At 41.2% G+C, this 102,009-nt stretch overlaps 6 protein-coding genes across 11 annotated transcripts; 1 reads left to right on the top strand and 5 right to left on the bottom strand.

Moving 5' to 3' along the window:
- Nucleotides 1-2,364: 2,364 nt before the first annotated feature.
- Nucleotides 2,365-39,781, bottom strand: cnnm2b (cyclin and CBS domain divalent metal cation transport mediator 2b). Of its 2 annotated transcripts, XM_038714192.1 has the most exons (8): nucleotides 38,007-39,781; nucleotides 15,852-15,995; nucleotides 14,396-14,533; nucleotides 12,124-12,293; nucleotides 10,711-10,804; nucleotides 9,499-9,561; nucleotides 6,939-7,117; nucleotides 2,365-5,148 (listed from the first exon to the last, which is right to left on the bottom strand). In XM_038714192.1, the coding sequence occupies exons 1-8, from the start codon at nucleotides 39,502-39,504 to the stop codon at nucleotides 4,867-4,869; spliced, it is 2,568 nt and encodes an 855-aa protein (XP_038570120.1). In that variant the 5' UTR covers nucleotides 39,505-39,781; the 3' UTR covers nucleotides 2,365-4,866. The 2 variants fall into 2 exon arrangements, with proteins under 2 accessions (XP_038570120.1, XP_038570121.1); XM_038714193.1 differs by lacking the exon at nucleotides 9,499-9,561.
- A 164-nt stretch (nucleotides 39,782-39,945) lies between these two features.
- Nucleotides 39,946-45,786, bottom strand: as3mt (arsenite methyltransferase). The gene is made up of 11 exons (XM_038714194.1): nucleotides 45,653-45,786; nucleotides 45,293-45,341; nucleotides 44,871-44,998; nucleotides 44,626-44,776; nucleotides 44,236-44,372; nucleotides 44,085-44,154; nucleotides 43,823-43,904; nucleotides 43,612-43,743; nucleotides 42,519-42,658; nucleotides 42,308-42,430; nucleotides 39,946-41,429 (listed from the first exon to the last, which is right to left on the bottom strand). Exons 1-11 carry the CDS (start codon nucleotides 45,769-45,771, stop codon nucleotides 41,322-41,324), a joined length of 1,239 nt encoding a protein of 412 aa, XP_038570122.1. The 5' UTR covers nucleotides 45,772-45,786; the 3' UTR covers nucleotides 39,946-41,321.
- A 137-nt stretch (nucleotides 45,787-45,923) lies between these two features.
- On the bottom strand, nucleotides 45,924-66,375 carry wbp1lb (WW domain binding protein 1-like b). Of its 3 annotated transcripts, none has more exons than XM_038714197.1 (4): nucleotides 66,353-66,375; nucleotides 55,392-56,802; nucleotides 51,734-51,895; nucleotides 45,924-49,514 (listed from the first exon to the last, which is right to left on the bottom strand). In XM_038714197.1, the coding sequence occupies exons 2-4, from the start codon at nucleotides 55,402-55,404 to the stop codon at nucleotides 48,682-48,684; spliced, it is 1,008 nt and encodes a 335-aa protein (XP_038570125.1). In that variant the 5' UTR covers nucleotides 55,405-56,802; nucleotides 66,353-66,375; the 3' UTR covers nucleotides 45,924-48,681. The 3 variants fall into 3 exon arrangements, with proteins under 3 accessions (XP_038570125.1, XP_038570124.1, XP_038570123.1); XM_038714196.1 differs by lacking the exon at nucleotides 66,353-66,375 and adding an exon at nucleotides 65,978-66,328 and having other exon boundaries at nucleotides 56,700-56,802; XM_038714195.1 differs by lacking the exon at nucleotides 66,353-66,375 and adding an exon at nucleotides 59,091-59,219 and having other exon boundaries at nucleotides 56,700-56,802.
- Nucleotides 66,376-67,564: 1,189 nt separating this feature from the next.
- Nucleotides 67,565-78,938, bottom strand: poll (polymerase (DNA directed), lambda). Of its 2 annotated transcripts, none has more exons than XM_038714188.1 (9): nucleotides 78,851-78,938; nucleotides 77,606-77,748; nucleotides 77,191-77,488; nucleotides 76,797-76,902; nucleotides 76,286-76,624; nucleotides 75,955-76,128; nucleotides 75,035-75,163; nucleotides 68,398-68,566; nucleotides 67,565-68,293 (listed from the first exon to the last, which is right to left on the bottom strand). In XM_038714188.1, exons 2-9 carry the CDS (start codon nucleotides 77,718-77,720, stop codon nucleotides 67,932-67,934), a joined length of 1,692 nt encoding a protein of 563 aa, XP_038570116.1. In that variant the 5' UTR covers nucleotides 77,721-77,748; nucleotides 78,851-78,938; the 3' UTR covers nucleotides 67,565-67,931. The 2 variants fall into 2 exon arrangements, with proteins under 2 accessions (XP_038570116.1, XP_038570117.1); XM_038714189.1 differs by having other exon boundaries at nucleotides 76,460-76,624.
- Nucleotides 78,939-79,065: 127 nt separating this feature from the next.
- On the top strand, nucleotides 79,066-82,352 carry dpcd (deleted in primary ciliary dyskinesia homolog (mouse)). Of its 2 annotated transcripts, none has more exons than XM_038714191.1 (6): nucleotides 79,066-79,192; nucleotides 79,757-79,837; nucleotides 79,947-80,071; nucleotides 80,223-80,356; nucleotides 80,561-80,663; nucleotides 81,096-82,352. In XM_038714191.1, exons 1-6 carry the CDS (start codon nucleotides 79,129-79,131, stop codon nucleotides 81,198-81,200), a joined length of 612 nt encoding a protein of 203 aa, XP_038570119.1. In that variant the 5' UTR covers nucleotides 79,066-79,128; the 3' UTR covers nucleotides 81,201-82,352. The 2 variants fall into 2 exon arrangements, with proteins under 2 accessions (XP_038570119.1, XP_038570118.1); XM_038714190.1 differs by lacking the exon at nucleotides 79,066-79,192 and adding an exon at nucleotides 79,244-79,388.
- An 890-nt stretch (nucleotides 82,353-83,242) lies between these two features.
- fgf8b (fibroblast growth factor 8 b) lies at nucleotides 83,243-87,525 on the bottom strand. Its single transcript, XM_038712692.1, has 5 exons — nucleotides 86,983-87,525; nucleotides 86,846-86,882; nucleotides 86,067-86,247; nucleotides 84,335-84,441; nucleotides 83,243-84,083 (listed from the first exon to the last, which is right to left on the bottom strand). Exons 1-5 carry the CDS (start codon nucleotides 87,039-87,041, stop codon nucleotides 83,787-83,789), a joined length of 681 nt encoding a protein of 226 aa, XP_038568620.1. The 5' UTR covers nucleotides 87,042-87,525; the 3' UTR covers nucleotides 83,243-83,786.
- Nucleotides 87,526-102,009: the final 14,484 nt, after the last annotated feature.

The following is a 102,009-nucleotide window of genomic DNA, read 5'->3' as shown; positions in this document are numbered from 1 at the left end:
AAAGATCTGCACAGTAATAGCTCCCGTCAATTTTCATTTCATTTTCAAACGAGATCTTCACCATTGTAAATTAAAACTGGGAGATGCTGTGGATATAGAAGTTGATGTTTTCATTGTCCAAAGACATGTGCAATGTGACTGATGGTGGACATGCATCTAGTGGTGGTTCACACACAAGCTAAGATCAAGGACAGTAATGAAAAATCTGAAATGCAGTACAAAGTCATGCTGCGCAGCCAAACACTTTTCAAACCCAAAGACTTTATCTTCTTTTTTTCTTTCAGCCAGTGTGGAATAAGATGTTTCAAAGCTGTTTGAGTGGAAAACTATCTGCAGATGTTGAGACTATGTAAGTTTTGTTGAAAAGCAGCCACTTTGTGAAGAAGTTGACATGCTAAAATGTAGCTTTACAGTAGCACAACAGTCACATACATGTTACATAGCATTATCTTTCTGAAGTTCATGAACATTAGCTGCCAGCCAGCTACTGGTCATACCAGACCAGTTAATGCAGTAGCAGCTAAACCCTCTGCGTGTGATGAGTAAGGGTCGCTTTATTGCTTAAGAGTTCAACTTATTGTTTGTAAGAGGAAGAATGTGTTTTTCAATTACAGAGTTAGTTACATAGTGTTCCTTAAAGTGCTGAAACGCTGTGAATTGGATTGTTAGAAGCGAGTCATAATCAAAGTAAAGAGCCTCCTGGGCTCAATTCTCGGGCCTATAAACTTCTATGCATTTCATGAACTCGCTGCTCCTAGAGTTCCTAGAGTTGAATCACATTATGTAATGATGTGTGCTGCTGCAGCATTTCCTGACTCAGCAATTTTGCCTCAGTGAGCACAGCAAAGTTACTATCCTCAATAAAAGATGACCAACACATCCTGAAAAGCCTCATTAATGTTTATATTGCATAAATGTATTTTGGCTTAAAATAATATTATTACTAGTGAACAAAACATATTTCATTTATATTCCCTGGCCCTCAGCAGCCTCTTTTTTTTCATTCTTCACTGTGTTGTTACTTCTATGTAGGTTTTCAGCGAGACTATGTAGCTTTAGCTGAACAAGCAATCACTCTAGCCAAAAGTGACAATTATGGGATTTGCTAACATTAGCTAAAATTAGCCATTACTAGCTACTGGCCATACCAGACCATGTAAGGCTGTAGCAGCAAAACTGCTAAGTGTATTGAATTGGGTAAGGGTGCATTTTATTGCCTATGAAAGAGGAACACTGTTATTTATACACTCAAAAGTTACAAAGTCACATTTTAATTGCTACTGTATATTTCAATGACTAACAAGCGTGCATATATTATTCAAAAGAAAGTCATATTTAGCAACTGGCTGTTTTTTTTTTGTTGTTGTTGCTAAAGCAAACCAACAGCCTCATAACAAAACATATAGAAGCAGCAGAGCTTTAGATTGAGTACATTGAGCCACCAACTGTCTGTCTGTTAATCATTCACTTTTTTATTAAACCACCAGCTGGTGGAGGCAATGGGAATGTTGTTTTCAGGTAGAAGAAGCATTATGGACAGCACATGGGTACAGTAGCAGCATTGGGATGGACAAAAGACCAGTTAAACACAGGCCTGCAAAGCATTCACATAACGGAAGAATGATAATCTCTGTTCAGCAGAGGATGGAGTGTGTGAGAGAAAAAGATTTGTGTGTAAAGTGGTGTGTAACAGAAAATTGAAATAACCCAGCCCGGCAGCCCCCCCCCCCCCCCCCCCCCATTGTTTCCTGTTGTGCGTTTGGAGGTTTGCAATGTTATCATGCTTCTTGTTCCCCTGTCAGACACTGACATCCAATGGCTTGTAAAGCAAAGCAGAGTATGAATGTCACAAGCACAATCTTACAAACTGATCGTCATTCATTGCTTTATCTCTGGAGTGATTGTCCCTGCAGAGCAGAGTGGGCCTGCTGCATAGGAGCACTTTCAAGTAAACAATAAACAACAGCGAACACATCTGCAAACAACGCAGAGTCCTGTATGTCTGGTTATACAACCCAGACGCCCCTCGTGGCTTAACAAATGGAAGGGCTGTTTGTCCATGTGTGCTGCTTTCAGAGGCTGCTAACAGGCACACATTGGATTACATATGGAAACAGCGACCACCAGTGGTTACAAACTGTAACTGAATATTAAACGAATGGCATTCACCTTTAGGACACTGATGTTGCCTGTAAGGTGGCAAAAAAACTGCCAGCATACAGTACATATATTAATGAACAGGTCTGGAAGTGGAATCAAAGTAACTTTATAGTTAGACTTAAAAATCTAGGCCCCTACAGATATGAAGTAAACAATTATTCTACACTAAAACTTTTGTAGGAAAAATTTCAAGCACACATACAGTATCTTAAAACTCTTTCCTGTTTTTATGAGGTAAAACAATAAGGGCAAGAAGGTACTAAAGCACAAAAAACACAAACGAAAAAAGAAACACACAGACATTTACACTTATTTGCTTTCTTGCAGAGAGAGTTAGATGAGAAGATTGATACCGCTCTTATATCATGCTAAATATGAAGCTGGAGCCCTGGAAGATGTTAGCCTAGCTTAGCATGAAGACAAGAAAATAAATAAATAAAGCTTACTAATTACTCCAGGAATACTTACTAGTATGGTACTAGTACTGGAGTATAAGGCATTTACAGACACATCACCAACTGTAAAAATCACAACTTTTTTTGTTGGGGATTAATGTGCTAATTAGTGTAACATTTAGTGTAAAAATGTCAAGCTGTGGCTGTAGTGGGGCTCTTTTTTTTGGCCCAGAGGAGTGACTTCCAGGAGTAATTAATGAGATTTAGAGGATTTTTTTAACCCTTTGAAAGTGCCAGGCTAGCTAACTAGCTGATTCCCCCTGTTTAGGCTAAGCTAACCAGCTGCTGGCTGTAGCTTCATATTTAGCATAGACATATGAGAGTGGTATCGATCTTCTCGTCAAACTCTCAGCCAGAATGCGAATTAGCGCATTTCCCAAAATGTCAAACTATTCTTTAATTGTGTGTTCTTGATATTGTGAAAGAAATAAACATATATGGCTACAGTGTTTCTAAGATAAAATTAAATCAATATAAATATCTCTATTTAATAGCAGCCAACATTTGTGAAGAATATTTTAGATTTTTGATCTGAATTAACTCAAGAATTATTAAACATAGATTATATACACTGTATGGGATGCCAAAACAAGTAAAGTCTAGTCTCTTTCACATTCACTACTGTCAAAAAATAGCCTTTACGGACTGAGCCACCGGGCTATGTTTTGCAGACACAAACATGCAAGTACCACACATGCGGAAAACAGACTAACAAACAAAAAATACATTCACACATAAACAGTGGAAAAGCATAGCTGTGTATCATTTATGGACATGTTTAATGTCGAGGTTACTTTTTGTGACGTTGATGATGCTCAACATGTTAGATGAGGTCATTAATACTGTGCAATTATCAAGTTTGATTATGCTTTAAAATTGGCAAAAAAAATATAAGACACATAAACTCTGCATGCATACAGTAGCCCCGCCTCCCTCCATTGTGGTGAATAGTCTCGGCATCATTACTCCAATATGAACATAAAGTAGACGCTGAGGTCAAAGGATGCAAAAACATGAAAGAGACAAAGAGGAAGAGAGACTGACTAAGGACAATTTTGCTTGTGGATGGCTGCAGTTTAGCATTTTTCAAAAACAAATATACATATACATACAGTACATACATACAAATATAACTGTCAATTTATAATACAGTGATTTGTTTTCTATTCATAATCATCTCTTAAATAAATTGTGGTTCATTGCACTTTGTTAAAATAATTAATTATATGATTTCTCTTAAAGGCAATAGTGTGATTTTTTTAAAGGTGAAAAAGATAGGTGTATCATAAGCCTGATTTAGGATAATAGTAAAAATAACAAGATCTGTAATATACATACTGTATCTGTAAAAGACCCTCACCTCCTCATATACATGAATGGATGTTCGTCTCCATATATGTAGCATGTCCTTTCTGATATGACACGTGTGCCCCACGCACTCCTTTGTGTACATGCTCGTGCATGCTCATATGCCAGTTTATGTCATATCATGTCTCCACGCATACATATATACATACAATATTATAAAATAAATAAATACAGGAAAACATTCTTGGTTCATGGTTTTAACGGTTTCTGTCAAAGCATTTTTTGGTGCAGTCTTTGACTAACCGTTGCTCTCTGCTTGTTTGGGTTTGAGTCCTCGCTGATGGGATCAACAGTTGACTGAGCTCCCTGAAAGATGCACGGGTGGGGGAGTTGCATTTGTATGTATGAGTGTGTGTGTGTGTGTGTGTGTGTGTGTGTGTGTGTGTGAATGTGTTTAAATATGCGTATGTGTGCAAAAACAGTCTGTGTCCAGTGTAAGAATGGGGACCAAAGTCTTTGGCCTGAGGAGAAAATACAGTGTTGTGTTACGTTGTGTGTGTGTGTAGGGGAAAGGGACACGGTTTTGCATGCACTCTGTTTCCTCTAATCCAAGTCACCGCTATGAAAGTGTCAGATTGTCCCAAAAAAGAAGCTCAGCCACAGGTACTGTCGGAGTCCACCCTCTGTAAGAGGGTGTAGTACAGCAGGGATTCTGACAGCGTTCAGGTGGGGGGCGTTCAGGGTGACACAGCACCCATCTTCCCCACTGCCCCTCTGTGAAAGGGTCTCACTGACTCACTGACTTGGGGCTACTAGTTGGAGCAGAAGCCTCACTCCACCCGCCTCCACTTCGCACTTTCCCTCATCACCATCTGTGCCAACGCTATGTGTGTGTCCACGAGACAGGGTGGAGGGTCTGGGTCTCCACCGGTCTCGGTGGGGGCTAGATGGGTCCCTCGTTGTGGGCGCTGTGGTTACTCCTGCTGAGGCCCACACAGTTCTGCTGCTGGTTGAGCAGGTGCGACGTTTCGTTGGCCACGAGTACAGACACGGCAGGGGTGGTGCTGGTAGTGCTGGCTGTTGTGGTGACGATGGCGGGGGTCTCCACTCCATCATGGAGCTCCGTCAGCGTGAGCTCGATCTTAGTGAACTCACTGTCTGACGATTGAGGCGTTTTGTCCATCCGTGACGCCATTACGGCGTTCTGGTACTGTTGGCGTGTTACCTAGGAAACAGAGAAGATGGAGCCATGATGAGGTCCAATGTCAGAGCAGAGGATTGTGACCATGGATGTAAAATTAGACCTGGATAGGGCAGCCGCCACTCAGCCTTGCTTCCAATTTTGCCCAGTGACCACAGCGAAAAATTCCCTAGCCGCCCAAAAAACATTTTCCCAATAGGCCACCATTATAAAAGAGAAGTCTGTAAAACACCTCAAACTGCAAACAAAAGGCAATCATGAATCTTTTTGATTATGACAGAATTTTGATCCATGGAGATTTACACTACAGGGCATATTCAGTGTGCCGCATACCCCGAATATAAACCTGGAAGCTAGAAACCTTTTTTGGCAATTGCAGGAGAGCAATTCTCATTGGACTGAATAGGCAACATCTTTGGGTCTAGTATCCAGTTTTAATATTGTAATATATCCATGGTTGTAACTAAATGGGCTTCCAGTGCTGGTAGGTCCCTACAAAGTGAATATATTATTTTTTAAATAACTTTTTCTCTTTCTCTTTTAAATAGCTTTATACAAACATATTTGTATCTTATGTTTTTTATAACCTTCAGTTCAATTTGGGTAAATGTGTGTGTTTTTCTTTTTGTCCATGTAAATCTCTGGTTTTAATAAGTGCTAAAATACTATTATTATTATTATTATTATTATTATATTTGTAGTAGTAGTAGTATTGTTATGCCAGTCTGTGAACATTTGATTGATATCGATTTGCCAATGAGTATAGGCAATATTGATATTTCATTAAATACTATTTGTGCCCTAATCAATTTCATCACATGACTGTTACTCCATGAACATATTTATGTAGATATATTCTATGAAAAATTTATAGATTTTTTAATTAATTGAACAATCATTCTGAATTAAAATCTGTAGGGTATCCCTACCACTAAATGAGATGCTAGTTAAAAAAGTAGTTAGAGGATCTCAGTTTCAGTAAACAGTGTCCAATGAGTGTATGTGTAGTGAATGTAAGACTTTTCGACCCTGACAAAAATACATTTTTATGTTTACTAATGAATAAAATAATAAATCAAAGCACAAAGCAGTTAAGTAAACAATTAAAAGGTTAATTTGCCTTCTTCAAAGTTTCAGAGGTGGGCAAAGACAACCACTTCAGAGCTCTAGTTTTGCCACAACAAGGCTCTGGTGAGGAGTGCGTGGGGCATAAGTGAGTTAGATTAACGTCTACATGAGGAGCCATCTGGCGAAGCAAGATACCAACTGATAAAAAAGCTATACTTGAAATTTCTCTTTTAATTTAACTAAATTCTTAAAGCAGCTTTAATCAAGTTTCTTGGCCAATTGAAGGCAGCATATTATCATATAAAGTTGTTATTGGTAAACTGTTGCTTATTTACACATGCAGCAGAAATGGACCAACATTTGTAGTTGTGTTTTTTGGCAACCTGACAAATGTCAGGTCCAGCATTCAGTCTCTTTCAGCTCTGTTTGTGGTCTCTACCATCTCCTGCAGGTAACATGTGGCTCTATAGCTGCTAAATGCTGCATTATGTTCACCTGCTAGTCACTAACTTTGTCTGCCTGCTGTTTGGTGCTGAGCAGGTAGCATGCAATGAGTTTAAAATGTATTGTAATTAATTAATTAATTTCTCCACATGTCAGATGTTTTATTAGACATTTTATTAATCCCCTTTTCAATCTTCAAAACCTCAATATCCTGCAACTTCAATACCAGCATCTGTGTTGTTATTAAACATACACACTGATCAAACTGTTAAGGTTAAATATAGTCATGTGTATAGTCTCACCTTTATAAACTGCAGGTCTGAGCGCGCTCTGACTGAGTAGTCAGGCACGTAGATCTGCAGGAAGGAGTTGAGCTGGTTGTTGCTGCTGCCGAGTGTTGGGGTGATGGCGTCTATACGATCACTCCTGTTCAGAGAGTCTGAGTGGTTGAGTCCAAATGGTCGTGGAGGAGATTTATTTTCTGTAAGGAGGTGATGTGAGAGAAGAATACATAATAAAATAAATTGAGACTTAGTACTCTATATTGAGATATCATAGATTTGTCTTGATGCAGGTTATTTCACATTAGTATTAGTATGGAGCTACTAATAGGCCATGGTGGGAATATCTTATCTTTTTTTGCCTTAGTTTTTTCCCCCTTAACAAGTAGTAATGCTAGGAAATGCAAAAGTATCTGACTGTATGCTTCTTTCACAACCACAAATGATAAAGGCATGCCCCCCCCGTTTGTTTGGTTTGTTGTTTGCTTGTGGAGAGTTCCATCCATCCATCCATCGTCAACTGCTTATCCTGCGTACAGGATTGCGGGGTGTGGAGATTTCTTCTAGGTAAAATTTGAGAACAAGGTAAGGACTTTGCAGGGTTAACTTGATCTCCTTGATCTCCTTTGGCTGTGAGAATTTACAGCTCTCATTTTACAACCATTTTTATACACGCCAGCATCTCTGGGGATGGCAATGTCAGTTGCGCACTCCACCACTTTGTTCCTAACTAAAATATCTCATTAACCGCTGGATGGATTGCCATGAAATTTTGTACAGAAATTTATGGTGTGCAGAGGATAAATCATAATCACTCCACAGTCTCCTGACTTTTCTTCTAGTACCACCATGAGGCTATTGTGGTTTTGTAATTCATGTCTTGATGTATTGCCAAGAAATCAGGTAAAGATATTCATGTCCCCCATAGGATTAATTGTAATAACTTTGGTGATCCTCTGATAGTTCTTCTAGCGCCATCATCAGGCCAAAATTTAAATTGTCTAATACATTCCCATCATTAATTAAGTTTAGTGCTTATAAGCTAATATTAGCATGCTAAAATACCAAACTAAGATGGTAAACATTACACCCCCTTAGCATCACATTGTTGGCATTGTCACTGTGAGTATGTTAGCATTAGTTCAAAGCGCCTCTGTCCCTGAGTACAGCCAGTACAAAGCGGCTAGCGTAGGTGTGGACTCTTAGTTAGCCTTTTTTTAATTAACAGAGGTGCCAATCATCAATGACTCCATATTGTTGTTTGGTCTGGTTAGGTGCTCTCCATAGCCTGAACAGGTTCATCATCACAGTTGTAAGTAAAATGCATTGTCTATTTGGACATATTTTGCAGATTCTGATAGCTTCAGATGTAAAAACTCTTGCGATGTACCTGCTTTAACTCAAAATTTTCTCCTAAACTACTTGAGCTGCTCAACAGCTTCAGTAGCACTTAAGATCCTGTGTACTGGTGACATTTTTCCAGGTCAAATGTTAGATATAAGCACAGATGCTTGCTGTGATGTATGGAAATCTAATTTCTCTGTAAGTCTCTAGGTGAGGGGGAGTTTCATCCATTCATGCAGATATTGAGTTGGTGGTCTCCAGTGATGCTGCTTCCATGTGCTACCACATAGAAAACTTGTTCTGGTTTTTTTTTTTGTTTTATTTTTAATTAAAGCCAGATTATGTTTTCCACTTCTTAAAGAAGCCTAGTGAAAATCACACACAACAAAGTGGAAACGGCTTGGCCAACGCTAATGCTACTACGCCGACTGGAATGTATGTAATCCCATGTAGGAATATGTGTGTGCGTGCGTGTGCGGACCAAGCGCAGTGGGCCAAAGACCTGGCATGTGAACTCTTGCGGATTAGTACTCCACTTTCTAGGGGGCGCAGGGGCCAGGTCAATACAGAAAATGGCGGTGTGTGTCAACAATACACACAAAATGCATTTATGTATGTGCAGACACACTCAAACGTGTGCGCCGTGGGGCACCAAACTAGGTGAAAAAAAGGGGGAGCACTGTAGGTCACTGCTAAAAACAGAAAGAGTGTATTTGTTCAACTGCATTTCCGGATACATGTGGGTGTGTTTGTGTTCCTGGCAGCATGTCCATAGTTATGTGTGGAGTGTGTGCGCTCTGTGTACACGTGCATGTGAACATATGTGTACGTGCATGTCTTTGTATGTGCACTCAGTGGTGTCAGGCGGCAGGGGGCTGTAGCTGTAGGTCTTGTTTATGTAGTCAGAGGGTTAAAGGTTAGGGGCGATCGGGGTGGAGCCTGTGTCCACGCTGGGGCCTCCAGTCTCCAGCACCATTCAGCCACTTGACTAATGGCTCCTTCACTTACACATGCATGAACATACAGTACATTTTGCATTCAGGTACAAACAGACTTTCAGACGTCAACACATTCGTGGCCACAAAACAAAAAGCCACTCATGAAGACAATCTTCTATGTAACCTTTCCATTTCAGCAAAATCTTCAAAATCACACATCTAATTGGTCAACGGGATGATATTAGTGAGGTATTAAATGTGAAGATAGGTGCGTGCATAGACAGAAAAGGCCACTGTACCTGGAGATCCCGCTAATGATTCAGCCCTACTGACCACAAATGTACGAGACAGGGACAGAGGCACTTGGGGGAGGGAGGGAAGATACCAGAGAAGGACAAAAGAGGAAGAAAAGAAAGAGGAGAGTCTGTCAAAGTTGAGAAATAATCAGTGCATATATACAAATAGTAAACTTGGATTAAATCTGATAGAGAAGCATCAGCAACAGGAGCAAACTGACAATCAGCTTAACTGCTACTGAGCAGCTAAAGATGCACTACTGATACACCATCATATCTAATCATAAAGTCTCTGATTTGATTTTTGATTTCTGACTGCCGAGTGCCTGCACACATGACAGCAAGGTTATGCTGCTTTTTCACCAGTAGGTGTCTCTCAGAACCCACCACCACATGTGAATCACAACAGTTGAAAAAGGGCTATGAACTGTAGTGCGGTTTGTGAATGAACTGAGAGGATCAGTAGGCAACGCTTTCTCATGATGTCACCACAGGACTGCCTTGTCAGTCGTGCAACCGTCACTCATAACCATCAATCAGAGGAAAGTTTGGCTTTTAATCACAGACAATCCTTAACTGATAACTGATAACTGAACGAACACACATCAGGGGAGGCAGACAGCGGGCAGGTCCATTTCAGCAGGATTTAGGACATGGAGTTGACACTGATTGTATTTAGCTCTCACCAACACAGTTTACAGCAAGAAGGCAAATCAAGCAATGTGTAATCATTGTGAAGTTAGAAGAACAAAGAAATATGTTATATGCATACTGCCCTCTATACTGTGTTTGTGACTGGGGCTCAGTAATGTTTAAAATGTTTTTGATACACCGAAACAATACTTTTTTTGATATTACACTGAGGAATATAAACATGTTTCTCTCCCCATTCTTTATTTAACACAAGGAGACAAAGTTCTCAAAAAAAAACACAAACCGGAGCAGCTGTACAAAAACTTTCCTTCAACAGAACACTGGCTACAATTTGTAAAATGATGATCTAATCAGATATATATAAAAAGGAGTATGAATCTGAGCGTTCAGTAGTTGGTGCTATGGACACATTTCAGTCAGTTCCAAAAAAGTACTAAAGTTGTATACTAGTACAAAGCTACGTTTTTATGGTTTACTCAACAATGAATAATGATGTTTCACTCCAACAGGGGATTTTGAGAACATTAAACTGGCAAAAATCTCGTTGGTCAGAGATTTTACCTGGCGAGGCTGTCAGCGCCATCATCCCATAGAAGGAGAACGGTCCCGCTTCAAACTTCATCCCCTCTTTTCCTGCCTCCACCTCCACTTTCCCCTGTGACGGTAAGATCCAGAACAAAGAACAAAGTGTTGCTTAAACAAACTATGTTCTGTACAAAACACAATATTTCAAATAACAAGTTAGGCTACTCAACTTACTTTTCAAACTGTTTGCATTTTAGGAATTTTTTATCCATCCTTTCAGACTGTGCATTTGTTATTACAGTTTCTTTTCTAATTAACTCTCAATTGCGCATAAATTGTATGGAGCATTAGTGCTTCATTGTGTCAGTTACCCTTTCTAAGATTTCCGCTACAGCTTTGCCACTTTTCCTGCTGAAATATCTTTATTCATCCTGCCTGTGAGTTTAGAACAAATCCAGCCCCACCTCCTTCCCTCCTTCATTTCCTTTTAAATACTTGCAGAAAATCTGTACTCTGTTTTAATAGCTCCCAATCTGCTCCTAAACCCGGTCTCAATATAATCAGGGCAGTGACCCCACACTCATCCTACCTGGACCTCATTTGATCCAGGGCTATTACACATTTTGACTGGACTAATAGGGAAAATATAAAAACTATGTGAATGTCAATATATTTGAAAAAAGAAGTGGAGTTCCAGCTGCATACTAAATACTGATTTGGACTACATGTATGACATGTTTGACAAAGACTTCCAACTCCACTTGAGCGCCAGTGAGTTGGGACTTCCCTTGAGCTTGAGCCTTTTTATAAAGACTTGATACTCTCCCTAAGACCAAAGAGGAAGCCTCTGTGTTGGCACCAGCAACATATTCAGAAACAGAGTGGACATTCAGACCCGTTTTCAAACTGCAAGGCTGCATGAAGGACAGCAGCACTTGTTTTCATTCGCTTGTTTTTGAATAAATAATTGTAACTAATATAGCAGGACTGACACTATATATATATATACATTTGTGTCAGTACTAAAGCTGTATTGTTGCGTGCTTTAATCCAAACTGCCCGGCAGTACAGTCATACCATGCATGCCTTTTTTGAATGCGTGGTCCCAATGGGAACAAACCTGCTGTACAGCTCTGTTAGATGGATGGCTATGCTGTGAAAAACTGTAGGACCAAGGTAAACAACCACTTGTCGTATTAACAGCAGCATCCCTGTCTTAAACGTGTTTCTGTATAATGTATAGCCTAGTGTAGTTTGGTTAGGGTACAAATACTATTATTACATTCTTTATGACTTCAAATATTGTTCTTATTAAATAGGGACATACTTTGATTTTTTGCTGTAAATCGTTTTAAACGCAGGAGTCCAGTAGAAGGTCCGATGTTGGACATGTTTTAGACCAAAACCCGTGCTACGTCCTTCACTTTGTACCTCATTGAGTCCACACACCTGCAGTAAGAGGATGAAATAGTCCACGGGCTTGTTCCTGTGGAAGAGGTAGTGCTCTGCAGCCCGCTTGTTCTTCTCATCATATTTCAGCTCCTGGATGACGTTGGGGTGCTTCAACAAGCGTAGCAAAATCTTCTCTGACATTTGCACCGGTGCAAATGGCTCGACCTCTGAAGAACCAAAGACAGAGACAGAGACTGTAAGGACATAAATTATAGTCCAAAACCTACTAAATTCTGAGGCTGATACCAAAATCAATATTTGCGAGTTTAAAAAATTCTGTGGTATTTTAGACTTTTTTTACATGATGAATGATTTACATTTTTCAAGGTAATTTTATTATAAACTATAATAATAATTGGTTTTGGAGCGTTGGCTGTACAATACAAGCAATTTAATGATGTCACCTTTGGCTCCGCAATAATTGACATTCATCACTTACATCTGACATTTTATAAACTGAACATCTATTCAACAAATGGGCCTCGTGCAAGAACCGCTCATACAAACGGATTGATTCTTAAGTGGCACGTACACATTACAGAGTTCTCCACAGAGACCACTCGTACGAGTCAGGTACAGATAGTGTGACACTCTCCATTTGCTTTATGAATCATAATGCCCTAAACCAAACGACTGTGGAGTTAAATATGTGACAAAAATCAACTAAAATAAAAAGTAAATAACCAGTGAAAAATTACAATTACAATATCATCACCATCACAGCTTTTTTTAAATTACTGCTGGAACTGCTGTTAGACAAATCTTTTTTTATTTTCTGATTTTATCGCCATATTTCGGTCCAGGTGAATAGCTCCCTCGCATCAGACAATGTAACATCACATAGGCCCAACATAGGCTAATATTTTCTCGTTTAGTATGTGCACGACTGTCATGTCCACTTGACCGTCTCTCATCTGAGTTATGGAACACATTGCTTTAGAAAGGCGTTTTGTAGCATCTACCTAGGCGTCAAAAGATTTATTTCTCTTACTGCTCTAATGACTCATTGTAGGCTGCTGTAGTGTACTATTAATATTTGCTGTTCTTGGTCCCCTTGTACCACTACAGACACTGCTAAATTTGCTACTTTTTTGTCTGCTGATGATTTCCGAAAGCACTCTTGGGTGTCATTTTTGTGAATGAAACTTGCCCACAAACAGAGCGGCACAAATAGACTTACATGGCAATTTTAGGGACGTCAACTATGCTAATAATGAAAGGACACTGTCCTTTCATTATTAGCATGAAGTGTATGTTGGTTTGATTGGAAAGCCCTTTGAGGCATATTTGTGATTGTTGAGCTATATAAATGAAAAAAAAAAAGAACTTGACTACATCTAAAATTGCCAGACTAACTAATGCTTTGAAATTTAGTTTAAGCTATAACTGCATGTATCTGAGTGAACTAACATACAAATGTGACCACAAACTCATTTATACCTTTTAAACACCGTATCCAGATTGTGACTGGCCTGCTTCAACTACCTAATGGGCCAATCAGCTCCTTTAACTCAGCGGCGGTGATATGTGTCAGCTGGCTGCTGGCTCCACCACCAGGAACTAAACTCCCTAATAGCCTTTAGAGGAACTTAATCAACACTTAGCTGCTAGGTCAAAGTTCTAAAGCAAATCCAACTGCAATGAGGCATAGTCAACTACTGCTGCTGGTGTAGTAGTACTTGGACATTCTGCAGCCTGTTCAGAAATCCATTTCCCAAGGGAAAGCGGGTGAAATATTTCACATTTTACACTAAGTACGTCGACTTGTGTGAGAACCTCGATCATAGGCCAAAAATGCTGGACGTGATGTCACTGAGGAACGAGTGTAAGTAAACAGGGTGGTGTTTTTAAAGCTGTGAGCTAAGATCTCAACATGTAACCGCCGGTGCATGACATGCAAGCAAATAGACGTCTGCGTTTTTTTGGGATCCGCGCGCAGCCTGAACAGACATCCCGTGCCGTGCTCCTGAGAGGCCTTCCACCTATTCATAAACACACACACATGCAAACCAACACACTTGTTGTGAGTCTTCACACAGCTCATTCCCCCACACACACAAACAACAGATACTCATTCTACACACATACTCACTCCTCCCTACACCCACTTGCCCAAAACTCAAAGCCCATACGGGCACATGCACACACAAACAGCTCACACACACACACACACACACACACACACACACACACACACACACACACTTTCCCCACAGTGAGGGGCTGAGGGCACACTGGGGGAAGTCAAGCAGCAACGCAGCCCACTTGCCTGTTGCTAGGAAACGCAGGGTAGCCAGCAGAAGCTGAGGTGATATTTTAACCTTCATTTCATTGTCGGTAGGCTTGAAGGCCGAGAAATCCTGCTTCCTTTCCCGATGGGTGATTTTCTTCTTCGTCTTGTTGTCAGCTGAGAAGGCAAAATTAAAAGTCAAGCATAAGACACAAACTAAAACTTTTTCAGCAGATATTGAGCTAGTCCTCCCGGGTCATAGGGTGACTAAACTTGAGTTACCCAAAGCTTATTGCTTTTTCTGGAAATGTAGCTGTGGTGTTCTTCTCAGAACTAAAAGACCGCTTTAGGGGGCTACACTGTTAGCTTACCACATTCTTAGCATTACTTAAAGCCATATGTATCAGGGCAACAAATAGAGTGGCACATAAGCCATGTCTGCAGCCCTTTTCTGTTACCATTAGAGGTGAGCGAGTACACCCAGCTCATGGTTTGGTGTGATACATGAAACAGGGTTTAAGAGTTTGACAGGAATGAAACTAACAGGACATTTTCACTTAGGGGTGTACTCACTTTTGTTGCCAGCAGTTTAGACATTAATGGCTGTGTAATGTGTAATTTTGAGGGGACAGCAAATTTACACTGTTATACAAGCTGTACCCTCACTACTTTACATTGTAGCAAAGTGTCATTTCTTCAGTGTTGTCACATGAAACAATATAATCAAATATTTACAAAAATGAGAAGGTTGGACTCACTTTTGTGAGATACTGTATATCATATATTGTAAGCTGTTATGGCTAATGTGTTATGGCATGTTGTTATGGCAATCAGTTTCTTGTTTATACCTCCAGCAGACATGGAGCGACACTAACATCAATTTGCTAAATGCTCCTCTATGTTTATCAACTAGTTGTTACTGTGTCTGTAGTTTGGTGCTGAGCAGGTAGTGTACAGTGGGTTTATCAGATCTTTTTCCCTAAAAATAGCTGCCGTTGCATCTGAAAATGGTGTTGATGAAAGCAGAATTTGAGGGCAGTAAAACCAAAACAATGCCCTGAAAGAAGCTAAAAAAACTCCGTAGAGCTGAGGGGGAAACAGGATCGGGTCATATTATCACTATAAGTTACACCTTTCACATTACATGTAATCATTTGATCCTTTGCAAATATTAAAAATTGTATTAAGTGCCATTTGGAATTAACAAACTGATCATATTTTGTTAAAACTGAAATACATTTTCATCTCCACAATGCCTTTTCTCACATTTTTGTATCATGATATATTGTGCCATGCTATACTGTTCCACCCCTAGATACCATAAATGTTTTAAATGGTCACTGTGTAACAGAGCTGTTAAGTAAAGCCCAACCGCTGGGCTTGGATCAGTTTATAGCAGGTAGTGGATTTTAGACTGGCGCTCTTACTGTGACAGGCTGGAGTCGCCTTGAGGCCTTACAGTCTAAGGGGCATGAGCTCCGAGAGGGACACCTACTGTACAAGTCAGTCTCGTCCAGGATCTCCGACTTGATGATTTCTTCAATAACGTCCTCGAGGGTGACGATACCCAGAACCTCGTAGAAAGGATCTCCCTCACCCTCATTGTTCACCCTTTGAACTATGGCCAGGTGGGATTTTCCTAGCAAAACATGTATGAGCACACACACACACAGACACACAGACACACAGACACACACACACACACAGGTTATAAAGTTAGGGCCATATAATGATAAAGAGAGTTAACTATAGGTCAGGCAGTGATGGTGGTATAAGGGAACAAACAGACAGGGACACACATGGCTATTTTCATTTTGATCCAATTTATAGTGTTTAATTTAAATAAAATTAATACTTTATAGATAGTGTGTTATACTGTGAAATAGGAACAAAGAATCACTCGTGTCAGATAGCATTGGAATTGTCGTAGCACTGAGGCTTCAGTGTGTATTACAACAGTCTTATAAACCAAATCACACAGAGAGCAGGTGGCACAAAAAGATCTGAAGGAGTAACTGCTCTCTGAATAAGTTAAATGACCAGGGATGCAGGACATGGAAGTGTTAACAGTGCCAGGAGAAACTCAGACAGCCAGAGAGACAGACAGACTGACAGTCAAACAGTCCTAAAATTCATCATATGAGTCCCCTTAGCCCTCCCTTCCACCACATCCGTGTTCCCAGGACCCTCCAGTGAGCTGTACCATCTAAAAAAAAAAATAAAAAATAGAAACAAACTGCCGCGTATGCAGAGAATACTGTCAAGCAAAACGCTAAACAAATTCTTTGCCTTTTCTCAGCTTGTGATCATTTAAAAGGAATTTTCCAGAGGCCCAGGCTAATATTAGCCCTGCAAAATGAAGTTTCCATTCCGCCCCGGCGATATTCTCACCGAGGGAAGGAACAGACCGGGCGAAGCCTCCGCTGTGTGATCAGATTGTCTTGGAATGGGCCATTTGCATGCAGATACACCTGGGTGTAAATAATGGATGACGTCAGTGTGCCTGTGTGTACGTGTGCACGCACGTGTGTCAGAGTGCATGGATGTATGGGTGCGCAAGCATGTGTGTGTTTATTTTTGGAGAGCCCAGGTACATCACTGAGTCAGTGCTCAGATGCTGCTTTAGCTAATGTCGGCTGCTTTGGTGCAGGCAGGCACAGACCGAAGGGACTGAGGGCTGATCACCAAGAGTGTTCCTTCCTCACAACGCTATGACAGCACACTGATGTGGAGAATACAGAGCCTGAGAGTCTGAATGTGGGAATGTTGTGAGCATTAGATGCAGACTTGATGCTTTCAAGAAATATACTCAGGTTACACCTAATCCCCAAAGAGAGGTATTAATAATGTAAACACTAAAAATCCACTATTACAAAGACTCTGCAAAATGGCATGAAATTTCCTCTATACAAGCCTTATGTTCAAATGTCAAAATAGTGTTTCTATTTCTTTTAAGATGTCAATGACATCCTGAGCATGTTGCCTTATCACTGATGGTCTGGTTTAACTAGGACAAACACAAATGGAGCTTCAGTGGGTTACTGCAATCAGGCCTCATAAGTCCTTGAGCAAGCAATTACTCTAAACTGTCCAGAGAGGGAAAGGCAAATAGAGTGGGGAGCACAGCACAGAAGCAGATCAATGCTCACTTCCTTCTTTTTAATGGCCTCCACTCCACTCCAAGCTGATATGAATTTCCATATCAGCTTCCAAATTGAAGTTTCTAGGCAAAGACTGTCGACTTCATGTCACTATTACCTTGAAAGTGTGAACTGAAATTAACATGAAATATCAGAAAATATGCCAGTGAAGTAAGATTTATTTTAAATTATTTGTTTTAAGGACAAATCAAGTTGTTTTAAGATTGTTTGAACAAAGTAACATTACAGTCTCTTGTCTTTGTCATTAAAAGGAATAGTTCTCTTTCTTACTTAGTTAGATGAGAAGATCTATATCACTTTCATGTACGTACGATAAATATGAACCTAGCATCAGCAGTCGGTTAGCTTAGCTTAGCATAAAGACTATAAACCAAGGGAAACAGCTATTCTGGCTCTGTTATAAGGCAACAAAATCCACTTACCAGCACCTCTAAAGCTCACTAATTAGCATGTTATAACAATTAACATGTTAAATGTAGCTTAACAACGTATTGATCATACATGACAGTGACATTTATCTAAATGTTGTTTTAAGTCAAACTTTGTCCAAAGCAAAAAGTTGAGCAAAACCATATACTATTAAAACCAAGGTTCATTTACAATTTTTTCAAGATCTTGAACTATTTTCCATTTAAGTATTATGATAAATCTAACTAATAAATAATTACTGTTTACTTATTATGATCCTCATAACCAGAATGACTTATGGTTATAGTCTCCCACTACATACACCCGCCTGCTATCACATGACAGAAGTCTTAAACCTAGGTCACGTGATGACAACTTAGCAACTATAGTGAGATGTCACACAAGGTACCCTTCAGCGTCTGTATGAGTGGCACCGGGCTGCCAGAAATCCTTTAGGATGTCAGCTGACATAGTATAAAGAGCAACAAAGTCCTGATGGGGTGGATAGATGGTTGAAACAAACACAGGACGTTCATCCAGGACACTGCTGTTCGTATCACGTTTGAAACCAAAAGTCAACGTTAAGTTACTTTAACTTACATACCTACGTTTACGTACATATGTGTTACATAGCTCATGATGTAGCCTAGTTACTAATAACATAGTTATTTTAACCCAAACCCCTAACCCTTTCACTAAACATAACCAATACCTAACATAGCCAAAACCTAACCAGACTGCAACCATTTCACAACTTCAACCACGTGTTAGAAAGGCTTTCAACAAGGTAAAAGGTAAACAACAGCGCAGATGGCCATTACACATGCGTCAGTATATGACAACGGGAATGACAACGGGTTGGAAATGTGGTTGAAAGCTCCAAAACAAGCTGGCAAGTAGACCTTGGGTTGAGACCAAGGTCAAAGATTTTCAGCCTCAAGAATAATATCTCAGGCCATTGAATATTTTGTGGCCAAAGGAAAACAGTGATTAATATTCAAGAGAAACTTCACAAATTAATATAAAATACTGAATGGACAAAATAACAGTAAACTGTAATAATAAACTATAAACTTAACTGAATGTAATCCATCAACACCGCAGAACACAACCTCAACAAATGAAAGTTAAAGCAACACCTCTGACGTAGTCTCAACAAAAAGTACACATTGTAATGATTAATTTAAGTATATTGTTTTAGTATTCGATTGAATACATAGTAAAACAGTTCTTTGTTATTGTGCCCCTACTGCATCTATGGTAATGACAGGTTTGGCTTTATCAGAGGAAGAGGAGCAACCAATGGGAATGTGTGTCAACATAACCTCACCTTGCTGACACAAACGAAGCCCGACCTACGACCTTTAAGTGAGCCAACTGATAAGAGGTAGAAGATATCACTGAGATCACACACAATCTGTTCTGCTCTTCAAGCAGCCACGTGCTCACATACACTAAACACACAAATGTAACAGTGCAGCGAAACTAATCCCATCAAGAACACTTTCCATCACCTCCTTCTACTGAGGAGTTTAAGTTGGGTTAACTATTAGAGTTGACCCGTTGTAAGAGCTTTAACAGAGGCTGCATAGGTCACTTGTTAAAAACAAAAGAATAACAAACACTGTGAAAAATGAATGGGAAGCTATTCATCAGAAATGAAAAACATGTTTACAAAAAGTTTAATAGTGTTTATTCTACAGTCTGTCCCATGGGCTACAATATAAGGATGAAGGCATTTCAAAAATTTCATGGAACAGACGGCAAAGGGAAAATCATACACCCACCGTTCCCTTTATACTAATCCGTATAGTTTCTATGGAAATCATTAGGCTACATATACAACTAGTGACATGTTTTGAATGAATGTGTTTCCACGGCAGCGCCATCGCTCTGGGATGCCAATAATGGTCATTTGGCCGGTGAAACGACCACTTTGTTCAATCTCAACAACTATTTGATGGATTGCCGTTACATTTTGTCCAGACATTCATGGTGCCCTGAAGATGAAGCCCACTACTCTGATGTGATCCCAACTTTTCATCTAGCGCCACCAGCAGGTCAAATGTATTACTTATCCTGTGAAGTATGTTTTAAAATAGACTGTACAGACACCCGTGGTTCCCAGAGGGTGAATCCTAGTGACTTGGGTGCTCCCTGACTTTTTCCATGAGATATTGAGACATTTCAGCCTAATGAAATTCATGTCAAAAACAAAACTAATGACATTCCCAACAGCATCAGCTTACACTTTGTGATTAGTGTGAACTAACAAATATTACAATGCTAACATGCTAACATTCCAATTACCATGGTGAAGATTACTTGCAAAACATCAGCATGTTAAAATGGTCATTGTGGGTGACAATGAGGGGTTGGTCATCGAGTAGTGGATAAGATGCATGCCTTTGGTGTGAGAGACCTGGGTTCAATTCCCCACTGTGTCACCATTCTTCTTCTGATGTAGCAAGACACTTAACCCCTAGTTGCACCAGAGGTGTGCAACCTGGTGGAGCAATTGTAAGCTGCATTGGATAAAAGCGTCAGCTAAATGAATAAATGTGTGCATGGTAGTATACTAATGTTAGCATTTAGCTTAAAGCACCACGGTGCCTAACTACAGCCTCACAGAGCCACTAGCATGGCTGTAGGGACCATGAATGTCTGTACAAAATGTCATGGCAATGCATTTAACAGTTGTTGATATACTTGATTTTGTCTGTGGAGGACCAACAAATGCATGAACTTTTCAAGGTCATGGATGGATAGATATATTTGGATACTTCCTTGATCTTATTACATTTCATTTATTGCAAGCACTCTTGTCTGAAGTGACTTACTAACTCAAAAGACAGCTTCATCAGATGACCTTCATAAGCACCGCAGCTGTTCTTCCAAAATGATGGTGGTTTCAGCTGGGACAATTTTATGTAAATGAATGATCTAAAATTGACAATTTACGAGTACTGTACCCATGAAACCTCATCTTCTGATGTCTTCTAAAGTGTATCTAAAGTCTATTTCTGTCTCTCTTAACACACACACACACACACACACACACACACTCATCTTTCACACAGTAGTTCCACTCTAGATCGTTTTGTTTCGCTGTCCCACAAAATGAGTGCATACTTTCCAGTTTCCCACAAAGACAAAATACCACACAAGCGACAGAAAAAATGCAGCTTCTGTCTTCCATAAATACATTACGAGACAATGACAGTCTGTTTATTCATAGGTCTTTAGCTGCTGTTATGGTAGTGGGTATTGCGGGGGGGAGGGGGGGTGGCAGAGTTAGGATGCTGACCCTCTGGAGCCTGGAACTTGGAAGCGGACCATGGGGAGAGCGTGTACTTGTGAAAACCAGTCGTCTGGGGTCCTATAAGCCACCACTGTTGCCTGACATCTGGGGCTGTCTAGCTGGGCTGAGGCTGAATGCATGCTGGGTAGTCCAGCACACAGGCGCACTGCACACATCAGTGTCGAGGGTCAATTCACTTTCAGTTTCAACCATTAAGGTTGATTTTCTTGGGTCAAAAACTGAAATGTTTTAATCATTAAAAGGCTCTCCTGTGCGATTTCTAAAACGTTTCTGAGAATAATGGGTGTATCAATAGACCTGTAAATGACGATTTACATTTGTTATTGGGTGAATTAAAGACACACACACACACAGGATTATTTTGTTGCCCTTAACAACAAAGCAGAAAATGACTAAGGTACCAGGAAGTTCTTAATCTCACTGAGGAGAGAGTCAGGGATCACAACACAATTGTTCAGTTGAGTGAATTAAAACATGAACTTTGAAAGGATGAAGATGCACTGCAAAAGATCTACTCTACAGGGACGTATCCAGGATTTTAGTAAATACTGAGGTCAAGCAACGTCTCCACGGGCATAATGTCTGTAAAATGTTTAGTTAATTTTGATTAACTTTATGATAAAACAAAATTTAGTTTTTAATTCATTAAAAACTGTGGGTCCCAGAGTTTCCCTACATCCCTTCCCTTCAGCCCAGTGGTGCTCACGGCAGCATGCTAATATGCTCACCAAAGCAATACAAACACGCCCCATGTTCATTATGTTTTAAGTGTCAGTTTGCTAACGCTAATTCGCACTTAAAACAAAGTACGGCTGAGGCTGATGGGAATGTCATTAGTTTTGCAAATATTTAGTCTTAAAGTATTGGACAAAGTGACATTTTGACTTGATAATGATGAAAAGCTAGTGATAGCCAAAACCAGTGATTACCAAGTTTCATGGGAATCCATCCAATAGTTGTCGAGACCTTTCACTAAACATGAAAAATGTAAACAGACTGGCGATGCTACAGGAAAAGTTAGGGGATCACCAAAAGGTTGTAGGCTTCATCCTCTAGCGGCCATTGATGTCTGGATTAAATTTCATATAAATCAATGTGAAAACACATCAGATTTCTTAATTCCCTGGAAAAAACACACAGAGCATGACCCATGCTTCCAGTGATACCACAGTGTTGGAGGCAAAAACACTTTAAAATATAAATCAACCTAACAACTTTTAATCACCATTGTGCCAAAGTGTCTGTCACCACAGTAATTAATACTGTGGAAAATACTTAACTGAGGATACAACAATATTTTCGAAGGGCTAATTTTACCCTGCAGATTGACAAAGGCCCAAATTAAAAGCACTCTAACTCTTGATAGCTGCACCGGGATAAACCAACAATCCATCTATATATCTGTCTATCTATCCATCCATCCATCCATAATCCAAAATCAAGCCTGAGAACCTCCTCCCCGGCCTTCAGAGACCAAGCCGTGTGCTCTTTTCCACCATTCCCAGCTTATTTATGGAATGCAGCTTTGTCATATTTTTCCATAGCGCAATTTCCCCCTATAAATAGGCACATAAGGCTCGGAGAGTTGGGGTGGGAGTATAAGGGGTCAGTATCTGTTGTGGACACTCATCACTGCCCCCCTCCCTGTCTTGCTCTCCCCCTATTTTTCCAAATATTTGAGCACTGACAAATATAGTGCAATGTCACGGTGATGGGAACCCATTGGACATCGGCCTTTCTTCTAAATCTACCTCCGGTGAATGTTTCCAACCATTCTGACCCATTTTTTCACTGACAGGGACAAAAACATTACCCCGATGCCGGTAACATGTCGACTATTTAAAGCGTCTTAATTTACACAAACATTTAGTCTGAATACACAAGCAATACAATAACATAATTCTGTGTCTTTATCTGCAGACATAAGTGGAATGTCTGTCTGTATGTTTATGTGTAGAAGTGTCTGTATTATAGATACAACTGATAAATGAAATGCCTTTTGAGGCATTCATAATATCAAGATAAATAAGGGAACAAATTAACCATACTTGCTCACTTAAAGGGAAAGTACTCTAGTAAGGGTCTGAAATGACACAAGGGATTCTTTGGCTCCCTCTTTGTCACACTTTTTTTACTCTTATCAATAAGACTTTATGGTGTACGAGAACTGTGTTGAAATTGTAGAGACTACACCTTTCAAAGGAAAAGCCTAACTTCCCCATGGAGTGGAGAGTTTAGGACAAGCTGGTGTTTACCTGGCAAATGCTCCAAGTAATCGTTAAGATGCAGGTAGCTAATATTTGAAAATGATCATGCCGATACTAGCTAACAGGGATTTAATCATAGCATTTTTCAAAGCATTTCTCAAACACATTACAGCTGGAACCTGCTTCTACAGGCTGCACATAAGCAAAACGTGCACAGGTGTTATTCACATGGTTGTTCATACTTCTACAAACACGATCATACTTTTTTCTTTTCCACTTCATTTGGCCAATTGTGCCAAAACAGGCTGGCACGCTAACATTTGTGTCACGATGCTTCCCCTCAGATTGTATCAACAGTCATTATTTCCCAACCTATGCAGAGTAATGCTCAACATGATGAGGATACAGATTATAATGTCCAAGACCAACTTAAGTCTGAAACACTCAGACATAAGATTTATTTGCACACGCACACACAGCTGCACACTCACACATCAGACAAAGACAGAAAAGGTTAACCAAGCTAAACAGCAAGCAATTACAGATAACAAGCTGTAGGTCTATTTATATTTTATGTCACCACATTCATATCTCCAACTACTACTGTTGCATTTCAAATTTTATTGCTATTATTTCAATAGCATAACAAAATAGACACAATATTTTCCTGAGGATACAGCATGGAGACTGAAATGACTACAATGGGCCTAAGAGGTAAGTTTACAGCTGTTCTGAAGTCTCTGATGGATTGAGAGATGGTACATACCCCAGGTACTGTAGCAATAAATCACTATCACATTGAACTTCACTAAGTAATTATAATAGCCATAAACAAGGAAGAAACAGCTCTGTCCTGACATTCAGGTTTCTCCAACAGTTCAGCTGCATTAGACAGTGTGATTAACAGCACACAGGGAGATTGTTTTACGGCACAAAATTCTTATTATAAAGCGGTTTATGTGAAATGTAGTAACCTGCACATAGTGAGACAGGGTGGTCCAGTGGTTACAGACACTGTCTTGTGCTCAGAAAGTCTTGAGCTTTATACACCCAGTGACAGCAGAAATCACCAAGTTCATTGCGTCTGAAATGAGACAGCAGACGTCTACCTGCTCACTTCCTTTGAACTCTCGGCGGCTGAAATGCACTACAAGACAGACTTATTTCTGTGTGATGTCAGCCAGCCCGGGGTTTGTGTTAAGTCACTGGTGCTTTGGTCCCTTTGCCTTAGGTGGCCTTTGGGTTGCGATACATTTAGCATGATATGGACTAATAAGGGTAAAGCGGAGAAGTTTGCTGCTCACAGCTCCTAACCATCATTATCGTGGTCACAAGATCATTCTGCTGCTACTAGCCAGTGGTGTTTGACGACACACATACACGCACACATGCACACACGCACGCTGCTGGAATGACATTGTTGTTCATTCAGAGAAGCAGCTTGCTGTCGTAGCTGGCTGCGTTTGTTGTTGAAAGGTCCCCTGGGTGGAGATTCCTTTGGGCCTCAGTCATAAGGAGATCATCAATGGGAAACCAGTGGGGATAAATGAATGGGCCTGTGGTCAGGTGCTGCTCTGTTATGTGAGTGTTGCAACTGCTGAATGATGAGCACATGACACTGTCAATAACTGGGGGTGTTTTAAAGTAGCAAAACACATGAACGACTCATGTGTCCTTGAGAATGTCTAACTTTAAGACTTACTAAGTAACTAATGTTCCTTAGTCAGTTTGTCGGCCCTTCTCTATTTAGGCTCCCCTTACACTGTGTTTTAATATGTGACAGATAAACATTTTGATGATTTTATCACGAAAGTAAAACAAGCAACCGACTCTGGGAATCGTGGAAAATGAAGGGAAATTAAATTTAGTCTTACAAGTTACATAGTATCCCAACCCTAATGCACAACACATCAATTCTCTCCCCTCATTCTCGGAATGACAGTAAATAAGCATAACTCTCAAACTGTTTAACTTTTTCTTGAGAGACATGGTGAAATAATTTTCTTTTCTTGGTATGTGCCAAAGATGTCAAAATAATAACATGTCAAAAGAGCCATGTTTTTGTGTTTTATCCGAAAATCTCTCTCTTTTCCTGGAGTCATCTTGAACTTGGGGGAAAATACATACATTGATTCAATAAGTTATGATTTGGTGAGTAGCTAACCTCGCCCATCAAAGAGCATGGTTGAGATCTAATTTTAGACTCTGCATCTCTGTCCAACACCATATTGCACCACATTTGCTAAGCCATGTCCGCTTTTGAGCAATCCAATCAAATCTGAAGGACTTTATTAAAAGCTCTCTCATAATTACACTCCACATACTCTTCAGTTTCACTTGGAAATACTTCACATTGCGGAAGTTAAAGACACTGTCAGCTGCCCTTTGCTTGTGACTTCATTACATCCTGTGTCAACTACATCGCAGGCCATACGTTTATATTTTACTATGAAAATATCATCACATAGGAAAAGTTTTTGCATTTATAGATGTTTGAGACGTTTAAAGTTGAGTACAACACTTACAAGATTTAGCCTACTTGCCAGGTAGTTAGTAGGAGCAAATTTTGTGTACAGTCCACAAATCACAGGGCAGGCGGCTTGATCCCAGCTCCTGGCTCCACCAGTGTCTCAGGAAAAGACTCTGAACCCCAAAGTGCTGCTGATGGTCAGGCCTTGCAGGGTAGCTTGCCGCTATTGTTGAGTGAATGTTTGTGTGACTGGGTGAATGAGAGGCAAATTGTAAAGCGCTTTGGATAAAAGTGCTATATAAATCACTATAAGTCACTTCTTACTGTGCTTAATCCTTTACAAGCCCATACAGTAAAGTTGTATGAAAAAAAGGCTGTAATAAATCATTGACATGTTTAAATCATACACCCACCTAGCATATTTTTATAAATAAATACTTACAATAAACTTCAAGCATGAATGTGAACAAAATCAGCAGCAATATGTCACACAGCACTGTCACTGCTGCGACAGAATCACGTGACGCACTTGCGACACAGAAAGAGCAAGCTAATTAAACACCTGAAAACGCGCACTGTTTGGCACGGAGTACTTGGAGCTTTAAAACTCATAATTAATACCTCAATTAAAACAATTAGCCGGGACAAAATCCTTAAAGCTAGAATGAGCTAAGTACTCGATAAAAAAGCTTTGTGCAATGAGCTTCGAACAAGAGAATGTGGGTTGTTGGGGAAACCATGAAACCTGCAAGACCATCCTGCATCTCATGTTGTTTTTATCACATTGCTCATTCACACAGAATCATCAAAGCGCTCTCAATAGTGATTATTGACTTCTTATTCATTTATTCTGAAACCTGGCTACATAAACCCTCAGTATAACAACAACCTGATCCTGTTTTTAAATAAATTTGCACTCCAGTGGAAAGGTTTTAACACTTGTTATGACTTTTGGTTAATAGAACAGTATCCTGGTTAAATCTGCAGCACTCCCTGTTTAAATGATGAATCAGTTACGGCATTTCCTGGTGCATGGCTGGCTGTAGACTTGCTGATGTGAAAATGATTTTTATTTTTTCTTGCCTGGTGTACCTTCCTGTCTACCTGTGCACACTCTGCCTGTAATCTCACTGTGCATGAAAATCTAGCAATTTTAGTGGCATGAATGCTTAAGTTAAACAATGTTGCCAAAGCAGCAAAATCACAACAAGAGCTGTTTCTGTCTCTTGCTAGTTTCTCCAACGTCAACAACCCCAGCTTTAAGCAGAGAGTGTCAATCAACACCACACGCTCTTCACACATTTCCCAGAAATGTACTCAAATAAATCTGCACAAACAATTAAAATTTTGACCCTGTAACTCTCAAACGGCCATAAACATTGTTTCTCTTAACAATAAGTCTCTCCTGATTACTAATTAACCAGAACTCATAAAAATAACACGTTGCCGCAAACGTGTTACAATTCTTATCCACAAATGGAAAATCCACCCTAAACTTTAATTGTTATGACATTTTGAACAGTAATGTCAATATCAACCAACACTGACAGCTCTCCCTTGAAGCAAGACATTACTACAACACTAAACTATAGTAACTCAGTACAATACTCGCTATAGTAAACTCATTATAATACTATGTGAGCACAAATCACCATCTGCAATGGACAGGAAGAATATTTCAAGCTGGAGGGTCAGCTGTGGATGGGGTTATAGCTTAAAGCCTGAATCTGGGTCTGGAGGTTCAGCTGGAGCAGTGGCAGGGGCCTGCAGACCATAGTGGGGCTCTATTAGCAGTTTTCCCCCTTGCTGTTAGTTGGGAGACACCAGAGAGGGGAAAAGTGCAAGCATACTAAGAGAACCGAATGACCTGAAAATGCATCTGTGCATTTACAACAAAGCCGCATAGGCAGATATCTGGTTTCTGTCTGTTTCTGCAGATGAATGAGGTGCAATAAAGTTCTGAAAAGTGCATATTCCACCTGCTCTTTCCCTGTTTGCACTTACATAATACACATCTCATCCATGTCACGTCACATGTAACAAAATTGATCTGGATTTGGTTCGTTAAATATTAGATTTTACATATATTTTCACCCTGAAAATACTCTCCACATGAGCTGCTGCATCCAAATGGGTTTTATGTAAAAGTAGGATAGGAATGGCCCTAAACTATACGATGAAGTGACTACAATATCTGCAGTGTGGAACTATTTCAATTTGTAGCAGCAAAAGAACCTCTTGTTATGCCTGCAATGTCAGTGCTTTACATAGCAGTAGAAAGAGCTACTTTCTACTGCCAGTATGGGGTGCCACTTTAAGTGGAACTATGTGTATTAATAACATCTGTATCTTCTTTGAGCAATAAAACTATTAAATGAAAGCTGTGATGCATGGTATTGTTGATGTTTTAGTTGGCTGTTTTAGGTGGACTTTCCTTTTGATATTGCTTTGGCAGTGTGAGGGCATGAAATGGTCACATGCACTTGCAATTGCGAATGACACTTCATGGCCCATTGGCTTTTGCTAATAAATGCTTAAAGGAGGCTGGTGCCAATTTCTCAGAAACCAAAACAGTGGTGTGAGAATTTTCCAAATGTCCCCCACAATGACTTTTATTAGTTTCCGGCAGACAGCTAAAATCCATGAACTTGCATTAGTAGTTAAATCATAAGGCATCATGTGAAGTATAACGTGGGGATGCTAAATTCCTTTTTTGGTTGTTCTGTTCATTATTTATGTGTTTTCCACGGTCAGCTGAAGTGAAACACTACCACTGCTGAAGTCTCAGAAAAGTAGGCTCCATCAGCTGATTGTAAAAAGTGCTGGTGTCTTTTGGGCCTGTGAAGGGCCCGTCTTGGGCTTTTCCTCCTGCCAGCAAATGGAGAGACGGACAGTGTGCCCGGTGTTATCAATGAAGCCAGCCTCTTGGCTCTCCAAAAAGTGCAGCTTGGAAGGCGTCCATGGCAGGGCATTAGGCCTGGAGGTTTGTGTCGTTTGTAATTTATAACACTGAGGGAAATGGGCAAGAGGACAATATGGAGAGAAGAGGGAGAGAGGGAATGTGGGAGGAGGGGGATGGGACTTGCTGCACAAGCAAGTGGCTCTGCCTCCCTGAGTGTGCTGCACAGATCCTGGTTACTAGGCTGACCAAGCTGGAGGGCTTTCTGTCCTTCTCGGAGGCACAGCCTGAATGGGCCTTCATTTTCCTTTTGCTCAAGTCAAAGTTAGACAGAAACTCTATAAAGATATTGTTGTGTATGTAAACATACAGGTGCAGGTTCTTGGCTTGAACAATAAATGAAATATTGACAGATCTACCCATCAAAAATACAATGTGTTTTATAGCAGCTAGTTGCAGCTTTAGTACACGCCAGAGACTCAGAAGATGTCAAAGAGAAGCCAGAATAACAAAATGGATGACTTTCATAAAGTAAAGTATCTACTGACTGTGCAAAACTTTCCCCAGCAAACTTGATATTTAGAGACATTTCAGCCTCTGTTAATAGATATGTATATGTAATAGACACAGTGATCATCATCATCATTCTTTCCCTCCTCTTAATCATCATACAACGACACTAATAGCACCAATTTCCCTTCATTTCATAAGAATGACATAATGCACAACACCCATATGTACGAGATAATATCTTCATGACATAACTGCAGTCAAAACAAACATGTCTGTGATACTTTTCCTCTCGCCAGAGACAAAAAGAATACGGCTTTTTACTAAGGACAGTGTCAGAAATTTACAAAAGAATATCTGAATGAATATCTTTTATTTCCTTTAGCGGTACAAGATCTGAAACTGAATGCAAAATGAGCACCTCTAACTTGTCTTGGTGACATTACAAGATCTGTAATGGGCTCTGTGGTTTTTAGCTATGGGAGAGAGTTGTTGATGTTCACAGTGTTGATTGAAGGGGCTTGAATGAACTTTCTTTGCATTCTTTGTTGTATTTCACTTTAGAGTAACGGGACCTGCCATTAAATACATGGCTGCCTTGGACCATTCAATCAACACTCTGGACATCAATGACTTTCACAAAACTGGTCTCAAAGCTGGAGACCACAAAACCAAGAACTGAATCTGCAGCGTGATCGAGGTGGAAACTCAGAGATGCTCTTTTGGCATTTAATTAAATATGTGAGTCTTCAGCATTTTTATTTTTCTCTTAGTTGTTCCAAGTGAAGCACTAACCTGTTCCATCACAAGCAAGTATTTCTCGGTCTTAGGCTGCTGTTATGGCAATAGCTGTCTTATCACGTCAGTTATAAAGTCTAAATAAGCTGTCAATGCCTTTGCCCTTCAAAAAGAGAAAGCACGCAGGTCCAGTGTGCTCCCTGTTTTGGGAAACAGCTTATTAAAAGGAACGTGGGGGTGCTACTAGTTTAGAACTGCAATCTGAGGCACTCGAGAGGGTAAAGATTTAAAAAGCCTTTAACATCTCATAGCTATTTAGTCATAGTAACAGTTAAACACATGACTACGCGTTTCAGGCATTAAGGCCTTCTTCAGGGCAAATACAAAATGGTCGCCTTTGAGCTGTTTCCTCACATGATCAATATGGACAAGTATGTTTGATACATGATTAGTGTAGACAGGTAATGTCACGTGACAGACTATGTTTAGCAACAATCTCACACAGTGTCAGGGCAAAACAGCACTGCACAAACAGGAATATAGAAATATATACAAAACATCTCAAAACCTCTTAATATTTGGGTTTTCAGTACAGACAGGCAAAGGACCCCGATAACTAGAAAAAAGCAAGATGAGGAAGTTACAGGAAAAGGAGAGAAATCAACCTCATATGGGGATGTACAGACTTGAGTGTCCATGTGGCTGTTTTTGTAATGGGAGAACAAAGCGTAAAAGGCAACACTGGCCAAAGACAAATATAGTATAAGAGCTAGCAACCCCTAGCACCCTATGGCTCTATATTACAAAGAGGCTGACCACAGCAGTTGTAAAGTGTTAATGCTATCAGGGATAGTCCATACAGAAAACTCAATAAGGGGTGGAGACAGATAAAAAAGGCTCTTACAAAGAGACTCGTTTTGGACATAAACATAGGGAGTTGCACAATAACCTGCTTTGAATTGGGAAATTGACTTCTCTCCTTTTCTGAAACTCTCTCCTCTGTCTTTTTGCTGAAAAAACATCAAGAGCTGCCTCGCCTGTATGTTCTGAAAACTTAAATATTAAGAGGTTTCTCTATTTGGTGTTTTGCCCTTACATTGTGAGATTTTTGGTGTGATCTCCCCTGCTGAACTTGGTCTGTCATGTGACTTTAGCTGTCCATAATATCATGTGACTACTTGCCAATATTGACAAGAAACAGCCTAAAGGTGACCATTTTGTATTTGCCCCTGAAGAAGGCTTTAATGGCTGAAAAACATAGTTATTTGTTTACCTGTTACTATGAATAAATCACAACCCGCGTGAGTGCCTCAGCTTTCTTCAACAATTCTAAACTAGTAGGATCCCCAAGAGGCACACCTTTTTCACACCCGAGCAGCGCTCCAGACTGTTTTGTGACGGCACGAGGGGGCAGTTGCATTCTAGATTGCGTAATAACAAATTTTGCTCAGTGGTGCATGGCTACAGATCCTTGGCAACATGAGCTGGAAGCAGACTCAGCTCCTTAACTACATCCTCAACACAAAACTACCAAAGCCTTTCTTCAATAATAGCCATCATCAGAGGCTACCAGAAATGAAATGAGTCACTAATGAGTCTGCTATGAAGTTATTAAGGAGAGGAGATGTGAACCAGCATGTACAGCTGTACTGTAGCCATTGAAATTTCTGCAATGTAGATATTTTGATCACATGAGACAATATATTACATTGTTAGGATTTCCGTGTAATAAATTCTGACCAGAAAAGACATTAGTAATACAGAAAGACTACTATACCTGTTACAATGGGCACCTCAAATTTATCCTACTCACTTGCTTGGTACAATGCGGGACTTATTCTTCTTAACTGGCTCTATCTTACTAGACATTCATCAGCCAATTGTCCGTCTACTAAAAGCAGTCTTTTGATGCATCGCATAAACCTGCCATACAGAGGCGGAAAGGCCAGCCAACAGAGGTTTAGATCAAGTCTTCTATAAAAGAAATTCACATGATTTGCTCTTCAAAGGGAGGCTTCATAACATGTCATCTGCAAGGCTACATGGACCTTGTTGTGATTTTGGATATATATATATTTTTTAGTAGCATGTTCTATTTTCTGCTGTTGGTTGCACACAAGTGGGCAAGAACATTTCCCAACGTATGCCAATTATATGGCAGCAAGCTGACACTTGCACAGTTGTTTGTATGGTGAACAAAAGCAGTAGTTGTAGGTCAGTATCACATAATGGCGTAGACTACCTGAAGGTTTAAATACACACCGACCCGCAAACATCTGACCTTTTCAAATTAGGATACACATCATTTAACAGCAAATCCAAACGGCAGCAGACAGACTGCACTGGTGTTGTTGTGTTTAATACGTAGTACGGGGTGCCCAGAAGAAAATACATGTAAAGTTAAAGTCATAATGCCAGATCAGACAGACTTTGGGAATGCACTGCGCCTAGATTCACACTCCTCAACTGTTGTACTAATCGGGTCTTAAAAGCCTACACTCCATGTTGTACCAGAATCTGAAGAATGTAGGCCAATTCAAAAGCCAGTCTTTTAACACAACCACCTCAAGAGTTCAATCCAGACAATATCTAAATCACCAAAAGTCAATGTCATGTATTCAACCATTTCTATTTTACACTGCAATTACCAACTCATTTTTCTGAATAAATATTACATCACATGTGGAATTTCTATAATAAGCATACTCTACAGTGTGAGTATTATCAAGGAAATCAAACACAATCATCATACTGTATATAATAATGGATGCAATGAAGTTAACACCAGTAGCACCAGTAGCATATACTTAATTTTGTCTAAGGATTTCCTAAAGCATAGTAAACAACATCTTAGATTTATCATTGATTTCTATTCACTTCAGAATAAAATTCAACTTTTTTTGAACTTATAGACCATCACAGTGAACATTACATCAACTTAATTTTGGGATGCTGAAACAGATGTTAGAAGGGACCATTTTGAATTTGGATTTGCAAATGCATTCAAGGACACAGTGACTTCCCGAGCAATGTTTTCGTAAAAATCCAACCCAGAAGACAAACAATAGATTACGTCCATCTGGTTGGTTGTTTTCCCACTCAAGTTAGGCAAATACATTTGAAATCACAGAAAACCCTTAAAGCTGCATTTATCAAAATTATTATATAAATGATCAATCAAATGACTAAGGAGGAGTTGCTCATTGTGATAAACCCACTGAGATTATCTCCCAACTCTGCAGTGCAGTTTAGCATATTTGAGCTCAATGTATTTGTTTTCCAGCCCACAAACTCCACTCTCATTGACTATGTTTCCAACAGCAGGCGACTGTTTTCAGTGAAAAGGCTCAGATAAACCTACTGTAAGCTACCTGCTCAACATCAAACAGCCGACAGACAAAGTTGGCCACAAGCAGGTGAACATAGTGTATTTATCAAATAATGAGCTTGAACATGCAAAACAGCTTGTGGTCTTTAAAACTGAGAGTCGACAGTACAATAAAGGAAAAGTTAACATTCAACAGGTTTCTACAACAGAAGTTTTCACCTTCTCTCTTGAAGTGCTGCCAAATGGGTTGCATTTGTACATATGAAAACTCAAACATTTACTTGCATGATTTACAGGTGCTAATTATAAGGAAGAAAATGCTCACCAAAGGCTTTTATAAACTAACTCTGTAGTGAGGCTTAAGTCCCAAAAGGCAGCAGAGGTGACTGGACAAATGAGCAGGAAACACAAGTGATGTGATTTTAAAAAGTACAGTAGTACAGTTTTGTATCAAAATTACATTCCATATCAGAAAGAAAATCTACTAATGCCGTCTCCTGTAACAGACAGTAAAGTGAAACGCAGACAACCTTTGATTCCAGATAATTAGTTCTGATAAAGAGAACGTCTGGCAAGAGAATTCTTGCTGAGTTCAAAGGGGCGTCCCTCATCAGGAAACATTAAGTGTTCTTACCAACATGATGCCATTTAATCCCAACACTTGTTACCGCATTAGCACCAAGGGTTACCAGGCAAACACACACACTTTCTAGACATTTGCTATGATACGCTCCACACAAACACACAGAAAGAATAAAAGCATTTGAAGCAAACCACAAAACACCTGTCAGTATTTCAACAAGGCCGACAGAGGGGGGAAAAAAACTATAAGACAAAGTACTGCGCAAAGAGACCGTGGGGGCTGTTGAATCTGAATTAAGCATAGATTGGCCTATATTGCAGCAATCAGGGAACTAGTTCAAGACGTGCCAGGCCTCATGTAGGCTCTTTTACACTGGGGACCTTACTCTCAAACCATTTTCTGTAGCATGGAGGAGGCTACAACTGCATCTCCTTGTGCAATCCTATTGTATAACAATTGTATAATGACAAGATAAAAAAAACCTGGAATCCTTGAAGCTATGAAACAGGTACACACCAAGTTTACAAGTTAGAGATAAGAAGAACTGAGAGTTTGTGTCCGCGTGTCTGAAGGAAGACAACTGGGTAGAAAGGTTTTCCTTGCCTCTGTTGGGTCGTGTCCCAGTCCCCCCCCACACACACACACACACACACATTCAAGTTAGGCAAGTGGCCTGCGTTCCCCACGTGCAGAATGCACAACTGCATAACTTAAATTGAGATCCCCCAACATCCATATAGTGGATCCCTTCCTCCCCTCACAAGGCAGGTTTACACTGCAAGTGAGTGAATGAATAACTTGCAGTTTCAGGAATATCACACATAACTCAAAGTCAGAAGGGCAGCTAAATTCCTGTTTCTGACTCAACTACTTGGTTTGGTCCCAAATGGCACACTATGACCCACTCATTAACCGGTAAAACCTGCAGCTTGACAAGGAGCCCCTGCATGACAGTAATTGTTGCAATCGCAGACAGAGAGCAATTAATGAAGGGGTCAGAAGTTTCCACAGGAGTGTCCGCCTGAATTAAAAAGCTCCCGCATGAATCTGACTGCAACCCCTAACCTAGGCCCTGGGTTGAGCCAGGTAAAGCAGGAGCATATGCACACAATTGGGATCAGGACTTTATCATCATTGCCAAGAAAATGTTCAGCAAATTCCATTAAAAACCACTGGCTTTCCCATTCTTACTATACTATTCTATATACTAATAGGTTTCTTTAATAATACCTTTTTTAAGGGAAACATTAATTCAGTGAGATTTCTGAGTAGATTAAAAGCCTTAATGAATGGAAAAAGGAGTATTACAGTGAATTATGTAATGTTGTAAAGTTGAGAATGTGAGTGTAAGAGCATACCCTACAAAGTCACAACTGCAAAGAGAAACTACCTCGCCAGAAAGTCTCTCTCCAGTGCTTCAACACAGTCACTAATATGAGCGAGTTGCATTTTTGTAACAGACTTCAGACGACTACGCAGCTCCGCAAGCGGCATCAAAGTAATTAACAATGACTTACAATACAAAGCACTTTGAATTGAGCGTGCGCTGCAAACAGAGCCAGATTGACGGGAACCTTTGACCCCACAGCCCACCCTACAACCGTTACTTGTGACTTCCATGAGAGGCTTCAGGCGAATTCCCTCTGGCGCAGAGCCAGCCGCAGAAACACTCAGCCACTACACACCGGAACCGGGCCTATATGATGAACCATGTTGGCAACATAATGTAAACACGCTGCGTTGTGTCTCTTAGTGGGAGGAAACAAACAGAATACACAAAATACCACTAACTTGAGTAAAGAGACACACCTGAGCCCACCTTTGAGCTATTTGAGGTGTCAGTTGTTTTTAACTTGGAGAAAGTGTTACACTCTGTATAGGTTTTATATGAACTATATTCAGAGTTAGACTAATATTGATGAATGACTTGGCAAAACTGATATGAAAATTAAAAATTATATATATATATGTATATGTATATATATATATATATAAAACAATATACTGTATATCTGCTAAAATGCAGAATAATGCTACAGATATACACTTTGATCGCATCACACACCCCAGATTTGAAACGTAAGTGTACACAAAGCTGGCACATTTGCTTTAATTTAGATGTGGAACAGACGTCTCAATTAGAGTTACACAGCTAGCAAGAGGGGACGGGACCTGATGCACCAGGGTAGGTGGCAAGGACAGTAGGAGCACACACACACACACACACACACACACACACACATGGTCTAAACCAAAACAACAACTTGGATGCAAACTGGGGAGTGTGATATTGTGAATGAAGTTCATTACATACAGCCTATAGGAATATATTTTAAATATTATTCTATACATCATTTTTCATTCAGACAACAGAGCCATGACAGCTTGTTTAAGGAATGAAGTCCAACTCCAATGTTGAAATGTGGGAACCTAAAATCTAATCCAGTCTGTTCAATTTCTATACCCACTTTGGTCCTCAAAAAGAACATCTCACCCAACAGATGTTCACAGTCCACTCAATAAGTGATGTGAGAGACACTGTGAGGGTCCTATTTGGTAAATATGTAGTTGTAATAATGTAGCAAATCCTGGCACACTGCTGTAGAGTAACACTCGTATTCTGTTGAACTTACTTTGACAAGGGAAGTGATGTTTTATGCTGCTAGTACGTGTCTGTAAATAGCCAACGGTGATGAAAACAAACACCCCCCACCACCCCAACTAGTATATTATGTAATGCTAATTTGGCATGGAGTGCTTCACCTAATTTCTGGTAATGGAGCTCAACGATTTGTTCTGTTTTTCTTCCCAATTAATCCTCTTAAAGTAAAGTGAATATGATCTAATGAGCACGCAATGCATCAGTGGTGCTTTTCTCCACATTTTAAGTGGCAATAAATCTGCTGCACTGGACAGGTGAGCTCATGTGTCACCGGGCTTCTCCTATAGCTGCCTATTTGGGCATAAAGAAAGAACAGACTTGTGCCAAATCTACAAACACTATCAGGTATAACTTAGTCAGAGGCAACAACGGGGTGGGGGTGGGGGGTGGGGGGGGGCAAAGCAAAGAGTCAGGTAAACCGTGGGTGGGGTAAACATCTTTCTCAAACGCCATGAGCATACACACACAACACATGGGGGGCTCGAGGATGTTAGAGACTGTTATTCATTATCCACACGACTGCATTCCAGGGCCGGACAAAAGGAGTTATCGCCACCATCATTCAGAGGCAAGCACAAGGGAGGTAGAGAGGGATTTAAACAGGTTCTCAAACAAGATGTCCCCACCTGATAACCTTAGCACTGCCGCTGCACCATTCCCACATGTCCTAATGCATTCACAAATCAGAGAGAGAGAGAGAGGGAGAGGGAGAGGGAGAGGGAGAGGGAGAGGGAGAGGGAGAGGGAAGGAAGGGAAAGAGTGAAAAAGATTGAATGAGAGGGCACGGTAAGAGGAGGAAAGCAAGACAGAGAGCAGGAGGAGAGAGAGAGAAAGAAACAGTGTGAACATTAACAGTGAATGGAAGTGATGGAGAAAGATAAAGACACCTCCTCCTCGCCTTTACAGGAAGTGACCAGTGAGGCAAGTGCACCTCACTCCTGATGAGGCTGCCCCACTGCTTTGTGAGGCAGGCCTGATAAGAAATGCCAAAACAACCCCATCCTCTTCCTCCTCCTCCTCCTCTGTTTCCTTCACTGGCTAGAATTTCTTGTGAAATCTTTTAAGGGGGCAAGAACCCCCCCTCCCCCCCCCCCTTTTTTATAAACAGAGCAACAGCACATGTACTTCTTGTATTATACTACCTGAGATATACTATTATAACCTGTCTGCCCTCACTCATCCAAGGGGGAGGGCGGACAGGTGAAAGGCCAGCCTGACCTTTGTGACCTTTTTTACTTGAGGGACAACAGACTGAAAATGAAGAAGCTCTCTGACTCCTTTTATCTAGCGGGCTTTTCATAACTTCAAAATAAAGTGAATCAGTGAGACCAGCTGTAGGCCTACTCTATCTAGCAGTCTCACCTTTTTTAAACTCCTCCAGCATTGCGTCCAGCTTGGTGTCATTGAACACAAAATGTAAAGGGTGGCTGTAAAACTTTGTGATGGTTTTGAGCGGGGTGCAATCATCCGGGTCCACAAACGCCAGGTCCTTGACAAAGAGCAGATCCACTATGTTGGACCTCTCGCCCTCGTAGACCGGGATGCGCGTGTAGCCGCTCTTCATGATCTCGGACATGGTGTTGAAGTCGAGGATGGCATCCCCGGGGATCATGAAGCAATCTCTCAGCGGTGTCATCACGTCCTCCACGGTCTTAGTCCTGAGCTCCAGCGCGCCCTGGATGATGTTCAGCTCCTCCTTCACCAGGTCGTTGTAGGGGTCCGTGACGCGCAGCATCTCCAGAAGCTTTTCCCGGTTGTACACGGTTCCGATCTCCTGTCCCAGAAGGTAGTCTAGCAGCTTGCTCACCGGATATGAAGCAGGGAAGGTGAGCAGCATGAAGAACTTGGTGAGGAATATGGTGTTAGCGCCGACAGCGAGGCCGTGTCTGGAGCAGATGGCCTGGGGCACGATCTCCCCAAAAATGACTATTCCAATGGTGGACATGACCACCGCTATCAACCCAGAGCCGGCGATATCATCCAGCAGGATGGTCAGCGTAGTGTTCACCAACACGTTCCCGAGCAGCAGCGAGCACAGCAAGTAATTCCCTTGGCTCCTGACCGGCTCTATCTTTTTGGCGTAATTCTTCTCCTTTTCCGTGCCGCAGTTCTGGACTATCTGGAGCTCCATGGGGTCCAGAGCCATGAGCCCCAGGTTCAACCCGCTGAACATACCCGACAGGCAAAGTAACATGGAGATGAAGATGACCTGGAGCCAGAAAGGCAACAGAAACTTTTTCTCCTCCACCACTATCACTTTGGTGTCGTCACCGTTGTGGTAGATCCAGGTGTTCTCCGTCCACGGGTCGTGCATCCCGGCCGCGGCCGGTGTCGCGGTGGCGATGCAAAGGTAATACGCTTTACTCCTCTCCGTCTTTCGCAGAGGTTTGACCTCAATTTCAACTATTCCCGACGTCTTTCGATTCAGGATGATGTTGGGCAATATTATTATATCCGAAGTCCTAATACCGCAGGGATGCAAGCTGGACGAGTCCTCTTGGCTCTGGTTATCCTCCGAGGAACTGTCAAGGCTCCCTACCGCCCGGCTCCGCTCATGTTCCGTGAAAGCAATTTTGGACCAGGTCTCGTTGTTGATGTTCTGCCCGTACACCCTTAATTTCACCCGAGACCGCTCACTCACCCGCAGGTAGCCCCTATCCATGAAGGAAATGTCGTCCGTGTCCTCCAGTCGGAGCCCAATGATGACGGTCTCCTCGGACCCTTCCTTGCCACTTGTCGGGGTGACACAACAGCCAGTGACAGTAAGCAAAATCATCGCCAAAGCTCGGACCCGGTTAAGTGACGCCATTTTTGCAGCGGTGGGTGCTTGGGATAACTGCTCTGCCATATTGATAACCATTGGCAACCAACCTCCTGAATGAAAAAGGCTTTTAAAAATCAGAGCCAGTCGGAGTCCGCCTTCATCTCCGCCGAGGGTTGCCGTGACTTGTGCATCGGGACCTGCTCGTTCCCACTACGTGTCCGACACTGACGACTCGCGAGCGCAGGCTTATGGGCCAACTCGTGCCTCCCCTGATGTCCCCGAGACAGGCGACGGTGGTGACCAATCAGGAGGGGCCGCTGACCGGGGGGCGGGGCACCCGCAACCTCCTTGGCGAATCAAATTCCAAAACAAGTGCACCTCATGTTAAGAGACAGACAGGACTCTACTCGTGACTTTTTTAACATATAGCCTGTGCTACTGCAGGAGATAACCGATGTGCATGATTAAAATGTATTTGATTAAAAAAAATGACATATCAGTAAAGATGGACAAAGTAACACAAGCACAAGCACAATATAATGCAAAATAAATTATTTTTTAATGTCACATTTGTATTAAAACTCTCATGTTGATAAAACTACATGGCAATTAGTTTTCTATTTATTTGCATTGCATTACACAGTTCATATAAGGGCCTGCTGATGCACCTAAATCCCCCTACATTGATGCAAAACTATGTCTCCTACAGAAGTGGTTCCCAAACGTTTTGACAAGTGATTCCCTTAAAATAAAGCACTGTCTACTTGTGATCTTCCATCACACCTTAGGGCCTTAACATGGATATGAGTTATAAACTGTTCAACCATTTCCCTTGTCAGATTGTTTAATTTGAAGAATATCATAGAAGAGAAAAAGAGGAAACATTTCCCTTGTCAGATTGTTTAATTTGAAGAATATCATAGAAGAGAAAAAGAGGAAACATTTCCCTTGTCAGATTGTTTAATTTGAAGAATATCATAGAAGAGAAAAAGAGGAACCATACTTGTATATATGTTTCTTTCTCCTTCTTTTGATCCCTCAGATTTATCTTAGGACCTCATGGGGTACCGTGACAACCAGGTTGGGAACCATTGCCGACATTTTATAGTTTCAGAATGGGTGTCTTTCAATCAGTGACTTGTACTGAATTTCAAATTACCTATGCACCTTCCCTTCTTTAGCAGACTCGTTCTTGGCTTATGCAGCAGTGGTGTAAAGAACCCATTATATCATATGTACAAAAATGTAAATGGAACATTTAGTTGATTGACAACATCCATTGTCCTTTAACAGAAAATAATTAACACATCAATATAGATATTAGTTAGAACACTGATGCAAAGCTCATACAGGCGCAAAACCTGCCAATATACTGCCTAAACAAATCAATTATCGTTAGAGGTAACACAACAGAACTAGTGTTGTTTGCTAAGGCAAAGGTGAAAAAGTCCTGATGAAGGTGTGAATGACATGGACATGGAATTTAGATGTCCAAGACTGTCGACAAATGGAAAAAAAATCTATTTATAAATATAACCAAATTATTTTGCAGTGTCCAACACTGTTCAAGATTACGTACAAGTTTGGAATCTTGTGTTATTTCGATGTTGCCTTGATATAAAGCCAAAGTAATTTTATTGATGCAACATTATTTTTCAATAAATTTAATTCATTGCATCTTCTGTTTTCCAGGAGAATGACTGTGAAGTGCGTAAAAACATCAAAGACAAGACACATCTATGTGTAAGTAAGGATTAATTTCAGTTGCTGAAATCTCATTTGAAATGTTACGAAGACACAACATAATGACATTGCATGTCGGCAAAACGAAGACAGTACATTTGAATTACTGTTAATTATTATGCATACACAGAATGATGCTGGGCCTGTATTTCTCAGTGCTCCTCCCACCATCATTTGCAACAGGCAGCAGACCGTGTGCTGCAGCATCCCCCTGTGGCTGAACCCAGACTTTGTTTCTCCAGCTGAAGGACCAGCTCGAAAGGATCCACAATGCCTGCCTGTATCAACAGTTCAATAAAGGCGGAAATCATTAGGAGTTTGCAGTTCCACGTAATAACTGTGTTACATCTGATGCAATTCTCACCTTTTTCTTATGTTCTAGCCTTAAACACAAATGAATATCCTGCAAATTCTACAAGACTGCAGAATAAAAACTTGTTGCACACTGAGCTTTTAAATGGTTGGCTACTCCTGGTTTACGGATCAGACACTAGTTGTTCATTATATCTGCATTTCACAATAGCTGTGTTTTATAGAAAAACACAAAAGGAGTTTAATTACTATTATCACCAACTACCTGTGTTGATTAGAGAAAAGTATCTCAGGCCTGAATTTACTTCAGAGAGGCAGTCAAAAGGTTGAACCAAGGGACACATTTTGATAAACCACTGAGATTTTCAATTCACTTTTTCGCTCCACAAAAACGAAATGGAAATCTCTTAAGAGCAGAGTAAAATGTCATGAGTGATTAAACGTTTAGGGTAGTCATTGAAAAACGTAAAATGGTGTTTGTAGACGTGTGTGTGCACAGAATGACCATGAGAGCTGATAAGATGGCATTCCATTAGCTGAGAAGACAACATTCCTTCCTGTTCAAGGTTCCCCAGCAGGACTCCACAGTCTGGTTATGACTCCAAGACAGCTGCTTGACCTTGTGTGTGTGAATGTGTGCGTATGTATGTTTGAGTGGGTATGTGTGTAAGAACTTGCAGCATGCGTCCTGGTGCACACATGCATGTGAGACTATGTGCACAGTTAAGACAGTGGGGCACTCTGGGCGTGTCGCACACTTGAAAGTGATACCACAAACATACTGACCTCTAGTGCTCAAAGAAAAAGACATTTCCACATCCAGGAATTTAGTTGTGACGCTGACCTTAGGTTTGACTCTGCGGAGCTCGCAGGGGCCACCCGGTGGCTGGAAAGTAAAGTCCTCTGACAATCTGGAATGGGACAGGATGGTGGCCACCTCTCCATCAACCTCCACCACTTCATCCACCTGTGAAATACACCCACATCTGACATAATTTGCATACGTGCATGAGAAGATAACACTGAGCTGCTCCTTTATCGCAGGATCTACAGACCTTGAATGTGTACTGACAGTCAAACTGGAAGCTGTCCTCTACTCCTGTAATGTTCCCATTATATACGACCTGACTGGTCTTTGTGTTGCCTTTAGGGACCTTGAAGAGGCGGTATGTGGCAGAGACAAACTTGAAGTCACCTGTATTGCCAGAACAGGTATGAGAGAATCAACAAATGTCTCAGGAGTCAACCTGAAATACAACAATATATAATTTACTGTTTGATATATTCATTTAACAATTAATAACTGACCCTCAAAGTATAATTGGTATTCTTAAACCTGTTTTCACATATTTTGGTGTTGAAATGACTAGTAGGTACAAAACATTTTGGAATCAGTGCAGTAGATGGTTTTAACCGGCAGCTGCGAACTGGCTGCATTGGCTGCAAAGTATTCCTTTGGGGCCATTGTGCCCGTCAAACTAACATTACGACACCGTCATCTTCCTGCAACTACTTGCCTCTCATGGGATTTTAGAGTGAGAACTGTCCTTGAGCAAGACTTTTGCTTCTGGTTAAAAACAAAGGATGTCACTGGGAGTCACTCGTACGGATCCTTTCCATGATGTTGTCATATACCTGGTATAACAGTCTGAGCCTGTCAGTGGCAAAAAGATGCTTTTTTTGGACGTAATTCTGATGGGCACAATTGCCCAGAAGTAATATGCATTTTCAACACCAAAATACTTGAAAATAGGGCCCAGGTTTAAAAACACTAAAATGTGCACCAACACAATTAGCAGTTACCGATACCGATACCAGTTCAGTAGAACCCAGTTTAACCTGCGTTAAACATTAACCAGAGTTGTGCAGCACAAATTAAGTCCAACCCTAGTACAACATAATTAAAAGAGGCTTTACATTTAAGTTTTGTCTTAAAATAGATTGTAAAGTCAGTGCAACAGGATTCATTTATCCAGTTTGAGCATGAATGCTTGTTACTGCAACCCACCCTGTGCTACTGTTTAGAAACAAGCAAACAAGGCAATACAAAAAATAAATAAGTAACAAATACATTTTATCAATTTTATCCAATTATATTAATAATTTTTTTAAAAATTGTATCAATAAATTAAAAATATAGTATCAAACCAAGAATTTCCTGCAGTTCTTTGTTGTCGACAGTGATGCCACTGGCTGTAACCAGCCGTGGTGGGCTGAAGCCCGCTTCTTCAGCCAATTGCAGCAGATCCTCCCACCACAGCGCTCCACCAAGACACTCACCTGCCAACATAAAATGTATTGTGATATTTTGGCACGTGTCTGTGAGCTTTTATGGCAGTAGGATATTAATTTGACGCACCCCATAGGACTTTGTGTTTTTTAATCTCCTCCGTTAGTCTTCCACTGCTATAGACGTCACTGAAGTACAACTCACCACCATCCTAAAAGATCCACAGTCAAACAGTGTATGTAGTGAATCTATCAATGCAAACTACATAGACTAATAGGTTTAATAAGTCATGATTAAAAATGGTTTTGCCTTTTGTCAAGACATTCTTATCATGTTTTGTTTTTGTTTTGATTGGAAAGGGAGGCCAACGCACAAGTGAAAAGCACAGTACCTTGAGCACGCTGTACACTTCAGCCAGCACTCGCTTCTTGTCTGGAGAGAGATTCACCACACAGTTGGAGCTATGGGAGAAAAATCAACGTTTCTATTTTATTTTACAGCTACACAGCATTAGCATCCAAAACAAAGAGAGACTTCCATACATAATGATGTCAAATGAGCTCTTTTCCAGACCCACTTCTCCTAGGGCTTCAAGGTAGCCCCGGACAAAACTGACATTGGGCTTCTTGTAGCCAAACTCTTTCATGTGATAGTCCAAATATGTCCTGGCCACTTCAAGCTAGAAGAGAACACAGACTTGAATGAAGCATCTACTTTCAGTGCACATTTAATTTGGAACAGTCATAGTGCTATTTGTCAGAGTCTATAACATTTGGTTGCATTTGGGTCTTACGCAGTACATAAATACTGTTGTTTACAGGACAGTGACAGCCTTCCCTAATAGTCCGAGGGGACACATTTTTACTTTGCCATATACATCACCGACAGTTCACTGTGCACTATAGCGACACTGTGATGCTGATGTGCATTACCTGGTCCTCAGTCATGTCAATGCCAGTGACATGGCCCTTCTCGCCCACCAGCTGGCTCAGCACATAGCAGTCCCTCCCACTTCCACTGCCCAGGTCCAGTATCCTGCAGCCCTCCAAGCACTCTGGCACCACCAGACCACAGCCATAGTACCTGAAAGGATACCCATTACAAGTCTCAGTGGATCAGTGATTGTTGCGGTGTAATTACATCTAAAGCAACAACAGAGAGTGTAAAGCCCAGCGACCTGGCAGTGACCTCAGGGTGCACTTTCTTCAAAGCCTGGCAGATGAAGGCAGGGGTTTGCTGGGATGGAGCCACACAGGCATTGGTCTTCAAGTCTGAGGAGTTCTTCAGCACCTTGCCATAATAATCCTGTTTGAGCACAGAAAAGCTGGCTGTAGGTTTAGTTGCTCCTCAACATACAGAAGGCTGTCAGCAGTTTGCACACGGTAGGCAGGCGAGCAGTGAAAAACTGTTAGTGTTGTCTAATAAAAGGGCCCCTTAAAAGCTCAACTTTTCTCGGCGAATTTACATTAAGAGTGTACAGAACAGTTATGATCTACAAAAGAACTACTCACAAGACAATGTGAGTGTTTAAGCTGAAGCACTTGAGCTAGGCTAGCGACCGCTGTGAAGTGACGATGACAGTATCGTAAGTTACATTACCTTGACGTGCACGTGAACGGCGCTGTCAACGAAGCCTTTTGCACCCGCACTTAAAAAAGAAGTTTTTCATAACTTATGTTAACTTCAAATTGCATCACAGTTAAGTTCCTGTTATAGCTCTCTACTAAGTCAAGACTGCCGGCTAGCTGCAGCAAATGAAACGTTACATTATTCCACAAGTTTTTAAATGTACATGTTGTTATTTAATACGTATCATGTAATGTTACTGTAAAACAAATGTCAACCGTCCCACGCTAACGTTGAGTGAAGGTTCAAATGTGACACACGCCACTCGCTCGACTTATAATGCAGGCTACATGGAAATTAAACAAGATACGAAGCATGTTACAAGGTTGTTACCTCTTCCCTTCAGCCATTGTCTCGCTGACAAAGTCCACAATTTGTGCAACCAACCCAACCAGCCCAACCAGCGAAGGCAACGAGTGCAAGCCAATCAGAGGCAGAGTAGGCCGGGTCATGACGTCACCTTCCTGGGAGAAAACAACTTCCGGAAGTCATAGCTGAACCTGATCCAAGTCCAAAGAGTATGATGTTCGTTTTTATTTATTACTTATCTTGAGATGTGCAAGTACAGCTTCCACGCAATAATCACACTTACATAACAGTCAGCTTGAATTTAAAATCGTATGTTTATTGAACATACACCCATCATGGTTGTTGTAGTAAATGGCTTATGATCAGAACATTCAAAGAATATGTGCAAAACCACCTTACACACACACACTGGTGAGGAAAGAAAACGTGTCTTTGGCAAGATGCCCCTGAAATTGTTAACTCATCTACTGTGTTGTTAGTCAAACGTACCCTTTGCACAACCTCAGGATTAAGTCTCAAAAGAAGTTATATCTTTCTTTAACAGAAAAAATAATACCTACACAATGAGAGAAAAATCTGTCCATAACTATAAAACTAATGATTTCATAAATTACGAAAGCTAATATTTGGTTCACAAACATGTTACAGAATATTAAAAGTGGTTCTGAAATTTTATACAGTTCCAATAATTGTTTAAAGGATTCAGCTGAAAATAGCTCATCTTGGTAATACATGTACCACAATTACACAACATTATTTTCTAACTCACAAAAAGCATGAACATATACTGTAAAGCACTTTAGAGTGTGTTCAGGCATTGATGGGTACAACTAAGTCATCTTACTGTTAATACAGAAAGTTCGTCTTACAATTGAACATATGCTAGACATTCTGGGATCCACTGCTAGATTGTTTTAGGGTATATGGCTGCAACATTTGTGCTTGACAGACATTGCAATTTGTGCCTTTTTGAGGGTGCTCCAAGGAAAGTCTGTAGTGTCACCAGTTCCAGTTCATTTCAGAGGGGAAAATATTTTACTTAGCTCAATTTGTTTTACATTAATGTGTGTTCATTAATCATCAAATCAACATCTAGTGTGTTACAGCTCCCGTAAGATTTGGTTAGGTTTAAAACATTCAGGATCTTAAAGGCATTTCAGAGTCTTCCAAAGAAGATACATTAATGGAACTGATAACTTATTAATGCTCCAAGTCTGTTTTTGTGTGGTCTTTGTTTTACATCTGCAGTGCTGCGTTATACATGTTGCTTGTTAACTTGTACTGTTTGTCCATCATAAAAAAACACATGCCTGTCAGAAATATCGTGTTGTGCAAACTCTTGTTTATAATAGACATATTTAGATATGAAGAATAACAAAAGACAACAATCAAATTGTTATTTTATTACCATATCTGTTTCTTGGTCTTTGCTTCTGTTGTTTTAGTTTATTTTTTATCTAGCTGTCATTCCAAAAGAGGGATTTTTCCACTCAGCAGGCCACAACTGTACATGAAATTTTAGTCTTAAATTGTCCTGTTGGGTTAAATACTTCTGTTGGTGTGCACACTGGCCGTTTGCTCCTCAACAATGGCCATTATAGGATCACCTTCACATAAAGTTGAGTAATGGATGAATATCCCTCAAATGATTAAATCCCAATACACTAAAACGTGTTTTTTCGACCTAAAAAGGAGCATTTCATCTCTCAGATTGAAAATCACAAATACAGAAGACAAAAATAAGTTAACAAACCATATTTTGGTGAAAATCACACTAGTCCAGATGACTTAAATCAGCCATAATGGACCCTTCAAGAGGCTGTTGTGAAAAGTTTGGTTAATGAATACCACGGCTAAAGCATGGTAAAATTGTGCTAATATGAAAATCCAATACAAAGAGTGTAAATGCATATGTTTTTATACTGTATAGCTGGTGAAGGTGGTAATCTATAGATGTGACTGACGTAAAAGTTTGAGGTCGGATGTTGCCCATCTGTAATCTCTAAGAAGCTTACTATTCTTTTCTTGGTTCTTTTCTCAGTTTCACTAAAGCTTGTTGTTCATCACAATTCTGCATTTTTGGGGGGGTTAGGCACGTACTGCAAACATTCAAGGAATACATTTTTAAAAATTATTGTGTATAAAGTGAATCTGTTGCATTCCCTACTAACAATTCTCAGAGGTCCATTTCTTACAGACTAATCATGTAAGGCAATTTAAGACTAAATTAATGAAAGCATTTTCTGTTAAGATTTTTTTAGCTGAAAGCTTCATTTATAAAGATAAATATGTTTTGTGCAAAATAGGAACTGCTCACATAAAAATTTGTTAATGAACCTCTCTAACACTAGCCGGGCAGATAAAGAGCAACAGACAGCACAAGGCAGAGCGGTTTTTAAATCGCTGAAAAAGCACTTTCGAAGCACAATTCTAACGGCACATCCCACACGGCCTTGTTCTAGTGTCCCTGTACTGTATCAGTTTGCATAAGCGCACACAGTGGTAATCCCACACTGCACTCAATCCACAATTTTTACGTTTCCTGCCTGCAGAGACAGCTTTGCAGAACTGTTGCAAGCACCTGGTGAGGAGAGCTGCATTAATCCTGGGCAGTGATTGTCCTATCCTGACGTCACAGCGACAGTCTGTGACTGTGTATCGGTAGCTTTCGTTGTGTGAGAAGGACAACTCTGTGTGTGTGTGTGTGTGTGTGTGTGTGTGTGTGTGTGAGAGAGAGAGAGAAGTCTCAATTGCCAGAGGCTGTTAAAGGGCTTGTGCTGCCCAAATATAACCCCAGATACACAGGTTAAGGCCACTGTTCCAGTGTGGGGAGGAGTAGGCTTTCTCAACCTTTGGATCTCAGTGGTTTTTAGTTGAGATTCTACATCCTGCTCCCCACCTGTTTTATCTAAGATGCACACATTCATAAAAATACTCACTTAGGAAGCATTTAGACATAAAACACTTGCTCAAATGCAAAAGCTTATGCCTCTACGCTCTGTCTCAAGTGCTCTCTCCTTCCCTCTATGACACAAAGGTGTGTCAACTGTGTTTCAGCCCTGCGGTTCATTGCTGGTGCTGTGGTGCGGCCCCTCCTGCTCGTTGATGGTGTGGAGGAGGAGGCACACTGGAGGGAGAAGCGAAGCGCTTCCTATCTGGTGAGCCGGCTGAGGAGGTCCTGATGGCCCCCGCACGACCCGCCTCTCCGGCCCGCCCAGCGCCTGCTCCTCCTCTACACTGAAGGAGGCTCGATGACCGCAGCTGTCACAGAAGTCGTCTGCCTCCTCCCCCTCCTCCTCCTCCTCGTCATGTCCCTCGCACCCCAGCAGGCTCTCTAGCTCCCTCAACTCCTGGCCTTCCTGGCCTGTCCCTCCAGCTCCACTTAAACCGCTGCTCCCACGTGTGCCGCATACACACACCTCAATCCCAGAGTCCCCAGTGAATCGCCTCCTCCTTCCATTGGGGAGTCGATCTTTGTCCTCAGCACAACCCTCTGACAGGTCCTTCAGCAGTGCGTCCTTGCAGGAGTCGACCCCACCTCCACTCCTTTTCTCCTGGCAATTAAGTCCCTCCCTATTGAGCCCATCTGACAGCAGTATCATGCCTGAATCCTGTGCTGTCTGCATGGACTTGTCAGGCTTTGGTCTGAAGTCTAAGGTGGGGGCCTGTGGTTCCTCTATGGTGGGCCTGCAACACAGACCGTCGGAGACCGGGGTCACCGGAGTGGGCTGGATAGTTGGACAGTGTCCGTCCTGCTGCTCAGGAGCCAGTGGACTAGAAGCCACGGGGGATGGGCCTGTGTGTAAGGCACTGTAGGGAGGGGGAGGAGTCGGTGGCCGGTTGACCACCTCTTCATAGTCAGGCAGGAGGTAGTTTGGCAGAAACCCTGAAGAGGAAAAGATGGAAAAAACAAATAGCTTAGAGTAGAAAAGCACAAAACTAATTACATTTTGCAAGGCAAGCAACATGTAGATAGGTTAGTGTTGACTTTAATAAACACCACGGTCTGACCCTGAACATTTCAGTGAACTTCCCAGACCACTATTCAAGCATTCCCAAAGCAGTAGAGGGAAAATGTGACAAAACAAGCTAATTTCTGGGTCAGTTCTATGCAGAGGGCCGTTGCAGCACTGTGCAAGATGGTGTTGCAACACTGGCGAAGTACCAAGAGAGCAATGCTGGCCGTTTCCTGAAAACTGGGGCATGCAAACAGGGAAGGTTCTGAAGCTGTGTGAAACCAGGGATACATCTCAGTGCAAACATTACACTTGAACCAGGCACCACCTGCTTTACTGCTCACTATGTAACTACAGTTCAGCCCCAAGGTTTTCTTTTCAAGAGACAATGAAGGAAGCTCCTGGACTAAATGACATAGTCACCTCTACAACAGACACAGGTTTAAGTCGTACACTTCAGCTGGTCGGTCTAGTAATGGGGTTGTGTAATAAAAGAAATTGTATTTAATAACAAAACAATTATACATACAATGCATTTACAATACTGTGCGTACCAGCATTAATTTAATTTTTGTGGGTACTAAAAACTGCATCTCCATAACAATATATATATATATTTTTGTTTTCCAACGAAGGTTAAAATCAAGGGCAACTGGACTTGGTTGAAGATACTGGAAGACGCTTCATCCCTCATCCAAAGGACTTCTTCAGTTCTGACTGACTGGCAGGGAAACTCAGCTATTTAACCTCAGTGGGGTCGTTGGCCCGGGTCATCGATACCGCTGGTTCGTTAATGTTCCTTGTTTCTGTGACGACAGTCGTTAAGACTACCTGTGGCCAAGACTGAACGACCATAGTTTCTCTGATACTCCAGACTCAGGAGGAGAAACTCAGGAGGATTTTCAACAAATATAACATCCCTGTGTTTTTTAAACCCAAGAACACACTAAGACAGATGCTGGTACACCCCAAAGACCACACATCCAAACACAAGAAAAGCAATCTAGTGTATGCGGTCCAATGCAGTGAGGAATGCACAGACCTGCATATTGGGGAGACTAAACAACCACTACACAAACGCATGGCTCAACACAGAAGGGCCAATTCCTCAGGTCAAGACTCTGCAGTCTACTTACATCTGAAGGACAGAGGACACTCGTTTGAGGACCACCAGGTGCACATTTTAGACAGAGAAGATGGATGTTTTGAAAGAGGTGTCAAGGAAGCCATCTACACCAGGGTTGAGAAGCCGTCATTGAACAGGGGAGGGGGTCTACGCCACCACTTATCCCCCACTTACAATGCTGTCCTTTCATCATGAACTGAAGAAGTCCTTTGGATAAGGGACGAAACGTCTTCCAGTAGCTTCAACCAAGTCCAGTTGCCCTTTCATTTTAACCTTCGTTGGATAACTATGACCTGGATGACTGAGAATCTTCATAGACATCTTGTCCTTTCATCACTTCCCAGGAAACTCAACAAACGTAACCTATTGGCCTCAGGTGAAGATACCAACGATGGTCGTTCAGTCTTGGTCACAGGTAGTCTTAACGACTGTAACGACTGTCGTCACAGCAACAAGGAACACTAACGAACCAGCGGTATCGATGACCCTGGCCAACGACCCCACTGAGGTTAAATAGCTGAGTTTCCCTGCCAGTCAGTCAGAACTGAAGAAGTCCTTTGGATGAGGGACGAAACGTCTTCCAGTATCTTCAACCAAGTCCAGTTGCCCTTGATTTTAACCTTTGTTGGATAACTATGACCTGGATGACTGAGAATCTTCATAGATATATTTTTGTTTGTTTATTTGTTTGTTTTTTACAAAAGGGGAGGATTAAATTCTGCTCAGTCTCCAATTTCCTATCACTATCATCATTAAGATGTTTTGTTTGTGTGACTGACGGTTACTACAAATTCCACAATGTTCACCAGTCACTGTGTCTGTCTGCTGTTTGGTGCTGAGCAAGTTCTCTGTGTGTGTGCAAACCCTTTCACGCCATATATAGGCATGGGGTTCGTCAATATGAATGAACAACCATCAGTCATTAGGAGAATGGATATAGATGAATAAAATGCATACAACCAGGTACAAAAGGTACACATTAAGTTTTATCATCAAGTGTATGTTTGAGTTGTTAGCTCTTACTGAAGTAGAAGGGCAGGGAGGGGTAGTTGTGTGCTTCGCGGTAAGCAATGAGGTTGATCTCGTGCTGCCGTTGTTGCTGCTGCAGCCGGTGTTTTGTGCGCCGATGGTGACACACACAGCAGCAGCTCAAAATGAAGATGATCGCCCAAACCAACCAAAACCCTGAAGTGAGAGGAAGATCAACACAGTCAAATCGTGTTTACAGTGGGACTCCAACTAAATGGATAAAACGTCAATGTGATTGTTTACTGTTCTTTTTCTTACATAAACTAACATGGCAATGAACAGGTTTAAGCTGGAAAGATTGTACTCTACAAAGTCCATTATGTCTAACTGTATTAGCGTGTGGTGATGTAACATAAAAGTGCCTGCTGCTTACACAAACACAACACTGCAGATCAAATACTGGCAACATCTGGTTCTGACATCTGGAAACATTCACATCATTTCACACCATATGTATTGCATTATGTTATTATTTTATGGCATAGAATCAGTTCAATCATCATTGAGAGGTCCAAGTCTTTTCTTATCTCACTGCACTGACAGATTTATAGTCTCTCCTGATTCTTTGACATATCTGACACCACAGCTGAACTCTGACTTCTCTGGTTTCTCTCTTTGGGAGACATGTTTATAAATGTTGTCTGACATATTCTGGTCCAACCTTGCAGGAAAATCAATTGCAAAAAGTACCATTCATTTCAAAATGTAGAAATCTTGGACAATAGTAATAAAACGCAATCAGAGAAATCTCATTTATAGCTGCAGTTCTTCTTCCCAAAAGCATTCCAACATTATGTGATTGTTTAGGAACAATGTGTGCTTTTTCAATATGGCATTACGTCCTAATTTTTACTGTACTATCTTGAATCCAGTCTAAAAAGCAGCAGGGAACAAAAACTGAGTGGGATTTTAAAAAACGCCCAGTTTTTGTTTGCTGTGTTTGAAATAAGTGGAACGCCACTACCTCAACACAAAAAAATGTGGGAACTTCACTTCAAGGACTACAGGGCAAGACATCCTGTGTCTCTGGCACATAGGAATGTAAACAGTACAATGTGACACTGTGCATGTGTACAATGTGCATCTTTGCTGGTGCCGTGCAGTCATCATGATGTACCAATTCTGCATTTCAGATTTTATCATTACCAACCTTCGTCACATCAAGATGCATGCACACTCATGACTGTACAAGAATTTTTATGTAGAAAATCTGTTCTTAATAATTTTAGTTTGTTATTGCAACATTTTGTGGCCACATTGCTGACGATCTACACCATACTAATTCTGAAAAACCTGGATTATAATTAAACCAGTCAGGCGTCCATCTTAAGTCAGTTTGAACTTTGCTTATTTCTAAGAACCCACACTAACTTTCTCTTAGCAACCCAAATCTACAAATTTTGTTTTACAGATTTTACATCATGTAGTCCAGTCCTATCACACCCTTTCCTGCAAATTACCCAACGACAGTTTCAGATATACTAACAGAATGTAGTGTAAAAAATAAAAAATGTTTTCAGGATCCGTATCAGGAATGTTTGTGTATGTTATATGTTTAGGTCGCCCGATATACTGTTACCGGATTCTCTCAAATATCAATATTGGTATCAACCTCAATAATCCTGTATCGGTTGGGCTATAGTTAGCACATAGTGCTCTTAAGCATATCATTGCATAGGAAATTCGCATTATATCAGACTATATCTGCAATAAGCCAATATCAGCCAATGCATCAGCCTGGCCAGTTTAGTGGTGTAGCTCTGATTCCCATGAAGTTTTCAATATCACGTGGCTCACAGTCTATGGTATGTCACAGTCACACCCTGGACTACAAGATATTCAAAGAACTCCTGCAAATCAAATACCTCCATGACTACCACCTTAAGAAATAAAACTACATAACCTAAAGTGGCCTAAATTGAAACACAATACATGTTGGACTTGATTGCATAGTATTGTTTTAGATATCTTAATAGATTTATTTATGTCACCAAGTGAGCTGGCATCCAATTACACAGAAAATGACATTTCACATCCAAGCATCTGATCAGATTGGTAAAGCAGTGCAATACCTGGTTTGTTTTTTTGAAATCATGCAGAAACATGTTGAAGACGACATCTGAATAGCATCTACATCTGATATGACAGCTTCATTTATCTCTGTGAATATGCAATGATCAAATGCATGAATCTTATTTAGACAGATGGATAAGGTAAATGTGAGTTAACATTCATCATTTGATTGTCCATCAAGTGGTAACGAACTGCATAAACTCAATGACTTGATCATTTTACAACTTTTGAGCAACAGGAATTTATGATACATCCTGCATTAATCATCCCAAGCTATGCATTTCTTAAGCCTGAGTTGTGTCCCCGTATTATAAAGTGTTCTCCAATAAGGTAAGTAAGGTCTTCTGTGTGTAGAAAAAAACTTTAAAAATGTATCTAGAAAATCATTCACAAACAGACTCACGAAATAAAGATAAACTACTTGCAATTAAATTCAAGTAGTGGTGACAGATGTTATCATAATAATAATAATTTCCACCCTAATAAATGTTTACTGTATTTGTTGGCATCAGGTGAGCTCGGCATGATGATGTAAGCGGGGAGCCCTGCTCGAAGTCACAGCATTCACACGCAAGGGATGCCAGTTGTCCAATGAGGCGGTCACTCACACACGGTTGCCATGCCATAAGATTTATGCTGGTTTAGTGAATTTAAGAGGTGAGCTCGTCTCAAGTGATACCTAAGACCTTTAATACTGTACTTAAAAACTCATACGGTACATCACATATTAACACGTTCAAAAATTGGAATGAGGTACAAATCACTAGACATACCTGTACTTACAGTTTATTTAAAGTGAACATGTCCCTCTCAACAATGTGCTCCTTATTGTCGCTTCACTGGACAGAGTTATGTGTGTGCAGAGCCTGACAGTAGAAGGCTGTTTTCACATTTATCTGCTTGGGGGGGGGGGGGGGGGGGGGGGGGGCGTTTCTCTGCTAACATGCCTGGAGTTCTTTTTAACATTTTCAAAACGCTGAAATGAGGTACAGCATTCAATAAGTAAAGAGCTGTCCTCTGGAGTATTTAAACCATTGTTAAGCACAGGAAGTGGTACACTTAAAATCCAGCCAAATGAAAATTCTATCAGGAAGGTGTTTTTATAACTCAAGAAGTCCTGCGAACACAACTATTTTATGGCATTCCACTATGACTGACTGAAAAGGCTGCCTGTCTTAAAACAAAAATAACACAAAATAAATTTTTTTTAAAAACTTTACAGTGTTCTTTGTGTTTCTGTTGTGTGTGCTGCATACACTTATCACCTGTTCACTGTATTTTCAAAAGCTCCATATATTTGGGGCAAATCAATGTAGCCACTAATCTAGTTAGCATGTGTGAAAATTAAACATTTTGGAGAGGGTCCATCCGTGGAGTATTTGTCAAATGAAATGTCCAATTGCTCAGCTAATGTCCAGGTGACTAGTTTCCAGCTCTGCAGCTCCACAAACCTACTTTCTCAGCTGCATCTAAAAAAAATAGGATGATACAATGTCTTTAAAATAGAGATTCACAAAAATCTGTCAAATGAGTAAAAAAAAACACTGCTAATTTATGGGTCTACTTATTTTTCACCCACCTGGAAGGAACATCCCACTCTGCCCACTGGAAAATCTGACATACTGCCCATCACTTGAGCGTCTGATCTCTCAATTTGGCTGCCCAAGAAGTGACATGGCACACTTGAGGGACACTTAATGTCAAGGAGCCGTGTTGAGTCCAAAATTCCATCTGGGCTGGCTTCAAACCAGGGACGGTCAGGTCACGCCATCCGGCCTCTCCTCTCCACAGTGTGCCCTTGAACCTCCAGGAGTTGCGCAGCTTTGTCCACATTTTCCATATTTAGTTGCAGTGTTGCCAGTGAAGTCGGGGTGCAAGTGTTTATTCATAAAGAGAAAGACACTTCTTAATGTTAGTGTTGTGCCATGTTCTGTATGGGGTACCTGTTGATTACACCTGGCTCTGACAGGACTCGCTGTCTTCTTCATATGATCAGTAACACAGCTGTCAGCAGCCTGTGGGGCCATTGCAGAAAACTGAGATAACTTTTAAAATGTGTGTGATCCTTGAAAGGTTTTGGGGTTGAGCTTATGCGATCAGGTGTTGGCTTTGATGAGCCTGGTTTATGATGTTTGACCACAGTGTTTGACATTTACGTGCTTCACCTTTTTCAGCTCTATATTCTTCCTTGTGCCTGCATTCCATTTCCTCTGCACATCTGTACATGATCTCTCTGCCTTTCCCTGTACAAATGTACTCAACCTACATTACCACTTCTGCACTCCGCGGCTGTATGTAATATGCAATATGAAACCGAAATAAACAAGTTATCAGAAGAGACACTGTTTTTTCACCCTTCACAGTTTTGCAGATGTTTTTTTGCAAGTCCATTCCGATCCTGCAATAGTTGTCTGAGGACAGAAGGGAAACTAAAACCCCTGCCTGGTGATGAGAGACTTTGAGGCTTTGACTTGGCTCCTTGTCTACTTTTAGACAGACACAACTGTGTCCCACCTCCTTCAATATTTGTTTGCTACATAACTACTGATAAGCCTCTGAGCTTTTCAGATTGTTCAATACTTTGCCATCTATAGCAACAGAATGAAGCAGCTAAAATATACTACTTGTACGTTATCCGTGGACACTTCAGGTTCTCCTCCCATCTCTCGATAGTAGAGGAAATGACAACATTAACCCGTTTTAAAAAGGTAGGACAAGTTGCTTTCCAGGATCATCTATTTCAAAAACCTCTGAGAAAAATGGAACAAAACTGTAGCATACCGCTAATTCTAGCAGATACCGGTTCAACGAAACGAAGGTCCGGAAGTCGCACCCAAGGAACTGTGGGGGCTAGCAATATTGAGGATTGTGGAGGCAGGATACTTACACCAGAGCTCATAGTAGTAGCTGCAGCACTGAGACTCCCCGCAGCAGTGTCCAGACTCACAGATGTAGCTCTGGTTGTTAACACCTTCACAGTGCAGTAGGCTCTGCAGGAGAGAAGCAGTGCCACTTTAAGAGCAATGTATTATCAACATCTCATCTTAAAAAAAATAAGGTACAACACCAGCTTGAGGAATCTGGTTACGGTGTGCTGTTCCAATAAAAAAATAACAGAGCCCCCCCACCATGTTTCATGTTTTATTTTTTGATTCACACAGGGTGAAATTACATTTGTTCAGGGTTTTACACTGATCAACAGAGATGTTGCCAAAGTAAAAACAAATCTCTAAATCGGTCTACATTAAGTCCAGCTAAAAGGTTTCAGTAACTGTTTTTAGATGCTACACAAGTTAAATTTAGCCACACCTCAAATTATACCCTGCTTTATTGTCTATTTTCCACTAAATGGGACCATCATTTATTAAATGAACATCATGCTGTGCGAAGAAGACTTGAAAGTGGCGACTGAGACATAAACTCATTAGTAAATTGTTTTACTGAGGTACTAAATTCATTATTCATAGACTTCTGTACAATCGGACTTCTTTTTGCAACCAGTTGAGTCGACCCCTGCTGGCAATTAGAAAGAATGCAGGTTAAAGGCACATATGCATTGGCTTCACTTTTCAGACCCGAAGGCTGCGTCCACTTCTTTTATACAGTCTGAGGGTCCACTGCTAAAACGAGATAAAAACATGCCACTACTAGAACCCTCGTTGCTCCTTACAGCCTACACAAACAAAGTGGTTTGAACTGAATAAACTAATTTCTACAGTGTGCTTGGGTTCGGTCATAGTAAAAAGAACACAGGTGTTACCCATAACATTAAGAGGTCTCTGCTCTATATATACATATTTCTAAACAGGTTTTTAAGTAATATGGTATGTACTATGTACACACTCACGCAAAGACAGCATGCATCTTTTTTGAGTGTGCTGTTGATACATACACTATGGTCCCTCATTGCAATTCACAAAAGAAATGGAGGAGATAGTCAAAAATTAAAAAAAACAAATTTAATTATGGAAAGGTGGTGAAAAGTCACATTTGGTGTCTGATAGCACAGGTATCGTTTCCTGTTATTATATAATTGTAAATATAAAAGTATTGTTGATTTCTCATATAATAACAATACCAGTATACTATAGTTTATAGGGCTATACCGAAAAGTTTGAAGCATTGGGGCATTGACATTCGAATACTGCTCAGTTTTATTCATTCTGTTTAAACCTGGTATTTCTGCACAGTTGCAGATACAGACTGCACTAGTATTATTAGTATTTACTATTTGTGAAATTAAATTCCAGTGGGGTCTGCGTAGGATTGTTTCCCACCGTATGATCGAAACATTTCCAGAGTGTTTTAAAGTCCAAAAGTCAAAATTTTGTGAAAGATTCACAAAATGCTTTTATCTAATCAAATAATTCTGCTTCTGTCCATATTTATTTTTTGACTGTTCAGATTTTGGGATTAGCCTCCAGCCTACATGTATTTATGTTGGCGAAACTGACGAGTTATATTCATTAAAGAAAGTTGATTAAATACAAAAAGACTAACTCAGTTAACCTGGCGAATGGACTTTTTTGGCCGATGACGTCATAAAATATGACGACAGACAATCAAGGATTCATGTGAAAACATCAAAAGAAGTTTGAATGTAAAACAAAAAAGACATTTGGTGCGACCCCAGTAAATAGTGCATCCTTTGTACAGTTAGCATGTAGTATAGGACTGGCACAGAGCGATATTTACATGCCCTGATCTTTGATTTAGAAAAATAATGATAATACTGCAGATATCTAGTAGCCAACATTTATACTTAGCTATGAGTAAACAAGTCCTAGGCACTTGTGCTGGTAAGCTACTAGAATTTCACCAGTGTTTAAGGCCCATATCAAGTGCAAATTCTTGAATCACAGCCAGCACTAAACCACTCAGTATGTCGCCCAAGATCTAATACACAATTTCAACTTAAAAGTTAAGCTGAGACCTAAAAAGAACTGGGAAATATCAGAAGAGGTTTGAGACAACAATTTGTCTCCACTGTTAATATAGCAAACTAGCAGCTCCGCCTGATCAAAAGCAAACCTGACTGAGCTTATCCATCATTCACCCATGAAAAAGTTAAGTTGTGAAAGAACAAAGGCTCGATGATAATCAGATCAGATATATCAGCATAGTACCAGCTGACAAGGGAGCACTATAATCAAAATCCTCTCATGAGAAAGGTCTACGGATTTTTCCAGGAAGATCTCAGATGTTTTCTTCTAGATTAGCTTAATGATTAGCCAGCTAAAGTTCTTTATAAAGATAGTTTTCCCTCACTATATATTACCAGCGCAGGTTGCCGGTTGAGAGGCATGATGATCCAGGGTCCAAAAATCCTAGACAAGTCCCTTCACCTCATGGGTCATTATCCCACAGAAGAAAAAAGTAAAACAGCTCTCAAACTTACTCTCACTCCCTCTCCCTGTACACCCTACCCACACACACCCATAACCCCCACCCACTCACACACTCCCTCACTCCAGTCCAGTCCAGGCCCGAACAGTGGACAAGGATTGCTCTACGGAAATTTCCAAGCAGCTCCTCCTGGCGGGGCCGCTGCATGATAATAAGGCACACAGAGCGGTGAGAGGTGTCTGTGTGTGTAGGCAAGTTCGAGGCAGCAAGAAAAGCACTGAGAAAGACAGACAGAGCAGTAACACAGGAATGATTCGTCACACACGACATGCCGGATCAGCACAAACCAAACTGCTGACATTAAATGTAGCCAAAACCTCAAGCCTGACAAATTAATCATTTCTCAACAGCTGTTTCAACCTTTTCAAAAACTTTCTTTTTTAAACCAAGCCAAACAAAGAGGGACTTGAAGCTCTGTGTAATAAAAACACACTGTTCTGTTCTTCCCTCTGATAATTTCAGCTGTTTTCAACGACTCAATAACTGTTCTCCACCATTTGCTCTCCACTTGGCAGGCTGAGCGCTTTTTGCAATTTGATCCCAATAACCATCTAGTTTGTTTGGGTCTTCAGTCTGTGCTGCATAAAGATAGCTGGGTACTGAAGGGGGTCGGGATTTCACAAACAGGCTTTCATAAAGGAAAAGTGCTCCATCTAATCAGAAAAAATCTAGGTTATACGAGACCCTCCCTGAGTAACAGTTATGTTTTAATGATCCTGTGAGTCAGACAGTGACAGTGCAAAGAATCTGCACAGACTAGATTCCTCCGTGTCCCATCCAAACAGGAGACAATGAAACAATCCACCTCTCTCATGCTATACTACCAGATTAAAGGTGGATTTAGTTACGTTCCCAGAAATGATTGCTGCATTAGAAAATAATCAACCTTAATAATGAGAAGCTGTTGAAATGAGCAGACAATGAGAACAGTTCAAAAATCCCCAGGTGACTATCAAATACTGTTCCTTGAGATAAGTGGCTACAGTTCTTAGTTAATTCTTCACTGCGTCGTCAGAGTTGATCCACTTAGCACAGGCCTGTGGGACTTGTCAAGTTAGCTGATGCATGTCAGAAGACCTCACTAACCCCTTATTTATTATTCTGTCCTGCAACAATGAAAGGTGCTCTTTCATGGTCATCAAGGTTAGTCAGAGCAAAACACTGCTGACACATTTCTAGGAACCTTTAATACCAGACATCCCCCCCAACGTACGTACGCCTTCTAGCTTTCAATAGCTGAGGAGGTCAGTTAAACTTGAGTTTCCAAATTTTATCTAAAAGTCAGAACGTACAGTATGTTTTGCCAGCACAAAATGAGATTTAAACAAACTCTAGCTGTTACTATTTAACTACAATCAAGCTTTGACGCAGAACTGTTGGTGCCAAGTAAGAGTTAAAGCCGACACAACCAGCGTGCTGAAGCCAAACACTTAAGGCAGAGTCAACTAGAACATCCACGATGGACTTTCTAGGCTGAGCTATATCGAGCAGAATTATCCTCATTTACATTTCACACATTTAGTGCAACACAAAGATTGTTATTAATGTATTATGAACACTGAGAATTATGATGGATTAAACTTGAAAATGGTTGGGAACCACCACTGTAAAGAAATGAGGGTCCTCATTTTCTTGCGAAAAAAAGAAAACTAAAGTATTTATGCTTTTAGTGTGTGTGTGGTGGAGGTTGACATGTTTCCCTGGCTGGCTTTATTTTACCCCACTATGTCATGGGACTGTAGTAGCTAACTAAACTTTACAAGCTCTTTGTCAAAACAAGAATATATATAAATCAGGCTTTAAATAAGATTTGCAAAGTATGCACAGTTTGCACAATAACAGTTTGTAGTTATTTTCCATCCTGAAAGCAATTTACTGTGTCGTTCACGGTGATAGTGAGTCATAAACCTTTCACTCTCATTAAAGGTAAGAAGTGTGAATGGGTCCTTTTTCAAATAGTACCAAGGAGAAATGTTGATCATAATGTCTAGAGTAACATGTAATCATTCAGGGCTTAAAGCACAAATTTTTCTGTGCCTGAAATTTTTTGGGGTTTACGACAAAGATGGACGGAAGGAGGCAAGAGCGTAACTCTGTGTTGCAAACTGACATAGGGGTTCACATTAAGGGTGTGACTATACACTTAGCTAAGGAAACATGAGGAACACGATACTGAGTTCACAAGAACAAGCTGAGAAGACAATTGTACACTGTTTTGATGAAAAGTTCAATGTGGAAATATATGATTGGGGAGGGGGGTGGGGGGGGGGGGGGGTAGCTCCCGTCCTTTTCTGCCACCACCTATAATCAGTGCTTGAAGTGGAAAATATAGGTGCTGGTACTTAGGGCTGGGCAATACGGCCAAAAATGTTACTACATAAAACATTTCATATCATTCAATATTGATCAATAAAGTCTCATGAGAAATGGATAATTTTCTTTCAGGTTTAAAGGCTGATTTTTGCTCCTGAGTGAAAGTGAAGAAACCAGATGGTTCATTGTGGTTTAAACTATTTATGGTTGGAACAAACACTTGATTCCAAACAGAGGATCATTTCACAAATCTGATACAAAACATTCAAAACTATTATGATTAAGTAAAATATTTTTCTTAACAAAATAAATATCTTAATAGAAAAAGTGCTGATTTGTTCGTGATTCAAATGAAATAAATCAAACATTTATAAACAAATGTTGTTACGATAATTATCCTTGTTGTTTTATTGCCCAGCCCTGCTGGTAACCGCCATTCATCATTATAATTTCAGATAATAGTATGGCTAGCTACTATAAAGCTTACCACTGATGTAATATTAATTCCAGTTGGACAGCAGTTTAATTTCTGTGGGTTTTCATTTATTAAATCCTTGTGTAAGAAAAATTATCTACATGATACTCAGTCTCTAATTAGTTAATGCTAAGTACTAACCCGTCAATAATCCTTCATGCAGAACAGCAAGTTCAACGTTTTAAAAGTTTGCTGTAGTGCAACAAACTTTTTTAATGTCCCGCCCCCTCCAGGCTGGGATTAATCGGTTCACGAAAAGTTACTGTGACAGCTACTTTCTGCTCACGGCTGCATGAAAGGCCCCCCGAGCTTCTACCTGCTCTGTCTGCGCCGATAGAGATCAGCAGACAGGCGAGAATGGGAACAGATGAGCACTACATAGAGCCCACCGGTATGCAAAAAGGTCCTGGGGAGCCAAAGACTAAAATGTAGAAGTAACTTACTGGTACCGGTGGCCCACTTCAGCACCGACTATTATCAAAATTGACACCACTTATCTGTGAAGCTGTAGTCATTCTGACAAAAATGGCCTTAATACGTCCAGACGATCCAATCCAGTAAAAGATTTAGTCCAAAGCGCATTATTATATCAATAAATACACATGAACTGCTCTTACGAGATTTTATATTAGCCTAACTGCTGTTAGCATGTAACCAAAAAAAGTGTCTACGCGTTGACCTTTTGGGTGACACCTTAATGACCCAACAGAAACTTCCATGCCGTGTTCACGGCCTACAATAGCCAATGAGTGTCCACGTATATTGGGAAGTGCCAGTCCCCTTTCTGTATAAACCGACAGAGACACCGGGCTACCAATTGTGCAGAGGAAGACTGGCTCTTCACACACATATCACGCGACAGTTTAAAAAAATGCCCGAATATTTCCCACAGACATTAACATACTGTATATTGTCGTATAGAAAAACACCCAATGCCAGAATTCCGGCACAGCACCGGAGAACTTTAAGCCCTGTGTAATCACTGGTTACATAATGCTGCGACACAGACAAATTATAGCTCACTGTGTTGTATGAAGTGGTAACAGATGTGAATGCAAATAGCAGATACAGCTCAGGGCCATGTGTTGCAACTATTGTCTCCCAGTAGTCAGTGTGTCCCGATTCCAATTATAAAATCGGAAATCGAACGAAATGAGCTTTCTGAGATTCTCCTAGTATTTATTCTCTCCAACCCTGCCTACTTGGGTTCGTCCAATGCAGTGTTTCAGACTAACTTTTTTCCTCGGTTGCACTGGTGCAACTACATTTTTCATAAAGGTGCACCTAAATTTTGTGGCAGTGCACCTACATTTTTCACAGCCTCTTTAGCAACTTAACAGTATATTCTAACCTGCTGCCATTTCCCATACACACATTGATAGTTTATAAATGATTGTAAACAGGCTATGTGCATTGCCAATGCCATAGGTATAGGCACCGCAGGAGTGTAAATACAGCGCCACATCTCTGCTTTTGATTGGCTCTCACTTTCTTCCACAAGGGAGTTTTAGGGAAAACACACAGATGGAGAAAAAAAAACTGTCCTGCCAAATATTAGGTGCACCAGTGCGACCAAGAAAAACATTTAGTTGCACGAAACAGATTTTTTAGTCACACTCTGGAGCCATGGTCGAACGTACATTCAGGGCGTGTCCATATGAGAAAATTACACTACTTCACTGCTATTTTCACATCTAGACATCTAGATCTGAACCTGATCCAATGTGGTAGTGAAAACAGCAGTTAACTCACACTTTTTTTGCATTTTCACAAATAGAGTACAGGTTTCACAAATATCTTTAGCTTCTCTGGAATAATCTAGTTCAGATTTGACAGGACAGCAGTTTTTGATCTGGACCTGGTCCAATGTGGTCTAGATGCGAAAAAAGCAGTGAAATCGCCTTTTTTTGCATTTTCACAATTACAATAAAAGGTTTTACAAATTTGAAAGTGGGTTTCAGACAGCGTTAAGGCATTACTTAAAATGAAGGATGGGTCACTCAGCAGTGTAAGTTAACTTTCCCTTAACTGCAACTGTTTGAAGCTAACTACAGTGTTGTGGCCACTGCTGGAGTCAGAGATATCACAGTTCTTTCATTGACCTTCGCTGTTCACCATCACTACGGTTATCTAGTTAGCTCAGTGTTAAATTTAAACTCTGATCATTTGTACAAATTAGGACAAATTGGTATGCATGCTTCCCCACCAGTAACAGGAAGCTTCATATTAGCAGTATTAAGCTAGCAGTATTAACAATTAACAGTGCCATTGTATGTAGTCATAGTAAGCAACATAGATATAATAAGAGAATTAAGCTCTAATAAGACATCTATTGTAAGCAGGCACTAATAAAGAATCGTCTTCTTCGTGTTTTTGGCGAATTGCAATTTCAAATGCCTTAGTCTTCTCTAATGAACTTTGCTCTACATTATATAGCGACGTCACGGTTCTAGATCGGCCCACTGTGGGTTTAGAGGTTTAACTGGAGGCTCACGTTGTGCCCCCTCATGCAGCGCCCCTGGTCTACAAACTGCAGTGAACCCTTCCCAACTTCCCACAACAAACCTGCTAAATCACATTATGGTTCGGGTTACTCACAAGGCCACTTTCCTTAAAGGGGGTTGGTGGCTTTTTGCAGGCGAGGAAAGTCAAGCTGTTGTTGTAAAGTACCTTTATGCCATGTCATGACTCTTCTTGTAGTTCTGTTTAACAGCTTGTTTGCAAATGAATGGTAAAATAAGTTATTATTATTTGTTATTAGTTACATTTTAAATGAATTATTAGTGCGGTATGTTCCCACACAAATATGGCAGTTATATCACACTTGATACCTGTAGGTTGTCTTTGTAAAGAAGAAATTGAAAATGTAAATGGCAGTTGTCAGGTCATAAAACAAATGATAGGATATCTGTACAAATCAAGACTGTATAGTCTAAAAATGCCATAGCATGGTTGCAGACAATCTGCATGCTCATGATTTATTTTCACTAGCAGATGCTGAAAAGAAAAAGTCTAAATCAAAAATCGAATCACGACCTTAAAATTGAAAGTTTAGCCAAATAGTAGAGTTGGAGAATTGTAACACATCTACCCAGTAGCCCAGGGCCATCAGCTTTACATGCAACCAGCATGACATACTTCTGTTCTCTGGTATTTGTTTACCACTTAAGTTCTTCTTGAAACTATGTCAAACAACTTCATGCAAATATGTATAGTTTTATAACTCTATGGTTACATATGCGTGCACTGATAAACATATTCAGACACTACAAGTGAGACCGCACATAATAACTGGACTTGGGAGTAGAAACCCAACATAGTTGTTGTGACCCCGTGTCTTGATTTATTTGGAGGACTCTTGGTTAGCAGAGGAACTTAAACTTTTAACATGTAAGTTGGTATCTTGTATGAAGGTTAAAATGACTGATGTGTGATTACTGATAAATTTCCTCTGTACTTTATCATAACATAGATAATATTTACAGTAATGGCAACACAACATAATACTATATCTACTGTGCACATACAGTTCTAAATTAGTCTTAAGTAGTTTGCAAGTTTATGGTTACATACTCAAGCCCCATCATTGTAGTGAAGTCACTCAAGGCTTTGATTGTATGATTTTCATTAGCACATGAAAAAAACACTATTCACCTCAATTTTCTTTTATCTCTTTATCTTTCAATGAACAGTGATATGATGAATAATTGCAGTCTAAATATACAAGATACTACGTAAAACACAAATGTTGATAAGGCAACAGTACCTGATGCTTTCTAACTACATTTATGAAGGATAAAACTGCCAGATGACCCGATGATTAGGGAGATTATAACGATGTCAGTGTCAACATTAACTTCTAACGTTATCTTGACACAGGACAGCTATAAAGTTCATAAACCAACAATAGCTATTTTCTGCTTTGCTGGTACAAAACTCTTGTACAAATAAGTGCTAGTTGTTATACCTACCGGTGTGGCTGCATTGGACATAAAGAACTGCTTTTGTTGTTTACGCTACTCACTTCTGGCCAAAATGTCAACTCTCCACCATAAACAGAGCAGAGCGAGGCCCTGACTCGCGGGTGTCCCTTTACTTCAACAATGCTACCGCAGATAGCAACCGAACTTAGCAGGCATGCTAACATCCTTCATGACAGCACAGTACACGTTAAAGTGAGCCAATATCTTAGGACAACGGATGTACTATAATGCAATAATGATGTTTATTGTTGTTTAATAATCGAATACATATCTATTTGGACAGTTCGCCAACTTAACAGGGTAACTAGCTAGCTAACACTCCTGTGAGCGAAAGCCTTGTTTTTGACTGCCAATCTAACTTACCCTGTCTGCTGCGGACTCGGTGGGGAGACAGAGCCAACAGCGTGCAAAAACAATCCCATTTTAAGAGCCGAACATACGCCTCTCATTCCTCGAAAAAGTAGCTACAGCTACGGCAAAAAACATACGCATGCAAACACTGTTGTTCGGGAACTGTGTCCGAATATCCTCAACTATTTCTCAGCCCCTGTCTCGCTGAGACGCCGCCTGAATGCGTACTAGACATTTCAACAAGGCACGGTGCTGGCGCAACTGGTCGCTGTCGGTGCCAGTGATATGGCTGTTACACAAGCCGTTCCTTCAGCACAGGCACTCTGCCTCGGTCTGCTGGGTGTGGCGTGGTCACCTCGACCCGATCCATGTGCGCAACGTGATGGGCGTTCAATTGAGTGGATCGCCACTGGTTTTGCGGACTGACCCGCGATTGGACAGTCAGGCCCAGCTGGGAAGGGGCTGACCAATCACTGATCGGTGCGTCTCCAGTGCATGGGCTTTCTTCCTGTGCTCCTCTTCCCTGATTGATGGGAACACATGTTTAAAAGATTAGTTAAGAGTTATTGATCCAATTTAAAATCCTGTAAATTGTGTTATCCACCCTTATTAGACCGCATTCAAAGTGCACCCTCATGGGAGGAAGGTTCCACATTGTACCAAAGGCCAGTCAAATTCATACCCAGCAAGTCAGCTCACACTGCAAATAGAAGTCAGAACTGAAGATGCCTCTTGGATGAGATGCAAAACGTCTTCAGGTATCCTTGGATAACTATGACCTGGATAACTGAGAATCTTCACAGACCGCAAACTGTCTTCTCAATTCCGACTAAAGCTTGTAAACATAAAACAGCCCAAAGTCAACTAATGTGCAGTTCTGAGATAATTAAGGAAGACACAGGAAGACATCTGCTATTACCCTTCAGTATGTTTTATTCATATTACTCATCTTTAATAAAATACGGTGTCAAGGCTCTCCTATATAAAATGTCTTTAGGCCAGTTCACTCAGCGTGCAAAATCACACACCTTTCCACTTAATTCTAGTGGGATCTAGTCCTGAAGATAATTTTGGATTTAACTGTTTAGAGATATTCACATTTGAAACTTTTGCTGCCAGCACTGTATAATGGACATTTGTACAACTTAACAATGTTCGTAGTTACTCATCTTAATCCATCTACTTTCTGCTGAAGAAACCATCCGTACAAAATAACAATTGTAATTTTTAAAGGCTGTGGACTGTACAACAAAATTCCATTTATTGTATTGTACTGGGGTGGTAGTTAAAGTTTTAGAGATGGACATCTCAAAACCTCGGCACATACCACTTAAACAATCTGGAGGGACAGATACCATTAGGGTTAAGTAAGAAGAAGTGTTGGTTTTGAGACTTGAATGAACTCAATCCTTTAATCTGTGGAGTAAAATTAGCATTCAAGTCAAACAGGGATCTTACATGAGTTGTGAAGCAGTAAAACATCATTAAAATAAGTTATTCAGGCAGATTCCATTGTCATTATCCATCAATCATCATGATTTATCATAAAGCCAGACAAGGCATTGTGACTGGCTTGTTGACTAGCAAATCATCACCAGTCCCTTTCATGAGCCTGCCTGTACGGTATGCCTAAAAGACTAAAAACATCCTCCTCTGTCAGTGTAGAAAGTGGAGTGCCGCCATACATCTTCAAGTTACCATGGCGCACCACATCTTTGTTCAATGAGTGCTCTGATAAACTCATGTTTTTTGTCTTTGCCAGGGCTCTCATTGAGCGGTTGAAGTGTGCCGACCCGGTGAAATACATGAGAGCACAGGCAAACTCATTGTAGGGCACTACAATGATGTCCAGCCTGCGATGGCGGTGGCCGGGTCCTGGCAAACGGCACACACCCATGTATTTCTTCTGCTCTCCATTCTCCTCGTGGCTCACCAGATCATCCGTCAAAAACCCTTAGAAATAAACAGTTGGGTTTTTCAGTTTCTCTGAAGGAAAACAAACCTCTGAATAAGATGTGGGGAAATCCTTAGCCCCTACAAAGAAAGATGGACCTTACCACTGTCATGGAGGCTCTGCAGTACTTTGCTGAAAACGCCCTTGTGGGACTTGCCATCAGGATGAGTTATAAGTACGTCAACATCTCCACATGTGGCCTTTCTCCGTCGGTAGGAGCCACATGCCATCGCCACCAGCTGTGGGTCTATGGCCTGGGTAGCATCCCTCACCTGCACATACCCCCACCCCCAAAAAAGACATAAAATAGAGGCTATCGTCCATCCTTCAGTGATGTTGAGTGAAATCTTTGGCTTCTCAATAATATAAAAAAGCACATTGTTTACTCTGTATGTTCTCTTGTTTGTTCATTTGCAATAATGAAAAACAAATCCTCAATTTTTCTTTATAAAATAAAATTTATATATATAAAAATATTTTTTTTAAAAAGTATGATACTGAAAAATCTGGTAATATGGTAATATTTTTTTTACAGTTTTGTGTTTGATTTTCACTTCTTTGTAACATCTAAGCAGCAGCAGAGTGATAATGGACACTGAGTGCTGTAAATATGACAATATTTAATAAAAAACACAATTGTAGAAACATCTTAATATTTGCCACTAGCCACCAGACTGCCACAAGGTGCCACAGAGTGCAACAGGGTGCCACTAGCTGCAAGAGGGTGCCACTAGTGCCACAGAGTGCCAACTAGCTGTCACAGAGTGCAACAGGGTGCCACTAGCTGTCACAGAGTGCTACAGGGTGCCACTAGCTGCCAGAGGGTGCCACTAGTTGCCGCAGAGTGCCACAGGGTGCCACTAGTTGCCACAGAGTGCAACAGGGTACCACTAGCTACCATAGAGTGCCACAGGGTACCACTAGCTACCATAGAGTGCCACAGGGTACCACTAGCTACCATAGAGTGCCACAGGGTGCCACTAGTTGCCACAGAGTGCAACAGGGTACCACTAGCTACCATAGAGTGCCACAGGGTACCACTAGCTACCATAGAGTGCAACAGGGTGCCACTAGCTGCCAGAGGGTGCCACAGGGTGCCACTAGCTCCCACAGAGTGCAACAGGGTGCCAGTAGTTGCCACCTAGTGCCACAGGGTGCCACTAGCTACCATAGAGTGCAACAGGGTGCCACTAGCTGCCAGAGGGTGCCACAGGGTGCCACTAGCTACCACAGAGTGCAACAGGGTGCCAGTAGTTGCCACCTAGTGCCACAGGGTGCCACTAGCTACCATAGAGTGCAACAGGGTGCCACTAGCTGCCAGAGGGTGCCACAGGGTGCCACTAGCTACCATAGAGTGCAACAGGGTGCCACTAGCTGCCAGAGGGTGCCACAGGGTGCCTCTAGCTACCACAGAGTGCAACAGGGTGCCAGTAGTTGCCACCTAGTGCCACAGGGTGCCACTAGCTACCATAGAGTGCAACAGGGTGCCACTAGCTGCCAGAGGGTGCCACAGGGTGCCACTAGCTACCACAGAGTGCAACAGGGTGCCAGTAGTTGCCACCTAGTGCCACAGGGTGCCACTAGCTGCCAGAGGGTGCCACTATCTTAATATTTGCCACTAGCCACCAGACTGCCACAAGGTGCCACAGAGTGCAACAGGGTGCCACTAGCTGCAAGAGGGTGCCACTGGTTGCCACAGAGTGCCAACTAGCTGTCACAGAGTGCAACAGGGTGCCACTAGTTGCCACAGAGTGCCAACTAGCTGTCACAGAGTGCAACAGGGTGCCACTAGCTGCCACAGAGTGCAACAGGGTGCCACTAGTTGCCACCTAGTGCCACAGGGTGCCACTAGCTACCACAGAGTGCAACAGGGTGCCACTAGCTGCCAGAGGGTGCCACTGGTTGCCACTAGCTGCCAGAGGGTGCCACTGGTTGCCACAGAGTGCAACAGGGTACCACTAGCTACCATAGAGTGCAACAGGGTGCCACTAGCTGCCACAGGGTGCCTCTAGCTACCACAGAGTGCAACAGGGTGCCACTAGTTGCCACAGAGTGCCACAGGGTGCCACTAGCTACCATAGAGTGCAACAGGGTGCCACTAGTTGCCACAGAGTGCCACAGGGTGCCTCTAGCTACCACAGAGTGCAACAGGGTGCCACTAGTTGCCACAGAGTGCAACAGGGTGCCACTAGTTGCCACAGAGTGCAACAGGGTGCCACTAGCTGCCAGAGGGTGCCACTAGTTGCCACAGAGTGCCACAGGGTGCCTCTAGCTACCACAGAGTGCAACAGGGTGCCACTAGTTGCCACAGAGTGCCACAGGGTGCCACTAGCTACCACAGAGTGCAACAGGGTGCCACTAGTTGCCACAGAGTGCCACGGGGTGCCTCTAGCTACCACAGAGTGCAACAGGGTGCCACCCTGGCTGCCACAGGGTGCTACAGGGTGCCACTAGCTGTCACAGAGTGCAACAGGGTGCCACTAGCTGCCAGAGGGTGCCACAGGGTGCCTCTAGCTACCACAGAGTGCAACAGGGTGCCAGTAGTTGCCACCTAGTGCCACAGGGTGCCACTAGCTACCATAGAGTGCAACAGGGTGCCACTAGCTGCCAGAGGGTGCCACAGGGTGCCACTAGCTACCACAGAGTGCAACAGGGTGCCAGTAGTTGCCACCTAGTGCCACAGGGTGCCACTAGCTGCCAGAGGGTGCCACTATCTTAATATTTGCCACTAGCCACCAGACTGCCACAAGGTGCCACAGAGTGCAACAGGGTGCCACTAGCTGCAAGAGGGTGCCACTGGTTGCCACAGAGTGCCAACTAGCTGTCACAGAGTGCAACAGGGTGCCACTAGTTGCCACAGAGTGCCAACTAGCTGTCACAGAGTGCAACAGGGTGCCACTAGCTGCCACAGAGTGCAACAGGGTGCCACTAGTTGCCACCTAGTGCCACAGGGTGCCACTAGCTACCACAGAGTGCAACAGGGTGCCACTAGCTGCCAGAGGGTGCCACTGGTTGCCACTAGCTGCCAGAGGGTGCCACTGGTTGCCACAGAGTGCCACAGGGTGCCACTAGCTGCCAGAGGGTGCCACTGGTTGCCACAGAGTGCAACAGGGTACCACTAGCTACCATAGAGTGCAACAGGGTGCCACTAGCTGCCACAGGGTGCCTCTAGCTACCACAGAGTGCAACAGGGTGCCACTAGTTGCCACAGAGTGCCACAGGGTGCCACTAGCTACCATAGGGTGCCACTAGTTGCCACAGAGTGCCACAGGGTGCCTCTAGCTACCACAGAGTGCAACAGGGTGCCACTAGTTGCCACAGAGTGCAACAGGGTGCCACTAGTTGCCACAGAGTGCAACAGGGTGCCACTAGCTGCCAGAGGGTGCCACTAGTTGCCACAGAGTGCCACAGGGTGCCTCTAGCTACCACAGAGTGCAACAGGGTGCCACTAGTTGCCACAGAGTGCCACAGGGTGCCACTAGCTACCACAGAGTGCAACAGGGTGCCACTAGTTGCCACAGAGTGCCACGGGGTGCCTCTAGCTACCACAGAGTGCAACAGGGTGCCACCCTGGCTGCCACAGGGTGCTACAGGGTGCCACTAGCTGTCACAGAGTGCTACAGGGTGCTATAGGGTGCCACTACCTGCCAAGGATGGCCACTAGCTGCCACAGACTGCCACCCTGGCTACCACAGAGTGCTACAGGGTGCCACTAGCTGCCACAGGGTGTTACAGGGTGCCACTAGTTGCCACAGGGTGCTACAGGGTGCCACTAGCTGCCACAGGGTGTTACAGGGTGCCACTAGCTGCCACAGACTGCCACCCTGGCTACCACAGAGTGCTACAGGGTGCCACTAGCTGCCACAGGGTGCTACAGGGTGCCACTAGCTGTCACAGAGTGCCACAGGGTGCCACTAGCTGCCACAGAGTGCCACAGGGTGCCACTAGCTGTCACTAGCTGTCACAGAGTGCCACAGGGTGCTATAGCATGCCACTACCTGCCAAGGATGGCCACTAGCTGTCACAGAGTGCTACAGGGTGCCACTAGCTGTCACAGAGTGCCACAGGGTGCCACTAGCTGCCACAGACTGCCACCCTGGCTACCACAGAGTGCTACAGGGTGCCACTAGCTGCCACAGGGTGTTACAGGGTGCCACTAGTTGCCACAGGGTGCTACAGGGTGCCACTAGCTGCCACAGGGTGTTACAGGGTGCCACTAGCTGCCACAGACTGCCACCCTGGCTACCACAGAGTGCTACAGGGTGCCACTAGCTGCCACAGGGTGCTACAGGGTGCCACTAGCTGTCACAGAGTGCCACAGGGTGCCACTAGCTGCCACAGAGTGCCACAGGGTGCCACTAGCTGTCACTAGCTGTCACAGAGTGCTACAGGGTGCCACTAGCTGTCACAGAGTGCCACAGGGTGCCACTAGCTGTCACAGAGTGCCACAGGGTGCCACTAGCTGCCACAGGGTGCTACTAGCTGCCACAGAGTGCTACAGGGTGCCACTAGTTGCCACAGAGTGCAACAGGGTGCCACTAGTTGCCACAGAGTGCAACAGGGTGCCACTAGCTGCCAGAGGGTGCCACTAGTTGCCACAGAGTGCCACAGGGTGCCTCTAGCTACCACAGAGTGCAACAGGGTGCCACTAGTTGCCACAGAGTGCCACGGGGTGCCTCTAGCTACCACAGAGTGCAACAGGGTGCCACCCTGGCTGCCACAGGGTGCTACAGGGTGCCACTAGTTGCCACAGAGTGCCACAGGGTGCCACTAGCTACCACAGAGTGCAACAGGGTGCCACTAGTTGCCACAGAGTGCCACGGGGTGCCTCTAGCTACCACAGAGTGCAACAGGGTGCCACCCTGGCTGCCACAGGGTGCTACAGGGTGCCACTAGCTGTCACAGAGTGCTACAGGGTGCCACTAGCTGCCACAGACTGCTACAGGGTGCCACTAGCTGTCACAGAGTGCTACAGGGTGCTATAGGGTGCCACTACCTGCCAAGGATGGCCACTAGCTGCCACAGACTGCCACCCTGGCTACCACAGAGTGCTACAGGGTGCCACTAGCTGCCACAGGGTGTTACAGGGTGCCACTAGTTGCCACAGGGTGCTACAGGGTGCCACTAGCTGCCACAGGGTGTTACAGGGTGCCACTAGCTGCCACAGACTGCCACCCTGGCTACCACAGAGTGCTACAGGGTGCCACTAGCTGCCACAGGGTGCTACAGGGTGCCACTAGCTGTCACAGAGTGCCACAGGGTGCCACTAGCTGCCACAGACTGCCACCCTGGCTACCACAGAGTGCTACAGGGTGCCACTAGCTGCCACAGGGTGCTACAGGGTGCCACTAGCTGCCACAGAGTGCCACAGGGTGCCACTAGCTGCCACAGAGTGCCACAGGGTGCCACTAGCTGTCACTAGCTGTCACAGAGTGCCACAGGGTGCTATAGCATGCCACTACCTGCCAAGGATGGCCACTAGCTGTCACAGAGTGCTACAGGGTGCCACTAGCTGTCACAGAGTGCCACAGGGTGCCACTAGCTGTCACAGAGTGCCACAGGGTGCCACTAGCTGCCACAGGGTGCTACTAGCTGCCACAGGGTGCTACAGGGTGCCACTAGCTGTCACAGAGTGCCACAGGGTGCCACTAGCTGCCACAGGGTGCTACAGGGTGCCACTAGCTGCCACTAGCTGCCACAGGGTGCTACAGGGTGCCACTAGCTGCCACTAGCTGCCACAGAGTGCCAACTAGCTGTCACAGAGTGCCACAGGGTGCCACTAGCTGCCACAGGGTGCCACTAGCTGCCACAGGGTGCCACTAGCTGCCACTAGCTGCCACAGGGTGCTACAGGGTGCCACTAGCTGCCACTAGCTGCCACAGAGTGCCAACTAGCTGTCACAGAGTGCCACAGGGTGCCACTAGCTGCCACAGGGTGCCACTAGCTGCCACAGGGTGCCACTAGCTGCCACTAGCTGCCACAGGGTGCTACAGGGTGCCACTAGCTGCCACTAGCTGCCACAGAGTGCCAACTAGCTGTCACAGAGTGCCACAGGGTGCCACTAGCTGTCACAGAGTGCCACAGGGTGCCACTAGCTGTCACAGAGTGCCACAGGCTGCCACTAGCTGCCACAGAGTGCCACAGGCTGCCACTAGCTGCCACAGGGTGCTACAGGGTGCCACTAGCTATCACAGAGTGCCAACTAGCTGTCACAGGGTGCCACTGGATGCCCCAGCGTGCCACAGGGTGCCACAGAGTGCCAAAGGGTCTCTGTTTCCAGCCAAATACTGGGAGGTAGTTTTGCTAAAGCATCACATATTATTTTTGACAAGCCTGAGGGAGTACACATGCTTTCTTCATCTATCTCATGTGTACTTACTATTTGGCAGCGTTGGAGGAAAAAGAAAATCCAAGTAATACAATATGAAAACAACTAGCGTTATTCTCGCTCTGGAGTGAACAGGTATCTGGCTAACTCAAGATGCAGCAAGTTTCAAGAGTTAGTTTTCCCCTTTGGGATGCTCCACTTTGTGAGAACACAGTATGGTTTTCCCATTATCAAGCAGTCAAGGAAAGCTGACACAAACCTTTTCCTACTTCAAGCCTTCCGCTTCCAAATGTTTGAGGGGTACTGGGGAATCTTTTTCAAAAATGTCTCACCTCAAAACTTGACTAAACATGTTTCAGTCGTCATCACAGAATGATACATATAGATACTGCGACAAATGAAGATGCATTACCACTTTCTCTATGGCTGCTGCTTCTTCTCTAGGCATTCGGTCTAGAAAGTCATTGTAGTGCTTGAGTCCTATTTTCTGAGTGTTGCTCAGGTGAGCTTTTGTGCGGATATCCTCCAATGTGCGAAATCCCTAAAAGAGAATAACATTTTAAGAAAATCTTCAAAGACTACAGAATGTTATTTATTAAACATTGCCTCCCATTTCCTTCTTGCCATAATTATTAATTTAATTAGGATTGAATATATAGCCCACAGCTTAATTTCTATTCCTTAAGGTTCTGATGAAGATCACACAACTCGTTTTTTATTTCTGTTATCTTTTCATAAAGCACAGTATTACCAAGCAATAAAAGCCCCCAATGAAGAAGCTCCTAAGTAAAAGGGACCCATAGCCCGACAGATACTGGATTTTTGAGGACAATGCAGAAATATTTTAGAGCTTAGATAATCCAATAATGATCTAACCATTTTAACATCTGTAAACAAATATTTTAGAAAAGGATCTCTTAAATTTGATTTTTAAAGCGTTAGGGTTAGGGTTAGTACGGAGTGGGACATTTTATAATTTAAAAATATATGTCAGTGCTCTCTGGTGGACAAATTATTTATTGGAAACACCATTTCTTATGCCTCAAACATATCTTTGGCCTTTCTGCACTGCCATTTCTTGTTACTTATGCAAATACCAATTTATAGGAAATAAGCTAATATCGGTAATATAACGACCCAGCTATCTTATCAGTCAGTCTGTAAACCAGAATGTTAATCTGGACTGTATTTCTATTGTCTTACATATCTTTTACTACAAGTAGATATCTTGTCACCGTGTTGTAAACTGTACATTGATGTGAATAGCATATGGGTAAATAAAACTTCAAGTATGTCGGCATTATTTTAATTCAACGTGTGTGTATGCCTTACCTGTTGGTACCACAACTGTGCAGTTTTAACTCCTGCACCCCAGATGTTACTAAAGAGCTCCAACACAGGCACAGCCTCTCCAATGTGATCTAGCTTTCGCAGGTGGCCGCTTTCCATGATCTCATCAATTTTGTCGGCCATGCGTTTTCCAATTCCTGGGATCTGACAAGCCTCCTAAAACAAACGAAAAAAAGCCTGTTAAAGACAGGAATATACGCAAAATAATCCCCGTATCGTGGACTTTAAATAAACTGTGTATTTACCTTTTTTACAACAAAAACTACATGCCACTACCAACAACATAATATTAAAAGCATCTGCTATAGGTTACCTGATATGATGTAATAGGCTTATGGTAACTCTTCAGTGCGTTTATAGCTTTAGAGTAGCCCAGTGCCCTCCACTTGTCCCCCTGGTGTGTGTACGCCTTTGCCAGGACTTCTAGTTTGTCTGTGATGTGCTTGTTGAAGTTGTGATTTTTGGATTGAGAGGACTGGGCACAGACCCACTTCCCTGAGACCAGCTTCTGAGCTGCTGAGTCTGGACCAGGATCAAGACTGGGGCCGGGAGTCTCCTCTTTGGGGTGCTGGCCAGTGATGAGTGCTTCCAGATCACTCTGAGAGACCCCGTCTTCCTCTCCTTGCACTTCCTCTTTGGTGTCTGGGACTGTCTGAGAGTAAAATGTAATGTAAAGCTATAATAACAATCCAACACACACTGACTTTTGATGTGTTTAAGGTCTAGCTTCTGTCCCAAATTCCCTAAAATGATAAATGACTGAAAGACTTACTTCATAAGAAACCTGTAAAACTGTGTTTTCTACACATGACCTGGAAACCTACCATGTCTATGGTCTCCTCTTGATTGTTTTGATCCGACACTGGCTGCACAGATGGCTTGACATTTGGCAACTCTTCTTTAATATTTTCATGACGTGTTTCAGATTCCCTAAGTAGAGAGAACATTAAGAGATGTGATAAGAGCGACGACTCATTGAATTTTCTACTATATATCTGTTGTCTCAATGTATGCAGTTTTGTAAATACTTTGAAGTGGCAAAAGTGATGAAGTGAAGTGACGTGAAGTGAAGATGAAGTGAAGTGAAAAGTTGATTTGCATTCACCATGGCTTGCTCCTATGTAGTGTATTGACAAGCATAGATAAACTGGTAACATCATGAGATTAACGACATCTTCCAGAAATTAGCATTCTAAAAAGTACTATTAGGTCATGAACCTCTTGGGTAGAAGAAGGCTGTAGCTGTCAACATCCAGCATTTGTTTCTCACTGATGCACAGGCTCAACCAAGTACATTTCAGCAGGTGGACTCCTGAGGGCATGTAATCTACTTTCAGTAAGCGCAGAGCCCTGTCGATATTCATGTTGTCATCCACAACAACATGAGTGACACTGGGACACAGTGAACTCTCCGTCTGTCCTCCATTCTGCTGAATTTGTCTTTGGAAGATCTGGTATCTGGCATTTCCTATTCCAGCAGGCAGGATGTACACAGTGACACCATTAAAAGTGTTTCCTGGGACAGAAGTAAGGGAACACGTTACATTGAGCAAATATGTTGCATATTGTGGCTTCTTCTTTTTATTCACAAATTTTCATCCACACACACGCAAAAAAAAAAACCAGTACCAACCTGTCACATCACATTCATCAGGTTTCTTCTTTACTGGGGGAGCATCCTTTCCGTGTAACGCTTTGGCTCTTTTAACTTTCGGGAATGCTTTCATAATCCCGTGACGACACTCCATCTTGTCTCTTAAAGGGGGCGCCAGTGACCTGCAATATGAAGCAAAATGAAGTTATCTATAAATGAGAGAAAAACTCATTCACAAATCTGGAAAGTGTATACAACTAACGGTACACTATACTATACTTATTCTCATAGTGTCAGAGTAACATAATATATAGTGGGTTCACACTGGAAAATTGATTTTAGTATTACATAATGGGAAAACATTTTTTGGGATGCTATTTGTTTGTTATTTTGGATTCTGCTGTGGTTTTCAAAGTAACAGTTTGATAGCAGTGCAATTACACTGTAAAATACAACATTAAAGTCATGCATTCAAAAAGGTAATTAAGTATGTAAGTATTATCATCTAAATGTACTTAAGTATCAAAAGTAAAAGCAGAAGACAGAGTGCCCCCAGCCAGTCTTATATTACTAAATGTTATATTCGCTTATTTTATTTACTAATGTATTAATGTGTAAGTTGCATGTTAAGGTTGTATCTAGTCGTTTGAGCTAATTTTAACGACATTAATCTTTTTATTTAACAACACATGAATATTGTTAACATGATCATGTTGAAAGCATCAATCTTCAAAGTAACTAATAGTAACTGTAACGTTAGCTGTAATATGAATGTAGTAAACAATACAATAATTACCTTTGAAGTGAAGTAAATATTTGAATAACGTTATAATGTAGCATAATATCAACACACTAAACTAAAGTACAAGGACCTCAAATTAGTTTTTCCACAATACTGAACTAAACATACTTTGTGCCATTCCACCACTGCAATTGGATTGACGCTTGTCATATCAAATAACGTTACCGTAGTTAGAACAAAACAGCAAAGTACATTTATCGTACAGCTGCTGTGAGTTGTCAACAAGATCAATTAAGATAGGTTAAGACACAAGCTGAGAAATCAGTATTTCTTACCGCAACATAGTGTTAGCTAACTTGAATAACGTTAACTAACGTTAATGTTACCTTTTAACGTTACGTTAGCTTATGATGGTTTGAAACAGACAGTATTTAGACTATTTCAACTATCATTTTACTCCATATTTAAAGAATTCAAACATATCCATATAATTGCACATTTTAAGCAGAAAACACTTTAAACTGTAATTTTTTGGCTCTTACCCCCGTTCTGGTGGATGGAACTAGAGCCCTGAATGTAACCATATGCACGCCGGAAAACAATACAATACAAACATTTCACTTCCGGGTCAATTATTTGTTTTAGTTTTGTTTAAAATGAATCTACATATTACAACTTTGTTGTTTGTTAGTCATTTTACGATGAAAATGATTTGTCAATTCTCTTAATATTTTCCTTTTTAATGTGTGTATCGACCTCGGTTGCTGTGGTTACGGGTTGAGTCCGGAAGTGGCCCCGTGCCAGAAACATCTTTAGAAACATGGCTGTGAAAAGCTGGATTGATATCCTAAAATCGTCAAAGAAAACAGCTTTGATACACGATGGTGAGTAACTAAAAAAGAAGAAAAACACTTTTATTGCTTTTTTTTTGCATCTGTCAACTCGCCAGAATGACGCCTCATTGCAACATAGCTAGCTTCCCAGCTAACAGGATTGTTACTAGGCGACAGGCAGGTGGTACAACGGACGCAGAAGCATATTACACACGTTGTTTTACTATAAACAGACACTGGAAAAACAGTAAGATATCTATAATTTATCAACAACACGTTGCCAATATAGCATATACAGTTTCTGAAAAGCTGTGTCCTAAATGTGAAGCATGTAATGCTTACTAATTGTGAGATGTGTCTGATCCCTTTATCCATCCATTTTCTGTTTACCGAAATTAACATAACAGCTGTTTTTATTTAACCAAATATGAATTAAATGTTGTACTCGTATGATCACATGTAATGCTGGATTAGCACTGAAGCTAGATGACTTGTTTTTGCTAAACTAGAAATAGAAACATTACAGTTGGTAACATTATAGTTTTCTGTTTGTTTTGTGTGTGTGTGTGTGTGCGTTGGTTTTGTATGATAAATCTTTACACAATCCACCTCCAGGAAAAAGAAAGATCCACTACCTCTTTACAGATGGAAAAGAAATGGCAGAAGAGTATGACTTGAAAACAGATGAGCTCACTGGTAAGCAACAGTTTTGAGTTTTACACAGCAGCATCTAAAGTAGCTGCTGGCGTTTTGACTTTCAATGGCATAAGTTTATGTTTCTTATAAAGCGTTTGGTACTTTTCAGTACGAAAGTGGCGTCATAAAAGCCCCCTTGGAGCTCAGGGCCAATGGCAGGTAGAGGTTGGGGAGCCACTTGCAGACCCTGTCACTTCTTTGGATCCGGAGGTGATCAAGGAGAGCTGCTCCAATGTGAGTTCTTCTATGTTCTCTTTGACTTTAGAGTTAAAGTTGAACCACTTAATTTCATTTTCTATTTTTGTTTGTTTTATATCACTCTTAGTTTTAGGGAAAACACTAGTAAATGTCATGTCTGTAAAATGGATTTTTTCTGTTTCCACAGCCTGTGTTCACGCGCAAAGACACAAAGACCAGCTTTCAGTGGAGAATCCGCAACCTTCCCTACCACAAAGATGTCTTCAGTGTTTCTGTGGAGCCGTCTGAGAGATGCATCATCATAAAAACCTCAAACAAAAAGTAAATATGAATGACAATGCTTTTCTGGTTCAATGGTTCTTTTCATGCCTGTGTTGTACCATAGACTGTATATAAAAAGTGTTGTACACTTGTGTGTTGTAATCCATGAGTCCTCCCTATAGATGGCACTGTTTACAATACATTAGTCTATACAGTGCTGTGATAAACTCATGAGATCCTTTCCATGTCTTATGTCTCTGGCAGGTATTATAAGAAGTTTGTTGTTCCTGATTTAGATCGCAGTCAGCTGCCATTGGACAGCTCTGCAATCAGCTTCACTCACTCCAACAACACTTTAATTGTCAGCGTAAGTCCTATAAAACAATTAAAATAAATTAATCTATATCTCTACTGTTACCTAATGCTTTAAATAGAATGTTGACTGCAGGGACCCAAACAGTATCATCTCTGCAATCTGAATAATAAATAAAAACAATATACAAAATTACTTACTATACTTTTAAAATAATATTTGTATCCATAAATGTTTAACTTATTAATGCATTTTATGCAAATTATGAGGATGCGATACCTGCCTTTTTTTTCTTAGATTTTGTCCTCCAGGTTTTCCTCTGTGCACCTGTCACTTACTCCACAGTTTTTTGACATTACAACAATATCAGTGTTGTGATATTTGCCTTACATTTTCAGCACTCTTTCGACATGATGACAGTGAGAGATTTGCAGGAGGGAGGCAAGGAGAATGGTGAAGTAATTATTTTTCTTCTCTCTTGTCTAGTACAAGAAACCCAAGGAGATCTTAACCCTTGAACAGGAGCTACTGAAGGAGCTGAAGAAACTGAAGGGGACTGGTGAAGGGGATGTCGATTGCAAAACTCAGTGAATTCTGACTGTGGGAGCAAGAGAATAAGTTGCATTTAAAGCAGAGCATCACTGCATCATTTTCCCGTCACATTTAAGCTCTCTTTTATTTGTCTTTAGTGGATCCCTTCATTAAGAAGACCTTTGCGTAGTGCCTTGTCAATGGTTAAATGCTTCCAATTGTGTTTTCTAATTGGTGTCCCTTTATTAGAGTTGTTAGTGTTTAAAGTGGTCCTGCCATTTATATTTGATACTCACAACCATATTTATTAACTTTGTAGCTGAACCATGAGCGATTTGAAATTATATTACAACGGTGTCTATTTTTGCTACTTGTTACCAAACCTACTAGGGAGCAATTTTGATTGGGGTCACATAACCTACCATCCTCCATTCATTGATGTCCTTGTAAAACACTCAAAACACACAATGCCTCATCCCTGTTCGTTCCGGGGTCACTGTTACGAGCACATCCCATTTGTGTTAACTGAATACCCTCATGTTCCTTGCATGTAGTGGGCCACCCTGAAAGCCATTACTGAAACTTTGGTAAGCGAGCAAGCTAGTGTTACTGTTTCCCTTTACAGAGGGTCACTCTGACTCTGTGGTCTCTAGCTAAAACTCCATAGAGCCAAGTTAGAAATAGGTGCCACAGTTACAGAGCTTTGTTCCAAATGGATTTCATGTTATTGTCTGACAAAGACAAATATAAAGACAGTATTTCAAGTGTTTGGATTTTAGAAGTTTATGTGTATATGACATGTAAAGAAGAATTATAGAGATACATGCTTCAAATGGGATATTTGTCTGCTTTTTCCACCAAGTTTAATTAAGACAAACACTGTCCAGTCAGAAATACTTAGACAGTGGATATAAAAAGAACAGCGTTGTTTTAAAGAGACAATGGCATTTAAATATAGATTGTTGAAACCTTGTGATTCCTTGCATTTTTTACCACTTGTCCAAACCCGGAGAGCAAGTGCAAAGAGCAAAGACAAAACCACAGGTCTCTCTCACTATTGTGCTTTGTCTTCTTCCAGATGGAAAGAATATGAATACAAGAAAACATTGTAAACCCAGCCTGTCCTGTTGTTTTGCAAATTTTTGTGAGGGACTTGATGGATTTTTTTTTTTAACTTTGAAAAATGCATTTATAAAATACTTGATTAAGTAGCATTTGCCTGTTTGGTTTTTTAAGAGGTGCACCCTTAATAACACTTAAATAAATCACGCAAGAAGTATATTCTGTAGAGCAGATGTCCTAAATACCAAATATTCATTCTGAGATCTTAATTGTGGTAATTTACTTTTATGCTTTACAGTCTTCAGAGCTCAAGCTGCTGTCAAAACAAATTCCTGCAGCAGCAAACACCAACTAGCAAATTGGACATCCCGCTCATGCACTGTGAGAGCAGCTGAGTCCCTCTGTTCAGGGTCTTCTTCCTCCCCTGTCGTTTGGCCTCTGGTGGTCATGCTCAACTGCTTCTGGGAAGAGAGTTTCTTTTCTACCTCCCTTTTATTCCCGAATGCCTCTTCCCAGCCATTCCCCCTCTTTCAGCCGATGCCACATTTTGCCACACAGGCCCTGATGCTTTTTCTACAACCCCTCCGCTCCCTCTCTGCAAACCCCCCTCGTTCCAACCCTTCACCCCTCCCTGTGTGACTGGCTTCTTTTTGATAACTGACCCCTCCTCGTGTTATTATTCGAACCCACTATTGTATAACATGCCCTTTTATATGAGGTTTCACAAAGGGCCCATTTGATCAGAGGGTTACGGTGTGCGATCGTGAGAAATGCAACTACATGGTGGTAACCTTTGTTTGGGCCAAAATGGTGGGCTGACCTCATCGCTTTTAATGCATAGCTCGGGCCATTCAGGCCCAAGTCTCACTTGCTGAGCACATTGAATTCAGTAGCCTGTCACAGATATTGCCCCTCAGTTATCTGGGTCTCCAGCTTCAAAAAGAAGAAGGAGAAAAAAAACAACAGTTTTGGGGGGCAACCAACAATCTATGCTAGCTTTCCATCCCAAAACAAGTACACAAGAGAAGCAGCTCATGAACTGATTCTTTAGTGGTTTTAATATACACTCTACAATAAATATTTCCATCATTTGACGTCATTTACATTTTTACAGTAAAAATATATTCATATATGTATATAATGGCCTCCTAAAGACAAGATAGCATGTCAACTGAGACTCAGATGCTGTAACCACAAGAAAATCCACATATAGCTGCCGTGTCTAGCTTCATTGTACTCATTTCTCTTTTAAACATTCTTTTATTGCTGAGCTGGGGAACTTCTAACCAAAAGGTTTTCATTCATGACAATATTGTTGAGGTCTTCAGTACTTTAAATGACCCTTGATTTAATAAGTAAAATCTGTCCTAAAGTCTGTCTGAATTGGAAATAACTAGCAGATTAGATAATCAATGGTTACATACAATCCAGTACAAAGAATTACACAAAGAAGTCCACAAAATGAGGCAAAAGGTGTATGGGCACTTGACTGTAAAAGTTCATTTCTCTGGGAGCACTTGTTTTCTCTTGTAGTGGTTCTTCTGTGCTGGTTCGTCCACAGTTCTCCTTCAGTGGTTTCAATCCTCAGTGGCCCCCTGTGCGCTGGTGATGGGAATGTTTAGTCCGCTTGCTGAAAGGGTGCATGGGGACAGCCAGAGGAAGGACATCAAATGGTCTCTTCTCGCTCAGCAAGTGCCCCCTGGGTAGACGCTTCATGAAGTGGGCCTCCCTCTGGTGCTGCTTGGTCTTGGAGGCCTTCCTCGGACGGCCCTTGCGTGTGAAAGCCATGTACCAGCCTTCGTACTTGGCGTTCTGGAGTGCTGTGTAGTTGTTTTCCAGAACAATCTCTGTGAAGATGCAGTCTTTGCCTCGTCCTTTCCGCTGGGAAAGGAAAAAAAGGGGGGGGGGGGTTATTTTGAACAATTTCCAGGAAGTGGAATCATCGTCATTTTTTATTTCCAGACAATCAAATACCTTTTAAAACCTTAAGAGGGCCTAATTTCAAAATCAAATTTGTTCTGACTGTGAATGTGTCGCCATAAGCTTCAAATGTGGAATAACATTTCCAAGAAACAAACTTCAACATGTTGCTTCAGTCATATGCAGCCACAACACAATGAATTCCAGATTACCTTGCCGATCAGCTTCCCCCTCTTGTTCATACATATGTAGTATCCTGTCTTCACCCCTTTAATGCGAATGCGACTTCCAAAAGAGTCCGTCTCCACCTCCAGTTTAGCTGCACAGACAAAACGGATCCCCAATAATGAGATGACACAGTTCTGACATGGGGCAGGCATGCAGATTATGATGTTACAGTGTGTGAGAAAAATGAGCTCTATTCTTTATGCATGCTAGACACTGTAATAAACTTGAATTACATCGTGTCATCATTAAATGGCATTAAATCGTTGTGATGATCCTGACCAGTGAACCAGAATCATGAAGATGACATATAAATTCCCTCTTAATCCCTTTATGATCCAGTGGCTGCCTTTAACAAAGCAAGAGAGCCTTCCAAAATAGCACCAAATGATAGTGATTTTGCACGGCGGGATTGTTGCTGAATGTCTGTAAATGCTGTGCTGTGATGCAGTTCAGACTGGGGATAAAGGAGAGTGAGAATACTGCGGTCAGGGACACAGCCACAAGCACAGAGCAGCGGTCAGATTTGGGCCAGTTACAAGAGTGACACCCACTTAGGATGTGTAGCACATGTGTGTATGACTGAGTCTCATTCCCTCTGTGCGAATGTGTGTGTAGGCCGAGAAATTTAAAAGACAAAAGAGCACACAGGAGAGGCAAGGAGAGGAAAAGGTATAAAGTGAAGATGCTGACTTCACCGCTCCTTATAAATTGAGTCATACATTGAGTTGCAATGCAATGAAAATTCCTCATAAAATGAGCCTCCAAAAAGCAGGCATTGAGAAGTGGATGGATGGTGGTGGCTGTGGTGGAAAGATGGCTAGACACACAAAAAATCCTCTGGTGACAGGAATTCTGCTCCCTTTACATTTAAGCCTTAACCTTTTTTCCGTGCTAGAAGTAAACAAGAAAGTCTCTCCCTAAAGTCCATCATAACAGGTGTCAAGGGCTTTCTGGACTACTAACACACTAAAGAAATAAATCACCTTCATAAGGCCATAAAAATAGGCAACACTGATGCCACTAACGATGTTTACAATCGCTACTGCTGTTTCTCCTGGCTCAAACATTTTCCAACAGGCTGCCAAAAACGACATAATTTATACTGCTTTTCAACACTGCCCCGCGCACCATTGAATTTAAACAATTCCCCTGTTTGTAAGACGAACATGTTTCCTATTTTATCATTTTCCTGAGGTTTAAAGGCATTGAAATGTAAGAAACGATGGCCTTTAGCTGTCATTTAGTGTTTAGCTGTTTGGATTGATCTGGCCATAACACCAGGGACTGAAAGTAAATTTTGCTTAATCATTTCAGAGACAATAAAAATGCTCTCCCTGAATGGATTAACATATGTGGACTTTTGTACAGCTATTTATTATATAGCCGTGTGTAAGTATGTAATTATACAAGCCACTTCACGTATGGGTTTTGCTAGGCTATTTACAAAAATGTTCAAAGGGTAATTAACATGACGTAGGCCTAGGCCTATTCTCGCGATAGTCTTCATATTTCTCTCATAAATTGACGTAACTGCCAACGTCCTGCTGCCTAGGAAGAATTGTAGTGGTTAAATGGAGACTGAAAAATGATTTTAGTTCATATAAATAGTGTCATTAGGTCTTATAATAATTTCTAAATCACTTATTAGGTCTTATAATCATTTCTAAATCACATCCCTCTCTGCTGGCCTTATTCTCCGCTCCCTTTTTTTCTTACCGTGCACCGCTCCGTCGTCTCCGTTGGCGTTGACCCTCTTGTTGGCCAGGACCTGGACATGCTTCCCGCTGGTGCGGCTGTACAGCTGGTAGGTTCGTGTCAACCTGCGGCTCATCCGGTCCGACAGCCGGCTCTGCTCGGTAACATGGTGCTTGAAATTTGGAGGAGACTGCACAGTGTTCTGTCGGACGATATAGGAAACACATGTCATGAAATACGAAATGACTTTTTAATTTCACCCTGCAACTCGGGGAAACCCTAAAAAAAAGTCAGCTGTGAGGAGAGTAAAGCTTGCCAGTCAAACAGCCAAGGCCCAGGCCCACAGTTCGCTGTGCCATTCATCACTTTTAAATATCCTAATTCGTCCTGATTTTTCTAATTTCATTTATTTGTAGACGCACAGTGTCTTTTTGGAGATGCTTTCATGGACCCTCGGGGGTGACATTTCCCTCTGATGGGTTGTTTTTTTGCCACCGATGATCTTTCACCCCTTCTTGACTTCTTCTTTTCTCATTTCAGCCGTTCTCCATCCACATGTGTTTTAACAATCACTTTTTTAGGCTGAAGCTTACCTCTTTTCAAGATGTTTGAATTGTTGCCAATTGCCATAGCACTCATAATAAAATGTTTTCATTGTTATTGCAGCCTATTGCAGATGTAGAGACGTTGAACTATACGCCGCTAAGCACGGCGCCTACATATCCGTTAACTTTTACCTACCCAATTATAGTACTTTACGCAACATTAATGCATTTTATTGAAGTGAAAATCTGAGTTACCTGTGCGTAAAAGCAAAGCGCCGTGAACTGAATTAACCTGAGGGAAGAAAAGAAAAGAAAATTAAAAAGTCTAACCTGTTGCTCCAATTCAGTGAATTCCATAGGCAACTATATTATCTTGACACTTCTTTACTTACAGATAACCTAACCTCGATGTTCTCAGCCTCATCTTGTAATAGTTCAAATATTGCTTCATGAATACTCCACTGATTCGGTGCTGGAAGCTCTTGGAAATAAAGTTCCTCCTGATGGGGATTTCAGATCCGTTTTTATCCCCTTCTTGTTACACATAGAAGGTGATAGCCGTGGCAATTAAGAGATCCAAAACTGTCAGGGTCCCATGCCGGTGCAGGATCCAGACTCCACTCTGCTGGTACAGTAAAATAAAAGGCGCTGCCAATCCAAACTGAAAGTCCGGAGAAAGTGTCGCTGTCACCAAACGACCTCCATCAAATCCTCTTCGTGTCAACCACTCCCCGAGTAATGAAGGTCGTGCTTAAGGTTTCAAGTCGAAATAAATCCTCTCTGACTTTCAATGACGGATCAATTGCGATTGTTTTTAGTTTTACGCACGGATCTTTGCGCATCAGCGGTCAGATGCGCACTGTGCATTTTCGCTAAAAGTTGGGGATTCAATTAAAGAAATGTTGAATGAATCCCGCTGGCTTTATTTGTTTTCCGTGCAGTTGCAGCAATGGTGCTACAGCTATCCCTCTCTAAGATGCACAGATTGTACAACTCCAACGTCAACCTTCCTCCCACACGTGTATTTCTTGTGGTCGCCTGCAGTCCACACACAGCATCTGTCTCCCTCTACATTTAAATACTTTAACTTGCGGGAAAGTCAATATCCTCGGCGAGAGCAGGCGGAGCATTCGAGCTGGAGCCAATTTGAAATTGAATACTTATTAAAACACTTTGCCTGCACCCATTTGCTTACACATCTACAGACACAGCATTCATCAATACTTTAAATGTAACAACATATACAAAAATATAAACTGCAGTCAATCATTAATAGAGCAGCTTATTAATATGCAGGTTAGAGCCACTCACAAAAAAATCTAATCAGCAGTCTTCCAGAATGTTTTTAAGGCATTTATTCACAATAATAGACATTCATCTCAATCATGCACATGTCATGATATTACTGTGTCTTCATCCATGTAAAATCACAGCTGAAGCTGAAATGTCTACATGGAAAAATTCCCTGGCATGTACTGCAGGTTAGACGTTGTTTGGTGGTCCCTCAGGACAGACCTTGATGTACTTTTTCATCCTACATATGTAAGTAATATGTATTTCATGTGAACACATGACACAAAATGGTTTTCACATAACATCTAAAGCCTTTTCTTTGGATACAAATGCTCTCTCACTCACAATCCTTCTCCCATAACGTTTCCCAATCCTGGTTTGATTGTCAAAAGTGTGTCCTGGGCCTGGTCTGCTACTTTCGCAGCATGGTTTCATACACTACATCATGCAATTATATTGTAATTATTCTTCCTGACAACAAAGCGGCAGGGCTTTCTTCAAGGGAACATGACTGTTACACATTCGTCTGATAGGGAAGAAAGGGGGCGGTTGTAACATGGGACACTTAGAACTCTGCCTGTCAGGAACAAATTTAAAACTTGATCAATCGTGTAGAAGGCCTTTTCAATCCAGCACAAGAAGATAGCAGCAAATAAAGATTTTGAAATAGCTTTTCCCCCTCTAAATCAAGTACATTTTTGGATAAGAGTCACACTCTCTCACAGCTTGTAATATAACTGAAGTATCGCATTTGAAATACCAGTAGTATAATTTTAATCTAGATTATGTGTACCCCAAAGATGGAACATTTTACCACCAGTGCCAAAGTGTTCATTTCTGTCTTTACTTAGATAAGATAAAATAGCTGTCTTTCTATTTGGTGTAGTGGTGTGTAATGTGATATTTGCACCAGAGTTTAAAGGATAATTTAACTTAAATAAGTGAGGACATATGAATGGAAGTCTGAAACAAAGGTTACGCTCAACCCATTCTCTCAATTGTTTGAGTGTGTACAGATGAAATAAACATTGAGAGCGTCATTCACAAATTGTGAAAAACTGAGAGAAACTGCACAGGCCAAAGCTGAACACACGAAATGGTTCTAAAAAACATCTTTCACCTCCTTCCAAATTACTTGTCCTCTTGACACCAAGAGTGAAACACATTTTAGGTAACATCAGTGTCCAAATGCACGCTTTAAATCAGAATTGAAGTGTTAATCTTACTGTCTTCAAGCCTCACATCAGATTATTATCCTAACAAGCCAAAACCAACTTTTGGACATTGACTCTTACCTGTGAGTGTTCTCAAATGCAGGCCCATATTGTCTGTATGAACAGTATGGGAAACTTTTGCACCTTTCACACAGAACAGCTTTACCAGAGTATACTATATATATAATTATGTGAGTTTGGTCAATGTCCTAGCTGTAAATCAGTCATTTCAGCCAATGCAGGGGATTTAGAGGGTGAAAATGGACCTGCCTTATTAGTTCCAGCGGGACGCTGCATCAAGTGATTTTGCCACCTGGAACAATTCAGCACTTTGTTCTTTCATATTTTGACCCCTATGAAGCACTGATCACACATCCAAATATGAAATCCACATGCGTGGTAATTAAAGAGATTGAGTTTTATGAAGACCACACAATGACTCATCAAAAGTGCATGTTTGACTGTCTGAATCCACAGATGAGCTCTGTCACGAGTCATTGAAAGAGAATTTGATTAAGAAGAGGACACCTGGAGTCCTCTAGATGGTGGGTCTCTGTATATTTAAAACCCGCTCTAACACTCTAGTGTGCATAACTCAAATGTAACTTTATTTTTTTGGAGCAAAGTTAAACACACATATTATTATTTTTTTATTTTCTCATGTCCCATAGCATACTATAGCTCATGTCTGATTAAAATTGGATGAATGAATATCATGGGTTGATTATCAGTACAGTGGTTTGATGGAAATAATCAAAATTTCTGTTCTCTATATTTTAGAGAACATGAATGTTCAGTCATCAGGTGGAACCTTCGGCTCTCTGAAACCCCTTCAATTGTTAATTTTCCAGCCATATCTGTCTCATGCAAAATATACAGATACATGAATCAATTCTATCCACTAAAATGTTCAGATCTGTCGACATTCCCTATTCAGACAGTCTCACATGCGGGAAAGTGAGACACAGTTTCATTGCATCTCTCTAAGATACTTGCCAGCTTGCTTCCTTGTCTACTCTTGTCATGGCCTTGGGTCAGCCAAGACCAGACAATGGCACAAGTCCTGGGTCTTGATTGCTAAAAAAGCTGTCTATTTCCCACAGTGATAGCTGACAATAACAGCCAGTGGGGACATTTGAGAAGAATTCAAATATCTCTTTTTTTAAGACAAAATGAGGGTTGCATGATATGGTACAAAAATCCTATTGCGATGATTTTGACAGATTTTACAATTTGTGGTATGACTCACGATTAGTGGGAATGATCATTTTTGCATCAAAGTTTTCATTTTCACTGAAAAACTATGAAGTCATGATGATGTGACATTTGTTAGGGTCTGTACCAAACATGTGGCGAACAAGATGTAGTTCGGGTCATCTCTGCAGCTCAAATTGCAACCTCTACGATTTGGATATTGCAACTTGGCCATATTGTGATTTTGATAATATTTCAATTAATTGTGCAGCTCTAGACAGAATGTGCACTAAACGACCTGTGTTTGTGAGTATGCTGCCTGAAGATAAACATAGCTTGTTAATGTGTGATTCTATATAATCAGTGTTGTTTTTCTCTTATTTAGTTGAGGGCAGTCAATCATGTGAAGTGAGTGAATAGCTAAAGAGTTTATGACAGAGGAAATTAGTATTAATTTTGTTGATAGTGCCACTTGTATTGATACAGAAAAATCCACACTGGTATCCTTACTGAATCTGACCTATGTTCTTAAAGGAATAGATCGACATTAAACTCTCATATCTATACACCTTGGTTTTGACACCTCGTTTTTTGTATGGATTAAGTAAAGATACATGGTGTTAATTAGTGAGTATTAGAGCTGCTGGTGGTATTTCTTTACCTTCAGACAGAGCCAGGCTAGCTGTTTCTAGTCTTTATGCCTAGCTTAGCTAAGCTAATCAGCTGCTTGCTGTAGCTTCATAAGTAGCGAAGAGACACTAGCGTGAAAATGTTGAATTATTCCTTTAATTTTACTCTTAGTCTTAGCTAGTTATTCTCACATACAGTATCTTCCCTGCAGTTTTTTCTGCTTTAAAAAACTTGAGTGAGAACATTTGGTCCAGTACTGTACAGTCCATACATCTCTTTCACTTCACTACAGTCTACAACAGCCACTTATAATTTAGAAACAATTCCATCTCTGCAAACGTAAATGACATTTTGTTAAAGTGTCCTGTCAGACAGGTTTGGCTAAAATTATCCAGACTGTACATGAAAGTTTCCTCTGAAACACGATCAGAAGCTATCATTTTTTATTCTAGTTTTTTACATACCTAACTGTCAGCTGGCTCACTCCTGAGATTCTCTAGTGACCGGCTTTTCTGGCCTCTTAATGAGTTTGAGAAGAGTTGACACAGGTCCAGGTTTTGCCCCAGATCCCGAGTCTTTTGCTTTTTCTCTTAGTCTCCCAATGCTGCTTTTCTCATTTGGATCACAGTTTGCTAACTAATGCAAGGCCCTGCTATCAGCGAATGAGGTACAAAAAAAGCAATCACTGGACGCTGTGAAAAAGAAATCACACAGAGGAACCTTTTGGCAAAGAAGCGCATTGGTTATTCTTAGAAGAGGAGTGACTGAATGTCTGAAAAGGCCCCAGAGTAGACTACCATTCAGTGAGAGGTATTATTCCCCCTAGCTAATGTGAGACATAAAAATACACACTCTTGCATAAGACAGAGCCAATGGAAAGGTAGACACCATAGAGGAAGAGAAAAAAAACAGAACCAGAGAGGAAGACTAGAGTGTGTTTGGGTGGAAAGAAAATGTGGGATGTTGTGATTCTCCGTGTCATCTGGTCGCTCACCGCCCAAACCTCAGTGGCTTTTTAGAAGAGAAACTCTTCAATCACCTGTTGTAACCATGCACTGCTGCTTTGTTGCAACAACGTGAACCACATAATGTGCCTGTAACCACACCATAGCTTACCTTGTGTGCTGACTTGCAAATTCAACATCGCTGAAAGTTACCATTTGTTCCTGGTGCAGGACGACACGGAGGATTAGTGGCATACATAAAATGACAATGAATTTTTAAAATTTAGATGCAAATTTAACTGACAATGCAACACTTTAAGTTACCCTTCATAAAGGGTTTATATGTTATAACTAATGGCTTTACTAAAATTAATTAATTCTTAACTAATGCTTTTTAATAAGAACAACTTTTGGGTTGCCAGGTTGTGACTGCTGTCTGTCCTTGCTTTGTCTGCTTTGCACTTTAGCTCATCATGAACACTCCTCCAGTGGTCCAGAGGTCAAATGGTACCTCTGACCTTCTGGAAAATGGCTTTGGAGCTGGACCAAAATGTATTGGTTAACAGCTTATTAGCAAACCCTTTATTGAAGATGCATTACCATTTAAACTTATAGATGACTCACATAGAAAATTGGAAATTCTTGACCCTTTATTAATGACTTACTACTATGGCTGGATTAACCTGTTAGGGGCCACGGGGATAAAAATTTGCTGTTGGTCCCTTCCTGAATCCCCACCTACCACCTTCTTACCAGTATGCTATAATACTACTTCATTCTTGTTAATTTGTGCTAATTTAATTGGACTTAACTTAATGTGTATTGTGTATAAAACAATAAAGCTCTTGAAACAAGATTTTGAGCCAGGACCCCTCTGCAAGACAGAGCCACAAGATTACCTCACAATGTAGGACCTACAGTAGTTGATATTGTATCATACTGATGCAAAGTCCATAATTAATTTGCAATTAATCAAATCACTAAAATTAATTTATGTGCAATGAACTGGGGCTTTTGGGACCCTTCAGAGTCTTGGGCTCCAGGTTGCCTGCTTTGCCCAGTTGGTAATCTAGCCTGACTGATTAACATTTTTAACAGCAGATTTTATTATTTTTTACTTTATTTTCATTTATTAACATTTATTAATAACTTACTCAGATTAATTTTTACTGTTTATTAATGATAAATGGACATTTATAACATCAGACACAATGGCTTATTAGAAAGAGAGAAACTCTTGACCCTTTATTAGCAACTTTATTAATGACATTACTTTATCTGTAAATGCAAAAAGGGATGTCATCAATGTATTGTTGCTGTATCTATAAAGCATTAATAAATTATTAATTCATATTAACAAAGCCATTAGGTGCAACTTAGAAACCCCTTATTACTATGACTTATTAGAAAAAGGTATATAAAGTTATTTTCTCTTAATATGTACAATCTGGAGTTATGTAAACATGTTCTCAGTGAATTTGAATTTTTGCATATCTTGCATGCAGAGCTGCTGTGACATATTTATAGGATGCCCAGTTACACATTTTGTTTTTATTCAAATGAGGGCAGACAAGAAGATGTTGCCTATCACCCAATGAAAAGAAGCTATTTCTAAGTTGGTGCCTTGATGAATTCCCTTCCCTGCACTGAAAAAATCTTCTAGAGTTTCTTTTGTAGTCTGTCTTATTTTTTTATTGTCATCTTAGAAATGAATTTGGACTGATGGAAAGACAGCGTGAGAGGGACAGTAATTGTCTGTGCCATTAAAATGAGCTAACAGGGGTGGGGGGAACTCGGAGCAGCTCAGTCACACAGTGATGATTTGGTGAGTGCGTGTATGAGTGAGTGTGTGTGGCGTTGTCACGATGCCAGTGCCTGAGAAAATTGTTACTGTGAGAAAATTTGGAAAATCAAGTCAAAGTTCTCGCCACTGAATGACGTTTGAAGTACTTACTCGTGTTTGAGCGCAGCGGAGAGCTTGAATGACTTTTTAACTGGATGAAACGACTGTCTGGGAATGACCCCAGTGTGTAGAAGTGATTAAGGGGACCCAATTTTGCCATAACCCAAATGTGTTTGCATAATGACTTTGAGTGGTGTTCCTAAAGCTCACTGTTGAAGCTTTTAACAACTGTTGAGTATAGCGGTTCTGTTTGGCAGTTTCTCCTAGTGGGCTTGTTTTTAAGTATCTCAACAACAACTTTGTCATTCAGTAAGTCTTAAATTACTCAGTTGCTCTTCTCAGAATAGATGAAAATGAAAGCGATCAAGACAAAGGGGCCCCCAGTGGCATCCCCATAAATTACCAGTGAGGAAAGGTGTGCGTGTGTGGCGTGAAGTGCTGGCAGCGAGCTACAAAGCTGCAAAGTTGTCGTTGGCTCCATCCAAGTGGTCTTCCTTCCCAGAGACTTAGATGTTTCCTCTGTATTTCACCCGACAACCCCCCACCCCGAAAGGAGCGTGATTTACTGTCTTGTAAACACATAGGAAGTAGCATTGAAAATGGTTTAACAAAGTCAATAAAACCAGACATCATTCCTGGTATCGGGGGTGGTGAGGGGGAGGAGGAGGAGGAGGAGAAGGTCTGGGGTGGCTGAGGGCAGGCATCCTCCTCTCCTTCTCTGGTGTCCCGCCTGCTCCTCCATCTCTCTCTCTCCATCATCTCCGTCTTTTCTCCTTGTCTGTCATCTGTCTCCGAGTTTCTCTTCAACCCTGTTTTCGTTGTCCTCTTTTTTTCCCCTCTCACCCTCTTCTACACTCCCTCCTTATTCTCGTTCTGCCTTTTTTATTTCACATGTTGGGCAGTGGACAGCCAGAGCAATGGCTTTAGCAGACCTACCTGCAGGGCTCCTTAGGGCGGCTCTTTCATCTGGGCTCTGGAGAATGAAGCCCCCAGCCCTGAAACAGCTGTGTAGACCTGGGAGTGAGAGGACCATGAAAAACGCAAAGAAGAAAGAAAGGAAATTCAATGGTCCTCTGAGAATCATACCTCCCCATCCCTCTCTTGCTCTTTTTCTCCTTCCCTCTTTCTCTTTGCCTTTATCGTCCTCTCTGTCTCTCTGTCTCTCTCTGTCTCTCTCTCTCTCTCACTTGCTTATTATCTTAAGCTTAAGTCTTCTGTTTTTAGTGATACCATTTTGATACTCCTTCCACCTCTCATTCTGTCCTCTAGTCTTCTTATTTACTCATCTCCATTAAGTTAGAACTTGTCTCTCAAACCTGAAGCATAAGAGGTTTAGATTCATGCTCTCTTTCACCACTAAATCATCAAATTGCATGAAAACAAACTGAGATGCAGGAAGAAATCTTGGGCGTCTGTGAAGGTCAGTGATGGACTGAAAGAAGGCCAGGAGCAGAGCCAAACTCAGCTTTGAGAAATTTAATTCAGGAAATTAAATCGTTATGGTCGCATAATAACCTGACAAAAATGTGTTTTTTATTTTTTATTTTTCATGATTAGTTATTTTCCTAAATGGTTTGGATCGACTGTGGCTCAGGAAGATTTCCATCTACAAGGTTAATACTTCACAGATTAAGTATTAAGTAAATAATAGATGTTAGAGATATTAATCAACATCATACACCATTAGTGCAGTATATGTACAGTACATCAAGAGTCTGTACGACAAATTTTGCAAGTTGTCTGCATTTTGCCCTTCAGATATAATGCCAAAACATTGTATTTTGGATTTGTATTAACCATTGTCAGTTTATTTTAGCCAAGCATGGCCACCGGAATTACAAATACAAGTAAACAGGGTACATCCATGTGACTATCTGCCCAGAGAAATACAACTCTTTGAATTGTTACGTTTATTTTAAGCTGTGGTGCTGGCTAGGTTATTGACTTCATGTCCTGGTTTTTACATCATGGACAATGTTGTTAAATGGTCACAGTGTAGTTAGGTTTAGGCACCAACCCTACTTGATTAGGTTAAGGAAAATATCATAGTTTGGTTTAATATAATGTATTTTAGTAATGTAAGTGCATATTCACGCTCCTTCGGTAACAACTGAACATACACTGCAAAATCTTTTGTGCTCTCTGCTGCTCTTGTCACTGTGGAATGTGCAGTGTGTGCACGAGTAGTGATTGGCATTGCGTTAGAAACTCCTCCAGGCTCTGATTGGTTGCTTTGACTTGGGTGCGGTGGATTCTTTCCAATGACATTAGGAGATTCATAGATTATCTGTCTCGTAATACTGTCAGGATATAGTGACAGTTTTGTAAAAGTTACCTACTGAACCTTTCAGATCTGTTTTAAGGTGTGTTCAGACAGAAAGCGAAACAAATTTTTGCCTCATTTTCGCCTTCATTATGAAGTAGATTCATAAAACCTCTGGATAAGCGCACAGTTTTGCTTGTGAAACTTCTTCATCTCAGTTCACGCCACCGCATCCCAATTTCCATCTTTCACTAAAGTGTTTCTATTGACTTTATATGCCTCACATTCTGTCTGAACACACCAACTCCTGGTAAAACTGTCTGCCCTTTTAGCTTCCTAGCTAATTGCAAGTGATTAACTTTCTTCACCAGCCACTAGTTTCCTGCAGGCTGACTTTATATGAGCTTATTTTCTAAAAACAGCTGTCGACGGTTTTACCTTTTTTTGCTGAGAGTGATGAAACTCAACTAAATGGACTATGTTTGAGCTTATGTGGTTGTAGCTCAGAGGATTGAGCAAGCCATCCATCAATCGCTTAGCTGTCGAGCTACCTTCAAGAGAAACTCTACCAATTTTACACATCAAAGTCTGTTTACAGATCTTGCGGAGTACGACTGTATGTATGCATGAAAAAAATAATATGAAGCCCTTTGTGGCTCCAGAGGGAGCTGCAAAATATCTGATAAATTGTGTCAAGTGACATTGGGGTTGAAGACTACAACAAAAATTTGGAAAGCCGTGAGCTTGCCAGACCTCTGTAGCCCACTTCTTAACTTTGCTTGAGCCTATTAGCTTGAGGCTACATTAGCCGCTATCACAATAACTGAACTGTCAGTTGTCGTGTTGCATTGTAGGTAATGTAGGTAGCAGGTTTTTGACAAGGAAGAAGAACATGTGGAATAAAAAAACACAATATCTGGTTCTGCTGCAACAATTTTGATATTTTTTTTAAACTGTCTATTGTCCAACAATGTTAGAGGAGTGCAATGTTGAATCGGTAGAGTACTCAAATACTCAAACAAATAATTGAACCTCAAATTGCTCCCAATGTGTATATGTCATAAAAAGAGTTTGCCAAAATAAATGTAATGTAAAGCCAGAAAACTAAAACAATGGGCTAAAAGAGCCTAAAAAGTTGGCCCTATAATTTATTCTTCCCCATTCTAAATGTATTTCCCTGTTGTGAAAAATGATCACTTAATGCAGATTTAAAGCTTGTTAATAAAATAACAGCTTCATAATTTTATTTTCTGCTGTTGCACCATTGACAAATCATTCACAGTTCTAAAATAATTAGCATCTATAATGTATTGATTGTTTCATTGCTTAACGGATCCATTTAACATTTTCTTTTTAGATTTCAGCTAAGTATAAATTATAAACAATTATATTTGTGCAGCCGCTCTGATACAATATTGACTCTGGCTTTTTTTGCTTTAATGTGCACATTAACAGCAGTATGAAACAAGAACTAATGGATTTCTAGCATAATGTATTTCGGCATGAGATTCTGAAAAATAAGAAAGAGGAGCTGGAGTTTTGAAGCTGAACGTAATGTCCCTCATGCATCATCACCATCAGTCCACTCGGTGGTGAGATCACCGTCCTGGTTTTAAAATTCCTCACACTCCTCCAAGAGTTGGGATACAATAAAAAAATGAGCAATTGGTGACAATCCATACCATCCCCATGGGTACTACTCAAATAGCTTCTCTGTTTTATAACTGCTCAGTTTTAGGGTTTCTAATCCTATTGTTGCCACTCTGTACATACCAGTCACACTGTGCACTGTCTCTATTAGTTGATTTCTTTGTGTTGGCAGCGTTCTGCTTGCTGGGGTATATCAGTGTAGTAACTTGGTTTCATGATTGCTTTAGATTGCCATAAGTGTGCACTTATGGCAATCTTAAGTTTTAGGTTGTGCATCATTGGCCAGGGTGTGGCCAATGATGTGTGTGGGAATAAGAGTAGTGAAGTACGCAGATGCTCAGTTTGTTGTAATAGACTTTTCTTGGTGTGCTGAACCTCCTAGCTAACAAGTGCCATGTGTGGTTTTTGTGGTCACATCACAGATAGAAATTTATTCCAGTTAATATCATGGGTGAGCCATGTGTGTTTTCCCTACATGCACAATATGTTTTGCTGTTAAGAGCCACTAGTAGTATGAAATGGATTCAGCTGCCTCAATTGTCTCATAGTTAGCTTAGCATAAAGACTGGAACATAGACTGTATATAAGAAGTGGACGTAGCCATCGTGACATCACCCGTTGGTTTGACCGATAAGGTGCCGCCATGTTGATTTTTAGCAACCAGGAAGTGCCCGGACGTGACCATTAGCATAAGACGGTGGAGTGAACGGCAGTGTGCGGAGCTAATAATTCACGTTAACTGTCATTTTAACTAGGCTGACAATTTTGTCTAGCAAATAACAGTCTAAATGTACTCATCAGAGAAAGTGAACAGCCAACTCCTAATACGCTTTTTCAGCGCCGCTGGTTAAATTTACACAGTGCCGTGGGTATGAGTCACTCTAGCCTGATTGACAGGTCGCCATGGTAACGACTTGTCAATCATGGATAATTCCACCCTGAAGCATACTCTGCTTTATAGTGTATTTTCCTCTAAATGGGACCATAATTTATTAAATGAACATCATGTTGTAGGTCCTGCAATGGACTGGCGCCCTGTCCAGGGTGTAGCCCGCCTTTCGCCCAATGTAAGCTGGGATTGGCTCCAGCCCCCCGCGACCCTGTATGTAGGATAAGCAGTTGACGATGGATGGATGGATGGATGGATCCTTTTCAATTAGTTTCAGTCTGCATGTATAGTACACAGTATAGGCTATAGGCTATACTATATATATCTATGTACTCCAGTAGGACGTTAAACAGGTGTGTTGCCCGTAGTGTCCTGAATCAGACAACACGTCATGTTTATCTATCATACATCATCTCCCTCTAAACATGACATATTTATAAAAAAGCACAAATATACAGTAGCAATATTCAGCCTTTTCATGACATTCATGCAGAATATTAAAACTACAAAAACACGCTCTCTGCCAACAGGAAAGTTCCCATTCTTTCATGTTCAACTGAAACTATAATACCAAGAAGAATCAGATCACACGTTTTCTATTCCATTATTGTCACGTGTTTTAAAGGCCATTTAACAGAGGGGACTTTAATAGCATCATAACACTTATGGATTACTAGTTAAGTATTTCAGCAGCTCCGTTTCCCCCACAGTTTGAAGCCAACTTTAGAAAATGTAAATGTAAAAAACTGACCTGTGAATCACCTGGCCCTTCTCTCTCTCTCTCCCCCTCTCCTTCCTACTCCCCACCCTTCCTCCCCAGGAGAAGCTGCACAGAGAGCAAGCAAGACCACAGAATGTGAAACAAAAAAGGAAGATGAAGGGATGAGAAATATGGGTGGGGGGCCTAGTTAACGGGGGGGGGGGTTAAGTACAGCAGGTAACAGAGTGAGAAAGCAGAGAAGGAAAGTCCACTTAAAGGCAGGGAGGAAAAAGGGATAGTGGACGGGGCTGGTGTTGAGTGCTGTTGTGTTTGTTTAGTCCCCTTCAAAGCCAAGCTTAATTATTTTACCATGCTGTGCCTGCAGAGACTGCAGGATTCATGGCCTGCTTTCAGCCCCTATCTCCTCCAAACAACTGAGGGATTAACCCTTGAAACACTTCAAACGTTCACGTCCAAGAGAATATCGGCTTTAGAAGTTCAGGTGATTATTGCTAACAAAAGAGATTATCTTGAAATGTAGATTTAAAATATAACTTTTTGTTTTTTTAGTATGCTTTTCATTTCTGGAATCCAATCTTTTGATTGATAAAATGTCTCAGCCTGTCACACTGATCCAACTGATGACTCTGCACACATTTCCTGTCCAACCCAGCAAAGCATCTTCACAAAGATGAATCACTCTCTTAGGCTGGTGCTTGCTGCCTGCAGAATAGTTTACGTTTCACAAGTGGCTGCAACAAATTTGAACTGGAAACAGTGTCCATATGTAAAGATGTAAACTACTCATATAGAAGCAGTGTACACGTTAAAGGAATAATCATTTGGGGAAATATGTTTAATTTGCTTTCTTTTCGAGAGTTAGATGGGAAGATTGTTACCACTCTCATGTTTGTATAGTAAGCTGGTATGGCGCCACAGCCGCTTTGCTTAGCTTAGCTTAGCTCAGTTTAAAGACAGGAAATGGGGAAACAGCAAGCACAAAAACAAAAAGTGTAAAAATTATAAGTTTTTACAGAAGTGAAAACCACCGGGCACAGTAATTCTGTCACTCACACACGCGGTCAGCTAAGCTAACCGGCTGCTGGCTGTAGCTTCATATTTTCTGTACAGAAATTACAGTGGTATCAATCTTCTCATCTAGCTTTCAGCAATTTCTTTTAATGACCAAGCAACATAATGCAGTAGAAGGTTTAATTGAGTTCAAACAGACAGGCCGGCTTTGTTATGGATATTTTATACTGTGGTTGCTAGACTTTGTTTCTGTTAAAGGTTAACAATCACAGTGGTTAGCCAACTGTCTTGCTAGCCAACCTAGTTGCAGTGTTGCTCTCATTACTTTGTTGAATGGCTGGATGGGTTTGGGCTCTATAAATGTGTCGGGATAGAGACCAATAACCCGTTTAAAGTCCTATCGCATAGTTGAGAAACCAGATTTTACATTATTTCAAGTTCTTTTTAATTTAAAATATGTGGCAAAGGCTTACATTTAGTGGATATCCGACACATTCATAACACATCTAGCCTGTGAATACACCATTTAACATCTGTAATACATACTTTTCAATACATCTGGACCATAATAGTTTATTCACAACTTTACTTGACTGCAGCTGTACTGTAACTTGGCTGACAAAATGACAAAAAGAGGTTTATATTGGTTGTCTGGTGATGGGATGTTTTACTAGATAAAAGCTGGGAATGAGGACCTTTGTAGATGATTTTATGTTTAAATGACATAAGTACTTTTCGCTCCATTTCTACAGCTGCAGTATCATGTACGAACGCACAAAGATTTTGAACACTGAAACTTTGTGACTACTTCAAATAAATTGTATAACAGGAATAGTGTCAGTGATCTTGTTCACTCAGTCCTGGCAAGCACACAGCAGATCACTTTACATCAAATGGGAATGCCACTCACTTTAGGAATTTATATGTGTTATTACTATGGTCTAGACAGTCTAGGACAGATGTCATGGAGATGTAAAATTGGACCTGCTCCATAAAATAAATTAACTATGCAAGAGGGTGAAGGTGTCTGCAGTAAAAAAAAGTGTATCATAGCAAGGACTTCATACTCTTCTTAAAACATGTGAAATATAAAATCAGGTAATTCCACTTATTTCCAGTTTAGTATCAAATGTCTCAAATATCTAGCTGAAATAAGAAATTATATACTGTAAAACAAGGCAGATTGTAAAGGCCATTAATTTAAGAAAACTCAAGAAATTTCACGTATTTTCTATCAATAGAAGCATATAGCAATAGAAGTATGCTAAATTACTTCTCCCTACTGGAAGATTTCTTTCAAGCTTTTTAAGAAAAATAATATTTTAAGAGCCTTAACTAGATTAAATGACTTATAAGATTTCCTGCGTTGTGACAGCACCCAGGGTGATTTTTCTGGGAATACCATTTTCTGCTCCATAACTACCAATAATACAGACTAAAGCTTGTTGGGGTATAAAAAGAAATAAATACTCTGAGGACTCACAAAGTCACTCCTTCATCTGCTGAACAGTTCCAGATTTTACTTCTCAATAACAGCTTTTAGGCTTTGTGCTGCGGTTTTCTGGTCATTGAATTGACTTGTTCATTGTCACATAGATGGAAAATTAACAGTTAATATATATGTATCTAATAATATCTAATATATACGTAACAAATCTATATAATGAACAAGTTTGTTCTGAAAGTTTTGTATCTCCTTAGAGATCA

The sequence above is a fragment of the Micropterus salmoides genome, unplaced genomic scaffold (assembly GCF_014851395.1).
Source record: "Micropterus salmoides isolate LMB-PRFRI ecotype aquatic unplaced genomic scaffold, ASM1485139v1 Ms_hic_scaffold_12, whole genome shotgun sequence".
In the NCBI taxonomy this organism is placed as follows: Eukaryota; Metazoa; Chordata; class Actinopteri; order Centrarchiformes; family Centrarchidae; genus Micropterus; species Micropterus salmoides.
This window is presented reverse-complemented; position numbering and strand designations above follow the sequence as displayed.

What these genes read in the sequence shown, in the direction of transcription:
- as3mt (XM_038714194.1), bottom strand. Translation starts at nt 45,771, where the DNA reads ATGACCCGGCCTACTCTGCCTCTGATTGGCTTGCACTCGTTGCCTTCG. An exon ending in CACCCTGAGGTCACTGCCAG is followed by an intron (nt 44,777 to 44,870) that starts GTCGCTGGGCTT and finishes GTATCCTTTCAG; the next exon opens with GTACTATGGCTGTGGTCTGG. An exon ending in AGAACTGCAGGAAATTCTTG is followed by an intron (nt 42,659 to 43,611) that starts GTTTGATACTAT and finishes CTGGCAATACAG; the next exon opens with GTGACTTCAAGTTTGTCTCT.
- wbp1lb (XM_038714195.1), bottom strand. Translation starts at nt 59,117, where the DNA reads ATGCCTCTCAACCGGCAACCTGCGCTG. An exon ending in TCAACCGGCAACCTGCGCTG is followed by an intron (nt 56,803 to 59,090) that starts GTAATATATAGT and finishes TCTCTCCTGCAG; the next exon opens with AGCCTACTGCACTGTGAAGG. An exon ending in CTACTACTATGAGCTCTGGT is followed by an intron (nt 51,896 to 56,699) that starts GTAAGTATCCTG and finishes CTCTCACTTCAG; the next exon opens with GGTTTTGGTTGGTTTGGGCG.
- fgf8b (XM_038712692.1), bottom strand. Translation starts at nt 87,041, where the DNA reads ATGAAGCAATATTTGAACTATTACAAGATGAGGCTGAGAACATCGAGG. An exon ending in ACATCGAGGTTAGGTTATCT is followed by an intron (nt 86,883 to 86,982) that starts GTAAGTAAAGAA and finishes TTCTTCCCTCAG; the next exon opens with GTTAATTCAGTTCACGGCGC. An exon ending in CGCTTTGCTTTTACGCACAG is followed by an intron (nt 86,248 to 86,845) that starts GTAACTCAGATT and finishes ATCGTCCGACAG; the next exon opens with AACACTGTGCAGTCTCCTCC.
- cnnm2b (XM_038714192.1), bottom strand. Translation starts at nt 39,504, where the DNA reads ATGGTTATCAATATGGCAGAGCAGTTATCCCAAGCACCCACCGCTGCA. An exon ending in GGCGCTGACAGCCTCGCCAG is followed by an intron (nt 9,562 to 10,710) that starts GTAAAATCTCTG and finishes CCCTCCCCCAAG; the next exon opens with TGCCTCTGTCCCTGTCTCGT. An exon ending in CAGACCTGCAGTTTATAAAG is followed by an intron (nt 5,149 to 6,938) that starts GTGAGACTATAC and finishes TCTGTTTCCTAG; the next exon opens with GTAACACGCCAACAGTACCA.
- dpcd (XM_038714190.1), top strand. Translation starts at nt 79,259, where the DNA reads ATGACGCCTCATTGCAACATAGCTAGCTTCCCAGCTAACAGGATTGTT. An exon ending in AAACAGACACTGGAAAAACA is followed by an intron (nt 79,389 to 79,756) that starts GTAAGATATCTA and finishes ATCCACCTCCAG; the next exon opens with GAAAAAGAAAGATCCACTAC. An exon ending in ACAACACTTTAATTGTCAGC is followed by an intron (nt 80,664 to 81,095) that starts GTAAGTCCTATA and finishes TCTCTTGTCTAG; the next exon opens with TACAAGAAACCCAAGGAGAT.
- poll (XM_038714188.1), bottom strand. Translation starts at nt 77,720, where the DNA reads ATGGAGTGTCGTCACGGGATTATGAAAGCATTCCCGAAAGTTAAAAGA. An exon ending in TGATGAATGTGATGTGACAG is followed by an intron (nt 77,489 to 77,605) that starts GTTGGTACTGGT and finishes CTTCTGTCCCAG; the next exon opens with GAAACACTTTTAATGGTGTC. An exon ending in AAGAGGAGACCATAGACATG is followed by an intron (nt 76,625 to 76,796) that starts GTAGGTTTCCAG and finishes TTTTACTCTCAG; the next exon opens with ACAGTCCCAGACACCAAAGA.